Source organism: Crinia signifera, chromosome 8, assembly GCF_055691185.1.
Source record: "Crinia signifera chromosome 8, ASM5569118v1, whole genome shotgun sequence".
NCBI classification, from domain to species: Eukaryota; Metazoa; Chordata; class Amphibia; order Anura; family Myobatrachidae; genus Crinia; species Crinia signifera.
In genome coordinates, this window is record NC_139224.1 from 27,619,236 (window position 1) to 27,763,414 (window position 144,179).

The following is a 144,179-nucleotide window of genomic DNA, read 5'->3' on the forward strand; positions in this document are numbered from 1 at the left end:
CCGGTCTGGCCCTGCTGCTGCCGCTGTGTCATCGTATTTGGGCTATTTTCGCCATCAGGGGCAGCGAGCCCCTGAGGCATTGAATACGGTGACCGGCGGGGCAAGCGGCCAATCTAAAGGACTGGAGAAGCACGGCGAGCACAGGTGAAAGCATGACAGCGTACGCTGCCCCTGCGCTCTCCAGAGCATTGAATACTTGCCTGTGACTCCAGCACAGGTCACATGATCCAAGTATATCCAGGTAGTTCCACTTCTGACCTAATTGCTACTGTGGCCAGTAGCTAATCCCCAGCTACCTTGGGGGATATAAGGAGTCACTTTAGTACAGCTCAGGGCCTTGAACAACTAGTCTGATCCCTGAGTGACTCCCCAGAAGTCAGCATTCTAGGCTCCAGGTTCCCTGATCCAGAGTTGTATAGTGTACCCCATGATCTGCTGCTGCCAAGCAGCTCCCTGGTTTACCCTTCATCTACAGCTTCCACTAGAAGTAGCCTGTGCCTTCCAGTTATCACCAGCAGAGATCACTACTTGCTCCCAAGCCATCCACCCCATCATCGACTCCCAGGCCGTTACCATCTAGGCTCCCAGGCTGGCACAGTCCTCGGTTCCCAGGTCGACACCATCACTGACTCCCAGGCTGACACCGTTATCGACTCCCAGGTCGACACCTTCATCGACTCCAAGGTCAACTCCGTCTTCGACTCCCAGGTCGACTCCATCTTCGACTCCCAGGTTGACTCCGTCTTCGACTCCCAGGCTGACACGGTCCTTAGCTCACATGCTGACACAGTCATCAGCTTTCAAGCTTCTACAAACCATTGGTTTCCAGGTTGACCCAGACTCTCAGCTCCCAGGCTGATACAAACCATCGGCTTCCAGGCCAAATTGGATCCTCAGTTTTCAGTCTGATACTGCACACCATCAGTTCCAGATCCATTGCTGATCCCTCAGTATGCATTTCTCAGTAGTGGCACAGTGGGTGAGGAACTCTGACAGAGGGCCAAGGCCTGCCCACCGGTGCAGCAAAGTCCATATTTACTTGTGGGGGTCCCTGGTGAGCACTATCGGTGGGGTTAGACTCTGCGCCTCTTATCAGAGTCATCTAATCTCCCCACCTAGCTGTGTTCACAGTGCCCAGTGTCATAGGAACTGCCAATACCTCAAGTCCCCAGTGTTCCAGTATCCAGACCGACTACTACCAGCTCCCAGGCTGTGCCCTCAGTTTCCAGACCAAAAGCGATACCAGTGATACCCAGTCTATCACCAGTATAACCCACCGGCAAAAGACCAAATCCCCTTACAGGATTACCTGGCGAAGACCACCTCAAGTTCCTGCCTCAAGCGCCCTCCACTGGACCACCACAGTCACAGCCGGGAACACAAACGACCCCGGATCCTGACATTCTGACATCGATGGTGGAGAACTATGCAATCTCTGTCAAAACCATTGACCATGAGTGGCAAAAAAATCAATGGATGTTAACCATCGATGGCCACTTCTAATCATGGTTTGTCAACACCTATTTGTACATGTCAAGTTTCCAGGATTTCAATGGAAACAGATGGAATACCCACTAAGACAGCAAAAAAGATTAACTTGCCTATGGCTAAAGAAGATCTGACATGTTGGTGGAACCCTATTTCTATCATTATAACCTAGGCTTTCTCGCACCCAAGGCAAAACTTTAGCTTTCTGCTCCCACCACCACCCACCAATACCACCAACCACATGCCAAAACCACCATCAACACACCATTACCACCGCCCACGCACAAATACCAACTGCCAGATCCTCTGCTGAAAGTGTGGGGGTGTCTTTTTAAAAGTTCAACACCTGCTGTTTGCATTAAGATCAACAAGGATGTCTCTTTAAGAGTCATCCTTACTTATGTGATTCTGGATCCCCTAGGCATCTACCTAAATCTGCCTAATGGTAGAACCAGTTCTGAATGACGCGGCCAAGTACAAAGAGCTGCTGAGTAATGCGAAGGAGCATTGTCCATCATTACTGCCAATGTCCATCATTACTGCCTGGTTAGTATGGAAAGAAATGATGACTGAGAATTAGTTATAGCAGCGTAAATCAGCCAGCTACACAGTAAGGGTGGCGGGGGCTGTGGTGCTATAGTTACGCCCCTGCTTGCGAACAGTCAATGATTCAAAAAAGTAGCAGGACTTTATCATAGCACAGCCTTTTGCATATGCATACCAAACTTGCCTACTTTTGAAAACTGGTTTCAGGGAATTTTAGTCGGTAGTAGAATTTTGGACTGCACCCCATTGAGGGGGCGTGTCATGCTCCACCCAAAGGGCGTGTCTAGATCCATATATAAAGAGATTGTGAACTTGGCACCTAGAATCATGGGTGTGTACTACTACATCTGAGAGGAATCTTTTAAAATGACTTATATACAAATGTAGATGAGCCACAAAGCAGTTAGGCCCTTATTCTGATTGACGCGGACTTTACCGCATTCTTACGGATCGCGTCTTTTCGGCGTCTGCGCATGCGTGGAGAACGCAACGCGCATGTGCCACGCCTTGACTCCGTACCAGTTCGGCCAAATCCCGTACAAAACTGTTCCCCGCAATCAGCCGGGAAATATGGGCGTATTATGGGCGTCATGCGGAATGTCACATGGGCGTAGTTTCAAAGTGGGCAAAACGGGGCGGAAACATGGGCGGACACGGGGGAGTACACTTATGTTGGGGGGCGTACATTCGGATAGCACTCCGAATGCACGCGATCAAAAGGGGAAGAAATGTGCGGTGTCCACAAGTGTACTATTGCTTTGCGGACACCACTCGTTCATGCGGTAGGCGAACGTACGCCTAATGACTACAAGCATTAACACCTGAACCCAATAGAATCGACTCCTTTACTCATTACTCACTAATAGGACGCTTGTCAGTGCTTTAATTGAAACCATTGCTGCTTCAAGGAACCCTTCCTAAACACCCACATATCCTGTACTTGTCAGACACTTTAAAACTGCTAACAATGGACATGACAGAATATTAATACTAGCAATACAGAAGATATATAATAGTGGGTTGTTTGGCGTAAATACTCCGCTTACGTGCGGTAGCACCGCTTGGCTCCCGTTCGGATGCGGTATTCCCGAGCATACTCTGTAATACTCTGTAATACCGTGCCGAATCTGAGTGTTTCTCCCGCACACGCATGGTTTGTATGTCGTCCGTAAACACGCCCTGTTCTTAAAGAGTGAGTCCGTCCGAATGCGGAGGACACGTGGGCGTTTCTACGGACGATGGCCGCACGCGGCAAAACACCGTAGCGTGCGGACCGCTCCGTAAGAATGCGGGAATATCCGCACCGATCAGAATAAGGGCCTTAGTAAGAGATACTATACTTGGTAAAGTGCTGGGGAATGGTGCTGATGATTCAATGTAAATGTATCTGTCTCTCATTCCTTTTTTCCCCCAAAATGTAACAGTGTAATGTGGGCTAGGTGACATGAGGGAGATTGCTAGACTAATGAGGGAGAGAGGGAGATTGCTACTATATCATGGAGTCTCCCGCAGAATGCAGGAGGGGAGGTAACTATGATGTAACAGTGTAATGTGGGCTAGGTGACATTAGGGAGATTGCTAGACTAATGAGGGAGAGAGGGAGATTGCTGCTATGTCAGGGAGTCTCCTGCAGAATGCAGGAGGGGAGGCAACTATGATGCAAACTATGGGCTGTACCTATGCGTAGTTTATAGAATCAGGCCATTAGATCAATAGAACAAAAAGCTAAATCATAGCAGAAAATGACCGAGGAGGGGCCTTAGAATTGTCAGGCAACAGGATTAGCTGAAATTTAAGGATCACTCCATTGCCTAAGAAAAGAAAGCTAAGTATTTCATAGGCCCATTTTTTTTTTTTTTAGGAGTAGAATGGGCACAGTAAATAAACATTTGGTTCGTATCAGCTGTCAAATTCTATGTTCCTATGCAAGGCAGAGATGCATTTGGAATCTTGCCTAACTTAGGGAAACAGCTTTCCCCGCTGCTGTGTCCGCTGGGAGCTCTAAGCTTTCCAGAATCCTTCACTCGCACACTGACTTCAGATGTTCCGCTGATTTTTAAGTTCTTCCTTTGCCATTCTGCACAGTATTTATACATTCACATTTTGCAGAATTTATGATGCAAAATGCATCTGGACGTACAAGACAAGACCAGTGGCTAAATGCACTTTTAGATGCTGTTGATATCACCGGATTTAAAGGGGCAATTACATTCAAAACAAAACCGGGAGTCTTTTAGATTAAATATAACAGCCCCTTTAAAAGCAAACTGCTGAAGGCGCTGCAGCTGTAACCCTTTGATTGCCAATGTTGCGGTGAGAGGTCTTCAAAATATCTGCTAAAAATGCCACCGCCGCTCACAGCGACTGTTCTTTTTTTGGGTGCAATATTTATCTAAACTTCATTTGACCTGGCTGTACCAGTGACGTGCGGTGGTAGCTTTGTACAGAGAGGCACCTGTTTCAGCCATTACGCAAACCCCCCTCCACCACACCTGCCGACGCCACCCGCACCCCCCCCCCTTCATATATTTTGTGGCACTTACGTTAAGCAGAGGGGCAAGTTGGGAAGCCCAGGGTCCGCATTCAGGCCATCGTCGGCAGGCTGCTGGAGGAGCATTGCTTCCTCAGCAGCTCCAGGGTCCGGCGCTGGACATATCATTCAAGCAGGTGACTGGGGAGAGGTGCCGATCCTCCTGCTGTTGAGCAGAGGGGGAAAATCCATTCAGCGATGCCGGCACCTGCAGTCCCTGTGAGATGGGCTTCTGGGCAGGCTGCGGCGGAGTGCGGTCAGACTGCCCGACACACTCCTCACTGCACTTGGCCGCGTAGCAGGTGAAACAGCCGGGCCGGCCCTGGTTGCTGCAGAGTGCAGGAGGCCGAGCAGGAGTGGGAGCTGGTGGGTGAGCTGTCGGGCAAGCCGTGCAGTGGTGCCCAGTGCTTCACCTGCAGCCCCAGGGATCAGCGATAGAACGTGACAGGCAGGCAGAGAGGTAACGGCTGACTGCTAGTGCTGCGGCACGCCCCTGTCCCTGAGGCACCTGTAAAGGTGCCGCTTCAGCTAGTATTTTTAATGGGCTTTTACTGCCCTCTGTTTGTCCCCACCCCCTGTCCGCCCTCTGCTTCTATCAATTTGTACAGGACAGCTGGAGGCACCGCTTTTGATGCCTCCAAATCAATAAAAACATGATGCACAGTTAAAAATGTTTAGAATAAGATAAAGAAAATAGTTTTGACACAGAATATGTGTCATATGTATCTTCCTTGTATTATTTTAATCATTAATGACAGGGGAGGCACTGCCTCCCCTGCCTCCCCTGACTGCACGTCCCTGGGCTGTACAGATGGCGCGTCGTCTCTCAGAGAGGTGCCAGTGCAGAGAGGCGTTCCTTCTGACGGGGTCACACGACCCTCTAACACTCACATGTGTCCCTGTCTACATGGTGGCGTGAAGCGATTTCCTGCCCGTCTCTGCTTCAGGGAGATGGGCAGGGATCGGGGGAGTTGGGGGCAGCAGGGGGGTGGGGGAGGAGAGCGGCGGAGGGCTCAGTCGGAACGGGGAGCGTGTGTGTGTCGTGCGCAAACGCCCCCTTCCACCGGATGGTGATGGCTGACAGTTGGGAGCTGCTCCATCTGTATTTGTATTTATTTATACTAAAAGAACCGTCGCTGTGAGCGCCGCTGGCATTTTTAGCGGATATTTTGAGGATCGCTCACAGCAACATTGGCACTCAAAGGGTTAATAAACGATGCGTAGTAAATTAGCCCCAGATCTCTGGCAGCACTTTCATGGAAAAATACATCTCTGTCTCTGTGTATTTAATATTTATCAACGAAAGATAAAATGGAGAGAGATAGTGGCCCTTATTCAGATCTGATCGCAGTACAAATTTGTTCTCAAAATGGGCAAAACCGTGTGCACTGCAGGTGGGGCAGATGTAACATGTGCAGAGAGAGTTAGATTTGGGTGGGGTGTGTTGAAACTGAAATCTAAATTGCAGTTTAAAAATAATGCAGCCAGTATTTACCCTGCACAGAAACAAAATAACTCACACAAATCTAACTCTATCTATACATGTTACATCTGCCCCACCTGCAGTGCACATGGTTTTGCCCATTTTGAGATCAAATTTGTACTGGGATCAGATCTGAATAAGGGCCAGTGTACCAATGACTCTGCTACTGTGTTTGAAAAATTACAGTTAAGAACTGATTTGTTCATACTTCATATCTCTCTCTCTCTCTCTCTCTCTCTCTCTCTCTCTCTCTCTCTCTCTCTCTGCTTTATATCTCTGAAAGCTTAAAACTTGATTTAACATGCTGTGTTTAGCTTGCTCTGAATTCTTATTTTGGGTTTGTAATTATGAAAATGACATGATGCCGCTGTAAATACAGTATTTAGATACTAATATTATTGTTTTGATTATTTGTTTTTAGAACAAAACATTGTGACTTTGTTGCTCAAAAGTGTTTTGCCTGAAGAAGCATATACGAAGCATATACTACCTGCCTACAATGAATGGTTACGCTATGGGAGAACTTGAGAAGCGGAAAGAGCAGGCGCTACATGCCTCTTTGGAAATTGGGGCTGGGCTGCTAGGTCACTAGGCTCCACCCCCAAATTGCAGCATTTGGCTAAATATATCTCCACCCTCTCCATACGGCAATGGATAAACTCATACTGCCCACGTGTCTAGGAAACTGGTGGGATGCGGAAAATTCGGCCATCGTGTGTGAGTACAGGGGACTGCATTTTAAGGGTCCACAGTAACTCGACCTGCACAAGATCGACATTGAAAAAAGGTTGACACTAGCAAAGGTTGACATGGAAATGGTCAACACATTACACATGTACCTTTCATCACGTGAACCCCATATGAGGGTTCCCATGCCCAAATGGAGTCCGCATGGACGGGAAAGTTTAAAAAAGTCCAAAAAAAGTAAAAAATTCCAAAAACTTATGTTGACCTTTTCATTGGCCTACTACTGCAAAGGTTGACTTTTTGCCGGTGTCATCCTTTAGTCACTGTCAACTTTGAGCATGTCGACAATATGGCTTGACCTACTGTATTGACTGTCAAACAAGATGTACTAAGCCTTGAAAAGTGATATATTGGAGAGTAATAAACCTCCATCCTCCAATCAATCAGCTCCTGCCTATCATTTTTCAAACAAATGTGTCATGGCAGGTAGGAGCTGATTGGCTGGTTGTTTATTACTCTCCATGTTGTCATTTTTCAAGCTTAGTACATTTGGCACCAAATCTGGAGTCTCCCTCAACTTGCAGTAGAGTAGGCAATTATGATTTAATTGGCATAACCGCTCTTGGTTATACCAGATTCAGGCAATATGGAACTACATTTACCAGCATGCCCTTCCAATGTTTTGCCGTGAGGACATGCTAAAACTGTGGCAGGGTATCCTGGGATGTGTAGTTACACAGCAGCTAGAGTGCCTACCCATACATTATAGTAACTGCATTGTGTTTCCAACACATTACCACTACAGTGTCCAAATAGCTGTGGTTTAGACTGAGCACAATTATCACTCATCCGTTCACCATGAGGTAAGTGGCTGAAAATGTAACAGCACCTCTGGCCATTTCTGTCACATTTCAACATCATGGCTCCTGTTTGACAAAGACCTTTTACAAACCCCCCATGGCAATCTTGATTATGTCCTAATATACTTATAATGGGAAAAGAGACCTCAGGCTGAGACGCAGCAGAAGCATGTCAGCAACCATGCTGGTGGTAACCATATCTGCGGAGTGCTGAGTCTCAGCACTAGTTGAGTGTGCAGCTGACAGTGGTCTGGATGCTGTGACTGATCCTTCCTTGCCTGAGGGTCAGCTTGCCTCTGCAGTTATCTCAGACACCAGCTGGATATCGCTCATCGCTGACTCGTTGCAAAATGGGCGAAAAAATAAAAATACAGTACACTTCTATGGAAACAATGATACAATGGGGGGGGGGGGGGGTGTCTCCATCTTGGATTCATAACATTGCTTTGTTATTTCAACTGGAAAAACTGCTTTGGGACACCTCCGGGACAAATTGATGCGGGCTGCCACGCAAAATCGCATGCGCGGTACCTATATCGGTACTGCGCACGTGCTGGTCCCGGTGCCTGTCATTTATATTGTACAGTCGCCGGGACCAAGATTCCTTCTATGGGCTGTTGCCGAAGCAGCCCATAGAAGCTGGCCGCATGGGCAGTACATATGTTTGTACTGCGCATGCACCAGTCCCAGCACCTGTCATCATTGGACAGGCGCCAGGGACCGGGAGGAGAGCGGCAGCGAGAGGGGGGTGCCTGCATTGCGATACCCCCTGCGGCGGCTGCGGCCAGAGGCATCTCCCCTCCCCAAGAAGGTAGGAACCGCCACTGCTCACTGCCAATCGTGGGAGCCATGTGTAGGGGGTGGGGCTAATTGACTTGATTGTGCCACTCCCCTCCACCCCATCACCGCGGGCCTGTGAATCACAGGTGTTTCCCTGTGTTGGGGGTGGGACCTAATGACAAGACCGTTTGGCCCGCCCTAGCCTGAAGTGCCCTCCAGAACCTTCTATCCAGTCTTCTCCCGGCTGTTCATTCTGTCTTATGGCTATAGTATAGGAGTGACAGAAGCATGTTCAAGATTGCATACAGGATCCTTCAAAAAGGAGGCCGGCAAAAGACGTAGACCAGACACAGCTGCGTCCACCTTAGAATCAGGCTCTAATCCTTTCAAATCAGCCTACTTGCAGAGTCACTCACATGAGTAAACACAGTTGCCGTTCTGGTCGCTGAAGGCACATGCAATATATAACGCCAGCTGATTAAATACTGAGACCACATGGTATATACATTCTCTGCCAGTGTCAGATAGGCAGGCCTAGGAGCTATTCAAGGTCAGACAGTAATGTTCAGCGCCAGAGAATAAACTTTCCTTAATTAAATTCAGCCTTTTCCGACAGCTCCGTTAACTTCTTTATCAGTTTCCAGTGTTGGTAATTACCCAGATAATCAAACATTTGCACATACCTCGCTTTTTCTGATCCTAATTTCTTATTGGGTTGATCTGAACTATTTACTCGAGGACGTTCTGCCAGGTAAATATTGTATTGCACAAGTTTAAATAACGCAGGAACGATTTGTTTGATTTCATTTGGCATCGTAATTTGCTATTGCAAGAAGCGACGGACCCTACGTCTTAAATCTTTTGATGTGGTGAGCTGGATAATGCTTTGAATTCACGCTATATAAACCTAAAGAACAAATACAAAAGCATTTTACATTTCAGTGTCCGTAGTCTATGGTGGCCAAAATCAGTGGCATAGAGCGAGAGGAGAGGGGGGTGGGGGTGGGTACTAATTCCCCGGACCCAGAGGCCCAGTAAGGCACCCCATTACCTGGCTGCGGCAGCTCTTCTCAACCCAACACATGCTGCTGTATGCTGGGCTGCAGTGTGGCCAGGAAGGTGCTTACAGTACTATTATTTCAGTTTTTTATGCTAAGGTTCCATGGCCACGCCTCCTGCGATTTAGCCACACCCCCTGAAATGTACCTGGGCCTGGCCAGACTCTCTACTACCCTGGCTGAATACCCTGGAGCAAATACTGTGTATTATTCTGAAATGCTTGAAGGTTATGTAGAATTACGGGGAATAGCGTGCTGTACATGTTTATTGTAAATCTCTATAAATATGATAAAACTATAAGGGTTGAATTTTGAATTGAATTTTTTTTTGTTGAGAAATATACTTTTAGGGACTGTTTATGAACTATTTAGACAAATATATATATATATATATATATATATATATGTTTCAATGGTAGGCAGCATACCTCAATGTTCAGTACTTGCTCCGGTGCCTTCCAAAAAAAACCTCTTGTGAAGGTGAGTATACAGCAACGGGAGGCGGCGGCACTCGGATGTAATCAATGACACAAACGCAGGTAAACTTGACAAGTTTACCTGCATTTGTGTCATTGATTACATCCGAGTGCCGCCGCCTCCCGTTGCTATATATATATATGTATATATATATATATATTTATATATATATTTTTAATTCATTCTGGCATCACACAAAAACTACTGGATGAATTTGGATTGCTTTTTCACTATTTTATAGCTTAGAAAGAAACTGAGCTAGGTGTTATCTCAATGTGACAAGAGAGGAGCAATAAAGGAAAAACCAGACGCTTGACACTTGCATGTGGTGTGCAGGATAGTCAAGTCCAATATGATTACATGATCTGCATAAATATAATTGAACGATGTGTGTGTGTGTGTGTGTATGGATGTTCCACAATAACTCTCGAACGCTTTAACTAATCATCTTCAAACTTTGCACACTGACTTATCATCTTAAGGGATGATCTAAGTTTGAGGATGGGTTAATCGGACTAGCCCTTAAGGGTGCTGTCATAAGGGTCCGTGCTATTTCTGTTGTTTTCAGGCTTTGTGATATGTTGTTGGAACTCTTATGACTTTCTGAATATAACACAATAAACAGACTCCCTTAAGTGTTTGTTTGGTTATTCATTGAGGGTTTTCGAATTTTTTTTTGTTGAGAAATATACTTTTAGGGACTGTTTATGAACTATTTAGACAAATATATATATATATATATATATATATATATATATATATATATATATATATATATGTTTCAATGGTAGGCAGCATACCTCAATGTTCAGTACTTGCTCCGGTGCCTTCCAAAAAAAACCTCTTGTGAAGGTGAGTATACAGCAACGGGAGGCGGCGGCACTCGGATGTAATCAATGACACAAACGCAGGTAAACTTGACAAGTTTACCTGCATTTGTGTCATTGATTACATCCGAGTGCCGCCGCCTCCCGTTGCTATATATATATATATATATGTATATATATATATATATATTTATATATATATTTTTAATTCATTCTGGCATCACACAAAAACTACTGGATGAATTTGGATTGCTTTTTCACTATTTTATAGCTTAGAAAGAAACTGAGCTAGGTGTTATCTCAATGTGACAAGAGAGGAGCAATAAAGGAAAAACCAGACGCTTGACACTTGCATGTGGTGTGCAGGATAGTCAAGTCCAATATGATTACATGATCTGCATAAATATAATTGAACGATGTTTGTGTGTGTGTGTGTGTGTGTGTATGGATGTTCCACAATAACTCTCGAACGCTTTAACTAATCATCTTCAAACTTTGCACACTGACTTATCATCTTAAGGGATGATCTAAGTTTGAGGATGGGTTAATCGGACTAGCCCTTAAGGGTGCTGTCATAAGGGTCCGTGCTATTTCTGTTGTTTTCAGGCTTTGTGATATGTTGTTGGAACTCTTATGACTTTCTGAATATAACACAATAAACAGACTCCCTTAAGTGTTTGTTTGGTTATTCATTGAGGGTTTTCGGGGTTCTTCGGTACCTGTTGCAGAAGCTCCTGCCCTGCTGTGGTTGGGAAAGGTAGGTGGATAGTTAGACACCTGCTCTGGCTGCTGCAGCAGCTCCTGTCCTGCTGTGGTTGGGAAAGGTAGAGAGAGAGTGGGAAGTCTATTGTTTCGGTGTCTAGGAACACCTTTTTCAAGACAAGGATGTCTTGAAAAAGGTGTTCCTAGACACCGAAACGAGTTGACCAGTTCTGTGGAGAGTGAGCAGCCATCATCCTTTCCATCTCGGATACATTGTATGTATTTTAAACATTGTATTTTTATCGTTTTTTTTATTTTTATTTTTGTATTTTTTTACTATCCTCTTCGGATGTAATGTGGATACCTGTGGACAATTCTTGGACTCTTGTATAATCCTACCATTGTTGGGATGGAGGATTTTTTATCTAATTAAACTTTTTTACTATGGAATAAAGGACTAACTTTTTAAACAACTTTTTGTCATATCTGGGAGAAAAAGCATCCTCGCTAATTGATTTCCATCCAGAGTGTAAAGAAACCATTATAGGCAGTGAAAAAACTTACATCACTGTAAGTTTGGGTACGCAGATTTCCTATTGGTCTATTCTTGGGTATATACTGTTATATACTTATATACATCACGTGGTGAAGCTGTATTTTCGGTACTTATGTAGTAACTGGGCTGCCGATTTTGAAATCGGGTCCATCGCATCGCATCGCACCCGACCATATCGCATGCGATGCGATGCGATGCGATGACCCGATTTTTCCATAGGATTCAATGTTAAAATGGACTGAGTCCATTTTAACATGGAATTCAATGGGAAAAAGGGGTCCTTTTCATAACCCTACTATCCAAGTGGGCATGGAGTTGGATATAAACCTGTGGTGAGCGTAGCGAGCCACCGAGCCCGAAGCGTGGCGAGCGTAGCGAGCCCCGCGAGGGGACACAGAATACCGTCCCCTCGCGGGGCTCGCTCACCACGCTTCGGGCTCGGTGGCTCGCTACGCTCGCCGCAGGTTTATATCCAACTCCATGCCCACTTGGATAGTAGGGGTATGAAAAGGACCCCTTTTTCCCATTGAATTCCATGTTAAAATGGACTCAGTCCATTTTAACATTGAATCCTATGGAAAAATCGGGTCATCGCATCGCATCGCATCGTATGCGATGCGATGCGATATCGCATCGCATCGCATCTGATTGTATGCCTTAACTTAAGGCATACAATCAAAAAATCGGCAGCCCAGATACTACATAAGTACCGTATTTTCTTCTATAAAAAGAAACCTTTCTGGGTGTTTATCTACACACTCCATTGTGAGTCACGGTACGTCTGTGTTACCTCTACTTTGGCTTATAAAGAATCAAGACACCAATTTTCCCTATACCCACCAATATATATATGGGGGTACACACAATATTTAACTTTATAAGCACACATTAATTTATTTATTTTATTTTATTTTCACATTTACTTCCACTCGTCCATTTGGGAGAAACATCGTCTTTCACGGACTAACAGAAATTCACACAGACAAAGAAAACGCTACGGGTATATACCCCGCACCTACATACGTGAGTGCGGTACGCATATCCACCTTCTACTGTAGTAACCTGTTATTTTGTTCACAAAGAAACCTTTATATGTGTATCTTGCTCTATCTTGGGGTGAGTAAGGTACGATAATCACATCTTTCGCACATCTAAATCCGCACGGGGTGTTCATTACACCATAAGATCCACTTACTAACCTTCCCCCCTTGTCTTCATTCCCACGTCCTGAACGGAGAACAAGAACCTCGACAAAGAAAACAGAAAACCAAAAGAAGAGAATCACAAAGAAACTGCTACGGGCCTATACATCACCTTACTTACCGTGAGTGGGGTACGCCTATACCTACATCTCTTTCACTGTTATTTCTTCGTATTGGGGTAGAGATATTTCTAACCAGTCATACCCCTCTCTTTTTATTTACTGTTGAAAATATCCTTGAAAAGTAAGAAAACCTCTGAGAAAAAAAGATCTCCAGACTTACCTGATTCAAGTGTTGCGCCAAGGACTTGGAAATCCCGTTTTGTTGTATTTGTGGTAATCTATGGTTATTGGGTGATAACCAGGGAAAGTACATCTCGTAGGCAGCAGCGCGCCATCACAGGTCATATCCTAAACTCCATTTTTGGTATAGGATAGGTGGATAGTTAGATACCTGCTCTGGCTGCTGCAGCAGCGTCTGCATTGCTGTGGTTGGGAAAGGTAGGTGGATAGTTAGATACCTGCTCTGGCTGCTGCAGCATTTCCTGCTGTGGTTGGGAAGGGTAGGTGGATATTTTCAGACTTGCTCTGGCTGCTGCGGCAGCTTCTGACCTGCTGTGGTTGGGAAGGGAAAGTGAATAATTGGAGACTTGCTGTGCCTGCTGCAGCAGCTTCAGCTCTCTTGTGGTTGGCAAGGGAAGATGAATAGTTGGAGACCTGCTCTGGCTGCTGCAGCAGCTTCTGCTCTCTTGTGGTTGGCAAGGGAAGGTGGATAGTTGGAGACCTGCTCTGGCTGCTGCAGCAGCTTTTGCAATTGAAGGCACAGGGAAGATTCCCAGTGAGCCGACACATTGTAGTGAAATTAGCATAAAGTTGCAGACAGAACTGCAGGATCCCACCCCTTCAACAGACCCCACATACTCAACAGACCCCACCTCCATGAGAGCTGCTTCCAGGAATCTCCCAGGCTGGTTTTCCATCCCAATCCACTCCTGCTTTGATAATGATTACTATATATGCAGATATCAGGGACTGTGTTGATGTAATTTATTCCTACAGTTTAGAAAATAAATCTATGGTTTATAGCACCTTACCGGCTTTGGAACAGTTTATATAAATATCGCTGCATATATTATTTTGCCCTCAGAGGTTTCGTATATTGTATTCTTGGAAGAAAGCATTTCTTTGTAGCATTTATTTATATACCTTTCAAAGTAGTCCAGATGTCATTAACGCTGGATAAATGTGGAACCTTCAAAAGTTTTTAATCCTGTTGAGTCCAATTACAAATATTCTTTCCCATAACAAAGTTAGGAGAGAGATTCAGTCCACTGGAGAATAACATTTACGTTTGTTTGCATGAAATTCCCCAATCATAATGCTTTGTGTTCTTAGAGGTGAAAGGGAGAGGGGGTTTGGATGTTCTGCACACATACTGTCTGTACATCATGTGTAATCATCTACATCCTGCTGCAAAGTTAGGCACCAGTTCTAAGGAGCCTCTCCCTGGTTACCTGACTGCTCGCTGGGTTTCTTTCCTTTCTTTGTTAATCCTTGTTTTCCACTTTCATTATTGTCCTAATATAATGTTTAGATTTCTGTAAATCAAAGCGAGCAAGCGGTGTATGTTTTATGTATTAAGTTACGTTTATATTTCCATCCCACGTATACAAGTGTTTTTTTTTTTCCCCATCCTTAGTTCTTCAACCATTGATTGTCTTTCTGGCCCTTATTCTGATCGGTGCGGCCGGAGCCGATTATGCGGCCAGGACCGTGCGTGCGAAACCCCGCCTTCCATACGGATCGCCAACTCCGTCCGTATGCGGTAAGAAGCTGGCCGAACGGACCGCACGTGTATTTCTCATGTAATACGCCTCCTCCATCTAAGGGAACCTCCCCCATCATTCGATGGTCGCAGACCATCGAATGCAGGACCGAGTGCTCCACCAGCACCCGCAACCTCAGACCACACAGACATTTTTCCGTGCAAAAGCAGAGATCTGGGCGGGCAGCTGACATCCGGCGATGTCATATGTCCGCCCCCTACACGTGCGTCACGGCCGCATTACCATACGTACGCCCAGCGTTTTCATGGGAACGCCCATGAAACGCGGGGCATATGCATATGGTAATGAGCCCAAATAGCCCTTCACGCCCCTCTCCACCCCCTGTTCGGAGTGTTCACATATCATGCGGGATTTGGCCGTACGCCCCGCTCGCACATGCGCAGAGACGCCTCTGCACATGCGCAGACACAAAACATCGGCGGCCCGAACGCACGCGGATATATCCGCACCGATCAGAATAAGGGCCTCTGTCTTTCTCCACTTCTTAATTCCTCTGGCCCTCCTCAGGGCGCCAATAGGGGGGTGCTGTGGGTACAGCCTCTGGACGGACCCGGACAGCTCATTTTGCCCATCGCAAACCCCCCCTCCCCCAACTGCCTCCGCTGCGCTGAACAAAGCAGGTCCCAGAGCACAGGCTTTATTCAACCCAGGACGCCAATTAAAATGCTGCACCGGATTTTGAGCAAATCAGAGCTTGCGTACCGGCAGCCAATCAGAACCGCTGTCGGTACGCAAGCTCTAATTGGCTCACCAGCTGGTGTTGCATTTCAATTGGCCGCTGGCATCCTGAGTTGAAGAAGCCTGGGCTCCATGACCTCCGGGCTACAGATCAGCGGAAGAGGAGATGGGGTAGCCACGTTACCGTAAGTCAAGTGAGGAAGGGGAGGGCAGGAGGCCTGGGGCTTGGACTGGAAATGAGTCCTGGGCCCCAAAATTTCTGATGAAGGGCTTGGCCCTCCTATATGATTTTACTAATCCCTCATCAGACCTTTCTCAGCCTGCCAGGTTCTCCTTCCCCATCTGAGTCATGCTGCTCTATCCATTGGGGCCCATATAGTGGCCCAGTGTCAGTCCAGCTCACGCCACAGTGCTAAAAACTACTTGGAGGTTTCTTTTAACTCCTCATTCTCCATGCTTCTATCACATACTTTGTCCCCCTTGCTTCTGCATCTTTGGTTATTTGGTGGCAGAACGAATCACACGATCATAGCCACTGTGGCCTTAAGGGTGGATCTCCTGTACTCATATGTACAGTATATAGCGTGCCAATATGTAAGACTCCCTGGTTTAGCCTCAACAAAAATGACGCTTTAAATGTCGCGGTTACATTGCTAAAACATTGGAACTTTATGCTTGTCTCGCTTGCTAACTCGCCGCATCCATCCTCACCTGTCAATCATACTATCATATGCAGTGCTTTAGATTTAGCGAAACTATTCAAGTATCCAGAGATGATACTGTAAAATAGGAAATTAGGCCATTTGTGCATGACAAATATAGTCCCAAACAGGGGCAGAAGAACTTTTGGGCACCATAGCAACATATTGAAGGGGCCCCTGTCCAAATGATTCTTGAGAGACCCCTCTCCTGAGCAGTTATTCATTTGATGTCCCATAATAGTGCCGTAGATCATTACCTGTAATAATATAGTAGTGCCCTAGTTAATATTGCGTCCCATAGTAGTGACCTAGTTAATATTGCGTTCCATAGTAGTGCCCTAGGTTATTTTCATCATACTGTAGTTCCTTTTTTAACACAATGTCACATACTAGAGAGGGACTGCATTATCCGCAGTTTACATTATGACATACAGTGTCCCCCGTTCATATTATGCCACACTATAGTGCCTCCATTTCATATTGTGCCACATTACAGTGTCACAGTTCTTATTATATAACATTATAGTGCTCTCCGCTTTACAATGAGCAGATCAGATTATGACACATTGCAGTGCCCTCCAGTACATATTGTGCCACATTACAGAGGCCTCCAGTACATATTGTGCCACATTACAGAGGCCTCCAGTACATATTGTGCCACATTACAGTGCCGTTCAGTACATATTGTGCCACATTACAGTGCCCTCCAGTTCAAATAATGACACATTACAGTGCCCTTCATTACATGTGCCACATTACAGTGCCCTCCAGTACATATTGTGCCACATTACAGTGCCCTCCAGTTCAAATAATGCCACATTACAGTGCCCCCTTAACATTATAACATCCACAACATTTCTCCCTGAAAACGTAATGTCACACAATATACAGACTGGGCAATGGAGCAGACCCAATTGCTTAACAGGCATATCTAGAAACTTTCTAACCTAGATCCCCCCCCCCTCCCACTCAGCCTATGGGCTCCCTAGTAAAGGCCTCCCTTGCACCCTCTACATACCTCCCAACTTCTTGGCTGTTGGAATAGGGACACTCGCGCGCCCGGAAAGGGGCGGGGCCTATGAGGGTGCACTTATGCAAATTAGCAGTGACCCCATTTTCGGCCGCGAATAGACGCTGTGCACATGCGCACAGCATCTACTCAATCAGCTTGGGGGGGCTCCCAACTGCCACCCCCGCAGCGGGACAATGCCGGCCGCGGGAAAATCGGGACTGTCCCGCTGAAATCGTGACACTTGGGAGGTATGCCCATGGCCCAGAATAAGGTTGGCTTTTATGGCTTTCAGTACGTTTGTGCATCATTCTCTGTGCACCGGTTTTCACAAACATTCACCATTCCCTTTAAATCCTTCTCCGATTTATTTTCCAGAGTTGTACCTCAAAAACCATCTCCAGCCTCTGATGTTTGACCTTAAGTCTGCGGAGAAGCATTGATTTATTCAAAGCAATTATTACACACATTATGTTTTAGCAATTGCACCTTTCATCTATTTAATCATCCTCTTCTGCAACAAATTACAGGTCAAAGCTTTGTGAAACAGAACACGGAGCAGAACAAAGCCGCCCTTAGTCCATTCAGCGGACGACTCGAAAGCAAATTTGTAATAAATGACAGTTCTTGTTTTTTAATCAATAGATGTTCAATAGAAGATCAGTAGGATTGCTTAACCCTTTAAGTGCCAACCCTTTGCTTAACCCTTTGAGTGCTTGCTCCTGCGACCAGCTGATTACCTCTGCGGCACCGCCGGTATAGGTTTCTATGTGTATGCACCTTTAGGGATAGGGTCAGATAATCACTGATGCAGATTCAGGCTTATCTTAGTTATCACTGTGATTAGAGGCACCTTGGACTCCACACAATCCAAAATGGGCCACTGCACTCTGTTTACTACTGTAAATACAAGTGGGGGACTTTTTTGACCTTTTTGAATTCTCTAGCATTTGGATATTTGGTTTCACATTGGACCTAATTCAGACTTGACAGCTAATTGGAGAATGGATCATAAACGCAATGTGGTTGGCATTTGGGTGGCAGGAAGCTGGTGTTTGGGCGTGGTGACCTGTCCTTTTCTGGGAATGTAAAAGAAAACGCAGATGTGCCCAGGTGATTTTAAAGAGGGTCTGTGACATCAGCAATGACCACTTCCACTCTGTCTCAGTCCCACATTAATGGAAGCCTCACACCTACTAGATTTACATAGATGGTAAAAACTGTTCGATAGTTCAAGAATTGCGTATGTATTTGTGTGTGGATATCGATTTGCGATTCATACGAAATTCTCTCGCAATTTAGAGTGCTTTTCTTTCTAAATCAAATAGTAATCAACACCTCCTGTGCCTGGGACTGCAGCCTAGATACATACTAAGGGGAAACAATCCCTCAACATCAAGCCAAAACAGAATCCCCAGGCGTTGTCCACTCAAAGAACGGCCTTAGTCAATTCTGATTTTGTGTAACGTCCCTTAATCTCAGGAAACAGGGGTGAGAAGAATCAGGTGATTAGTTCTCACATCAGCTATTCTTGATTCTACCAAAACTAACTGTTACAGTATCACCAAGTCACCTAATTGTGTTGATGGATGTTCACATAAAGGTTTCTTTATGCATCATATAGTGGTCACTATGTCTTTAACCTCTAGTAAAATGAGATTTGCCAAGACTTTCAGTTTTGTTTTTTTCTAAGGGTTTCTTTAAATACAGATTCCCCATGGCCAATATCCAATAACCATGGAGCAGAAGGTTCTTCAGTAAAAAAGCTTCATTCCACAAAACATAAGCATATAAAACTTCAAGGGGCACGCAGGTATCTTCCACAACAGGGATGAATCAAGTCAGCTCACCCTAGTAAAAAGTAGACAATATTTAAATGCTAGTGTAAAGGCCCCCATACACTGAGCCGATTCCGAAGAATCAGGCCAGCAAATTGGCCCAAATTGGGTCAGTTTGATGTCCCCTCAGGTCCAATGTGCGGTCCCGCGCGGATCAGACCTGAGTCGGTAGTCGGACCTGTTGTCCGTGTGACCTCCCGATCTGGGACCTCCCTCCTGCGGCGAGCTGGGCAGGGATGAATGTAATCCATCACAGTAAGTTGTGTGGCATCGGTTGGCCGTACACTGCTGCAAGATATTGCAGCAGTGTATGGTCACCTTAAGTCCAGGCAGTGCTCTCTCTCCAATATCAACGCATTTCAAACCATGTCGGTTCTTCCTCAGGATGTATGCATTTTTCAAAGTGCTGGGATTTTATACTCATTGGTCAGATGAGTTATAGTGTGCCATCCTCGTAGGCATCCTTCATTTTGTGATAGGCAGACTCAGTGGCGCCCCCAGATTCCAGTGCCCTAGGCAGCTGCATAAAGCTGCCTTACGGTAAAACCAGCCATGAGTGTGGCCTACTACATTTTTCTGTATTGCAAGGTGGAAGATTCTGATGCTATATTAATAGAGAATAAGCATAACTACAGGGCTCACTTTTCTGGAATACAATGAAAACTAATACAAGCAGCTACAATATGATAACGGAAGTGCTCTGGGAATATAGGTGCTACAGTGTTTTACCATTTAGATTCTGCCTCAAATAAACAAATCCTCTCTACATTCTGCTGAGATGTAACAGTAGTTGTTATACCGTCATCGTGATAGATAAAAGTTTGCATAACCTATGAGAATAGGACATTTGAAATGAAGGGACAGAGGAGAATAGAATTATCATTGTCAGGAGACATCACATGGTCTAGTGCAGGCAACGTTGCTAATACCAGCTGACTCAGCATCCAGTTCACTGCTTCCGCCATATTCTGGTGTGATGGCTGGTCCCTCCTTTAGGACCAGCAACTCATGGGCTTCCACAGTTGTGTTGCACTGATGTCCCAATCACTCCTTTCCCACCATAGGACCAAGTCTGTCCCCTTTCTCATCTGTACTCTGCCTTTCTCTCCTACTCCTTCCAAGACCAGGCCCATTTCCTTCTTACTCTTCTACCCTGCTGTTTCCCTCCATTCTACTCCTCCTATTCCTAGCACCAGGTCTACCCCCATATACTCTTCTACTGTACTGTACCTTTCTCTTTTCTACAGAACAACTTCCAGGACCAGGACAACTCCTTTTTCTTCTCTACTTTACTGCCTCCCTCTATACTTCCATTCTTCTCTTCCAGATGACTAGGATTGTCCCTTTTTCTCCTCCATCCTTTGGCCTCCCACTATACATGTATTCCTCCTATCCATAGGACCAGGATTCCCCATCTTTCTCCTCTACTCTTCTGCATAGTTACATGTAACTATGTAACCCTCTACATTTCTGCTCCTTCCATCCCCAGGACCTGACCCACCACCTATTTCTACTTTACTGCCTCCTTGCATACTTCTATTCATCCCATTGAGAGGACCGGGATAGGACACTCTTTCTCCACTACCCTGCTACCTCCATCTATACTACTACTCATCTCCAGGACCAGGCTTACCCCTCTTTCTCCTTTACCCTACTGCCTACACATCTATTTCTCCCATCCAGAGGACCAGGAGAGCCCAAACTTTCTCTACCCTACTGACTTCCTCTCTAAATCAATTCCTCCCATCCAGAGGGCCAGGAGGGCCCCCATCTTTTTCCTCTACCCTACTGAATTATTCTCTACTTCTATTCCACCCGAACCAGAGGACCAGGAGGCCCCCCTCTCTCCAGGAGGCCCACCATGTCTTTCCCCTCTACTTAATTGCCTTCTTTTATACTTCTATTCATCCTGTCCAGAGGAGCAGAACCATTCCCTCTTTCTCCTCTACCCTACTGGATCCCTCTCTACTTCTTTTCCTCCCATCCAGAGCATCAGGCCTACCTCCAGCATCTCCTCTACTCTACTGTGCTCTGCATTTATCTCTTCAGGCTTTTCGCCTACTGTAAATGATGAATGTTGAAATTATGGCTGCTAACATACCATGGCACAACCATTTTGCACATCTATGTATCAGGCTGCCAACTGAATATATAATCATGGATCACATTTTTCTATGTTTCAAAGGCCAGGTTGCCTTTGTTTGCTTTAGGCCCGAAGGATTATGAAATAAAATCAATTTAATTCAGGGTTGAATCAGTTTTACAATATAACTAATGAATACAGTAGCATGCATTTTTGGCATGAAAATAATTTCCCGCGACCCCTTATTATGTAACAGGAAACCTCTCTTCCACATTCTTCCTAATACGCAATCTAAGGCTCTGGCTGACACTTCCCTTTCATATTAAAAACTTTGCAAAGTCCCCTCATTTCCTGCCCTGTATTTCCTCAATATGTTACATATCCCAATCACCATCAGCTTTATTTAGTGACTGCCAACTGCTTGATAAGCATGGCTCATCGCTATTGAATTAACGGATTTGCCAGGGAACACATCCTACGTCCTGCTTACTTCTGTTCCCGCTCCTTGACACTTCATAACCATTTCTGATAAGTGTAATGCATCAAACTGTGGCCAAAATAGGCCATAAAATCAGATGCCAGCTTGTCGGATGCAGTCGCACGTAAGTCGTGGAAATTCCCTATTTTCACAAGAATCTGAGGAAAAAATGATCATTAAAAAGAAAAAAATGAAGCACAGATCAAGCTCATTGTTATTAAGGTCCGTTCTCATACTAGACTGGAAATTCTTCAGAAAACTAAGATTACTATGACTAAAACAGAACTTTTTAAAAAAAAATAATGAAACGTTTTTATGTATAAAGCCCCATACACACTAAATGAGGGCCCGCCGGGGCCGATATTGGCGGAAGTGGAGCACGTGGGTTGCTGGCATGGCCACCATCGAAGGGGTATTGTGGGCACAGCTGTCCCCGGCCCAGACACTCTGACAGAGAGGGAAGGGCCAAGACCGCTCATATGGCCCACCACTATCCATCCCCAGTCTCTCTCCAGCACCTGCGTCTTCACTGCCTGGCCCTCAGCCAGCACCTCCGACAGAAAGCACTGCTCATCAGAGCTTCTCTGTTCTCTGTCACATCATGGGAAATACTGAAGCTGAGGGGAGCATTCGGCAGCATCAGGACCAGCTGGTAATTGGCAGCACCATGCTCGGGACTACACTTAACTACTTTTTAGGGGGCTGACTTTAACACTTACATTCCATGCTAGATGGGAAACTGAGGGGCTACTCTCTCTCTTGGGGATCCATGCTCCCCAAGAGGGAGAATAGAACCTTTGGCAAGCGCAGCGAGCCCTCCATCCGGCAGCGCGGAGAGGGCAGCAAGCCAGCAAGGATGAAATAATGTGAATGAGTGATAATCTCTCTAAAGCGCTACAAAATATGCAGGGGCCTAGAGTGCCACAGTGGGCCCCAGTAAGGGGGAGGGACATGACTTGAAAAAATGGGCAGGAGAGCACCAATTTTTAAATATATGAACGCATGCCCAAATCAAACCAAAGCAAAGAGGTTTCCTTTTAGTTCAGAGTATTGTCCTCTGATGTATTTATACATGTTAAGCATTTCAAAACTTATTTGTCTCTTTTTCAGCATAAACATTGATAATTTAGCCAATTGGAGCTTAAATACTCCATCCCGTTTATTAACTTTGTTGCCCTTCTCTGAACTTTTTCCAGTTCTACTATGTGGAGCCCAGAATTGCACCCCAAATTCCAAATGTGGCTTAACCAGTACCTTGTAGAGTGGCATGATTAAATTTTCGCTCCTAGTTTCTTAGTATTGTGTTGGCCTTCCTGGCTGGTCCATGTCACTGTATATTGCACCCCAGTTTGATATCAATTAGGACTTCTAGGTCCTTTTCCATTTCTGATTTCCCTAATTTTACCCAATTAAGGTTATAACTTTATCTTACAGGAACCATGGGCCTTATTCTAGTTCACTCTTTCTGACAAAATCCTTCTTAGATGGACTAAACCATGTGCACTGCAGGTGGGGCAGATGTAACTTGTGCAGAGAGAGTTAGATTTGGGTGGGGTTTTACTTCAAAGTGAGATCTATATTGCAGTGTCAAATAAAGCAGCCAGTATTTACCCTGCACAGAAACAAAATAACTCACCCAAATCTAATTCTCTCTGCACATTTCACATCTGCCCCCGCTGCAGTGCACATGGTTTTGTCCATCTAAGAAGGATTTTGTCAGAAAGAGTGAACTAGAATAAGGCCCCATCTCCCATGCCAAAATTCTGCAAATCACTCACACAGTGGTTCTGGGTGATGTGTTCAGTTGGGCAAAACTCTATTGCAGACCAATCTAGAAGACCATGATTCTCTAGTGGCCTCTGTCAAGCTCCATAACGAGTTTGTGAAGGAAGTGAGGGGTAGATTTGTTATAGGTCGATCAGGAGAATATGTGCTATCCCAGTGCGTTGTGGCAAGTGATAGCACTTCCCCTGATCTAAGACACCCGCCGAGCAGGTGTCTAGCGTGCGGCACTGTGGGGCAGGAGGCATAGCGCAGCTACGATATTTTGTACTGCGCGCCTGCCTCCTACTTAATTTATGAACGTTCAGCATCGCTGACCGCTCCGCCCCCTGCAGCTATCGACTTCAACAGCTGCAGGCGGCGATGCCCTATACTCACAACAAGGACAGCGCTGTCCCTGCTGCTGGCTCTGAGCTGCGCTGGAGATCTCGCCAGAGTAGCGAGGTCCCACGCATGCGCAGTCAGCCGGGGGGGGGGGGAGATGGCGCATCAGTATAAACTGATGCGCTGTCTCCAGGAGGGGGGAGTTAGCGCTCTCCCGCTTCGGCCGGCAAGATGTTGATACATCTTGTCGGTGTCCCCTCCTGCTTCGCCTCGCTAATGACGCGAAGCAGGTCATCTGAGCCTTGAACCTTTACATTCACTTTAGACACCTGCACATCCAGAAAATTATTGCACACCCCTCATAGTCTTCAACACAACACACAATAATGCAATACTTTATTTTCTTAGATACCTATTTTTTTTTCCTTCTTTTTTTATACCAGGCATGGCCAAACTGTGGCCCTCCAGCTGTTGTGAAACTACACATCCCAGCATGCCTTGCTGAAGGGCCATAGTTTGGACATGCTTATTTTAGACAATGGGCCACCGGTGATGTCCTCGCTTTGCCCTCTACCTGTTTCTGATCAGAAGACTTTATTTTGGCAGAGTACAGTAGCTGCGACTGATGTTGCTGGCAGCACTACCCTCACTTGAAGTAATCACAAGAGGCATGTGTGCCAACACAGCATGCTATGACTCGGGACCACTAGAAGTGCAATGTGTAATATGTTCCACCACCCAATAAGCCCAGGTCATTAATGAGCATCCATCCTCTCCGGATCATCTGCTTTGTAACGTTTGCCATTAGATTGTGTGCTTAAGCTCTAGTATCTTTACTTAAGTGAGCATTAATTTGCCACAATTTTGGACATGCATGACTTTCATAAATATCAAAGATCAATCACGGCAGCTGTCACAGGGACCACAGGTCCTCAGCTAGAAAAGTGATAAAATGGAGAGCGATTAACAACCAGCCAATCAGCACCTAATTACCATGTCACAGGCTGTGTTTGAAAAATGACAGTTATGAGCTGATTGGGTGGAGGTTTATCACTCTCTATTTTATCACTTTTCAAAGCTTAGAACATCTCGCCCAAGGTGTTAATGGTTTAGTGGCTTCATAGTGATCTCGAGGCTTTCGTCCAGCATCAGCTGAGGGTTCCAGAATAAATGTGGACCACATGGTGGGCAATGATGATGTCTTGATCTCCTTATGTTTGTGCGGTGACAAATTGTCCTGTTTCTGCAACCTGCTGCCACAATCGTCCTGTGAAAGGAAACATATGTTTAAAGATTTATTTTTTGGTCACACGCTGATGTCATTGCCTTTTCATTTACTGTATAAGGAGGAGTTGGCTCACTTGGAATTGCTAAAAGTTCTCTGCATGGGGAACCTGTTGGATGCAGCATGAGACAATGGGCCTTATTCTAGTTCACTCTTAGAGACAAATTTCTTCTCAAATGGACAAAAACACGTGCACTGCAGGTGGGGCAAATATAACATGTGCAGAGAGAATTAGATTTGGGTTGGGTTTTTCTTCAAAGTGAGATCTATATTGCAGTGTAAAAATAAAGCAGTCAGTATTTTCCCTGCACAGAAACAAAATAACTCACCCAAATCTAATTCTATCTGCATCTGTTACATCTGCCCCCCTGCAATGCACATGGTTTTGTCCATCTGAGAAAGAATTTGCCTCTAAGAGTGAACTAGAATAAGGGCCAATGACACAAGAAGTTTTTGAAGATGGTTATAATGAAGATGGTTAATTAGATGGTTAATTAAGAAACATATGGCATATTATTGCATTTACATTTGTCTGTTTTCAAACTTTATTCATGTTTAAGAAAAGAAAACCGTGAATTGTCTATAGTGCATCATACCCCCAACTGTCCTGTTTTTATGGGACAGTCACATTTTTAGTAACTGTCCCAGCCGCGGGCATCAGTGTCCCACGGAGGGGGGGGGGGGGGCAGGCAATTGGGAGTGAGTCCTCCTCTCACAACACTGGCCATGCCCCCATTATGATGACACTGGGAGACCATGTCCCCTGTTTGGGACCGGAGTGGCTTCGCCATGCCGGGGTCCCACCTACAGCAGAGCAAATGTTCGGAGGTATGGTGCATTCATTTATGGATAAAATAATTGCTATAGATCTGTCTGTTGCTATCATGAACTTGAAGCATTGAAGAAGTTGGAACTAGTGGTGGTGGAGCGCTGAATTATAAAAAGAATTGGATCAATTGGGTATTACAGGTTATGTTCTCTATATTTTTCAAAAGTTAATTTATTGCAAATGACTATGTTAAAGTAAATTTAAAAAAATGTACAATATAAACAAGTGTTGATTCCCATTTAAAACATATTAATAAAATGGACATTTAGAGAGGCATGTACAGTATACTTAGTTTTTGGAGTCCCGCTTGTTCCTAATTGTGCTCTGTGGTGGCAAAAAAACTTGGTTCCCTAAGAAAGATCCGTTATTGAGTGGAGCTGGTACTGTGGTTGTCCATAAACCTTGCAGGATTTGTGTGCTGCTGGACTATGGTGTATTCCTGTACTCAGGGCTGCCATCAGAAATTGTGGGGCCCAGGACTGACAAAATGGGAAGCCCCCCCCCCCCCATTGTTAAAAAATATATATATATAGATATTAGTCAGATATTTTGGCCAAATATTATCAAGCCTGCCACCACGTCAAAGTAGACTCTCTAGGCAGGTCCCTATCCCCCCTTTTTAAATTAACCCTTTAAATAAATCGTTTTTGTGGTAACTAAACATGAAAGCAAAATTATATGGCCAATTACAGTATGTATCAGATCCTTACATCAGGATGCTAATATATTAAAGAAGTCAAGAGTCCTTTAGTTTAATATTTTGGCCAAAATCAATGTGCTTAATTTATATATACCCCACAGTGGGGTATATATAAATTAAGCACATTGGTGGGCAGTGGGGTATATATAAATTAAGCACATTGGTGGGCAGTGGGGATGCATACAATAAACACATTGGTGGGCAGTGGGGTATATATAAATTAAGCACATTGGTGGGCAGTGGGGATGCACACAATAAGCACATTGGTGGGCAGTGGGGATGCATACAATAAAGGGATTTTTGTAAGAACTTACCGTTCGAATCCCTTTCTCTGATATGGTCCTGGTGACACAGCTCAACACTGGGATGTAGGAGGGTCCGAAGAAGCCAGGCACCTATCCTAAAGCTTTAGAGGGTAGGCTCCTCCCCTACTGCATCCCTGGACTCTTCAGTTCAATCTTTCAAAGCCACTGGAATACATTAACTCAGTACAAACGCCTGCACATATTATATGCACATTTTATAACAGAAACTGTTAACTTTTAACCATTTTAACATGAACATCATGAAACTTCTGGCATACTTACTGAGCGTAAGGGAGGGATCGCTGTGTCACCAGGACCATATCAGAGAAAGGGATTCGAACGGTAAGTTCTTACAAAAATCCCTTTTTCTCTTTCAATGGTCCTGGTGACACAGCTCAACACTGGGACGTTCCAGAGCCGGTCCTTTGGGAGGGTACGCTCAGGTCTGCAGCTCTCAGCACTGCTCGCCCGAATGATGCGTCCTCCGACGCGAACTCATGGAATCTATAGAATTTGGCAAATGTGTGAACAGATGACCAAGTGGCAGCTCTGCAAACCTGCTCAGCTGTGGCCCCATGTCGAACCGCCCAAGAGGTGGCAACTGACCTGGTGGTATGCGCATTAATTCTGGCCGGTACAGGCCTACCCACTTTGGTGTATGCAAAAGCTATCACAGATCGCAACCACCTAGCAATAGTCTGCTTAGAAGCAGGCCAACCAATTTTGTGTACGTCATACAGTACCAATAATGTGTCAGTCTTTCTGACACTCTTCACTCTGTCCACATATATGCGTAAGGCACGCACAACATCCAAAGTCTTCAACTTGTCCCTTTTCTTGGAACCCTCTGGGGGTTGAAACACAGGTAGAACTATCTCCTGATTTAAATGGAAGGCAGAGACAACCTTTGGTAAAAATTGAGGCACTGTTCTCAGAACAGCCCTGTCATCATGAAAAATTAAGAAGGGAGATTTGCATGACAAGGCTCCCAACTCTGACACTCTTTTAGCAGATGCTACTGCTAACAAAAACACTAGTTTCCACGTGAGAAACTTAAAGTCAGCCGACCTTAAAGGTTCAAAAGGTGCCTTCTGAAGGCAATCCAAAACCAGTGACAGATCCCAAGGCGCTACTGGTTGCTTGTAAGGGGGTTTCAGTCTGGATACCCCTTGTAAAAAAGTTTGAATCTCCGGCAAAATGGCTACTCTTTTTTGGAAATAGATGGATAAGGCCGAAATCTGCACCTTCAATGATTGAAGGCTTAGGCCCGATGAAAACCCATCTTGTAAGAATTCCAACATTCTTGATAACTTGAAGTGAGATGTGTGAGCTTTTCGCCTCTCACACCATCTAATGTAAGTCTTCCAGACTCTATAATAATTTGCCGACGAAACAGCTTTCCTGGCTTTTATCATAGTCTGCACTACTGCGTCAGAAAACCCTTTCCTTTTCAAAATGGCGGCTTCAATAGCCAGGCCGTCAAAATCAATCGATCGGAATCCAGGTGATTGAATGGGCCTTGTCTTAGCAGATCTGGTCTCAGAGGTAGACGCCATGAGTCCACAGACAACCTCTGAAGCCTCGAGTACCAGGACCTCCTTGGCCAATCCGGGGCCACAAGGATCACCGTAACCTTCTGGTCCTGTATCCTCTTCAAAAGTCTCGCTAACATTGGAACTGGAGGGAATGCATAAAGAAGATCTCCCTGCCACTGAGTAGTCATGGCATCCACTGCCTCTGCTAGCGGATCTCTCATTCTGGCATAAAACCTGGGCACCTGATGGTTGAACCTGGATGCCATCAGGTCCACATCTGGAGTTCCCCACATCAAAGTGATCTGGTGAAACACCTGAGGGTGTAAGCTCCATTCTCCTTCCTTGAGCTCCTCCCTGCTCAGGAAGTCTGCTTCTATATTTTCCACTCCTGGGATGAATATAGCCGATACAGCAGGAACATTCTGTTCCGCCCATAGGAAGATTCTGGACACCTCCCACATGGCCAATCTGCTGCATGTACCTCCCTGGTGATTCAGATACGCCACAGCTGTGGCATTGTCGGTCTGAATCCTCAAAGGGAGGTTCCGTAACCTGTCTCCCGCCAAGGAAATCACTTTCCAGACAGCTCTCAGCTCCAAGATGTTGATTGGTAACACTGATTCCTCTGCCGTCCACAGGCCCTGCAGCCTGAGATCCAGGACTACTGCCCCCCAGCCCCTGAGACTGGCGTCGGTAGTTACTACCAACCAGTCCCAGGTCTGTAATGACCGACCCCACTGAAGGGAATCTACTTCTGTCCACCATTTCAAGGAGTCTCGAGTGTCCGAAGACAGCACTATCATCTCCGCCTTCATGGTCAGAGTGTTTCCTGACCAGGCTGACAAAATGTTCCACTGGAACACCCGAGAGTGGAACCTGGCAAATTGAAGCGTCTCGAATGACGCCACCATTTTCCCCAGGAGCTTTAGGCACCTCCATACTGACAAGCTCTGAGCTCTGAGAATCTCCTGCACTAGAGTGACCAGATCCTTGGCCTTTACCTCCGGGAGAAAAACCCGATGGAGATGGGTATCCAGTATGACTCCCAAGAATTGAAGCCTCTGTGATGGTACCAACTGAGATTTTTGTAAATTTAAAATCCAGCCGTGAGCCTGCAAAAAACTGATGGCCTCTGCCAAGTGACTTTGAAGCATGGCTGCTGACCCTGCTTTGAACAGGAGATCGTCCAAATAGGGTATTACTGTGATTCCTCTGAGCCTCAGCACCGCCGCCATCACTGACATTATCTTTGTGAATACCCTTGGCGCGGTCGCTAGCCCAAAGGGTAACGCCCGGAATTGTAAATGCAGGTCTCCTATAGCAAACCTCAACAGGGTCTGATGTTCCGGGTGAATGGGAACGTGCAGATATGCGTCCTGGACATCCATGGACGCCAAAAATTCTCCCTGGTCCAGACTCAGGAGTACTGACCTTAAAGACTCCATTTTGAAATGGTCTACCCATAGATGGACATTTAAGGATTTCAAGTTTAGTATTGGTCTGAAAGACCCGTCTGGTTTGGGCACCAGGAACAGCGTGGAGTAAAAGCCTTTCTTCCACTCTGCTCTGGGAACCGGAATAACCACCCCTTTTTCCAAAAGGGAATGAGCCGCTCTCATAAGAGCTGTGCGAAGGAGCGCCTGTTTCGGCACGGGTGTGGGGATGAACCTCTTCGGAGGCAACCCTCTGAAAGGGATTTTGTAACCCTGAGTAATAATCTCTAAGACCCAGGAATCCTGGTCTAGAGAAGCCCATGCGTCCCTGAAATGTGTGAGACGCCCCCCCACCTTTATCACTGTCGGGCCTATCCCCTGACAGTCATGCGGAGGGTTTGTCCTCTCCTTTGGAGGCAGGCTTCTTATGGAAGGAGCCAAACTTGGACCTTTGAGTTTTGCCCCTAGAGGCCTGAAACTTTCCCCTGAAAGACTGTCCTCGAAAGGACGCACCACCTCTAGGGGAGGGCCGAAAGGACGGCCTAAAAGCAGCGAATCTGGATGTCTGCTTTGCTGAGGGGGCCGGCAGAAATGTACTCTTGCCGCCCGTGGCTTGCTTTATAATTTCCTCTAGCTCAGAACCAAAAAGCAACTTTCCCTTGAAAGCTAACATTTCTAGGGCCTTCTTGGACTCATTGTCCGCTTCCCAGGCCTTAAGCCAGAGCACTCTCCTGGCATTAATCGAGACTGTGGACACTCTGGTCGCCATTTTAAGAGCTTCCTCCTCTGCTTCCACCGCATATTCTGCAGCAGCCTTAATCTTCTCTGCTATAAGCAAAGCACCAGGGTCAGCTTGCAGCATGGTGCATAATTCACCAGCCCACTCTATCATGGCCTTAGAGACCCAGGCTGAAGCAATAAGGGGGCGTAGGGTAAACCCCACCCCTTCAAAAATAGCCTTGAGGTTTCCCTCCAGCTTTTTATCCACAGAATCTTTAAAAGCTGCACCACCCTGTACAGGCAATACCGTAGCTTTGGATAAACGTGCCACTGAAGCATCCACAACAGGCACCTTTTCCCAGAGTTCAGCATGAGACTCTGGCATGGGGTACAGACTAAGGAATCTCTTAGGCATCTGTAGCCTCTTATCCGGGGTTTTCCAAGCCCCTTCCAATAATTCCTGCAACCCCTCATCTGAAGGAAAAGTAACAGCCTCCTTCCGCTGTCGCTTGAAAACACCTTTAACAGGAGTCTTATCCTCCACAGACAGTTTTAAAGCCTGTTTCACAGCTACAATAAGATCCTCTATACCAGCAGCAGAGGTCTCTTCAAAATCATCACCCTGATCCCAGGGGGTGTCAGTATACGCTCCCTCCTCCTCATCTACCACAGTAGGCATAGCATAAGACCTTTTAGGGGTCCCTGCCACATCATCCATTTTGTCCAGTATTTCACTGAACCTGTTGATCCCCTTTGCAGTATCCTGCATCACCTGAATAAGCGCAGGATCTGCCTGGGTAAGAGGCAAGGAGCCAGAAGACTGCTGAGATGATGGCATAGGTCTCTGTGATTCTACCAACACATCACTCTGCCTGTCTAGAAGCTGCACCAAAGTGTTTACTGACCTGCCTAGGGCACTGGCCCACGCAGGTTCACTCTGCTCAGCCCTATGGGGTTCACTGCCCATGGGTCTCACATCAGCGCAAGTAATACATAAGCCCCCCTTGGCCATCTGCTCAGGGACAAACTTTTGTGTGCAAACATTGCACGCGCTCAGTGCACTAAGGGCTCCCTCCCCCAAAACCACAGCCTGATGCTCAGACATGATGTAAGCGATAAATGTATAACTATCAGTATACACAGTGCAAACAATGTACAAGCGTTTATACAGAGGCAATGCACCCAGTCACTTAGCTGTCTGTTGGTTTCAACTGCGGGGAAGCGATGCCCAGGAAATCCAAGTCACTCTGCCAGGATCAGTAAGCCAGCTCAGCTCTGCTGCAAGCGTTCTGAAAGGCGCCAAAGTCAGAGTGAAGGAAGAGACCACAGGTCCCTGCTGCTGCGGGGTCCGTGACCTTTTGGCGCCAACCACCCCCAGCCAGCCGCTCCTTAGGTAGGATTTCCTAGTTCCAGTGTCTCCCCCTCGAATGGGGACCACTTGGAACATGCCTGTCACAGCGCTGCTGTCCTCTCAATCAGGAGCTCAGCGTGTAAGCTCCGCATAAAATGGCCGCCGCCATCACGGAGCGCCTGTCCCCCATGATCCCCACCTAAACGTGGAGCCGGTTTCAGGGTACTCCGGAGCCCAGGCAGCCTCTTAAAAGAGGCTAAAAGCGCTGCACAGGGAGGCCAGACAGCGTCTCCCCTGTGCACAGTGAGCTGACAGGACGCGATTCTGTCAGCTCCTGCTGCGCTAGCAGTGTGAGGATTCACTATGAGAATCCTCACACTGTGCCTACCTAGCTAGGGTGAAAGTTAATAAAATAATAAAAATCCCCTAACTACTCTAATTCTTCGGCTGCTCCCGCAGCCCTTTAGAATAGCACCCACTCCAGTGGGCACCTAACACGAACTGAAGAGTCCAGGGATGCAGTAGGGGAGGAGCCTACCCTCTAAAGCTTTAGGATAGGTGCCTGGCTCCTTCGGACCCTCCTACATCCCAGTGTTGAGCTGTGTCACCAGGACCATTGAAAGAGAAAAGCACATTGGTGGGCACTGCAGTGGGGTATATATAAATTAAGCACATTGGTGGGCAGTGGGGATGCATACAATAAGCACATTGGTGGGCACTGCAGCGGGGTATATATAAATTAAGCACATCGGTGGGCAGTGGGGATGCATTGCGTCCCCCCCCCCATCCCCCCTGGGCACTTTTAATGACCTTTTAGGTACCTAAGTACCTGAAGGCCGGGGACCGGGTCTGGTGCAGCTTCTCTCTGTTTCTTTCTCTGTGTAGGCAGTGTGCAGCAGCAGTCTCGTGACTGTCTGTGCTGCTGCGCTGCTCTTCGGGTGCTGGCTCAGCTGCTGTAGTCACGCACGGCGTGACATCGTGACGTCCTGCCGCGGCTGGGGCCTTTACAAGGCCCGACGCCGCCGCGCCGGTGACAGCTGTTGTGACGTGAGTGACTGCACAGTGAGTGCGCAGTCACAATGTGCCGCCCCGGCCGCCGGGTAATTAACTTGGAGCCGGGCGGCGGAACTCGGGAGGGAGGGCTGGTGTCAAGCAAGCCTCATGTGACGGTGCTGCTGGGGAGAGTTGTCCGGGCCCCTACCCTCTGTCAGAGCGGCGGGGCCCGGGACTCAAGTATCCCCAGACCCCCACTGTCGGCGCCGCTGCCTGTACTGTGGAGACATCCTCACAATGAAGGGTGTTTTGTAATCCAAAATTTTGCAGGTGGTGGTATCCCAATAGGCTTTATGCTGGCAGTGGATAACTGGATCAAAACATGGGGCGATGGTGGAAGAGCTGGTTCAATGCGGGAAATCCAGGGTGTACCTCTAAAGTCCCAGAACTTAAAATATGCAGGTGCTTTCTAATGCGTTTTGTGGTCAACTGGTAACTTTAACAAAGGTGTAGCACCCAGTGTTAGGTCTGGGTTTTTATACCACTAGGATTGAAGAAGTTGCACTTTTTTGGATGCTCAGAAGCTGGTATCCGGATTGCTCACAGCCAATGACTAGGTAGGCCGTCAATAGGTCAACACCATGATGACATTTTTTTACTGTTGACCTAGTGCATGTTGACCTTTTGATGTCAACCTATTGACTCTCTACCCAGATATTGTCTGTGAGCTAATCCACACCCCCAGCACTTCATTAGAGGACAGGTATTTTACCCCTAGGGGAAGGCCTCCTCCTGTGGCTGCAGCAGCCTCTCCCTCTTCAGCCTGTACCAAACACTTTTTTAAGGGCAGGTTGTATCTGAATTGCAAATTTTGGGGGAGATTCTCTAAGCTAAAAATGCGGTAAAAACCCCGTTATCAGGATTTTTACTGCATTTTGGGATGCTGTAAGCATCCCCCGCCGGGTTACCGCGGCAGGGGGCATCGCCAGAAAAATCTGGCGATGCCCCATAGAAGCCAATGGGCTTCTACCGCATCCCACCGCCGCCCTGCAGCGACCCCCCACCACCCCGCACGGACCCCTGCCGCCCCGCATCGCCCCCTCACCTGTGTCCGGGCAGCACAGAGCTGTGCTGCCCGGACCTGTGACCTCCTCCCTGCACTGATCCTCTTCCGGGTGCAGGGAGGAGGAGAGCCCGGCGCAGCAGCAGCAGCGCCGGGTGTGTGAGTGAGGGGGGAGCCGCCGGGACCTGCTGGGACCCGGCGACTCTCACCGCAAAGGACAGCTCTTAACGCAAGAGCTGTCCTTTGCCTTAATTATCGCATATGTTAGAACATATGCGATAATTATAAATGCGAAGAAAGCCGAAGGGGGCGGAGATTCTTAGAGAATCTCCCCCACAGTACTTTGCGATATGCCCTACCCTTATTTACATGCATAATAGCATACCTCCCAACATTTAAATATTGGTGATTGGGACTCCGTCCACGGCGATAGCCAAAAAGGGGCTTGACCTCCCGTAAAGGTTTTGTGAAGATGCCGTGACAGTGAAACCACTGTCATGGCCAACGTTCTGAGAGCTGCTGGCCATGCCCCCTGTCCCTCTGTCTCCTGTGAATAGATGCTGTGCGCATGTATACAGTTTTTATTCTCGGCTGCTCTGCTAAGCAGAGCAACAAGTGACAAGGGAACTCCCAACTGCCCCCCCCCCCCCCCAACCACCACCACTACCACGGGACACTGCCGGCCACGGGTGGGATGCAGGACAGTCCCAGCGAAAATCGGGACAATTGGAAGATATGATAATAGTATTTTTAATGGCAGTTTGAATGAATACTTACCCACAGGACCTTATTAAACCATGGCCAGGCCCCTAGGCTTTCAGGAATTTCGAATAAAGAAGAAATTTACCGAATGTCCGTATATTGACCGTCCGTCAATGGATGTCAGTATAATGACTGTTGGTCAAACGTCCGTCAGTAAATTGACTGCTACCCTTAGGGGTATATTTTCCAAAAGTTGATTTTGCGTCTATTTAAAATTGACCACAATAGAACACCATCCCCCCCAAAAATCGACAAATGTCAACCTCCTGAATGGACACCTCTTGTGACTCAAAATGTCCTATTTATACAGGTATGTCTGCACCGTGAAAGTGCACCCAAATCTAAACCTCGCACAGAGAATACCTTCTTTTGTGTTCCACCAAGGTTCATCTTGCGGACACTCACAGAAAAGGTGTTGCTGACACTTGCAGTATTCTAAGATGTTCTAATATTATGACATTAGAAATGACTGCACAAACAATGCGTTCTCCTAGGTAACCACAACAAGAAAGAAAACTTGGACTGCACCATTGAGGTCAACCAGTGGTCCTCAACACATTTGTTTCATTACACAGCCGTCAAATATTTTCCACATATCGCCATTTTTTGCCATGACTGCATAAATATAGAGGTAAAAACAATAAACATTCAATACAGTGTGGAAATCTATCAGAAAGCACTGTCAGACTGCTTACATCAATGAGATCTTTTGTCCTGTTTTGAGAGGACCTGACTGAACTTTAGTCACTCTATAAAGATAAACTGCACAGACATGCTTGAGGTGTATTTATTTTCTCAGAACGACAATAAATCTTTTGTCTGGGCAGCCATGTTGAGAATGATGAGGGAATGTGCATATATTTCCATAGAGTAAGCAGTACGGAATTATTTTTCTTACTTGTGCACTTTTTGCCCTGACCAAATCACAGATTATATTAACTTCCTACAATACTTTTTAACCATCTTACTTTTTTTTTAGATTTATTTTTTTCATTTTGTTTCTGTAAAAATTATTCTATTACATAACGTGCTTGCAGGAATATTGGGTGAACTTTAATAGGATGAGAGATTCAGAAAGTGAGAGGTTTGGGAAGAAATCTCCAGGTTTTTTTTTAAAGCGTCAATCATTTACACTGCAAAATCAAACTGGGTTTGCAGTGTAAATGATTGCCGCTTTAAAAAGACTGGGGATTTCTTAATAAATCACTCACTTTCTGAATCTCTCATTCTATTAAATTTCCCCCTATGTATGTATCAAGGAGTTAAAGTGAGGGGGAACGAGGTGGAACTGAGTTCCACCACCTCTAATGGTAGGGGGAACTGAGTACCACAGTCCTGAATAGTAATTTCAACAGAAAAGCCTGTACCAGCAACCTCTTCTTCTGACACGGCGTATGTGGACATTATGTGTATAAGGGGCATTACTGTGGGATTTAATATGAATCAAGGGCACTACATGCGGTGTAATGTGTATACGATTGTGTTACCATGTGTTGTGGGACCATTATCCCTTTATGGGTGGTAGGGCACAAACTTCCTGGCACTGGTCTAGGCTCTGACTAATTGGGGGGGGGGGGGTGTCGGTGTTAGGGGAACGGAGTTCCACCACCTTTCCAGGACCACTTTAAGCCCTGTATGTATCCTAATATGTGTTTGAGGACTATTATAGCTACTAGTAACATGTATTCACCATGGGGGTTATTCTGGTTGATTCCACCAAACCCCGCCCGGCGAATGCCACTCTTGCAGTGTGTGTGTTCGCACACACTGGCTGCGAGTGGATGTTTGACATAAACATCCATTTGCAGGCTGCGGGGGAACACCTACATCATTCAATGTTCGGCGACCATCGAATGATGACAAAGGTGCACGCATATAAAAATTACTCTCAAGTCACTTACATATGCGTGGACGCTCGGGAGGAAGTGGGCGGGCAGCTGACATCCGGTGATGTCAGCTGGCCACATACCCGCAGATGCGTCACAGGGGCATTTGCATGAGAACGCCCAGTATTCTCTTGGGAACGCCCATGAAATGCCGGACATTCCCATATGTAAATGGCCTGGCCCGCCACCCCATGCCCCTCGCCCGCACACTTGGGTGCGTGTGCCCAGCGAACACCCTGTTTGCCTTGGCTGCAAGCACCCTGTGTCTGCACATGCTCAGAAATGCACTGGGGAGCGAATGAACAAGAATAACCCCCATGTCAAAATTGAACATTCCTCATTCCTCCAAACAATATTTAGTTTGGTTTTTGGGACACAATTTTATAAACATAAAATTAAAGCCAATGCACCAAGCTTTGTAAAAGTGATAAAGTGGAAAATTATGAAGTACCAGCCAATGAGCTCCTTACTCATTTTTTAAACCCAGCCTCTAAAATGACAGTTAAGAACAGATTGGCTGGTTGTTTATTATCACTCTCCTCTTAAGGCGCCCATAACTTATTGTGACATAATCTTAAACTGAGTTAAACTAGCTTAACTAAAATAATTGGCACGGACACAAGAAATCACACGGACCAGAAATAAAGACGCTGACAACCAAGTGCTAAGTTTAAAAGGTCAACAATCATTTATTGTTTGGTGACCATATTAACTAAATTAATTAGATTTTTGAGGTTGAATTTGGAATGAGATTTTCTCTAACTTTAAATAAAAAATGGAGGATGGCAGAAAAAGTAAGACGCTACCAAACGCCAGCCCAGTCAACTTGATCACAAAACTGAAAGACTCCAGTAGGGGTTCACCACCGCCTCCTACCTGCATAACCTGCATAGTGAAGGTCTCACCATCCTTTAACCTGGCAGAGCAAAAAATAGACGCTCCTGCAGGGGAACGCCCCCTGTCCACCCGCATGGTAAGAACATACCCGCCGTCCTACGAAAAGGGGGTGCCCCACCATGACCGCTTATGGCCTTCTTTGACCACTGGCTGGTAGCGACTTCCCGCCAATCTGGCTGGAAAGCCACCAAAAAAAAAAAAATTCACTGAGCCCAAAAGAACCAAAATTTGTATGAAAAACAGAGTAAAAATATCCAGGGAGGGCGGGAGGGCTTCCAAACAAGGCAAGAGGCTGAGGCTCACCTGACTAGCCTATTTATACCCCTATAACAGGTATCCACCCCCTGATCCTCTGATTGGCCCACCCGGCCGGTCAGCAGGATATCACAGAGACTGCACTTGCTCTAGGTTTAACCTTTGACTGAACTTTATCTGAACCCAAAAGCTAGGGCTCTTATGTGGCTTCAGGCTTAGGCAGCCCTCAGCCATTTTTATCACTTTTTGTAGCTTAGTGCATCTGGACCAATGTGAGTTATTGCCAAACGTCTTAGTTTTGAAAATCTTAATGTACAGTGTTTCACATAAGGGGACATGGTCACAGGCCAACGGGAACATTTTGGCCTCATACTCTACAGTCCATAGGCCGACATCACAAGGTGGAGATGAACACAACCAAAATGTCTTGACATTTGGGAGGTACAGTATTTGTCTTTAGGGTCAGTTTATTGGTTTCCCTTTGTTAACATGTTTTTTCATGTGCACACAATGGAGACAGCCATTTTGGGGGCTGGATCAATATTCATAAAATAGCCTATTGTAAGACTCTGAGGAGGTGTGACCAGGACTGGGTGGGTGTGGTCATGTGTACGCCTCTACATTAACCACCGCAAACCCCACTTAATATGTAAGAGTTGAAAAATGATATTAAATTGTGAGTCAAATAGAAATCCAATTTAATACTTATGGTTTATGGCTCTGTCGCCAGGTGAGGGATGATCATTATTATGCTGTCCTGATGAAAGTTCTATATTTATATGTGGATATATAGAGCCATAGATCTGCCCCATTGGTAATCTGGCCCTGCACAATCTGTGCATAATAGGTCAATTTAACTAAATCAAAATTGAGTTTGTATTAAATTAAATTAAAATGTGAGGTACTTGTGTAGTTTCATACACGATTTGCATACAATGTGATCTGCGATGCGATTTAGTACACCACCACTATCCACGTCAGCCTGAAGCGTGGTGAGCGGATGCGGTATGCGTCCTCCCGACCTGTTCATACCCCCCTCTATCCACGTCGGCTTGGAGTTGCATTTATAAAGTATGGCGAGCCACCGAGCCGAAGAGTGGCGAGCGCAGCGAGCCCCGCGAGGGGACACGTACAACGAGCCCAAAGCTCGGCGAGCGCAGTGAGCCCCGCGAGGAGACACGGAATACACGTCAAGTAATCCGCTGCACTCTCCACGCTTCAGCCTCGTTTTACGCGTCCCCTCGCGGGCTCACTGCGCTCACCAAGCTTTGGGCTCGATGGCTCGCTGCACTCGCCACACTTTATATGATCAACTCCATGCCGACGTGGATAGTGGGGGTATGAACAGGTAGGGAGAGCGCATACCGCGTCCCCCCGCGGGCCTCGCTGCGCTCGCCACGCTTCGAGCTGACGTGGATAGTGATGGTGTGCTAAATCGCATAGCAGATCGAATCGTATGCAAAACTTATGCAAATTGTATGCAAATCGTATGCAATTTGCATACGATTTGGTATACAATATGGCATGCGATCCACGGGTATGGGCACCGTGATAATACACAAGTACCATTTAGTGATAATTTTTTTAATTATTGTGTCTAATTTTTTTTTTTTATAAATTTTATTAATTAAAAACGAACCAAATAATACACTCTACAAACAACATACAGAGTTAATTCTTTAGCATTTTTCTTTTTGGAATGCAGCTGTTACAGTAAATTAAAAGCCAGAAAATCTGCTCAAAAGGATTTTTAAGCACTTTCACCAATCTCCCTGTAGTACATAGATCCAGGTATTAACCTACTTTCAGATGGTCCTGAGGCCAAAATAAGTCAAACTCCCAGAAAAGTTGACACACATTTTTACAGATTAAAACTTCAGCTAACGACTGCTAAGTAAGCTGAGGGCATGTCTGGTTTTAATCTAGAACTCCCTTCCTTGGACAGCCAAGTTAATTATACAGCAAATACCTATTGGGTAAAGCTTTCACTCTTTACCTAATGACAATACTACAATCTGCCCAATATTTTTATTGCTTTTTTTTTCATCGTAATGGGGAGGGGGATGCGCAGCTCATGGTTGGGTTATTGTGTGTGAATATTACCCTGATCTGGATACAGACTGGCATTGTATGGACAGATCTTTCTTGCAAGCTTGGTCCCTACATGCAATAATTGTTACATATGATATGTGTGATATAATCAATGATTGCATTGCAGATTGGGCCGATATTATCACAGCACATCTACCTCTGAGGATGCTGATGGTGATATATATAGGGTCCTTATTCTGTATTGCCCCTGATATGATGCTAAAAGGACACTATGGGCAAATTGTTTTGTTGGACTCCAAGATTGTTTAGTCCCCTGTTTAAGACATATGGCAAAAAAATAATTATGGGCCTTATTCCAGGGTTGTTGACTTTAATATTCTCCTCTCCGGGAGAAGCCCGGAGAGGAGAGTTTCAGCAGCTGCTCGGGGGCGGGGCTTGAGCGTGACGTCACTAAGCCCCACCCCCATGACGGTAAACAGGTGAATTTGCGTATCTCTGTGGAGGGGGCGGGGCTAAAAATACGCAATTTTCCCATTTTAGCTCCGCCCCCTCCTCTGAGACCTGTGGATTGCGGCATTTAAATGCGGGGGTCCCCCCTGAATCCAGGAGACTCCCGGCCATTCCGGGAGGGTAGGCAACCCTGCCTTATTCTAATTCACTCTTTCTGACAAAATCCTTCTTAGATGGACAAAACCATGTGCACTGCAGGGGGGGCAGATGTTACTTGTGCAGAGAGAATTAGATTTGGGTGGGGTTTTACTTCAAAGTGAGATCTATATTGCAGTGTAAAAATAAAGCAGCCAGTATTTACCGTGCACAGAAACAAAATAACTCACCCAAATCGAATTCTCTATGCTCATTTTACATCTGCCCCCCCTGCAGTGCACATGGTTTTGTTCATCTAAGAAGGATTTTGTCAGAAAGAGTGAACTAGAATAAGGCCCTATATGTGTACTTTTTTGTTAAACTCTATTTGCCAAATAGCAACACTAAAGATAGGCATGCTGGGGTGTGTAGCTGCTTATTGCCCACCCCTGTTCTTGAAGATAATAGATAGAATCTGACGGGTTGCCCATAGCAACACCCATGTTAAATACAACTCCCATCTTAGTAAATTTCCCCCATTTGACTCATTTGTTAAAATATAGTTAATTAAAGAAAATAGCCAACATTTCTTTGTAGTATTGGTTACATTATTTGTATATTTATGCTCCTCGTAGTGACTGCAGAAGGAGCACATTGTGAAGAATTCTTATAGACCCGTGACAATTAATCTGATGCTTCTTTCAAGTATTTTAAAACGTACGGAAAATGGTATTCCGGGTAAAGTGTTCCATACCGCTATATAATATAGCACTGGGGTTGACCTTACTCAATACACCTAATAAGCAGGATACAAGAAGCGTTTAATAATATGTAACGAAAACCAAACTCAGTTTATAGAAGCAGAGCGGTTCTGAAACTCAAATGAACATTAAAAAACACCCCAGACCAAAATATTTTGAATCTACTAAATCATTACCGGTTTAACCACCCTTTTATTCTATTTTAGATCCGGCCAAAGAACGTGTGGAATGGAGGTGTTGCTATATTACGAGGAGGTGCTGCTTTCAGCATTTTTCTCTTCTAGAATTTTCTTTTCAAGAATTTTTTTTGTTTTATTTTTTTGTTTTGCTTTAAATTTGGCCAAGATGTTACGTTATCTCCAGCTTGACTGAAAATAAATATATACAGATAAGAAACGAGAGGAAAGCTATATTTCATAACTTTATACACTGTTAAGGTTTTTGCAACCAAGCTCATTGGAACATTGTCTGAGGACCTGGATTACAGCCGGCTGACGGCCGGGCTACATTAAACTTGGCAGCTCGCAAACTCTTGGCTCTCCAGATGACATTTTGCAGCAGCGAACTAAGATCACTTAAACCCTTTTCGTTTTTAGAAAAGCTTCAACTTGATTTGGACTGCGTAAAGATTTCCAGTCGCAACCTGGCCAAACTCACAGACCACTTAAATAAACACTGACAACTGATTGGCTAGAAAATACCCTTTCTAATTTACTAAAGTAAACCTATGTAATACCATAAGGTCATATAAGTATTAAATACAGTATACTACATACATGCAATACAGTATATTATATTTATGGATATGCACATTCAGTACTGTATCAAGTACTCTCTTCTGCACAGATTACTAGCTCCCATTCACTATTACAGGACTTTCATAGGGCTGCACCCATCCTATGGAATGCCCTCCCGCACACAATTAGACTCTCATCAAGCCTCCAAACTTTTAAGCGTTTCCTGAAATCTCACCTCTTCAGGCAAGCCTATCATATTTAGGTTCCACCCATATAACTCTCCGAGGCACTTATGTATTGTATGGCTTCCCTTCTGGACTTGCAACTTGGTTGGACTTCTATGCTACTACTGGTGCCTGTCATTGTGTTTCCCGCCTATGTCCCTATAGATTGTAAGCTTGCAGCAGGGCCCTCCTACCTCCAAGTCTGTTTGTTTTACCCAGTTTGTTCTTTCAGTGTTGTCATTAGTTGTAAAGCGCAACGTAATCTGCTGCGATATATAAGAAACTGTAAATAAAATAAAGTACAGAAAAGCGGTATACTTCAATGACCCCCCCCCCCCCCCCCCCAAAACAAAAGTTCTGCGCAGTGATGAAACTCTTGATGCAACAGAAGTATCCGCCTGTGGGTGCCAGGGCCCTTGTACAGAACACCGTGGCCCTCAGCCTAAGGAGCCAGCAAGATCTCCCCATTGGGACTCCCTTCACTCCAAGAGGAGGCGGGGGTAGATATATGGAAAAGGATTCTGACTCTGGGGGCCACCACGCAGCACAATTCAAGTACAAATATCTGGAAGTGTGATTTTATAATCCACTTTATAATTATAAGATACCCCCCTTACCACAAAATCAAGCACTACGGTGGGGGGGGGGGGGGGGGGAACGGAATCGGACATGTTCTTTTCAATTGATACAGTGCTAATACGACCTTGTCCTCAGACAACAGATGAATGTCTCACCTACAGGCAGATGTGCCTGTGGCAAACGCAGGATTTTTAGAGGGGGTTTCCAAAGGTAATCCGAAATCTCCCACTCTGTAGCACATTGGAGTATGTATGGGAGTCTGAGGGAGCTGTAACATCCCTGAAAATTGGTCTTTTTATACACTGGATACTGTATGGAGTACTGTATTAATATGTACAGATGGTCTATAGCAGGGGTGGGGAACCTTTTGGGGTCCCCGGGCCATTTACATTGAGGCATAATGCCTCGGGGGCCATTTAAAAAAAAATCAACTTACAAATCATCCTGTGGCAGCCGTCCCACTCTCCGGCGGCTGCCGCAGGTTACAAGTTGCCAGTCTGTGTGGTCTGGCGGCTGTGCAGGGAGTCTCATACAGTGGAAATCTTGTGAGAGGTCAGTAGCTCTCGCGAGATTTCCCCTGTATGAGACTCGCTCTGCAGCCGTCAGGCGGGTAGGCGGGCCACAAAAACCAGCTCCGGGGGCCATATACGGCCCGCGGGCCGGAGGTTCCCCACCACTGGTCTATAGTATAGGCTGCTTCAAACATTTAAATAGGATGTTTGGTCAGGAAAAGTTTAATCATATCATCATAAATAAATACACAAGCATAATAGAAGCAGTACTGCACTTTCTAAGCTCACACTCTCCCACTTCATGCTAAAGCTCCTGTCTCTTCCTCCTGGCAGCTGCTCTCTGGTGTAAGGGTCGGGGACCACCTTTCCTGCCCTACCTCTGTTGCCTGGAACTGGGGTTGGCGGACGTGTGCGGAACTAGGCTTCGCCAATAATAGCCGCGTCCGAAGGAGTCGGTTGGTCCAGCTCCAACCCCGATGCCACTTTGTCTTGAGATATACAACACGCCCACCAAGGCCAGAGGAGAGCAAGGGGACCGCTACCCACAGCCCACAGTCGGCAAGGGGCCCCAGATTCCCAAAGGGAATGTCTCCTGGGAGAGGACTGATGGTTTGCCCGCAACAATGCGAAATGGTGGTATACTGTATAAATAAATATATAAACAACAGCAACAATGCTTAGCAGATGTTATATAATACACAATGGCAACAATGCTCAAAAGATGTTAAGAAATACACAATGGCAACAATGCTCAGAAGATGGTACGTGATAAAGACAAATGGCAACAATGCACAGAAGATGATATGTAATAAAGATCAAGATAGGAGATATTTGCAGGGAGAACCCTGACTTATCTGGGAGATGACAGCCACAGACAAGGAGCTCCAACTTCCAAGGACTCCGGGACCCAGAAGCAAAGGATGCCCACAGATGTCAGGAAGAAAATGCAGCAAGGATCCAACAGGACAGGAAAACCTTCCAGCAGGCTCCAGGACCAGGAACACGACGAGCTCTAGCAGGGCAAGATGCTATAACCGGCATTAGATGTAAGCCTCAGCTGGCTTTTATTTGAAAACGCCGCCTCTTCAGGCGGAAGTGATGCCTGGAGCCGCGTCCCCTTGCTGCAGAGTGCGCGGCGGAAGTTCGGGGCATTGCTAGGCAACAACCTGACGCTTCCGCCCCACCACCCCGGAGCTTCGCCGGAACATGGCCGCGGACCTGACGCCTGCAGCGCAGTAGCTGACAGGTGAGTCAGGGAGCGGCGCTGCTGCCGGCGCCTAACATCTGGTCTAGAGATGGGCAAAGTGACTCTCTAAACGAGAGGCGATCAAATGAGCGCTCAGTGAAAAGATACGCTTCTTTCAGGTGTCTCACTGGCTCACTTTGGAGGGAAAAATTACTTATTTACGGTTTGAGTGTACTAAGTGTACTAACTGTTTTATTTCCATTTCAATCGATTCTAGTAATGTAAAGCGAATTTTTATACATTATGCTCACAGGTGTTTATTTTCAATTATTTTTCTATTTATCCTGCTGAACACCGATAAGATCCCATATGTCGCTGGACCCACTTGTCCGATAAAGCCGCTAAAATGATTATCTCCACAGGGTCAGGCCTCGTTGTGTTCAACACCACACACACAAGTGTGAAAATTAAGCCAGAGGGGACCGTGTGATACCAGACAATGATGTAGCACACGGCTTATGTAATAGAGGTGTGATTCACCAGGAAGTAAAGCAAGTGGGAGACACAGACTGATGGAGCCCAGCTCAGTGGGGGCCCAGATGCACTAAGCTTTAAAAGTGATAAAATGGAGAGTGATAAACCACCAGCCAATCAGCTCCTACCTGACATGTCACAGACTGTTTGAAAAATGTCAGGCAGAAGCTGATTGGCTGCTGGTTTATCACTCTTCATTTTATCACTTTTGAAGCTTAGCGCATCTGGCTCATGATCTTTACTTCATGAATCTGGTGCTGTAAAATGAAAGTTACAAGTACTACACAGCCCAGCAAACACAGATCTAATAAATAAAAGCATGTGCAGTATTTTGACTGTAGCTCCATTGGGTAATTAAGCAGGGCTGAAACTATAACTTTCGTCACCAGGGCAAGGCAGTAATTTGGCTCCGCTCCGTCTCCCAAGTGTATAGGTCTTTGGTACATTTGTATGTACCTCATGCCCCCAGCATGACAAAAATGAAGGTTGTGACTTGCAAGGAAGACTTGTGGCTATGAAGCCATGCCCATTGTAGTGATGCAACACCCCTTTTTTGGGAGTGCGCCCTAAAGGTCTATGCAAATAAACTGATACCACTGGCCTCCCCTTTCAACTAACATGGTGTGTGACCCCCTCCCTTTGTGTATTTTACTTCTGAAACCACACCTGCAGGAAGCACACATTGGCAACTGTCACCAGAACTCATGTTTTCAGCATCCGAGGAGTATGAGAACTGATAGCATCAGTTAAAGGGCAGTACTGCACCAGCAGGGATGACTCTATGAGTGGGCACTTACTTTCAATGCCAAGGTGAGCAGCTGAAGGTGACAAATGTCCCAGGTTGCAGCATGTGGCACCATAGTATTTTTTCATCTTTCCTCCAGAGGGGGGCATGGTCATGTCTCACATATTTGGTCATGCACCCAGTACCCATTCAGCTCTCAACTACTGTAGCCTGTGAACCAGGACCTCAGATGACACATGTGCAGAGACACCTGCTCTTGGTTAACCAATATGCCTGCCCTTTAATAACTATTTCTGTTAGCCGCGATGTCAGGTGGCGCCCCCAGCAGCTCCATCCCCAGTTGGAGGACTACCCGGCAGGTGAGTTCCCCGCATTCGCGTCCCTGGAGCCAGTTGTTTGGTACATCCGCGGTGCCTGGCCAAGCGACGACTTCCGCTCTGCGTTTGCCGGGGAAGCGGGTGAAGCCAGGCAGGTGTGCCTTCCTCCAGCTGCACTCATTTGGTCTGGGGGCTGGCTGAATTTCCTGCAGGTGATTAGTCACCTGAGCCTTTTTAATGGATTCAATCAGGCCCCGCCGGTGATAGTTCCACCTTTGTGGTAGTCACTTGCCCTCCTGTTTGCTGCTGTTTCCTGGAGCAGCAGTTTGACCCTCTTTTTCCTGGAATTTCCAGCCTACTTCCAGTCCCAGTTCTGGGACGCCGTAAGTGCTCCACCTAGAGCCTACACCTGGTTCATTTTCTTTCATTGCTTGTTTTGCCAGCTACCTTGTGGACAGAATAGTGATTTCTGTTTGGTCCACATTGGTACATACCCTCTGGGATTGCCAGAGGATTGTCGCATGTTTGTGCTACCTTTTGTTTATTGCTCACCCACAGAGTGACTTCCTGGTTATTGCTAGAACCCGTCTCTTTGTGTTGTTTGCTGTGTTCTGTGTGGTTTGCATTGTGGGACTTGTTGTGTCTTTTGGATTTGCGACTGGGTTGCCCTGGTTTGTGACTGGGTCACTCTTACTACTATTTGCCCTCTGTTATTTGCCTTGTGCCAGTAGTTAGTGACCCCTCCTTGCAGGCCCCTTTTAGTCAGTTTCACCTTTTGATTTATTTCCTTTGAAGATCACTGGTACCTTGTCCCTGCTTAAGACCTTGTGGCACCGGAGTTGGGGCAGACCTAATTTTCCCCTTTAAACGTGGCTATTAAAGTGAAGTCCTAGTTTTTGCAGGTGCCAGCCATCTTTTAGGAGGCAGTTTAGGGTTCCTTGTGGCCATCCTAAACATCAGTCACTGCTGTGGGTTAACACCCAGATTCATAACAATTTTCTGTCACAAAGTTAGAATAGGGGGGACTCTCCCTAGCCTATCTTATGCTCCAAGGTAGAGGCCTGTGCGGATTTATTGTAGGAGATCCCCATAGCCGAATCATCCATTAGGCAACATAGGCTCAATCCTAGGGCCCAGTACACACTAAAGAGTTCCGATTACCAGTTTATCTAGTATAATTTGACATTAAAGTTCACATATCCCATGAAGCAATGTGGAGGCTGAGTAATGCAGACCCAGTGCTGTGGACACCGGAGGTCTCACCAGGAACATGGGGGTTCGAGAAGGGGGAGGTGGCCCTGTCTATTTTGTAAGTACTGTGCCCCTGATTCTGGTTACCTCGGTAAACTGTGAAGTTCGCAGTTTACCGAGTCCCAGAGTGCCCACCCTGCCGAAAAACCGACACCCCTCCCGCAGCCATAGCCCCTCGCAACCATGCGAGGGGATGTGTTATGAAGGCACATCCCCTCGCATGTGCCCGCAGCAGAAGAAATCATTTGATGGTCGGCGACCATCGAATAATTTATCCTGAGCTTGGGCAGCTGACATCATGTCACACTTTATCTCACCCGCATTTGCATGGGAACTCTCATCGTTATCATGGGGACACCCATGAAATGCTGGCGTTCTCATGTCCCATGGCCGCCACCGCCCCGTCCTGCCACCCTCCCTCCATGCTGCAAATGGCCCAGCAGCACAGTACACCAGAATCGGCCCCATCCTGTAGATGTCTTCAAAGATTACCGCACATTCTTCCTATAACGTTTTCTTGTGACCTATTATTCCATGCGTTTATGCAATGTATTACATTTTTATGCAGTGCTATCTATTTTTATTTTGCTAATATGTTCATTTTCTGCCCAAAAACATCTGTTGTTCTATTGTATTTCATCACTTATTAGAAAATAATAACTTCCAGATCATTTTCATTCAGACTTTTATATCAGATGATGCTTTGATAGACATTGCCTACTGTAGTTAGTGAGACATAATTGCATACCTCCCAACATTGGTGGCACTGGAGGAGGGTCATGGGTGGGTACCGAAATTAGGGGGCATGGCCTCCTGGTCAGGGGGTGTGGCATATTCCCGTGGCACTCCCACAAGGATACTCCCCAATTTTTGCCACTGTTTGGCTCATGGCCAGAGCTGTGAGAGCTGCTGGCCACGCCCCATCCCCTTTCTGCTAAGCAGAGCAGTGGGCAGCAGGGGGACTCCTAAATGCACCCCCACCACGGGACACAACCGGCCCTGGGCGGGACACAGGACTGACCCATCAGGACAGTTGGGAGGTATGTAACTGCTGCAGTGCATACTGTACTTCTGCTATTGATATTCACTGGAAGCAGAACTTAAAGTGGTCCCGGAGAGGTGGTGGAACTCATTTCCCCACCTCTCTATGTCCCTCCTGCCCCCTCTCACCTCTCACATGCATAGAGCCTGCTCCTCTTAATGGCCCTTCACTTCAGTGGCAGAGACAGCTTGATCAGGGCCGGATTATGCCTTCGGGAGCCTGGGTCACTTTAGACAGGGGAGCACTCTCCCTCTTGTCATTACTGGCCGCACACTGCACGGGAGAATATTACACTGTGAAAACACAGAGTGACGGCAGGATAAACTTACAGTCCATAGAGTCACTAAAATAGCAGATATAAGCAACTGGCAATATTAGCAGCAAAGCCTTGCATGTAGATCATACATATGTATAATGTCACTGACTAGTACACATAAACTAGGAGGCAAGTTCTACTGTAAGGAAATGTTATTAAGTAGGAACATTGAGCTAAGAGAGTACATGTAAACTCCAAAGTGGTTGGGAGAGTACATGTAAACTCCACGAGTAAGCATGCTAGTCAGGGCATCTGGACTATCAGAGAGTTGTACCCATAATATATGTGGTCTACAGCTGGAGGTGGTCAGATAGAATAGGGAAAAATGATGTTGGAGAGTACGTACAAACTTTCTGATAGTAGATGTCTTATGGGATCTAGAATGTACAACAGACTGATACTCTGAAAGCTCTAATGCAGACATGGCCAAACTATGGACCCTCCAGCTGTTGTGAAACCACAGGTGCCATCATGCCTTGCCACAGTTTTGCTATTAGAGAATGCTATGGCAAGGCATGCTGGGATGTGTAGTTTCTCAACAGCTGCAGGGCGACAATTTGGCCAGAAGAGCCCAGGCTGTCTATGCTCGCGCACATTCCTGCTACTAAAAAAATCGCCAGAAATGGATTTTTTAATTTCTCAATGACAAACTTGTGGTCTAAAGGTGGCCATACACACGCAGATTTATCTTCAGATCTGGCTGGTTGGAACAAAAACATGGTTATGGATGAGAGCAAATGACAGTTGACCATTTGCTTAGAAATGCTGAAAAACCGACAAACTGTCACTCATCCATAACCATGTTTTTGTTCCAACCAGCCAGATCTGAAGATAAATCTTACTAGTGTATGGGCACCTTTAGCGTGCCATGCTAATTAATGCTGATACTCTAGAGCACTGTGATCCAAGAAATCTTTGGAGCCATTGGAAAAAGTAGAACTGTGGGCAGACCGCAGTGTTTTGGTTTTGGTCCCAACTCATCATCATGTTTTGGTTTTGGCAAAACCACCCTCAAGAGTTTTAGCTTGGATTTTATTTTTATAAAATCAATAATCGATCATCATTAAAATGTATAACAAACAGCTACAATCATGTAATTAATTATTGTAATCCAAAACCCAAAATTCAGTTTTTAAATCCAAAATCTGAACTGCGGGTATATCCAAAATTGGACTCTGGTCTTATCGGATCCACAAAGGGTGGATTCAGATTTCTGGAGAACCAAACCACACATTGTTACATAAAAACCTATACATACAAAAGTGGGAACGGTGACAGTAAAGGGACCGGCAGCCTTAACCTTTAATTGAACCTTGCCCTTGTCCAGCCTCTACAGACTTTGGAAATAACTGTGTCTCTGTGCTTTGAAGGAATGTGCCAGATTACTATAAATATTTGTGCTGTCAATGTGGTCCTGGAAATTATTATATTATTTTTTTCTGATTTTATGGTTGCGAACATCAAACTGGGCACCCGTGAAGCGTCAATGTGGTTCTTTTTTCTACCAAGTTTCTGAAAGTTAAATTTCTCCAGCAGCGTTCCATCTGAGAAAATTGTTGCGTAAGTAATTAATACCATACTAAATGCTATGCTTTCCATCAGATGTCTGCTCGTTTTTTAAAAGAAGATGTTTAAACAGTAATATATGTAGTATGTACTGACAGCGGGCATTACAGAGGGGCACATACAGGTTACTTTCCACAATTTAGATTTTTTAAACTCTTGAGAACCAGGGACCATAATCTCCCGGGACCTTAAATGGGGGCCCAACACTGACACTATTGTTGGAAAAGCGCAGCAGAGGCTATTCTTCCTTAGGCAACTGAGGAAGTTCAACATCCCACAGAAGCTTCTGCTCCTCTTCTACTCCGCAATTGTGGAGTCTGTACTGTGCTCCTCAATACTGGTCTGGCACGGCTCCGCCAGCGAGAGAGACAAATGCAGACTCCAAAAGGTAGTCAGAACTGCGGAAACGATCATCGGGACAGACTTTCCCTCTGTCTAGGACCTGTACCTGTCCAGAGAAAAAAAGCTGGCAACGAAGATAGTCAAGGACCAACTACATCCTGGCCATGGTTGTTTAATCTTCTTCCATCAGATGGGCTATTCCCACCAGGTCCACCAGAAGCCTAAAAAGTTTCTTTCCTCAAGCGGTTCACCTGTTAACACGTGAACTCATGAACACCTCACTGTCTAGTCGCGATATAACCCTTTTCACATAATCTAACACGGGGTCCCCTCGGAATAACTGTACATGTTCCCCCACCTGTTTATATTGTTTATACTGTGTGCTGTTTGCTTGTTACCCACCTGGCTGCTTCACAGCAAACCGAAAACAAATTCCTAGTATACGCAAGTATACCTGGCCAATAAAGCTGATTCTGATTCTGACTGAGGCCCATACACATTTTTATCTTTTGAGCTGCTTTCAGTTCAAAAGCTGCCCATTATGTAGGGGGCAGCGGTGAGCGCTGATGCCCGCTCCCGCATCATCGCCAGCCACCGCCTCTCATCTGCTGGTTTTACCAGCAGATGAGCAGAGGGTAGACGACTTTCCATAGGGTCCTGGTATGGAAAGTCATCCACCCCTGGGTAATTCCCTGGGAGGGGCGAAAATCACTCATTGTGTATGCACTGAGCAATTATCAGCCCAGCGATTTTCCCCAACATCGCTGTCCATACCTAGCGACGAAAAATGCCCAGTGTGTGTGCACCTTTAGATAGATAAAAGCTTTATCTTTATACGTGGAGAGAAGAATCTTCAGTTAAGTTCCGTGGCATCAAAATCGAATAGAAAATGAGACTGAGCAGGCACGGCTGTATAGCACAGATCTGTCCTATATAGTCTACATCAAATGTGTTAGACAAGTCATTAGCAAGTTGTTAGACAGTCATTAGGTCGACATGCATTTAGGTCGACATGCATTTAGGTCGACATGTGTCTAGGCCAACATGGGTTAGGTCGACAGGGTCATAAGATCGACAGGGTTATTAGGCTAACATGGGTTAGGTCGACAGTCAAAATGTCGACATGGGGTTTTTCACAGTTTTTTGAGCCGACATGTGCCGACAGACAGTATTTCATGTTGACCTAATGGTGTTGACCTAATGACTGTCTGACTATGACAAAATGAAGGATGAGTCTGAGAGAGGCATCCTTGCTGAACTTTATGCAAACGGCAATTGTTAAGCTTTTAAGATGCCACCTCCACGACACCAAAATATGTACCCCCTGCCAGAAAATGTTGGCAGCACCCCCAGCCCGTCATCACCCCCCCCCCCTTTGCCGGAAATTTTTGTCAGAGCCCCCCAACCCCCTCATAACCACCCCCTCATCCCCCCACCCCCCTTGTAAAGTTTACCCTCACTCACCCATCCGCTTGCCGCTGCCTGGTACACGGGACCTGCAAATCTATTTACCTGCGCTCTTCCTGCTAATGAAAAATGCTTCCAACAAAATGGCTGCCCCTAACAGCAGACCATTTTTAAGGCCGCCTCCTCCATACCTCCCAACTGTCCTGCTTATCGCGGGAACGTCCCTGTTTTTTGGGACATTCCAGTGTCCCGCGGCGGGGGGGGGGGGGGGGTGGCAGTTGGGAGTCCCCCCTGTCGTCCGTGAATATGCACAGCGTCTATTCTTGCAGGCAGAGGGGCTGGGGGCTGGCCAGCAGCTCCCAGAGCTGCTGGGCATGCCCCCACTGCGGCAAAAAATTGGGCCTGGCCTTGCGGCAGCACTGTGAGTATAGACCATGCCCCCTTTTCTATAGCCCATGCCCCCAAAATTCATTTCACGCCTCCGGCGCACACCCTGTCCCACCCCTGTGTCAGTGAATGTTGGGAGGTATGCTCCTCTAGCATCCTGAAAACCTGTCTGCTGTAAAGGGGAGGACATTTTGTTAGGGCTATTTTTCATTAGCAGCAGCGGGAGGAGCACCGGAAGTCGGGACTGCAGGCACTGCCGGCGCCACCACTAGGCAGCTTTAGGCATTTGCCTGGGGGCGTCGGCCACTGGAGGGAGGCACTTTGGAGCAGGTCCCACCCCCTCTCCATGGAGGGGGGGTGAGCGGCCCCTGCACCAAAACCCCCCCAACCAAGGACCAACTCAGCGTTGGCGGCGGCATCCCCCCTCCCCCCCCCCCGGACTCGGTGGTGACCGACGCATCACCCCCACCCCGATGAGCGGGTGAGCGGCAGGGCGCCCCCCATCTGAGGCAAGTAGATCTGCAGGACCCGGGAGGCAGCAGCGGTTCAGTAATAGTCCTGCAGATCCCCGGCACCCACATTTACTCAGTGCCTCCCCTTCACAGCGGGGTCTGCGGGGCTATGGGTACGCTACTGTGTGCACAGCCAAACAGCACATGATATCCAGGAGCACATTGATTTTCATTAAATCAGCCCGAAGTGTACGAGCCTCCAGCATTCAAACTATAGGCAGTATCTAGTGGCTGAGAATGTTTCCTTGTTACAGAACCGCTGTGGGAGGAACTGAGCAGCACTGGAGATCATTTGTGAAGTTTTTATGTTTACCATTATGTCTTTCCTGTAAGTCATAAACTGTTTTCTTGTAAAGTCTCCTCTACGTTCCGGCACCTAGGGACAGCGATGGGGATAAATGATGGAGCTGTTGAGCTGAGCATGGATTTCAACATGTACTTAAACATGATGAATATTTGTGCGGATTGAAGTTGTTGACTAATAAACGAAAATGACTCCTGGTGAGACGTTAACTTTACAGAACTTATTACCGCGTTCTTCCCCGCTGCCAGTATATATATTTATTTAGTGAGCGACATTTTCTAAGCGCTGGAATGCAAACTACCGTTATTTCTAGATCATAATCTCTTATTTTGCTCATACAAGTATTTCTTGTGCCTTTCTTGCATCCTATTTCCCATGTCACTCAGCCGTCACATACACTACATGACCAGAGTACATGGAACCTTCTTTTTTAGTCACGCGCTCTGTGTCGCTCGTATAGGGCATTGTTCAGCGTTGGGTGATATCGGAATTGCGAAACGCGTCTGTAAAACTGTTGCATCTTCAAGGCCTATTCAGAGACTGTCATATTCGGTATGTTTGGTCTGAATCTGTGGCTTCTTCCCCTTGGCTGTGGCTTCCTCCCTCTGATGCACCTTGGTCTGATGCACCTGGAGTACGACTGGGGGCCCCGTTATGACCTGGAATTGTTAGAACTTGAAGCACACGATAGGAACCAATTACAGTTAATGGCCAAAAGGTGAAGATATGAAGTACGCAGGTGGGAGCCTGGATCGACAACAGAACCTGTGTGGTTCACAGTGGGATCCAAATGTGACCGCTGCTTTTCCAACGGAGGTCTGCAGCACAGCTGCTCTATCCCACCTGCAATATGGGACAGGATGACTCCCGTGTGTTACCCTTCAACCTGTGCTTCAACAAGCCATGGTGCTTGCTCCGAGGTGGGACCTATTTGTTGTCCCTATAGATTGTAAGCTTGCAGCAGGGCCCTCCTACCTCCCAGTCTGTCTGTTGTTACCCAGTTTGTTTTATCACTGCCTACAATTGTAAAGCGCAATGGAATCTGCTGTGCTATATAAGACACTGTAACGGAATCTGCTGCGATATATAAGAAACTGTAACGGAATCTGCTGCTCTATATAAGACACTGTAACGGAATCTGCTGCTCTATATAAGACACTGTAACGGAATCTGCTGTGCTATATAAGACACTGTAATGGAACCTGCTGCGCTATATAAGACAGTGTAACGGAATCCGCTGCGCTATATAAGACACTGTAACAGAGTCTGCTGTGCTATATAAGACGCTGTAACGGAATCTGCTGCGCTATATAAGACGCTGACGGAATCTGCTGCGCTGTATAAGACACTGTAACGGAATCTGCTGCGCTATATAAGACGCTGTAACGGAATCTGCTGAGCTATATAAGACGCTGTAATGGAATCTGCTGCGATATATAAGAAACTGTAACGGAATCTGCTGCGCTATATAAGACACTGTAACGGAATCTGCTGCGCTATATAAGACGCTGTAACAGAATCTGCTGCGCTATATAAGACGCTGTAACGGAAGCTGCTGCGCTATATAAGACGCTGTAACGGAATCTGCTGCGCTATATAAGACGCTGTAACAGAATCTGCTGCGCTATATAAGACGCTGTAACGGAATCTGCTGCGCTATATAAGACGCTGTAACGGAAGCTGCTGCGCTATATAAGACGCTGTAATGGAATCTGCTGCGCTATATAAGACGCTGTAACGGAAGCTGCTGCGCTATATAAGACGCTGTAACGGAATCTGCTGCGCTATATAAGACGCTGTAACGGAAGCTGCTGCGCTATATAAGACACTGTAACGGAATCTGCTGCGCTATATAAGACGCTGTAACGGAATCTGCTGCGCTATATAAGACGCTGTAACGGAAGCTGCTGCGCTATATAAGACACTGTAACGGAATCTGCTGCGCTATATAAGAAACTGCAAATAAATAAATAATACATTTGTGAACACTGATCCTCATTGCACTGCTGTCAAAGCAACCATTATATAGATGCTGTATACATTTACGATTATGAGGTCTATATACTAAAACTAAAGTCGACAGGATAAAGTACCTGCTAAATTGTGCAGCGGGTCCCCAGCGGCTCCCCCTCCTTCCCTTACCCGGCTGATGCTGCTACTGCTGCGGGCGGGCTCTCCTCCTCCTCCCTGCACACGGAAGGGGATGTACAGTGCGGGGAGGAGGAGGTCGCTGGTCTGGGCAGCACAGAACTGTGGCTTACGGGTTTTCCTGCATATCAAAATGTGGGAAATACACAGGTAACTGTGTTTTTACCACATTTACGCTTAGTGCATCCCGCTTTAAGGCTTAGTACATAGACCCTTCTGACCCTTTTTCTTCACACTTCGGGGGACATTTACCAAAATGGATTCGTAGAAAAAAGGTGTATTCGTAGGGAGAAATACACCTTTTTTTTACGAATTTGTATTTTCGGGATTTACAATCCCAAAAATACAACAATTCGTAGTCCTAAAGATGGAACATTCGTATTTGTAGTTACAAATACGAATGTCTACACCATCGATAGAATACGACAGAAATCACCATTCAAAGAATGGTGGTTTCTGATTTACTAAGCAGCCGTACTGACAATACGGCTGCTTAGTGGTGTAAAACACCCACGCAAATACGACAGGAAAATAGAACACCATTTTCATGTCGTATTTGCTTTAAGCCTGCACGGATCAGTCAGATCCGTGCAGGCTTCAGTGTAAAAAAATAGAAAAAAAATTAAATATAAAAAAAAAACGGCGTGGGGTCCCCCCCACAGCCGAAACCAGCACCAGGCTGACAGAGCCTGGAGCCGGTAATTAAAAATCAGGGAACCCGACAAATAGGGGTTCCCCCATTTTTAACAACCAGCCCCAGGCTCCTGCTCTGGGGCTGGTTCCCAAAATACGGGGGACAAAATGAGTAGTGGTCCCCCGTATTTTAAGAACCAGCCCCAGGCAAAACCAGCCAGCAGGGTACCGGCAACAGCTTCAACATTACCTGGATTACGTCGGATCAAGACAAGACTTCTTCAGCACAGGACCAGGTGAGTAGGATTTCCTTCCACAGCTCCAAAATGGATTTCTTCGGACCCGGACACCGCCATGGACCTGGAGGACGACACGGACCGTCGACATGGACCTGGAGGACGACGCAGACAGCCGACATGGACCTGGAGGACGACACAGGACATCAGGACCAGGGCTACCTATGGGATCAAGAAAGGTAAGTATCAGTATGTATGTAATGTGTGTATTAAACTTTTATTTTCATTGTGTCAGTGTGTTTATTGTACTATTTTTTTAACTGTGGAACTACAAGTGCCAGCGGGCCCTTTAATGCCCAGCAGGCTGGGACTTGTGGTTCTCCAAGTCCCAGCTTGCTGGGGAGGCTTGCTGGCACTTGTAGTGCCACAGTAAAAAACAATAGTTTCATCTTTTTTTTTACACCATAATCAGCTCGATGCCCACCGCCCAGGGGCATCGAGGACAGCACCAGGCTTCAGCCTGGTCAGGTAAGTCCTGGAAGGGGGGACCCCTTTATTGGGGGGGTCCCCACTCCCCCAGGGCCCCTGGCCAGGCTGACTGGTCGGTAGGGTTAATGCTTTGGCCGGGGGGACTTGCATAAAAAGTCTACCCCCAGCTGTGGCATTACCCTGCTGGCTGGTTTTGCCTGGGGCTGGTTCTTAAAATACGGGGGACCCCTACTCATTTTGTCCCCCGTATTTTGGGAACCAGCCCCAGAGCAGGAGCCTGGGGCTGGTTGTTAAAAATCGGGGAACCCCTATTTGTCGGGTTCCCTGATTTTTAATTACCGGCTCCAGGCTCCGTCAGCCTGGTGCTGGTTTCGGCTGTGGGGAGGACCCCACGCCGTTTTTTTTTCCATTTATTTTTATTTTTTTATTTTTTTTACACCTTGCAGCCTGCACGGATCTGACTGATCCGTGCAGACTGCTACAAATAATTCGTATTAGCTGCCGTATATACGGCCGCTAATACGAATTCCTACGACATCGGTGGGTTACAAAGCAGTCGTATCTAACTGCTTTGTAAATGACCCTCCGGAACATGACTTTGCATCCGACTGAAACAGTCGTATGCAGTCGTAGGGAAAATACTAATACGAAAAACTTGGTTTTTCATATTAGTTAATTTCCCCCTTCATGTCTACACACCACAGGCTTGCTGTACTTTGGCCACTTCTGCACGTCTCCTGCCATTACACACATCCCCTGCCCGCATCTGCACATCCGTAAGTCCCAATTCTAACCCCGATCGATGAAGAATGTCGCGCGGAAGTCTTATGACTGAATATTTACACATTGGGAGTTCTATTGCAGATGGAAATTGCCCCTAGCAACCAATCAGATTCTACTTCTTATTTATTTATTTAGCACATTCTAGAAGATAATAGATAGAATATGTTTGGTTGCTATGGGCAACACCCCATCTTCAGTAGAACTCCCATCTTAGTACATTAACTCCATTGTGCATAAAAAGTGAAATGGTAAATCGCATTTACATCAAACTCCAAGCCAGCACTTCAGGGGCGAAATGTAATAGAGTGCGATTTTTCTCATTACATATGCGAATTCGCGGCAAAAAATGCGATTTTTAAAGGTGCGATTTGGTGCGATTTTTTTTTAGTCTAAAAAATCGCACCCTATTACATTTCGCCCGTGATGTCTCCCAGATCTCAAAACGCTGTGATGGGGTCACTACTCACAGTTGTTGCCGTTTTTTTACAAACGCATCCATTTGCTTTCTACATAGAAAAATCTCCTGCATTAACATACCATGACAAGGAATCACATACACTGGATCAAGATGAAGCCTTGGTCTCTATTTTGTAGCAGCTACACAGCATACCAGGTACACAGCATAAGCAAAGGATGGTTACAGCATCGCAGCAAACAGGTGTCACAGCATACAGTTCAAACTCTTCAGAAAGCTCCAGTGGTCCCTACCGTAGACCACACCCCGGCCTATCACTTGGCCAGCTATACCACCATCAGGAGCAATTACCTCCTACCCTGGAAACACTTTTATTAGGAAGCCACAGGTGCTGCTGATCAGCCCAACCCTGATCACATCAGTTTTCTTGCTGCTGCTCTAAAACCTGGACTGGATCTTCCACATGACTTTCATGTGTAAAGATGCAGTCAGTGCCATAATAAATACACACAAAATATACATACGCATACCCTCCAACATGGCCCATTCCATTAGGTACAAAATGCTCTGTTCCTGGACTTCCCTGCCAGTGGCAGTTACAGAGGTTGGACTCCAGCACAATCCAATATTCAAAGAGGGGTGGTCACATCACCTGTCAGTGAGTTCAGGACAGTGATGTTTGGGGTGGCATTAGCTGTGGCTCCCCTTTTTGAATTTTGGACTGTGCTGCAGGCTCACATCTGCAACTGCCACTGGCAGGGAAGTCCAGGAACAGAGCATTTTGTACCTAATGGAATGGGTCATGTTGGAGGGTATGCATACGCACAAATATACATACAGAGATCCAGTACACACGTAAAGCTTATTCACACTGCCGCTTTGCAAACCTTGTTTCTCTAGCACTTATTTCAGAATTGGGTCAGATCTCACCGTCATCACAGCTTGAAGTTAGAGGTGATAATGAACTTTCTGATTAAACAAATCTGGCATGACGAACAAGTAAAAGGTGAGGTATCACATATTATATTACATTATATTATAGCAAAAGAGCTTTCTGGGACATAGGACGATTCAGACATGTTCATGCAGTTCCGAATTGGGCCCCGTCTCCGATGACGGGGTCTACACATGCACATGCGTGATTTTGTTCATGTGCAAACCCCTGCAGCGAGCGCCTTTCGTCTATTTTTTTATTCGCCGGGACGCGCGTTGCCTGATTGACCTGTCAGTGCGCAGGCACGCCTCTGTCTGCTTAGGGGCGGGCAGATGATGTCACATGACATCAGGGCCGGCCTCCAATTCGTCAGAAAGTGTTCCATCTGTCCTAGCTCACTTTTCAGAATGAACAGAGGAAAAATCATTTGGTCGTGAGTGAATATCGAATGATTTTTCCTGTGTGCGGAAGCATGCGTGTGGATGTGTAAGCGTACACATCCGCTGGCATGGGAGCGGTTCAGGCGAATATATGCAGAGATATTATTTATCTATGGAGTTTAAAACTATTTCAATTTATTCATAATGAATAAAACAATGTAAGCATATAATAATAAGCACATATACCAAACACAATTTAGTTAAAACCACATTCTAATCAAAGCAGCGATTCTGGTGAGAATATCTGCTCACAATAGAAGAAAGGAACATACTCATTAGTTGATACTTAGGGGGTTATTCTAATTGCCTCACTCCCCTACATGTTCGCGCAGGGGAGCGACGGCTCATTCGCACCTAGCAGTGCGGGCAGGTGGCGTGGGGCAGCCGGCAAGGGGTTGCTCCAATGGAAATGGTACATGTGCTTATTATTATATGCTTATATTGTTTTATTTTATTTATTTAAATTGTTTAAAACTGTAAAGCGCTCCCCTAAATAATATCTACGGTACTTGCTGATTAGTGGTTACAACCTAATTAATTTGGAAGCTGCTTTCTATACGCTTTTTACGTTGTAAGTAAACATTTAGAAAATTATATACAGTATATATATATATATATATATATACACACACACACACACACACACACACACACACACACACACACATTTTTTGAGCCTGATTCATTCAAATATATGCAGCCTACCGAGCAGATCTGAATTAGCCCGTTATTTCAGACCTGATTGCAGGGCAAATTTGTACACAAAACCCTTTTAAGTCCATTGTCTATTCAGGCTCAATATGTACATTAACGTCTTTCAACAATCAATGTAGACCCGTTTTTAATTAAAAAAAATTACAATTATTTTAAACATTTAAACCAAACTGTTTGAATTGCAAAAAAAAAAAAAATGCAAACTGCAAAGGGTTAAATATGGGATGTTGCTATAGGCAACCAATCAGATTCTATTATCTTCTGTAAGATGTTAAATAAAAAAAATAAGTAGATTCTGATTGGCTGCTGTGGGAAATATCCCGTCTTTTATAGTACTCCCATCTTAGTATATAAACCCCACAATGTCTAGGTCACCACATAAAAGGTCATCATGCACAAGGCCTTAAAAAAAGAGATAGATGGACCAAATGGTTCTTATCTGCCATCAAATTCTATGTTTATGTTTCTATGTTGTCCTTGGCAAAATGTCTGCATGGAAAAGGTCTACACATCAAAATGTCAACATGAGTTTTTCATGGATTTTTTTGGTGTCAATGTTGAGACCGGAGCACGTAGACTCCAACCATTGAACAACATACAGTACCCTTCGCTCACCATGCTTCAGGCCCTTCCCAGTCGGAGTCTATTTTGGTAAAGAATGTGAAATTAACAAACAAACAAAAAATGAACACTTAATGTTGACCTTTTCATGTGTCGACCAATTCCATTTCAACGTTTGCTCATTTTGACTTTTTGCCAATGGTGACTGTGTGCATGTCGACCTTTTGGTGTCGACGTATTGACTGTCGACAATCAAATGGTCGACCACAACTGGTCGACAGTCAATGGTCAACACGTGAAAAAAGGTCAACATGCATTAGGTCAACATAGTCAGAGGGTCGAAACACGCAAAAGATGGGAAAAAGTCAACATGAGTTTTGCGCGACATAGGTTGACAGGGACATCGTATAAGTGTACCGCGTCGCCTTGCATGGCTCGCAACAGTTGCCATGCTTTGGCGCACGGTGCCTCGCTGCCCTCAGCACACTGTTTTATTTTCCCTCTTTGCCTAGTGAGGTGCATACCTCCAAACTGTCCCAAATTTCCCAAGACCGTCATGCAGCCCGCCCAGGGCCAGTAGTGTAGGCCACGCCGCCTTGCCGCTAGGCCATGCCCCCAAAACCTTGGGGGCATGCAAGGTCCCGCCTCCCATGCCTAAGATGTTGGGAGGTATGGAGATGTAAGTGTGATATGAGAAGTATGAAAAAATCTTTTTTTAAGTCATGAATAACTAACGTCAACCTTTTTCCATGTCGACCTTTTTGACTGTCGACCAATAGTGGTCAACCTTCCAACTGTCGTCCTAGACACCTATCCTCCAGACCCCAATATATTTTGAGGTTTGCCCAAGCTTATTTTCACATGGCTTATAGTAAATTCCTGTGATATATTTGGCAGGTTCGTGCTCTCTACACAACTGATCACATTGTGTCATTTCCAGTTACTTCGTGTGCTAGCAAGATGCTGCATATTCTGCAATATGTTCTACAGCAGCATCCTGACCTCTGCCAGGAAAACTAGTAACTGGGAAGGCGAAGCTGCCAGGAGGGGAGGCAGAACATGTTACAGCCACTGCAATGCAAGACTTGGAATAGACAGAGGGAACAGGAGTCATCCAAATACCTAGGACGACTATGTGCAAATTCTTGGCCTGCCGAAGATTTTATTTCTTGTATCCAGTAAAAGAAATGTTCTCTCATTATCACCGATTACATGTGCAGCCCGGATCTATCCATAAAGAGGAGAATCTCTTTATATAGCGCAAATGAGTTTAATGATTGGTTCTTTTTGTCCTAGTGATTCGAGCCATTGGAGTGCTGGGGGCAACAGTTGCCCCCAGCCTCATCCGTTACACAAACTTACACTGTGTAACATTTGCGCTGCTGTAAACACTGAAACATCTATATATTGTTTGGATTTACTCGCACATGTTACTGCAGCTTTGTTCATGTGCAAAGATCATTTTGGTTTCTCCACTCGCACTTCCCCCGTTGCAAACAATTACAACCACAGCCAGACCTAACACTATTTAAAGTGTGGTTAGTATTGGGCACAGCATCAAATGCATTATGTATTACATAACAGTTTGGCTGGATGTGACACAAGTGGAAATAGCACTTTGCATCCATCCTCCAATCATCTTAATGGGGCATACACACAGGGCAATTTTTGCCCCATTTCTAAGCAATCTGACTAGATCGCACCGGGCCCAACCAGCCAGCAGGGTAATGCCACAGCCGGGGGGAGAATTTTTATACAAGTCCCCCCGGCAAAAGCATTCATCCCTCTGACAGCATGGGCAGGGATTCTTGAAATACGGGGGACCCCTACTCATTTTGTCCCCCGTATTTTGGGAACCAGGACCGGCCCTTGAGCCTGGTGCTGGTTTTATAAAATCCCGGGGATCCCTTTTTGTTTCGCCCCGTGATTTTATGAAACCAGGACCGGCTTTTTGAGCCCGGGACTGGTTATGCTCAGGAGGGGGGACTCCACGTCTCTTTTTTAACACCAGAACCATGCACAGATCGCAATGATCTGTGCATGTCTCTGACAAATTCGCCCATCAGAACCTGGTCTGAAAAAAGTGCGATTTAGAAACCTCAAAAATGTGAATTCCGTTTGTGCATGCCATTAGATAAGCGATTTCTATACTTTAGAATGGGAAAACATCTGGATGCGATAAAAATGCGAATTTTTACTGGCAAGTGAAAAAGTGAGTTATCGCACAAAATGTGCTATTTACAGGACTTAGCGCACCCTATAAAATTCCCGATTCTTGCAAAAAATGCCATAACGACATTTTGTTGCCTAATTTTCACCAAAAAACACAAATCGCATCCTATTAAATGTCACCCACAGTTTCAATTGTATTGGATTGGTCGCTGAACCCCTACCCCCCCCACACACACACACACACTTTTAAATGTAGAAATATAACAGTGTCAAATGCAGGATTTTTAGAGGGGGGTTTCCGAATGTAATCCAAAATCTTACGTACAGGAGTCTGGGGGAGGGGTAACAGCCCTGAAATGTGGTCTTTTTATACACTGGATACTGTATGAAATACAGTATAACCAGTGCTATTGTTGTACGAAAATAGGTTCAGGAACTGTGGGCGGGGCAGAAAGTGGGCGGTGATGTGGGAGGAGCTACAAAAGGGGCGGAGCATCAATTGGTGCATTACATTTTTTTTTTTAAAACATGCAATTCCTCCCAACAGTGCCAGTAAAATAACAATCCCCCACAGAGCATGACCCCCATGCTTACTTTAAGCCACGCTTATGTCCATGGGGGGCCTACACCACACATGCTGCACCCATATTTTTACTCTCTGGAGACCATCGAAAAATGGTCCAAAAGAGCTGGATGGCTGCAGACAATCTAAGCCACACTACAGTCTCTATTGGGCCATCTAGTGGCTGCAGTTTTGTAATACGGTACATTTCAATTCCCCCCATAGAGATGAGGAGCAAAGGTAACATTTTATTATATAGGATAAAAAGCAGAAATACCCTTTGCTGCATATGACAGTTTGATCAATTTAATTAAATATGTACCTATAAAAGTTAATGAATGTTTGTTTAAATTTTTAGAGAGTTCATCAGTTTCAATAAGCAGAGCTGCGCAGCCTAAAGGTGATGGATAGCGGTGCTGACAGGGCGCAGTGTCCCTGAGAAGGATGGATAACAGCAGAGCAGCGCAGCATAGCTGAGACAGACAGCGGTGCTGAGGGAGCATAAATATTCCCTTTCGGCCAGTGGAGTACGGCGCAGACCGGCGGCTTCAGTGTTGGGCGGTGAGCGGAGCCGGCAGGAAGTGTAGGAGACGCTGCTAATAACAGGCCGGGATTCCTGTGTGGAGACTCAGGAGAGCGCGCCGACGCGCCACGGCGGTGAGCGTCATGGCGCATGCGCACTGCATAGTGCGCTCGAGATTTTTCTTACGGTGGCAGTGTGGCACCAAATGATACACGGTCACCGGTACGCTGTACCGCCGCGGGGGCTGCGAGGGCTAGGCCAGGAGGTTCCGGAACGCCGTTCCAGGTGACCTCATTTTTCAGGTCAGCTTCAGGAACGGCGTTCCGGACCGTTCCGGCACAAAAATAGCCCTGAGTATAACTATTTATCATGTTCTAGGCGCTCTATATATGGACGTAGCCTGGATCAAAACAGTGAGCAATTAGGTATTGGAAAGAGAAAGTACTTCCCTTGGTTTGAATTTCTCCTCTGCCAAATTTCTCTCTCTTTCTCCACTTAGATCTTCCTTTTTTTCTTTTTTTCCCTTTTTTCTCCTCCCAACCTTCTCTCCTCCAATGGAAGGATATATGGAAGAAAATATAGAATGGTGTTATATCTTTAACACAACTAGTTATTCCATAGACACTTTTTTCAAGCGGTCTGGACGCGTACCAAACTCACAATGGAGTGTGCATGAGAAAACATATCAAGGTGTCTTTCTACTGGGTGACACGCACCCGTACTCACGATGTAATCTGCTTTTGATAATCTCATCAAGGTTTCTTTCTCCAAAAGATTTTTATTGATAGGTGCATAAAACAAGCAATATTTTTTCTAACAAAATTTTTCACATGCATAAAAGTGAGCCCTGAGGAAGAGACACCTAGTCTCGAAACATGTCGACTCAGATCTAAGTGTGCACCTACTGGGGGACTGCTGCTGATTTCAGGTGAGTGTATATGTGCCACTTCACTGCCATTTGGGTCCGGAATTCCATTTGGATGTGTGGATGACATGTTAACACCGTCTGGAAGAAGCACTGCGGTTCAAACAGTTTTATGCATGTGAAAAATTTTGTTAGAAAAAATATTGCTTATACCTTCCATTGGAGGAGAGAAGGTTGGGAGGAGAAAAAAGGGAAAAAAAGAAAAAAAGGAAGATCTAAGTGGAGAAAGAGAGAGAAATTTGGCAGAGGAGAAATTCAAACCAAGGGAAGTACTTTCTCTTTCCAATACCTAATTGCTCACTGTTTTGATCCAGGCTACGTCCATATATAGAGCGCCTAGAATCTGAGTTTCATCCCGCTAAAATTAATCTGTTTTTGGGGGTCCCAAAGGGTAAGACCCCAGGAAATTCAGAAGGGCGAACTATAAAATATACATTCCAGCGCCACGTTAACCTTCATCCCATTTTTTTCATAACTATTTATCAGTAGGTGGTCTATAGTATGGGCTGTTTCAACCATTTAAATAAGATAAGTGATCAGGAAAAGGTTAAACCTATCATATTTAATACACAAACACAATAGACCCAGTACTACAAGCTCTAAGCTCACAATCTCCCATTTCATGGTAATGCTCCTGTCTCTTCCTCTTGGCAGCTGCTCTCTGGTCCATTGCAATGTTTGAGCATTCCGATCCACACATACATTAAGGGGGAAATTTACTAAAGGGAATTTGTAAAAAAAAATAGGTGTATTTGTATCCAGAAATACACTTATTTTTTACATTTACTATCCCGAAAATACGGCAATTCGTAGTCGTATTGATGTGCTATCAATACGAATACGAATTGCCGTATTTTCTGGATAGTAAGGGGGACATTTACCAAAATGGATTCGTAGAAAAAAGGTGTATTCGTAGGGAGAAATACACCTTTTTTTTACGAATTTGTATTTTCGGGATTTACAATCCCAAAAATACAACAATTCGTAGTCCTAAAGATGGAACATTCGTATTTGTATTTACAAATACGAATGTCTACACCATCGATAGGATACGACAGAAATCACCATTCAAAAGAATGGTGGTTTCTGATTTACTAAGCAGCCGTACTGAGAATACGGCTGCTTAGTGGTGTAAAACACCCACGCAAATACGACAGGAAAATAGAACACCATTTTCCTGTTCTATTTGCGTTTTAGCCTGCACGGATCAGTCAGATCCGTGCAGGCTTCAGTGTAAAAAAATAGAAAAATTAAATAAAAATAAAAAAAACCGGCGTGGGGTCCCCCCCACAGCCGAAACCAGCACCAGGCTGACAGAGCCTGGAGCCGGTAATTAAAAATCAGGGAACCCGACAAATAGAGGTTCCCTGATTTTTAACAACCAGCCCCAGGCTCCTGCTCTGGGGCTGGTTTCCAAAATACGGGGGACAAAATGACTAGGGGTCCCCCGTATTTTAAGAACCAGCCCCAGGCAAAACCAGCCAGCAGGGTAATGCCACAGCCGGGGGGAGACTTTTTATGCAAGTCCCCCCGGCCAAAGCATTAACCCTACCGACCAGTCAGCCTGGCCATTGGCCCTGGGGGAGTGGGGACCCCCCCAATAAAGGGGTCCCCCCCCTCCAGGACTTACCTGACCAGGCTGAAGCCTGGTGCTGTCCTCGATGCCCCTGGGCGGTGGGCATCGAGCTGATAGCGGTGTAAAAAATAGAACAAACGATTGTTTTTTACTGTGGCACTACAAGTGCCAGCAAGCCTCCCCAGCAAGCTGGGACTTGGAGAACCACAAGTCCCAGCCTGCTGGGCATTAAAGGGCCCGCTGGGTCTTGTAGTGCCACAGTAAAAAAAATAGTTAAATAAAACACACTGACACCCAATTTAAATAAAAGTTTAATACACACATTACACACATACTGATACTTACCTATCTTGATCCCGTTGGTAGGTCGCTGGCTCCGGTGTCGGCGGCTCCGTGTCGGCGGCTCCGTGTCGGCGGCTCCGTGTCGGCGGCTCCGGGGACGGCGTCCTGTCCGAGGATAATCCATGTTGGACCTGTGGAAGGAAATCCTACTCACCCAGGTCCTGCATGGATGGTCTTCTTTCTTCATCTGTCGACATCCAGGTCTTCTGACAGCTGCTGGCGACTTCCAGCAGCTGTCGGCATCTTCTGCGACACTCCCCGGCTTTCAGAGCCGGAGAGAACCTTCCTCTTCGGTGTCTGGGCTCAGAATGAATTCTGGCCAATCAGGAGCCGCCTAGCCGCCTAGCGGCCAATCAGGAAAGGTTGTTCTATTTTTTACACCGCTATCAGCTCGATGCCCACCGCCCAGGGGCATCGAGGACAGCACCAGGCTTCAGCCTGGTCAGGTAAGTCCTGGAGGGGGGGGACCCCTTTATTGGGGGGGTCCCCACTCCCCCAGGGCCCCTGGCCAGGCTGACTGGTCGGTAGGGTTAATGCTTTGGCCGGGGGGACTTGCATAAAAAGTCTCCCCCCGGCTGTGGCATTACCCTGCTGGCTGGTTTTGCCTGAGGCTGGTTCTTAAAATACGGGGGACCCCTAGTCATTTTGTCCCCCGTATTTTGGGAACCAGCCCCAGAGCAGGAGCCTGGGGCTGGTTGTTAAAAATCAGGGAACCCCTATTTGTCGGGTTCCCTGATTTTTAATTACCGGCTCCAGGCTCTGTCAGCCTTTATTTAATTTTTTTTTACACCTTGCAGCCTGCACGGATCTGACTGATCCGTGCAGACTGCCTACAAATAATTCGTATTAGCGGCCGTATATACGGCTGCTAATACGAATTCCTACGACATCGGAGGGTTACAAAGCAGTCGTATATGACTGCTTTGTAAATCCCCCTCCGGAACACGACTTTGCATACGACTAAAACAGTCGTATGCAGTCGTAGGGAAAATACTAATACGAAAAACTAGGTTTTTCATATTAGTAAATTTCCACCTGAATGTCAAAAATAAGTGTCTTTCTGGATACAAATACACCTTTTTTTTTTTTTACAAATTTCCTTCAGTAAATTTCCCCCTAAATGTGGTAGAAGAAGCCGGTACACAAGCCATGTGCAATGGCTCTGCTCTATCCCTTACACTGCATGATGTGGTGGCAACTCCATTGATTATATTATACCAGTGCAATTGTTATCATAATGTAAGACACTTTCCAAAAGGAGGAGGGGGGGGGGGGGGGTTCTGGGCAACCAGAACCCCCCACCCTTCCTGTGTTTGCCTATGATACACACACACTCTTTGTGTGTGCTGTCAGTAGTTTACAGCTGTCAATGCACCCATTAGTAATGTGCATGATATCGTGCTGGGAAATTGCTTTGCCATGTGTAGTTGTGTACTGTATTTGCAATTGTAAATGAAATCTTCTGGGAACTGTGAGAAGTTGGATACATACTGTACTATGACTGTGTTGCTGCACCGAGTGTGGTAGTGTGATTGCATTAATATGGGACACAAAACGACCATCAGATGTAGAAAATGTGCTCAGTTTTTTTTAATAATATTGGAAATATTGTCATCTTCACGTGACATTGTCTTAGATCAGAGGTTGTAGCAGCCTAAACATTAAACACAGCTGTTATTAAGATTGGACAAAGCATTGATCCTTTTATTAATTCAAAGACCTCTTTATGTCCAAATAAAATGGAAAACTAAATATATACAGTTCCAGATGTGGTAAGGCATTGTGTGCCAGAGACAGGATTGCACAAACTGACATCCAATGAGCTGTGGCGTTTGTAGAGCAGACTTTGGTTAGTATTCAAGCACTTGCCCCGTTGGTGCGTTTTTATAACCCTGTAGAATGCGGACTAACATGTAGTGACCTCCATTGTGCGCCGCCATAATAGCTTGAAGTGAGCTTAAAGAGCATGGGAACATTTTCGATAAAGTAATTGCAATTTGCCTTAGTCTGCAAAAATGTAATATAAAACTACCATAAGCAGTCGCCTAAGTTTTTCCAAGCAGCCCGGAGGCAGGATAACTATTTGATGCCCCCCACACACACACACACGCAGCACCTTATATAAATATACAGTATGTATGCATATGCATGTATGTCTAATACAGGGCATTATTTAAAATCATGTGCAGAATAAAAATTGTGATGTGTATTGTCCTGCTAGGACGGGAGTCAGCTACAGAAGCAATAAGACTGCTTTCAATTAACTGATTTAAACCTGCAGGGGCATAGAGGTGCCCCCTTGGGAGCAGGAGCCCGGCGGCAGATGACTCCATTGCCTCCCAGAGTTACTCCTCTGACCATAAGGCCAGTGGCATAGCTAGAAATATTTCTCCCCCCTGCCAAAAAAAAATCCACCGCCCCCTCCGCCCCCCCCCCCCCAGAAGGGGCGAGGCGATGGACTACGGCCGCCACTGCCTGAGCTAACAGGCGACCCAGGCAGCAGTGAGCGCTGAGCTGGTCCTGCTCCATGCATATCTAATCAACGGGGACCCAGCAGAGTGCATATTTAAAGAGCGGGTCCCACTCATTACATATGCACGGGGCGAGGACCTGCTCACTCAATATGCACTGCACTGGGTCCCTGCTCATTAGATATGCTCGGAGCGGGACCAGCTCAGAGCTCACTGCTTCCTGGGTCACCTGTCAGCTCAGCCAGCGGCGCCCAGGGCTGGCAACAGAAATCTTGTGGCCCTGTACAATGATATTTCTGGGGCCCCCACCTAATCCCAAATCTACACAACCGTCTTCTGCACGAGCCTTCGATGCTCCAGATCCTGCTTCCAGGTGCTGACTTCTCTCATTCTCAGTCGTGCTGGCCTGGCTCCTGCCTTCTGCTGGCCTGTCACTTTCACAAAAGAACGCTGAGCACCACGAGCAGGCACGGAACAGACAACCTGTGCATGCGCTATAAAGCACAGGAACTAGAGACTGAGGCCAAAGTGCCAGCGGGGGGTATCCACACACAGTGTAGATGGCTCTGAGCGTCGAACGGCAGGGCGCACACACACACAGTAGACAGCAGTGGCACACACTGTGTCACAGAGTCAGTCAAACTCTGCCACACACAGATGGTGCGTTGTAGACGGCCGGGCCGCAAGGGTCACTGACAGGCCAGCTAGTACAGGCGACGGCCGTGATGGGGCATGGAAGCTCGGGGGGGGGGACTTCAGATCGCTGGGGCCCGTCACACTTGTCCCCCTTGACCCCCCCTGCCGCCTGCCCTGATGGCGCCCACAACAGACCCCGCTGGCACCGCTCCCCCAAGCCGCCGCTGGGTCTGCCACATATGTAGCTATGCCACTGCATAAGGCATACCTCCCAACATGACCCATTCCAGGAGGGACGCAATTCTCTGTTCCTGGACTTCCCTCTTAATTGAGGATTACCATCACCTTTTTTTGAACAGGTAAATTAAAATGAAAGAAGTTTCAACACATGTGATGTCAATATTAAATTACAAGGGGAGGCCAGAAATAGAGCATTCTGTCCCTCCTGGAGAGGGTCATGTTGGGAGGTATGCATAAGGTAGGATTACCATAAAACAGTAGGGTACGGTGTTGTTATAGTTTTGACATGATGAAGGAGGTTGAAGTAACTATGCTGACATAAGACATCTCCATTTGCCATACCTCGGCACCATGCTGTGGCCTGTCCTGTTCTCTGAGCATAGAATGTTATAATCAGACAGATTGATGTCTCAGACAGAAGATAAAATCACCTTGTCTGGATATAGATACTTTAATAGTATAAGTCCCAAATAACGGCTTCAAAAGGACAATAAGAAACACATTCTAGATGTACTGAGACTTTGAACGTGATAAAGTGACATAAAGTACCAGCCAGTTAATTCCTAACTAGGTTATATTTGAAAAATTACAGAAGTTGATTGGTTGGAAATTTAACTCTCTTCACTTTATCACTCCCCATGGCTTAGTAGATTTTTCTATATATCTCTGTAGGAATAGAGTACAATTTATTTTATAATTAAAAGGTCTCTGGTCCTATTTAAACTCTAAGCCAGTGGTTCCCAAACTGTGTGCCGTGGCACCTTGGGGTGCCGCGATGCTCTTCCAGGGGTGCCGCCGGTTGGTGGTCCAGGACCAATTCAAATTATTTAAAGTGATAGGAAAAACAAGTGCTAGTGGCTGCTAATAATTGGACAATGTGGAGCAGTGGTGGAACTTGAGAGTGGTGGGCCCAGGTGCAAAAATATAATGTGGGCCCCCTCCTCTACCCCAACCCAATAAGTCATTGCTGATCCCTTAATCCTCAGGCGCCCCAGTGCAATGCACCTGCTGCACCAATGGTAGTTACACCTCTGATGTGGACCATCAGAAGCACAACTGTGCACCACCATATAACTCAACCTTTGGATGACAGTAAAGGCACAGTTACCTTAATTTAATATTGTATCACAAAATTATCAAGAAATAATTTTATTTTAGGGGTGAAAATCCTGATATGCTAGGGTGCCATGATTCAATAAAGTTGGAGAACCCCTGCTCTAAGCAACTACAATTAGATAATCAAATATACTATGCAGTGACAGCCAACTCAAGAACTACAGAAAAGTAATGTCCTAAATAATCATTTATATGCATGTTCATTCTGCATATGTGAGTAAATTTAAGATTTTAAATATAAAACAATTTGAAAAAGTAATTGTAATTGTGTTTAAGGCCATAAAGGGAGTCATTAACAATTTAAAAAACTGGTGTGATGATCCGACAAGCTGACGATAGCTACCACCAGAGTATAAAGATCTTGGAAATAAGCTTTCCTCCCACAGTCCTGCCTTGCAGTTGCTGTGTAATGATATATCCAAACATAACTTGCCACAGTTGTATCATGCAAGTCCCACATACTTAGCGGAATCGCTCCATTTTAGCTCCTCCTTCACTTTCTCCAGCTGCTTCTGCAAAAGCCTGATGAGTGGAATGACCTGACTCAAGCTGGCAGTGTCTGAACTGACTTCAAGTGTGGCAAGTTCAAAGGGTTGGAGAAATCCTTCTCCACTGCGCTTGTGTCAGGTGCATTCACCCTCCTTTTCCTATGTAATAGGTGGATGTATAGGCTTGAATGGCCTTTTGCTGCTCCTCCATCCAATGAAGCATATAAAGCAGGGGTGTCCAAACTTTTTGCGACGAGGGCCAGATTTGGTGAAGTGTAAATGTGGGGGGCCGACCATTCAGCCCGACATTCTTTGAATCATTAATCACATCAGCATGGTCGCCCACTCTGCCCCCTTCATTCTATGTCCCCCAGCCTGCCCCTTCACTGTATTTCCCCCAGCCTGCCCCCCTTCACTGTATGTCCCCCAGCCTGCTCCTCCTTCACTGTATGTCTCCCATTCACTGTATGTTCCCCATTCTGCACCCATTCACTCTGTCCCCCAGCCTGCCCTCTTCTCTTAATGTCCTTCAGTGCCTCCATTCATTGTATGTCCCCAAGTCTAAACCTCCTTCACTGTATGACTCCGATTCACTGTATGACCCCCATTCACTTTATACCCCACTCTGCCCCCATTCACTGTTTTTCCCAAGCCTGCCCCTGCTCCCCCTTCTATGAATGGCCATCACTGCCTCCATTCACTGTATGTCCCCAGCCTGACCCTCCTTCACTGTATGTCCCCCACTCTGCCCCCTCCCTTCTCTGTATGTTTCCCAGCCCCTTGTGTGAGCCAGAGGAAGGAGAGGCAAAGCAGGCACTGCAAGGACATGAGATGCTTGGGCTCCCGCTGCTGCCCTCCTCCGCTCTGCATGTTACGGGAGCAAGCTTCCCCCTTGCTGCCCCCCTCCCCAAACACTGCTGTCACTGTGATTGTGGAGTAGGGTATATACGATTGCAGCAGCAGGTGTAGGACACCAAACACATCTGACTGTGGCAGTCGGCACCTCCTCACTGCAGGGGACAGCAAGGTAAAGGCGCACTCGCCGGGGCCCCACCTTTAGTGTCCTGTGCTTCCCACATCTGATGCTCTGCCCGCTTCCAGCTGGAGGCTGCGGGCCACTTGAAATGACAGCACGGGCCGCAATTGGCCCCGGGCCTGACTTTGGACATGCCTGATATAAAGGGTAGAATTCCACCTCATTACTACCTCTTGCTTCAGGTAATGGCAGGGCAGGTTCAAGAGGATTTGCTGGCGCTCCAGTCTTCAACATGCAGTCGCTGAATGTCAAAAGTGGGGACGAAATGATTTGGGTCACCAACAGCATCTCTTGCATGTCGCTGTCATTTTTTTAAAAAAAATATGCACCACCAAATTAATTGTTTGAGCAAAACATGGGATGTGCTGCAATTAGCCAAGATGTAATGCCTGCACAATATTGGTGGCGTTTTCAGATATCAAAAATTCCCAGGAGGGTCTAAGCTTGGGAGGACCATTGTGCGATGATGTCCCTCAGTTTCTCTAAAAGGTTCTTAGCGGTTTGCCTCTTACGGAAGCCTGCCTACCAATTAGTTGGCAGTTGTGAGATGCTGCTACTGGAGCCGCTGCTGTTGGTGCTGCATAAGGCAATACATCTACCCAGTGGGCTGTTACAGTCATGTAGTCCTTAGTTTGCCATTTTCCACTTGTCCACATGTCCATATTTAAGTGGACAATGGGTACAACAGCATTTTTGAGGACACTTAAGCTGTGAACACACTGTGTAATATATTGCTCAGTGTCCCCTTTAAATCAGCGACCAGAGAAAAAAGAGGTTGGAACCACGCTTTTGAGGAAATATGTTACAATAACAATTTATTAAGAAATATGTAATTAACACATTAAAACACTTTGTATGTGCAAAGTATTACACAACATTAAAACATTTTCAAATGAGTATATTGCATAGCATCACAATAATATTGGCATCTGATTGGTACAAATCTACAAAAATAAAGACCCCTTTGAATTGATCGGGGATAATTTTGGGGAAAGCACCCCGCTGATCCCTCCTGTATGGATCCTTTTCCTATTTGGACTCCAAGTGGACAAAAGTTATTTGGGGGGACAGTTAAATGACTCACATTTCTGGGATGAATGCCACAGTTCTTGTTGTGGTGGAAAGTGGTCCCCGTGAGTTGATACACTGTCTTTATTTCTGGTTGTTGTAGAACCCCGATAGGTAGCACGGTCCGCTTAGTAGTCCTGGTTCAGGTATCCTTGTGGAACGTAGAAGCTTTGTACCACAGATTTGGGAGGAAGGAAAGGCAGGGGTGCTGTAGCTACAGTACTTAGAGTCCAAATAGGAGCAGGATCCATACAGGAGGGATCAGCGGGGTGCTTTCCCCAAAATTATCCCCGATCAATTGAAAGGGGTCTTTATTTTTGTAGATTTGCACCAATCACATGCAAATATTATTGTGATGCTATGCAATATAATCATTTGACAATGTTTTAATGTTGTGTAATACTTTGCACGTACAAAGTGTTTTAATGTGTTAATTACATATTTCTTATAAATTGTTATTGTGACATATTTCTTCAAAAGCGCAGTTCCAACCTTATAGGCCAATACTGTTTGACTTTACGCACAACTTGTGCACTATTAGTGTTATGTTGATTTACCCAGGGGATGACATTATCATCAAATTGAGTTTTTCTAGGTTTTATTTTTAAACTTTCCTCCCTGGTAATTCTCAAAACTTTCTGGCATGCTATTGCAAAATCTTTTGGTTTATAACCTCTCTGTAAAAATGTTGTAGTTTTTGTGTTAAGGTCTCTTTTTAATTGGTCCTCGTTGCTATTTATTCTCCTTGTACAGAGAAATTGAGAAAATGGAAGCCCCTTTCTCCGTAATAGAGAGGGTGACAGCTGTCATGTCTCAAGACTGTATTACGATCTGTCGGCTTTACGTATATAGATGTGTTGAGGACACCTGATTGTACACTAATATTAACATCTAAAAATTGGTCCTGACTTTGACTAATATTAAACGTTTATTGGACAGCATGTTTTGTGTTATTATGACTCGTTAATAATGTTTCCAGTTTATCTGCGGTTCCTCATCTATGAAGCATACATATAATTTTACATGTTCTCTAATTGTTTGATCATAGAATAGTACTGTCTCTATTTCATGCATGTAGGCATTCGTGAATGATGGTGCCACATTTGTACCCATCGCTATCCCCGCTACTTGAATAAAATAGTCACCAAAAAAAAGTCAAACTGTACATGAAATAGTTACGTGTCAGTGTTATTTCTAAAAGTTCCATGAAACAATCTATTGGAGGACCTTTGTATGTTTGATTGCTTTTTTATGAGGTTTTTCACTGCCCGCATGCCATCCACATGGGTTATGCATGTATATAGGCTATTGACATCTGTGCTGCAGAGAATCAAGTCATCGCCCTCAATTTTAAATGCAGTTAATTTATTAAGCAGATCTGTAGTATCTCTCAGGTAAGAGGGGATGTTTTGAACATCAAAACTAAGACACCTCAAAGTGTGTTTCCCCATAGGCAGTGAATGGATATTTATTCTAAACATCCATTTGCAGCCGTGCGGGGAATGGGGGGGCGGCGGGCAGGCAGAAATTGAAACGGAGAGATGCAAACCTCGCAGCGTTGCGTGTCAACCAGAATAACCCCCTACGTGTATAGTAATTCCCAGACAGCTTTGTTATATCTACATTTCTGAAAAAGTGTTATCACTAAAATGACTTCTTCAGCTCATATTTTTTCTAAATGGTTTTCTCCAGAGCTTTGTTATTGTTGGGTTTTACTGCTCACTTTGACACATTTATGGCATTAAATTGCCTTTAAATTGAATTACCAATCCTAAAACATGACCGAGAATAAAATAGTCTGCTGTACTGTAACAGCGGATTTCTCAAACCATTAACTAAATAAATGATTCTCGCTAAACGCTTTTATCTGCTGTTCTGAAGCACAGGGACGACAATATCCAGCGCATTATGTCTTCTACTTTTCATTTATTTATTTGGTATACATATTTAAGGCTTTTGCTTGCAAATTTGAGGGCCTTTCATGGGTTGCTGGGGAAGCTCAATTAAGGGGCCTTATTCAGACCTGGCTAGGCTGTGTGTAATCGCAGCCCAGTGAGCAGGTGAGCGCCTCCCGCCGCCTGGCCGAACTCCCGCCTCGGCGCTTGCATGCAAGCTAGGCAGTGAATATACACAGACTGGTGAGCATGTTTAATACAAGGGGTGATTCTGATCACCACGCTCCCCTGCGTGTTCGTGGAGAGGAGCGATGGTGAGCGACTGCACATGTGCATATACATTTATGCACATGTGCAGCCGCTTGGTGCGAGCGAGTGCGGTGAACTGCTTGTTGTCCATCCCGTTTGCACCTAGCAGAGCGGGCGGGAGGCGGTAGCGAGGGGCTGCGCCCCCTGGGAACGCCCAGCAGTTCATGGGCGACCGCTGTAGGCGGTGTTAAAATAATACGCAAAGCTTTGTGTATCAACCAGAATGACTTCCCAAGTAGCAACCAATCAGCACTTGCTATTTTACAGACTGTTTTTAAAAAACTACAGATACTATTTTTTCCCCCTCCAATGGTTGATACAAAATTGCAATGCGATTTAATAATATAGCAGAAGATGCGTATGACAGATATTAAAAATTCCTTAGGTTACAATAATAGAGATGGGAGGGGTTCTCAGTGGAAACGCCGAGCGCTGGAACATATTGAATGTGTAAGCTTATGAGAGGGATTAAACAGAGCGCCACATGCTTAGACATGAGAGGGGAACCACCGCCGTTGTTAGGTTGTAAGTGTCCAAACGTATGATGTCATCTCCCTCCACATGTGGTAAATAAGCCTCGGACAAATATGCTTGCAAGTCTTAACATACATTGTTTACTAGGCTTTGAGCTATGGGAACTAATCACCTACATACACATCTAATACCGGGGACTTCTAACATAGCGGGGAGTTTAAAGCTCCCAAGTAATTGCGCTCATTCTTCTGTGAATGTCCAGTAAATGAAACGAAACCTGCTGAGCGAGGAGGGTTCCAATGGGAATAAGGCAACTGAGAGATAATGAAATGTGATTGGCTATTTACTTTTACTTAGATCAAACAGCATGTTAAATCAATGTACTCTTTTCAATTATAACGTAAAAGGTACAGTCCCTGTATTTTATTTCCGAATTGCAGATCCTCCGATGATCACTGTTTTATCGAGGGGTTGGCGAAAAAACAGTGAGCGAGATGGACTAAGCCTTGAAAAGTGATAAAGTGGAGAGTGATAAACAGCCAGCCAATCAGCTCCTACCTGCCATGTCACAGACTGTGTTTGAAAAATGTCAGGCAGGAGCTGATTGGCTGGCTGTTTATCGCTCTCTATTTTATCACTTTTGAAGCTTAGAGAATCTGGCCCTAAGCCTTGAAAAGTGATAAAGTGGAGAGTTATAAACTACCAGCCAATTAGCTCCTAACTGCCATGTTACAGGCTGGGTTTGGAAAAAATGACAGTAAGGGGCTCATTGGTTGGTCGTATATCACTCTCAATTTTATCACTTTTCAAAGCTTAGTACCCTGTGTGTTAAAAAAAAATCCAATATATAGGCCCTTTCAGTATGGTGATATGACCAAAAAAAACATGCTGAAAAAATGCTTTCTATTTAAAATGTGTATGTTTTTTGGCTTTTGGACAACTATATTTTGTCCTATGTTTATCTACTGTATTCCTTTACTATTTGCTTTTATTTATTTTTGTCCATTAATGGAAGTGAAAGCACAAATCTCATGTACGCACAAACCAAGTTGCTGCTTCATTAATGCGTATATTCCTGGCAAAGCTGCAACATAAGGCTTACCGCTAGCAGCCATTGTTGCTGAGGCTGTTGAGTGTTGCGCGGCTGCCTCGCTCGGAGTTTACTCATAAATTGGAGGGATAAGTGATTTGCTCTCACCTCAGATTAATAATGAGTCCATTAGGGGCAGGGGTGGCTCCTACCTCTTTCGGGGAGGGGGGCTACCTCTGGCCGCAGGCACCCCCTCTCCCTATCACCGCCGCCACTGCCGCCACTGCCACTTTCTTCCCGTGACCGTCCCCGACGCCTGTCCTTCTATAATTGCAGGTGCCAGAACTGGCGCATGCGCAGTACAAATATATGTACTGCGCATACGGCCAGCTTCTATGGGCTGCTTCGGCAGGTAGACCACTTCTTCCCCTTACGGCCATTGTATCACCTCCTATGAACCAACATCAGCTGCAAGATGGCGGAGCTGCTGGACACATGGGGCCTGAATGCAGGGCTGTGAATTTGCAGCTCTGGTGATTAACGGCGGACTGCCCATGCGCAGGGTCCACAGTGTGCATGTGCGAGCCCTCGTGTGGCCACTGCCAGAGACAGTCTGCCAGTGTTTTTGGGCGGCCCCATAGCGTTTTCTGGGAGTACCCCACCAAAATGCAGAAACACAGGGTCGGTCGTTGGGAGGGAGGGACCCTGACATCATCAGCAGCACCGATCTCCCCAAGGCCATCGCAGTGATGAGTAAGTATTGACCATTCGAGTGTGTGAGAATGGATTTTCTGATCCAATCTGATGCACAGTTCCATCGGACTGGAGTCGGAGGTCGGAATTGCGTTCCATAAGATAAATCAGAATCGGACCCATCAGCGGCACATTGCTTTTTAGCACCCGCGATGTGTCGTATCTGATTCTGTCCATAGGTGTGTGCCGATCTGCAGGTCTGATCTCCAAGCAGTGAAGGAGATTTGAAAAAAAATGGGCGGCCTATGATTGGCTGAGAGAGCTCTCTCTAACCCAAACAGCGGCCGCCCATTTTTTAGAATTTTTTTATTAATTCTCCTGCTGCAGCTCCCGGGAGTCCTTACATGCATGTAAAAAATGGCACATCAAGTTCCAAATCACATGTGAGCCTCTCAACAAGCTGCCAGGCTTGTCAGGGTATTGGATGCGACTTCTGCCCTTGGAGAAGTCGCATAGTGTATAGGGACCTTAAGGGGCAGCAGCTGAGATTCATGACTGCGCTCAATCAGGCAGACAGCTGTTTCCGCATAATCTCAGCTTGATAAATAGGCCCCCGATTCTCTCAGCAAATCCTAGCAAATAAACCTTGGCTGGCACTTGTGACATATTTGTTTGTGCACCAGGCAACATTCATTGTGAGGTTTGTATGCACAACCTCTGTGCTGCCGGCAGTAAGTGCCTTGCAACAGCTTATGTGTGTGTCCAACAGCAGCCTGTACATCTTGCGCCCTCCAGCACTGTCTTATTGGCCCTAGGGTCATTTTCCTGACAACGCCTTGTGTTTAGTCCCCTTTAATACGGCACCTCTAATCATGTCGTCTATAAGCCTTTGAACAGTACAGTACAGTCTGTTTTAGCTGCGCTCGCTGCTTCCCTAATTACTCATCTGACTTTTGATGTCTTTCATAAAACAGCTTGTGCTGTATCAGAAAGTTTTCTCTGGAACTGCAATTAGTTTTAGATTTGTCTATTGCTGTGTCTGGCTTCCATAGGAAGCAGCAGGCAACAGTTTCCTAGCACAGCATGAGGTGTATATAGCAGGCCTTACAGAGCAGTTCATGGTGATGCAGTAGCACCATAGAATTAGGGATGGCCATCGACCATCGATGATTTGAAATCAATGGTTTATGGCCGATGTTGAATACTTTTGCCATCAATGGGGGAGAACCAGATGGTTTCCCTCCATCAATGGCGCAAAAAAACCTTTTTTTTTTTTGTGCTGGCACACAGAGAATATCTCCGCCCCTGGCACCCGCAAAGCCCTGCCACCATATTTTAATTGGGCCACAGGCCAATCAGTCAACCAAAATGGATGACCATTTATAGGTAAAAGTATCGTTGCATTGTCCATGTCCCCCCCCTTTCCCTCGGAGTTTATGGGTCTGTAATTTGGTAGTGTGGCATTTGCCTGTGACTTCGTAGCCCGGCACCACACTCCCCCCTTCCATCACTGACAGGGAACAGCTGCTACTGGCCGCATTCTAGGTAAGAAGCCTCCACCGATTGGTGCTCTCTGTCAGTGACCAGCGCTCTTGTGGGGGCATCGCAGAGGAAATTAAGACATTACTTAACCTGTGCAAGTAAGCAACTCTCTAAGGGGCCCATTTACTGTACTAACATCATTTTACTAAAATAATGTGCAATAGGATGTTTTCACACCTTTTTCACATTATTTTACTTTTACCTGAATGTACAAAAGTGTTTTCGGAGCAGTTTTCATGAAATACTGCTCCAAACCCTTCAATTCACATTTTTTTTAGTAAGATCGCATTTCCCATACTTATAACAGGAAATGTGATCTGTCCAAATTTACTCAGAAAAAAAGAGAAAACAAAATCACATTTAGCCCTGTGATAATAACGCCAGCTTCAGCTGACAAATCACAAGGCTCATATGTGAATTGTGGGCTTCTGCACAGCTTTCTCTGCTTCTAGGCTGAGAGAGAGATAGCTGTGTGGGGGAGGGGCCAGAGTGATAAGCAGGTGTGTGTCCAATGGACACACAGGCTGATTATAGTGTAAAAAAAAATGGAAAAAAATCATACTCACCTCTCCTGGGCCTGGGGATTGCTGCTCTGATGAGGGATGCCAATCTCCAGGGCCTACTGCTGCACTGTGACCCCTGTTGCAGTAAAGTGATGCTGCAAAGCAGCAGGTCACTTTAGAGCAGGGGTCCCCAAACTTTTTTAAACAGGGGGCCAGTTCACTGTCCCTCAGACCATTGGAGGGCCGGCCTATAGTAAAAACTAAACTATGAACAAATTCCTATGCACACTGCATATATCTTATTTTGAAGTGAAGAAACAAAACGGGAACAAATACAATATTTAAAATGAAGTAAAGTTAAATCAACAAACTTACCAGTATTTCAATGGGAACTATGGGCCTGCTTTTGGCTAATGAGATGGTCAATGTCTGGTTCCATATTTGTCACTGCTAGTCATAACAAGTGTGCAAGTGTGCATCCGTTAGTCTTGATCTGGTTGGAGATTTCAAATGTTTCATTCTAGAAAAAGTCTGTTCACGGACATAAGTGCTGCCAAAGATGGCTGCCATTTTGAGTGCATGGTTCCTGAGATGAGGATATGTCTCAGAGGGGAGAGATGCATAGAAATTCAGAAAGCTGCTTGACTTGAATGCGTCTTTCGGAGAGTCACAATTCTGCAGTTCAGCCAGTTCCATTTGGTAAATTGTATCCACATTTTCAATGTCAATAGAAAATGGGTTACGGAAAAGCTGTATGTCCTGTTCATGGAGATGAAGCTCTTTAAATCTAAATAGGGACTCCTTTTGCAGTTTTTCCAGTGAATCCACACATGTTTTGTTTGGGAATGCAATCAATGGTTTTTGAGGGAGAGAGGGAGAGCCAGTCAAGCGCTGCCCAATTAGTGCTCACCAGCGTAGCCCAAGTAGTGACCATGGGACTCACCTCTTCAGGGGGTAATAATGCTCCCAACCTCCTCCAAGCTGCCTCTGCGCTGTGATGCCTCCGTTTCCCGCACTCTCTCTCTCCCGCTTCCGACCTGCCCACAAGTCACCGCCCAGGCGGCCCACCCAAATGCTCTGGCTTCCTCTGAATCCTGGGAGATGAGAGTTGTAGTCCGGCTCCGCTGTTCGGTTCCTCTCACCGCCTGAAGCTAGATTGCAGCCGAACAACAATTCTCATGATCCAGTGCTTCAGCCAGCCAATCGGCAGCGGCCGCCGCCCCCTCTCCCTCTTCCGCCAATGACCGTCCTTCTCATGTAAAAAAATTACAGGCAGCGGCGGCATAAACACCCGGCGGGCCATATAAATGTCCTCAGCGGGCTGCATGTGGCCAGCGGGCCGTAGTTTGAGGACCCCTTCTTTAGAGCACCTGGGGTCACAGGAGAACAAGACCGGCAGAGCTGTAGGAGCCGATCCCCTGGGCGTTGGTGAGTATAAATCAGTGGTGGTGGTGGGGTCATTGCTATGGGGGGTGCCCGCAGTATCGGCATTAGAGCCTTACATTGGAATATCACTGTCATAGGCTTTATTCAGACAAAGGGCTCACAAAAGTAAAATACCAGTTTGTCTTATTGGCAGCATCCTCTTGTTCACAGTCTATACAACTGTGGTCTGGACTGCAGCAGATTATGGAGTATTGGCTGTCATCTCTATCCATAAATGGAGATCTTGGTTCCTCAATGGCTTTATATTATTAAATGACACAACATGAATGGTAATAATAGAAAGCACAACCTATTGTTTCCAATTCCAAGAGTCTCCAAAGTCTATTTAGTATACTTATATACAATATGATCATATCGTCATATGTTCGTACACACCCACATTATGGGGGGAATTCAATTCCATGTAAAAACATCCGTGCTTTCCAGCAGCCCAGTCTCGCACAAAAGTGTTCACTACCCGGAATCGGAAATCCGCACCTCTCACCTGTAATTGAAATACTGTACTGTACACCCATGGCAAATATGTAAAGGATACATGTACAATAAGTGTCTGCATAGCACATGCATCAAACTCCACGTGTGCACAACTTACCAATATTGGGGCTACATATATCTGATACCATTCACTTGTGTACTAAGGGGGCAATTCAGGGATGGACAGAAATGCAAAGCCACTTGTAAGACGCTTTGAATTTTCATCTGATTTGAAGGAGGAAAATGGAGGTGATGTCTCAGCAGAAGAGAGGGCTTCTGTATGTAAGGGCCCCCATACAAGCGACTTCTCCCAACGCTCCCTTGAGCTGCCTAGGACCTTTCCCAGAGGCAGAATCGCATGCGATATATCGCATGTGTTCCTTTTTGTACGAGATATATCACATGCAATCCCAGCCAAGCATGCACTGCTCAGAAGCAAGATTGCTTCTGCAGCAGGGGCGACTCGGAGGGTCCGGTGTAATGTGCACTGGACGAGCATTGCATCGGACCCGCTGTCAGTCACCTGGAATTTGTGTTTTTGCTGCCAATCGCTGTCATTTCCTGCAAACACCTTTCCTGCCAATCACTTTACGAATGACTCCTCGCTGTGTGCGCCAATGGTAAAGGTCTTTGGCATCTGGCAGATTACCGGTTATTGCTCAACTGCACGAACATGGTCCTAGTGCGCAACTGCTGTATTAGTCAGGCCCATAGATAGATTGTAAGCTCCATGGGTGCATGGAATGTGAGAATGACTCTGCAGAATATGTCTGCGCCATATACGAAACGATCCCTAAATAATGGTCACGCTTCATTCAGGTTAATAATAAAATCCGTTTGCAGCCCGTATTCCTTTAGTACAGGGTTTTCCAAACTATCGGTCTGATTCAGCTTTGTTACCTAAGCAAATTAGTAAAACCATGCTGCACTGCAGATGGGGCAGATGTAATGCTTCTTTATTGAAGAATACAGTCTTTTATACAAAATATATACCATTTCATATACATTATAAAATATAATTTCCCATCATATATTTATAAACAGCAATTTGTTCCATATCCCCATACCTTCCCCCCATCCCCCCACCCCACGCCCCTTTCTTTTTGAAACATTTTCCACCTTTACTTTCACCACCTAACAATCTTATAAAAAATAAACCTTCCTATTCTACACTTTCTCCTGATCCCGAGTTTCTCAATTTTTTTCCTTTTACATTCGCCCTGACTCAGGTGGGGAGTGACTAACATTTGCAGAGAGAGTAAATGCCCCCATACACTTATGCGGCTTCTCATTGGTAGAATAAGATTTCCCTTGAACTCCCTGGCGGCAGTCCCGAGCGGCATGTGATGTATCGCAGCAGTGTATAGCCATCCGAGCCACCCAGGGACACTCCCGAGCGGCATGTGATGTATCGCAGCAGTGTATAGCCACCCGAGCTGCCCAGGGATACTCCAGAGCGACATGCGATGTATCGCAGCAGTGTTTAGCCATCCGAGCCACCCAGGGACACTCCCGAGCGACATGCGATGTATTGCAGCAGTGTATAGCCACCCGAGCTGCCCAGGGACACTCCCGAGCGACATGCGATGTATTGCAGCAGTGTATAGCCACCCGAGCTGCCCAGGGACACTCCCGAGCGACATGCGATGTATTGCAGCAGTGTATAGCCACCCGAGCCACCCAGGGACACTCCCGAGCGACATGCGATGTATCGCAGCAGTGTATAGCCACCCGAGCCACCCAGGGACACTCCCGAGTGGCATGCGATGTATCACATCTGACCCAATTCCATGACATCAGTAGGGGGGTGAAGTCGGAGGTCAGCCGGGCAGTAAGTACAACAACAGGTTCAGGTCCGCTGCGCATGGGAGTCAGGACCGAAGGGGGATGCAAACATCTGATTTGGGCCTACTTCTTGGCTCGATCTTTAAACAGGATTGGGTAGAAGCACAGTGACCGACAGACTGCTGCCATGTTGAATTTGCATACTTAATATACAAATGTGGCAGCCGGCAGTGGGTCCCACTACCCAAGGCATGCGGTGCTGATCCCACCGCAGAGAGGGGGTTAATTACCCCCGCCCCCCCATCACTGCGGGCGCCGGGAGACAGGAGGCAGGACTTCCCCAGTTGATGGACGGGGAGAAGGAGCCTGGCGGGGATTGGAGGAGGAGAAAGCAGGAAGTGTGGCAGGGGTCTCTGGGAGCCGCGTGGGGATGTCGGAGGCAGAGAGGGGGGAGAGGACGGTGTGGGAGGAGCAGCGGGTGTCCCTGGAAGAAGGTGCAGCGGGAGCAGCGTGCAGCGAGGAGAAGCCAACAGACGGAGCAGTGAGTGACAGCTCCCTCCCGGCACCGCTGACGCGCCCCCTCGCAGCACCGCACATAAACCAGCCTCTGACCCCGGCCTCCTCTACAGGCCAACACCTGGCAGCACAGGGGCTGCAGATGCCATGCAACAGCCAAGAGAAAGAAGCCGCGTGAAGAGGCTGACAGGGAGGAACAGCAGTCTGGAGCAGAAGCCCAGAGGTGACTGGAAAGTCCAGGCTGGAGTCTACCCCCGGCAGGAAGCTTCCTCTACTGGGCAATATCTGCAGAACTATGAGTTGGGCCCTGGGGGCCACTATTGGGTATCCACACAAGAGTAAAAAGAGGCGCTCTCCCCTTTATCTGTAAATAGGGAACAAGTATGCAGAAACCGCTGTCCCTACACTAAGGGAACCCTTGAACCCTTCAGTAGAGACCCAGGCTAATTATCCGTAGGAGGGCCTGATTCAAGAGAGACCCAGGCTAGTTATCCGTAGGAAGGCCTGATTCAAATTAACCCAGGCTACTGATCCGTAGGAAGACCGAGGTCTAGATTCGGATCCAGGACAGTAATCGGTTACCAGTACTGTAAGGCCACATCTTCTTAGGTGTTGTAACATTGTGGTTATTAGAATAACTGAAGTGTATTTGGTACGTTAACGTTATTGTGGGTTAACCTTGCATAAGTTGTTTTCCCGGGATATGGGGAGTGTCTACTAAGTTTCTGATTAGGTTAAATTGCACTATCATTGTTATGTAAATACTGTCAAATTTAAGTGTGTGATTTCGATTCCGCTGTATTGTGTTATTAACCTTGTGTATACAGTAAATCGTTTGGCCTACCACTGTGACCTACCCTTCTTATGGGGCCCACACACTAGAACGATTTTTGGGCTGATTGGCCGATTTCCGATAAATCGGCCGATATATCGTCCGATGTTTACAGAAAATCAGCCGAAAATCTGCCGATTTTTGTCCGATGCATGCTCCCGTGGATCTTTAGCTGAATCTTCTGATCTTACGTGCTGCACAAAAGATCAGAAGATTTAACAAAAGATCCATAGGAACGCACACGAGATCTTAAGAAAAATCTTTGGTAAAGATGTGCGCTTGCCTGAAATCTTTTGTCCAGGACGGAAAAAAGATTTCAAGGCTAATTTATGCGCACATCTTACGATCGCAGATCTTTCTAGTGTGTGGGCACCTTAAGAGGGCAAGTAATAAAATCAACCCTGTTTAAGCATATCTGCTTTCTCAAATCTAAATCTCCCCTACTGTGAGTAAAGATCTGAACCTGACCGTGCATATCAATCACACATGTACCTTGGCGACAGAGCTACAGTATATTTCAGGGTTGCCAACTTTTTTAATTTTCTCTCGGGAGAAGCCCAGAGAGGAGACTTTCAGAAGGAGTTTGGGTGCGGGGCTTGAACGTGACATCATTAAGCCCTGCCCCCATGCTGGAAAATGACCCGGTTTTCCCAACCCCGCAGAGGGGACGGGACTAAAATTACGAGATTATGGCACTTTAGCCCCTGCCCCCTCATCGGAGATAAGGTAGATAAGGTTATTTAAACGGTGCATCAGGGGGTGGGAAGCCACGATCAGGAAGGTTTTCTGATCGGGAGGTTTTCCCACCTTTCCAGGGGGCTGGGAGGGGGACCCGATTTTCGGGACCCTCCCGGCCATTCCGAGAGGGTAGGCAACCCTGGGATATTTTAGCATGTGAATGTCCTTTTGCATCAATGTGGGATTCTGATAATAAAATCTCTGCTTTTTGTTTTATCTCTTGATTATTTATTTTTATTATTGTGCTCTTCTCAGTGCAGATGTGATTCGGGTGCAGTTTAATAACCCTCCCTGTCTTGTTGTATGGACCAAACCAAGAAAATTGGAAATTGATGGGTTACAGAGCTGGTATTTAGGTAGAAGTACACCACTGTATTATTTTACATATTATAACACTACAGTTCCCAAGCATTCATTCAGCATAGAGACGCTACAATAGGGGAAAGAGAAAGAGAAAAAGTATCGTTATACAACACTCATTTTATTACACAAGTTGTATTTATATAAAACACATTTTGTCTGCAAGCACCTCTCCCATGGTGGTGTTGGGGCTGCATGCCAATCCAGAGTTGTTGATTGGGACGCATTCCTCTCCAGAGGTGTTGCTGGGGGCGCATGCCAGTCCAGAGGTGTTGATTGGGGGCGCATGCCACTCCAAAGGTGTTGATTGGGGGCGCATGCCACTCCAAAGATGTTGATTGGGGGCGCATGCCACTCCAAAGATGTTGATTGGGGGCGCATGCCACTCCAAAGGTGTTAATTGGGGCAAATTCCTCTATGGCGAGGGGGCCTGCCTCATGCGGGCAGGTGGGGGTGCCTGCCTCTGCCGAGGTGCTGGTGGTGCCTTCCTCTCCCGAGGCACTGGTGGTGCCTGCCTCTCCCGAGGCGCTGGAGGTGCCTGCCTCTCCCGAGGCGCTGGAGGTGCCTGCCTCTCCCGAGGCGCTAGTGGTGCCTTCCTCTCCCGAGGCGCTGGTGTTGCCTTCCTCTCCCGAGGCGCTGGAGGTGCCTGCCTCTTTCGAGGTGCTGGAGGTGCCTGTCTCTCCCTGGGCGCTGGAGGTGCCTGCCTCTCCCGGGGTGCCGGAGGTGCCTGCCTCTTCCCAAGGGCGCCGGGGCTGTCCACCTCGCCCGGGGTTCCGGGGGCGTCTGCCTCGCTCGGGGTTCCGGAGCCATCTTCCTCACCCGGGGTTTCGGGAGCGTCTGCTTCCCCTGGGGTTCTGGGGGCATCTGCATCTCCCGGGGGCATCTGCCTCTCCTCAGCTATTTTCACCGAGGGTAATGGGGTCATAAGAATCACTGTGGGCAGTGTCCATTGCTCCATTTCTGCCAGCAGTAGGGAAACATGACTCTGCATCACCTTAAATAAAATAGAATTTATAAAGTATAATTATGCTATACAAACATATCCCTTCTTGTCATATTGGGCGGAATCCAGTGGTTTTTGGCGCCGGCAGCCAATAGATGGTGCCCAATGGATCTATTGAATTATTTTCCCTTTTGGTTGCAACCAGTTGCTGGTAATGTGTCCACTACTTTTATGGGGTTAAGCTGTTTTACTCGGGGCGAGATGAGAATGATAAAAAGGACCAGTGAATATCAAAGACCCAACCCCCCCCCCCCCCCCCCCCCTCCCCCTAAGGTCTCCTGTCATGATATAACAATTACATTCAGATGAATACGTTTTTATAATCTGGAGTAACAATGCCCCACTAGTAGGATCAGTATCCACATGTGTTACACAACTGACCATAGTTATTAGCGAATACAATACAAGAATGGGGAAAAAGATAAAGTAATGGACTTTATTAAAAGCCATTTAGCAACAATTCAATTTGAGGTGCAATGTGGGAAAAATATTAGTGCCCAAAATCACTGACAATACTATAAATAATGAATAATCCCTTAGCTTAATCAGATTTGGGCAGACAACGCCTGACATTTAGCCTTACTAAATTGGGACAAATCCACAGCCTACGCCCACTATCAGGTTAGCCCCACCCCTTACAAAATCCATGAAAAGCCCTAATTGTGCAAACACCAGCGCACAAATAGAACTAACAATGCACTTACCTGGCTGCTATAGAACGGCCAGCACATGCTAAATGGGAAGCAGCTCATGGCTGCTTCCGATGACTCCTCCTTCCTCTCTCTTTCCTCCTTCCTCCTCTCCTATCACTTTATGAAGAAATAAAATTTCAACACCGAATATCACGAACTCCAAGAAACACTGACTGCACAAGTCAAGACCAGGCAACAGAATGAACCATAGTGTGTTACCATGGGTTACCAGTGCCCTGGCTGGGACTGTGACATCATAGAACCAGTATGATTTCATCACCCAGACATTAGCATAAGCCATGCAGGCAAATATTTGTGTATGACATTAAGGACCAGGTGAAATAAGCCTTGGAAAGCGATAAAGTTGAGACATAAACTAACAACCAGCTCCCAACTGTCATTTTTTCAAACTGTCTGTAACATGATAGGAGCTGGTGCTTCATCACTCTCCACTTTATCACTTTTCAAGGCTTAGTACACATGGCTCTATCTATCAGACTGTGTTTAGGGGTAAGCAAGAGCGGAATAGCATCTCTACCACCTGCCCCAATTTACGTATCTGAATGCTGTGACATGGAACAGGCATTGCCATAGACCATAATAAGGTTTGGGTAGGGTCCTGCCAATGCTGCTTACTTACTGACTCATGGTGAGTTCGACCGCACTGGCTGTGAATGGATGTTTAACATAAACATCCATTCGTAGGCTAGGGGGAATTTCCCTCCATCATTCGTTGGTCTCAGATCATCGAATGATGGCGAAGGTGCATGCATAGCTAAGTGACTCTCAGGTCACTTATATATGCATGCACCATCTCCTACCTTCAGCCCCCTCAATCTGCATGCCCCCTCTCACATTGCGTCCTCTCCCACTGTTTGCCACCCCTCTCACCATGTCCTCTCCCACCCTGTGTCCCCTCTCTCATCCTGCATCCCCCTCTCACCGTGGGTACTCCCTTTCACCTTGCGTTTTCTCCTACCTTCAATGCATTTTATTAATCATAGTTTGTGTTTTAGTAAAAGTTTTCTATTATTCAGTGGTCAGTAATATAACAGGGTGTGTCTGCTTCATATAAGAGATTAAGGTGGTTGAAGGTAAGTGTATAGCTAGCTATGCCCTCCATGGTGCTAGCTACACCTGACGGCACAGACCACCCCCCCATATCAGTAGTCACGCCAACACCATGTGGTCCCTCCCCCTGAAGAAAGACACGATAGGCCCTTCATAAATTTCAGCTCGAGGCCCTTGAGGACCTTAATCTGGGGAATGCAGTCAAAATCCCGACGGTCAAAATACAGACAAGGTCAAAATACCGACATTTAAAATCCCGACAAGGTCAAAATCCCGACAAGGTCAAAATACCGACATTTAAAATCCCGACAAGGTCAAAATACCGACATATAGAATGTACACAGGTGAAAAAGTAAACATGGCTTTCGGTCGACAGGTCGCGAGGTCGACATGGGATCTTTGACCCAACATGTGCCGACAGGCGGAATTTCATGCCCTACCATCCAATAGGGCGTGGAGGGAAAATAAAATAGTGTGCCGAGCATATTGCGAGCAAAGCGAGTGATGCAAGGGGCTGCAGTTGACTTCCAACTGTGTCCATGTCCAACTGTGTCCATGTCCAACTGTGTCCAGTGAAAAGCCCCTGTCGACCGAAAGTCATGTTGACTTTTTCACCTGTCTACATTCTACATGTCGGTATTTTGTCCTTGTCAGGATTTTAAATGTCGGTATTTTGACCTTGTCGGTATTTTGACCTTGTTGGGATTTTAAATATCGGTATTTTGACCATGTCGGGATTTTGACCGTCGGTCAATAGCTTTCGGTATTTTGACCTTCGGTATTTCGACCGTCGGGATTTAATACCGAATCCTTATCTGGCACTGTGTACAGTACCTGCCTGTTTTTACAGTGTAGGCATACCTCCCAACTGTCGGGACAGTCCCGATTTTCGGGTCCTGTCCCGCTGTCCCACCCGCGGCAGGCATTGTCCCGCTGCGGGGGGTGGCAGTTGGGAGACCCCCCAATCTAATAAAATTGACGCTGTGCGCATGCGCAGCGTCTATTCTCGTATGAAAATGAGGCCGCGGCTAATTAGCATAAGCCGCACCCTCATTTGCATACGCCCCGCCCCGTTTTCGGGCCCTATTTCATTTCATCAGAAGTTGGGAGGTATGGTGTAGGCGCCAGTGGTGCAGACACAGCATTGTCCAGGAGAAGCCAATCTTATCTGGCCCCCTGTGGAGTGATACAAACTAGGTAGTGTCACTATTTCTGTTGCTATATTGGCTCAAGCATGCGATAATCGGATTACAAATTCACACAATAACAACCAAGTCTCAATCAGGGCTTTTCTCTGTTCGGTAATAAAGCCCAGTCTCTTGTCACATAGTGAAAAATCATTATTATATGACAGCATACAGTATATGCCTTGAAAGTGAAGTTGTCCTTAGCAGAGAGGTTCAGAGAGTGTAAGAACAGGTGGTAGACTCATGAATATCCCCTTACTGCATAAGGTGCAAGTTCCTGCCATTTCCACAAGACTTCCTTCCCCTGCCCTGGCTGTGACCCCAGTAAAGGATTAGAGGCATCATCCTGGGGGCAGTCTCCAAAGACAAATCACAAAATGCTAAATGATCCTCTTGCTCCTACTGATTTGACGACTGGTGTCTGGTAACTGAGACCCAGCTTCCCAAAGGCTCAGGACATACGTGAGAAGAACTGAGAGCATTTACTACATAGATATAACTTCATTTCACTTCTTAGTTATAATTAGTCCAAACAGTTTCCTAAAAAAAAATTAATTCTGCAATTTCTGTATAGCAAATAATACTGTCTACCTGATTATCTGGGGGAAAAAAAACACTTTTGGTCTCTTTCGTTCTCTTTGTGCTGTTGTATTGGCTATTAATCTTTATTTAAAAAATCTATGGGACTATTGTGGTCATTGTGGTTGATTCGCAGTAGAGCTGCATTCGCACGAGGAACAAAGTTTTTGTACTGTGCAGGCGCATTTCTGGATGTCAGCTAGAATAAAAAAGGGCAGACTAGATGGGCCAAGTGGTTTAGTGTGAAAGGGTCGTACCTGGGATAAAAGTCCTGGGTCCGACCCATATTTGCTATTTGAAAATGGTATAACTGTGTTGAGTTTGTATATTCTTCCTGTGCCTGTGTGAGTTTCCTCTTAGTGCTCCCAGGGCCGGTGCAAGGCACCGGAACACCCCAGACGGGGGCGCCCCGGCGTACACCGCTCACCTGCTTCATGCCGCGGCTCCGCACAGGGGGGTGTGTGTGTTGCGATGCCGCGGTCGCTCCACATTGGGAGGGGGGCTTGGGTTGCAACCAGGTGCAATGCGCTGCTGCAAGGCGCCACGGGGGGGTTGGGATGGCGGGCGGACGGGCATGGGTCCATTACTCCATAGGGGGGGGGGGGGGGGCGATGAGGTGGCGGCCACCTTGTCACTGGGAAAGGGAAGAGAGGAGTGACAGCCACTCATCTCCATCCAGCGGGGTCCCTGCTCCAAACTACCGCCCTCCAGTGGCCGGATTTCTCACGCATTCCTAAAATATACTGATAGGTTAGCTAGCTCCCAATAAAAAAATGAAGCATTTCAGATATGTGTGCGGCGTGCGCTATATAAATAACTGGTAAACTGGTAATATATATATATATATATATATATATATATATGTGTGTGTGTAAAAACATGTAAACATGTGTACACCTTTTTTTCTCCTACTGAAGAATGCTGTCACACGCTGAGATAACAGCCATAGTACTCAGGTTGCTTGAGCTTAACTGCTGTGTTTATTACTGCATCTAATTACTCGGTGTCATTGACCTTTAAGCACATAAGGGCCCCTAGTAATTGCCCTCTGCCCGACATGCTTCTGACTCAGTCTGCCCATTAAGCCTCTCTCACAATCACTGATCCCGCAGTCAGTTTTATGAGTTTCAAAGTTGTTGTTTTTTGAACTGAGTAATTTTTTATTGATTTTTCACAGAAAAAAGCAAACATGAACAACAACCTAACAAAATAAAAAATAAAAAAAAAAGTTTTTTTAAATAAATAAATTACTGTTAGAGCCTGTCTCATAGATATGCACAAACCTGACAGTTTACATACACTGCGCATGTGCTGATCCGGGGCTGCAGAGTGGCTCGCCATGCCCCAAATGGTTGATAGTTATGCTGCTTGCCTTAAAATGTTGCATTAAAAAAATGAGGACTATCAGCTAATTTTGTGGCTCTGTCGTTGGTCGTAGGAGTGGAAGGAGGGAGCAGCCAGGATAATCCCACTAACCTACATAGTAACATAGTTATTAAGGCTGAAAAAAGACATTAGTATATCGAGTTCAACCTATCTAACTTTTAACTGCTGACTTGAATAAGTCCTATCTTTAGGATTTCCTTATTGGCCAAAAATGCATCCAATTTAAATTCATTAACAGTAGTTGCTGTAACCACCCCCACCGGCAATGAGTTCCGGAATGTTACTGCTCTAATGGTGAAGAATCCTCTTCTTAATTCAGTATGGAATTTATTTTCCTCGAGCCTCAGTACATGCCCGTGTGTCCTAAGTACAGGCCTGTTACTGACCAATCATCTCCCAGTTCCATATGATTCCCAATCCTGTATTTCAACATACTAATCATATCACCTCTCAACCTCCGTTTCTCCAGTGAAAACATATTCAGGCTGGTTAACCTATGTTTGTATTCTTGTGATTCAAGACCTTTTACTTGCTAAGTCGCCCTTCTCTGTACCTGTTCCAATTCATTTCTGTCCTTTTTAAGGTGCGGTGTCCAGAAGTGTGGTCTCACCAATGCCTTGTAAAGAGGCACTATCACATTGGCATCCCTTGAATCCATATCCGTTTAGATGCATGCCAGTGTCCGGTTTACTTTTGCTGCTGCACTTGAGCAGTGTGCACTATTACCCAATTTTTCATCTATGATGACCCCCAAGTCCTTCTCTACAGCAGAATTTCCTATAATAACTCCATTCCTCCTATAAGTAGCTTGTTCATTTTTGTTCCCATAATTAATTACTTTATGTTTTTCAACGTTAAACTGCATTTTCCACCTTTCTGCCCACCTTTCCAGTACATTTAAGTTGTAGTGTTTCCACATCCTCTCCTGATTTAATTTCCTTACTCAATTTCGTGTTGTCAGCAAATATTGCAATTTTACTCACTGTGTCACTTCCAATATCATTAATGAATATATTAAACAAGGTGGGTCCCAATATTGAACCTTGGGGACTCCACTTTGGATCTTACCCAAGCTGGAATGTATGCCTTTTACCACCACTCTCTGTCCCCGATTGTGCAACCAGTTTTTAATCCAATTACAAATTTTATCTCCTTACCCTAAATTACCTAGTTTCATTAATAACCTTTTATGAGGCATCATGTCAAAAGCTTTAGCGAAATCAAGCAGTATTACATCAACAGATTTCCCTAAGTCCAGCCCCCTACTGAATTCCTCATAGAAGCTAATTAAATTAGTCTGACATGATCTATTTTTGACGAACCCATGCTAAGCCTTACTTATCACTTTCTCCTTATTATGCCTTCTAATATTTTCCCCGCAATGGATGTAAGGCTAACCGGTCTATAATTTTCAGGGTTAGTTTTGCTACCTTTCTTCCATATTGGTCCTACGTTAGCTATGCGCCAGTCTGTTGGTACCATCCCGAGTTTATTAATTCCTTGAGGGTGGGGCATAGGTTCTATTCTCCCTCTAGGGGGGTCATGGACCCCCACATTGGAGAATAGCCCCTGTTGTACAGAATCACGACAAATCGGGCAATTGAACAGTTGGGATTTCGGCGTCAGCATACTGTCATGATGAACAGACAGCCAATCAGTTTCTATCTGCCATGCTACAAGCTGGGTTTGAAAAATGTCAGGTACAGTAGGAGCTGATTGGCTGGTTGTTTACCACTCTCTGCTTTATCGCTTCTTGAAGCTTGATCAGAATCAGCTTTATTGGCCAGGTATACTTGCGTATACTAGGAATTTGTTTTCGGTGTGCTGTGCAGCAGCCAGGTGGGTAACAAGTAAACAACATACAGTATAAACAATAAACAATATAAACAGGTGGGGGAACATGTAAAGTCACATAGAAAATTATTTCAAGGGGACACCGTGTTATGTACAAAGGGTTATGGCGCGACTAGACAGTGAGGTGTTCATGAGTGCACGTGTCAACAGGCGAACCGCTTGAGGAAATAAACTTTTTAGGCTTCTGGTGGACCTGGTGGGAATAGCCCTGTAGCGTCTGCATGATGGCAGCTGGTTAAACAAGCCATGGCCAGGATGTAGTTGGTCCATGACTATCTTCGTTGCCGCATTTTTGCTGTGGACAGGTACAGGTCCTGGACAGAGGGAAAGTTTGTCCCGATTATCTTCTCCGCAGTTCTGACATCTGGCCCATTTTTCCATGTTTTCTTAGCCATATATATTAGTGTTTCCCCTAATATATCTGGGGTACTGAGCTATAGTATACTGTATCTGGCATCATCTTTGCCTGTGTTTAAGTCTAAGGGGCGGCAATGAGCCGCTTTGGGAGTGTCACACCAGCATTGTGGGGGTGGTCCGGACAAGAGAGGAGTCGACTGACCATTTTGCGGGAGGGGGCGCTGCAGCTGCGTGACATCACACACAGCCGCTGTGACCCAAAAGATGGCATAATCTTTCCCTGTGTAACCTTTAGAACAGTGATGGCTAACCTTGACACTCCAGCTGTTGTTGAACTACCCATCCCAGCATGCCCTGCTACAGTTTTACTATTTGGCCATGCTGAAACAGATGCAGGGCATGCTGGAATGTGTAGTTCAACAACAGCTTGACTGTCAAGGTTAGCCATCGCTGCTTTAGACTAATGAACAATGAGGGCAATTCAGCGACAATCGCTGATGAAAACGTGTTTTTTTTCACCAATCGGATACAACCACAGTCTAAGGGTCTGCGGGGGTACAAGGTACAAACCTTTCGAATCAGCCCCAATATTTATAATTTTCCTATAATTACCATAAAGGCCTATACCACACAGTGGCCATGATCCAATATATAGTCGTCAATCGCTCTGAAGTTTTTGCAGCATGTGTTTATGCTCAAGCTGACAATGGAATACAACATCGTGACTTCAAAGGAAAGTATTCCATTATTTGGGATTTCAGCCACTTTTCGCTAATTGCCAAATGCAATTTGGAAACAACTTTGGCTAGAACATATAAAACAAATATAAAAATAAACATTGCTAAATAAGCGCATTTCAGTTTGTTTGCCATAATTAGATATCTCTGTACACCAAACAAAACAGATGCTGCGGCGCTCATGATGAAGTGTAATTATAGGTGTTATAGGGTACTGCCATATTTTTAGTCCTTAGATATGTAATTACGTATAATTTCCCACACATCATAAAGCAACGTGCTCCTGTGTACAAGGCTCTGGCAAATATGTGTGTAAGCAGAAAGACAGCAAACGGCTCAGTGATGTCTGAATATGTTTGTTGTCATGTCACTGTCACAACAAAATAAACAGTACACATTGCTTTCAGGGACAGATTAAGGCCGCCACCATTGCAGTCACCTTTTAGGCTAGGGTTACCACCTGATGTGCGGAGTCCAGAAGGGTGGCATTCCTGGACTATACAATGTCCGGGTATAGGCAGCGACTAGCTGCCTATTCTCGGACATTGTATAGTCCGGGAACGCTACCCCTCCGGACTTGATAAGCCCCAATGTCTCCCTAAATATAAAAGTACGCCCAAGGCAGCCAAGAGGTTTGCTGGGCCCCGGTAAAATGTGGGCATGGCCTAATTGTGGGAGGCATGGCCCCACCCTTGCAATTAGGCCACACCCCCAAAATATTACGAGGCAAGTGAATAAACCCTCTAAATTCGAGGGGGGAGTGTTATTATCCCCCCACCCTTTCAGCAGCAGCACACACGCTGTCAGTGAGATTCTCATGCTGAGCCTGCTGTCAGCACACCACATGCTGTACATGTGTGCTGCTGCCCAGAAAGGATGGAGGGGATCAGACCAGGGCCCTCACCGGGCCCCTCCAGCAAGCCCGGGCCCTTGGTAATTAGTGCCCGCTCATATCCCCTCTTGGTGGCTCTGTGTACACCCCAAACCCTCTCCATAGAGTGGCCATCCTCACCCCCCAAACTGAAAATTGGTGTCTACTCTCCGGAACAAGAATGTAGGAATACATGAGCTGTGGGTGTATGCTGTATGAGGATGGGGAAAGATGCATCTTGCTATACACATGTTAGACAGGAAAGTGTTTGTTATACAGGAAGTGTATCTGCAGCCATTGTTCAGCATGACTGCAGCAAGTAGAGTCACACTTTTGCAGCTCTCCAGAATCCTGCAGTGATTTGCACACAGACCACATTACCGACCCTATTAGAAAAAGCCTACAATGAACAATAGATTTTCAATATATGCTTTCAAGTTATAGTATTAAATTCAATTTTGACAGACCCCAACGTGCAGCTTTGAAGGAACATCAATTGTAACACTATTGCCTATCTGGGACTATGCTAAATATTTTGCAACCAAAGTCACAAAAATAGTTTTAAAAGTGTGTTTTTCTTGGCAATATGCAAAGGTTTCTGAGACCTTGATTTGCTTACGATTAACGTTAGAAGTGACTGATTTCTCTATGACAGCCACACAATAGCATTCTCATTTCTGGTTCTCACAGTAAGGTGCATTAGGAAGCCGGTGACTACTGCGGAGGAACACAACAATGGCTGTAATCTTGACCTTTTGCAATATGTGGGAAGTTAAGTGAGTGTTTGAATGTTTTGTCACTTTCCAATTTCCAGCAATTGTCAAATGCCCCATTAGCAGAAAGGTGGGACAATTTCAGCGTTACTTTTTTCTGTCGTCTTCCAGCAAAGAGTTATAAAATAAGGAATTTCATTTTATACGCCCCACTCAATGGGTTTCTAGGATTAGACTTTTCTGCAGAATTCAGATGTATGCTGTTGATTACAGGAACAAACCTCATTGATTTTTGCATTATATGATCTCAAACGCTCTGTAACAAACACAGTAAGATTTGTAATGTTATAATTGCTTAAAGGGGACATGGTTTTCAATTTTATCTTTTTATTATTATACTATAAATATAAGCAAAATACAATTTTCTACACTTAGGGTAAAATGTAATAGGATGATAGATTCAGAAAGTGAGAGATTTGGTAAGAAATCTCCAGGTTTTTTTAAAGCGGCAATCATTTACACTGCAAAACCAGTTTGATTTTGCAGTGTACATGATTGCCGTTTTAAAAAACTGGAGATTTCTTACCAAATCTCTCGCTTTCTGAATCTCTCATCCTATTACATTTCACCCCTAGTTTTATAAGGTGCAAGTAAGCTTTGATGTCATTCCAATACTTCCCTGCTCTACTGAAATGGGCAGGAGGTTCGCAGAAATCAGGTGGTGCTCACGGTAGAATGAGAAAGTCTCTTGGATGGACTCCACCCATATGCCCCCGCCTTTCCCCACAAGCACTGCACCCCCCCATCCGAAGTTCTCCACAAGTGGGCAATCTGGGAGGCTCCAACAGGGACCTAGTAATCTCGGCATTGTGTGTAGTGGAGGCGGGCCACAACGACGTGGTCATGATCATTATTCCGCCCTCTATTCACCCGTCAATATCTCCCAACCAGACCACTTTGCTCTTCACAAGATCTACTTCTTTCATCCAAACTCATTTTCGCTCCCATTCATCATTGAAGGAATTTCTTCAGGCTGCACTCACTCCCACACACAATAAGCCTCTCCTCTAGTCTTCAAACCTTCAGGTACTCCCTTAAAACTCACCTCTGGTCCTCCAGACCACCCACATAACTTTCCTAGACTTTCCTATCCAATTTAAATCTCCACTGCTCAGTCCACACATATACTCATATTTTCTCTTTTGTCACTTTCCCAACCTCCTGGGTCCATGCCAACATTCAGCCCACCAAGATCCTTTGCTATCTGGTGGTCCATTTTGCAATATATAACACCTATCCTTGTGTATGCCTATTTCCCTATAGATTATAAGCTTGGGAGCAGGGCCTTCCTACCTCTACGACTGCCTGTTATAACCCAGCTTTGTTTTATCTAAGTTGTTTCCAATTGTGAATGCAACAGAATTTGCTATTTAAGAAACTGTCAATAAATAAATAAATTGGTGATAGGTGATGATGTCATCGGGGAAGCACCTAAAATGTGTAAACTTTAAAATCAAAGAGGGGTATTCAATTGTGCCACGTTTCTCCTGCTGGCTGTCTATAGTAATGGGCGTCTATCAAAGAAATTCAATTGTCGCTCTGATCGGGCACACAATAGCTGCGGTACACATATTTAGAGATCTTTAGACTAGTTTAGTCACTTTGCGCTGCTAAACCTGGTTTAAAGCTAATAGGCGCCTGATTAGAACAACAATTGAATTGCTCTGATAGACGCACCAGCATAGGGCACGTGCCTTACTGCTTCCATTTCCACTACACAACTGTATTTTTGCCAGGATTACTGGTGAAGTCCAATATTACCAGCATTAGAAAAATAGGGGTACATTTACTAAGATCAGAATCATAGTTACATAGTAGGTAAGGCTGAAAAAAGACTTGCGTCCATCTAGTTCAACCTGGTATAGATATCCATTGCTGATTTGATAGGTTCTGGTATTTTACAGACAAATTATATTTCTTATTTGTACCCATCGATGTTTTTCTCCATTAAATGTTTGTCCAACTTTGCCTTGAACGCATTTAATGAGCCAGCCGTTACCACCTCTCTGGGAAGAGAGTTCCAGAGTTTGACTGTTCTGACCGTAAAGAAATTCTTTCTACTAGCTGAATGAAATCTTTTTTCTTCTAATCTATACTCATGCCCTCGCATCCTAGATTCCTTTCTAGTAGAAAAGAGGGTGTGTGACAGTTCCTTATATTGGCCCTTGATATACTTGTACATGTTGAGCATGTCCCCCCTTAAACGTCTCTTTTCTAATGTAAATAGTCCCAAATTGCTTAATCTCTCCCCGTAGCTTAAATTCTCCATTCCCCTAATAAGCTTTGTTGCTCGCCTTTGGACTTTTTCTAATTCTATGATGTCCTTTTTATAGTGTGGGGCCCAGAACTGTACTCCGTACTCTAGGTGAGGTCTCACCAATGCTTTATATAGTGGCATAATTACCCTTGAGTCCCTAGTTTCCATTCCCCTCTTAATACATTCCAGAATTTTGTTGGCCTTTTTTGTAGCTACATTACAATGGGCACTACATCCCAGTTTGCTGTCTATTTGGACTCCTAGATCCTTTTCAAGTATGGAATTACCCAGTTCCTCTCTGCTAAGGTTGTAACTTGCACACTGGTTGTGTCTCCCAAGGTGCATAACCTTACATTTATCTACATTGAACCTCATCTTCCATTTTTTTGCCCACTCATCTAGAATTGCAAGATCATTTTGAAGCATGGTGACATCTTCTGATGATTTGATGACTTTGCTAAGTTTTGTATCGTCCGCAAAGATGGATACATTGCTGAGTAACCCTATCCCAACATCGTTAATAAAAATGTTAAACAAAATGGGCCCCAAAACCGAACCCTGGGGCACTCCACTTAGTGCCGGTATCATATCTGATACGGCACCATTCACAACCACTCTTTGTTCTCTATTACATAGCCAATTCCCTACCCATCTGCAGATATTTTCACCCAATCCTAGGTTCTCCATTTTATTAATCAATCTCTTGTGTGGGACAGTATCAAATGCTTTAGCGAAATCTAGGAAAATCACATCTACAGCATTCCATTATCGAGGTTTTTGCTAACCTCTTCATAGAACCCTAGTAGATTAGTTTGGCATGAACGATTTTTCACGAACCCATGTTGGTTAGTACTGAGTAGACGTGATGATCTAAATATTCCTGGATACCATCCCTTAAAAATCCTTCAAATAGTTTACCCACAATTGATGTTAAACTAACGGGTCTGTAATTAGCGGGATCTTCCTTTTTTCCTTTTTTGAATATTGGCACTACCTCTGCTATTCTCCAATCTTTTGGTACTATACCTGACGATAGTGACTTGCTAAAGATATAATGTAGGGGGGTAGCTAGTTCATCCCTTAATTCCATTAGAACCCTCGGATGAATCCCATCTGGCCCTGGTGATTTATTTGTTTTGAGTTTGCTTAGCCTCAGTATTATTTCCTTCGGCGTGAAATCCACAATGAGATCTGGCTTATTTGTCCCGTTTGTGGTAAATGTTTGTTCCACAGTCTGCTCTCCCTTAGTAAATACTGATGAGAAGAACTCATTTAACAGTTTTGCTTTTCCCTTGTCCTCAGTAACACTTTTTCCACTAGTATCAGTTAGTGGGCCTATGTTTTCCTTAATTAAACATTTACTATTTATGTATTTAAAAAACTTCTTTGGGTTGGTTTTGCTTTCAGTGGCTATGCACTCTTCATATAATATTTTAGCTGCTTTGATTACCCCTTTACAAGTTTTGTTTGATTCTTTGTATTTTGTGAACGCCTCCTCATTCAAGTTATTTTTATAGAATTTAAAGGCTCTGGTTTTATTGTTGATAGCTGACCTTACTTCTTTGTCCAACCATGGTGGCTTTTTTTGTTGAATTTACCTTTAGTTACTTTAGGAATGTATTCAATCGTTAGTGAATCAAGCACCTTTTTTAGAGTATCCCACATTTCATCTGCATTTTTTTCCTCCATAACCGTTTCCCACCCAATTCCTGATAGGGCTTCCCTGAATAATTCAAAGAATCAGAATCAACTTTATTGGCCACTAGCTGACCCGCCCGGCGTTGCCCGGGAAAACCTTGGGGTTTCTTTATTTCCAAAATTGCTGAAAAATTTTATCTTACAGTATGCTGTGCCAAAGACCTAAGATTGTAATTTGTTATAGATTCCACCATAATGTTAGAATGTGTTTGCATTGATACTCAATGATGGCAATGAAATCAGGTGTGGTGTTGTTGTTTGAAACACAACGCTCCTGAGTTGATAACTTGTATGTGTTGATGAATTCCACATCCACTCCTGAGATTTAGCACCTACTGTATGACATATCCTCCAACATCTGAGGGTCAGAAATCGGTACAAAATCAGAAAGGGATGTGGTCACACCTCCATTTCTATACTTTCAATGGTACAGTTTCTAGGATGTGTAATTACAGGCGCTGAGTGCATGGGGATCGGGGTGGGCATTACTTACCGCACCATAATTAATTAAAAATTCACTGCTCCCTTCCACTGCCACTCCCCTCACCGAACCTGCCTGCGGCAGTCTCTGAGGTCTGGGGATCTGTAAAGCATATACACCGGGCATCTCTACCAAACAGTGGGGCAGCCCCTGAGTGTGGGAGCAGGTCCGCGGACCTGGCCACATGATGTCATGACGCGACGCGACGCATGCTACCCACACCACTGTAATGCACCACTGGGAATGGGTGCAATGGGCCAAATTCTTCCCTACACCCGCCGGGCCAATCCACTGATCCAGCCATCACAATCATCAATGGGTGCATTGATAAGGTATGAGTGTAAGAAGTTGAACAATAAGACTGAGAAAAATAAGGTACTTGTTTCCTAGCACGGCCACACCGATTTAGATCGGGGTGGTCGTGTCGGAAAAATCGGGTCGATCGCATCGCATGCGATTTGGTCGCATGCGATGCGATCGACGCGACCGACCGATTTTGGACCCGATTTTTTTCATTGAATCCAATGTAAATTGGGTCCCTGGGACCCAATTTTACATTGGATTCAATGAAAAAAATTCCCAACCCCCCAAAATGTAAGCGCGTAAACTCCAGCCCACGATAGACTACAACCCGAAGCGTGGCGAGCGCAGCGAGCCCGCGAGGGTCGGCGGTGCGCGTCCTACGACCTTTTCATTCCCCTACTATCCACGTCGGCGTGGAGTTGAGAATAGAATAGTGTGGCGAGCGCAGCGAGCCACCGAGCCCGAAGCGTGGCGAGCGCAGCGAGCCCCGCGAGGGGACGCGGATACCTTCACAGGTAAACGCGTCCCTTCGCGGACTTCACAGGTGTCCGCGTCGCCACGGACACCTGTGAAGGCCGCGAAGGGACGCGTATAACTGTGAAGGTATCCGCGTCCCCTCGCGGGGCTCGCTGCGCTCGCCACGCTTAGGGCTCGGTGGCTCGCTGCGCTCGCCACACTATTCTATTCTCAACTCTACGCCGACGTGGATAGTAGGGGAATGAAAAGGTCGGAGGACGCGCACCGCCGCCCCTCGCGGGCTCGCTGCGCTCGCCACGCTTCGGGTTGGCGTCTATCGTGGGGTGACGACGGGGACATCTATAATGTGAAATGGGTCATATTGGCCCATTTCACATTTTTTCACAATTTTTCACCATTTCAATGTTAAAAAATATTTTAACATTGAAGCCTATGCAAAAATCGGGTGCATCGCGTCGCATCGCGTCGGGACCAATGTTAATGGTCCCGACCGACGCGATGCCCCCGATATTTTAACTTTCCCGACAAGATTTCAATGTTAAAATATTTTTTAACATTGAAGCCTATGGAAATATCGGGGGCATCGCGTCGGTCGCGTCTGGACCAATGTTAATGGTCCCGACCGACGCGATGCCCCCGATATTGTATCCTAGCCGGCAAAATGGACCTGATTTCAAAAGAAATCGGGTCCATCGGGGGTAATCGTGTCCCTTAATTAAGGGACACGATTACTCCAGATTGTGGCCGTGCTAGGAAACAAGTACCAAAAATAATTGCCATGTTACAAAGGAGGTTATTCTGATCGGTGCGGCCAAACGTGCGTACGTTCCAAAACAACGTACGCTATCCGTACGCGGCCGTTGGGGTTAAGTCCACCCACAACTCAGCCGCATACGTACGGCCAGAAACAACGTCGAAGGGGAGTGGCGTACAATTGAGCGTACGCCAACGTACACGGACGGGCCAGCCCTTACACTCCGACAACTGGCGTACAACTGAGCGTACGCCACCGTTTACGGACGTCTCTCGTTCGTCTTCCCGCCGACTTCTTGCGGAAATCTGAGCGTACGCCAGCTTGCACGGACGGGTCGCTATTGTTTTCAATGGAAAACTCAGCTTATGTCACCGCTCGTGAGAGTGAGCGTACGTCCGTGTACGCTGGCATACCCTTCACATATATGGACCTGCAAATCTTGCCTTTGAACTATAATTATGAAAATTAATTAATTGATTGAATTAATTAATGTGCAAAATAGTGGCCATGGGCTTAAAACATTGCTGAAACATCCTTTGTAGGTGTTAGATGTGGTTTATGTTATTGTATCATAAATACAAAACCTATGTTTGTATTAGAGTGAACACGTTGACACATGTCGACTTGCGTAGATTGAGTGTGCTACTGTGTAAAGTCTATGAAAGCACGTAGTGAATGTGTATAACTGTTTAGCAAATACCTACCTTAGCATATATAAGCAGGTCTTAAAAAGATTCTTACCCTAAATTAAACAAACCTTTAAATGTAGAGAAGTATAGAAAGATAAGCTTCCAATGTGTTTGAGTGCTGTGTGTGGCTTGCAGGTAGTGAAATCATGGTTTTGACTTAATAGACTGCAGCATTGGTTATTACATTCAGGTGTATGTGTTTGAGTAGTAATCAGCGTAAATTAGCAAACCCAGGCGCACGCTGGCATGCGGTATCTGTAGGGGTGGTTTGAGATGGCGGTTGGCGGCCGCCTGTTTTGTGTCCGAAATGAACGGTGCCTTAGTCGATCGTGCGGTAGTAGCACCGCTCATTTTTGGTGCACACCCCCGTGTACGCCCATATTTACGCCCATTTTCCCTCATTATTTCGGCCGCTCCCCTCTTCACGCCCCTATGCCGCCCCCAATGCCCGTACACTCGCGTATAGGTTTTTTCGCACGTAGAGACCCGTCCGTAAGCGTTGTGGAGTGTTCACGCCTGCGCATTAGCGAATGTACGCATGCGCAGATCATAAAAAATCACGGGACGTACGCGTACGGCCCGGCCGCTCCAACCAGAATAAGGCCCAAAGTGTACAATTTACTCAATAAATCGTGAAAAAAAATGTAAATGTACATAAAAGTACAATCAAGAAATGAAAGTAGGAGTAAAAAGTTCTGATTCAAACTGATAATTGTTTGCATGAAGTGGGTTGTGAAACAAATCTATAGGTGGGGGTATGGATATTGTGGGCATAATTGGTGTTTGTTACACCTACAGGGGGCCCTCAATTGATGGGATTTTCACTACAGTGTCACCTTAGGGGGATTCTCAATTGGTGTCCAGGTGGTTTTTTAGGGACCCTTTACAATCCTGTAGGTCTCTTCTCCTTGAGCTTACGGTCTCCCTTAATGATAGTCAATCACTGAGGGAGTGTGTATCTGTGCAATGTTTAAGTGTGTGTGTTCTGTGTATTGTACTGTTTTTGGGTGTGTGTTGTAGTGAATGTGGGTGTGTGTTGTACTGTGAGTGGGGTGTTATGTGTGTGTGTTGTGTTGTGTGTATCTGCCGAATGTGTAAGTTTGTGAGGTGTGCTACGTATATATGTGTGTGTAGTGTGCTGTGCTGTGCGTATCCTGGCAATGTTTAAGTGTGTGTGTTCTGTGTGTTTGTTGTACTGTTTTTGGGTGTGTGTTGTAGTGTGTATGGATTTGTATTGTACTGCATGTGGTGTGTTGTGTGTGTGTATCTGTCCAATGTGTAAGTGTGTGAGGTGCTCTACGTATAAATGTGTGTGTTGTGTGCTATGTGTGCGTATGTGGTGTACTGTGTGTGTGCGTTATGTGTGGTACAATGTGTACGTGTGTGTGTTATGCGTGGTCTATGTATATCCTCAATTATTTCCTAATTGTTTAAAGCCTTCACCATAATGTTAGAATGTTACATTCATACTCAATGACAGCAATGAAATCAGGGGTGGAGTTGTTCCTTTATCAACGGTTTCCCAGATCGTCGATCTTTTCCCCAGAACATCAATGAAGGCAAATTAAAACTTGATGTTTTTTTAAATTTCTAAGTGAAATTTCCCAAAAACGGCTTCGAGGTGCACACCACCGGGTCCAGAGGTATCTTGTTGCCAAATTTGGTGTCTCTGAGTGCCACGGTGTGTCCGCAATGCGACGGACATGCGCACACACACACACACACACACACACACACACACACACGCACACAGACTCTTCAACTTATTATATAGATGTGTGCTTGCGCACACTAGGAATTTTTTGTGGATTACAGTGCAACATCAAGCAGGGATGAAGGGGGGGAGGACATTACATACGCTACATTAAGACATTACATACTGGGGGCACATGTCCGCCGAGCTGTGCAGCGCCTAGGCAGCCATCAGCGGTGCCAGTGGTCGCTGCAGCAGCGAGGTAGGTAACAATATAAGCAGGAGCAGTACAGTTATCACATGGGAACACATACCCGCCAAGCTGCACAGCACCTAGGCAGCCATCAGCGGCGCCAGTGGTCACTGCAGCAGCGAGGTAGGTAATAATATAAGCAGGGACAGTACAGTTATCACATGGGAACACATACCCGCCGAGCTGCACAGCGCCTAGGCAGCCATCAGCAGCACCAGTGTTCGCTGCAGAAGCGAGGTAGGTGACAAGTACAGTTATCACACAGGGAACACATACCCGCTGAGCTGCACAGAGCCTAGGCAGCCATCAGCGGCGCCACTGGTCGTTGCAGCAGCCCAGTGGGTAACAGTATGAGCACAGTATGAGGTAACAGTATGAGCAAAGACAGCACAGCTGTAACAGAGACAGTACAGTTATCACACAGGAGACACGGGATACATATGGCTGAGTGCACAGTTCCTAGGCAGCCATTGCGGCGCCATCTTGAATCTTCCTGTAGGGAGAGCCGTGGGTGTTCCATTGACGATGGGACCAATCAGATTCTACTTCTTAATTATTTAGCACCTTCTAGAAGATAATAGATAGACTATGATTGGTTGCCCATAGCAACATCCTATCTTCAATAGAACTACCATCTTAGTAAATTTCCCCCCAGTGTCGCAGTATATACAGTAGAGCGTACATGACCATAGTGTGTGAACTATGGCCATGTTATGCTAGGACTTTCAGGACTCCATACAAAGATGTTGTTCCTCTGGTATTGCAAAATGAAGGCTAAGGCGAAACCATGTGACTGCACCTCTTCTTGCAAGCCAAGGACTTAAAACTTTCTACCCGCCATTTTCTTTTTTGTGGTTCTCATGTAAACTACATAATGGCTGCCTCAAATAAGTCAGTCTCTTCTTCTAAGTCAGGAATGCCTACCCACCTGGAATTGCCGGGATGCTCCCGAAAATCAGGTGCCCCTCCCGGCCCCCCAGAGAGGTGGGCAAGCCTCCCGATTATCCGACAGACCCCCCCAGACCACCACATCCCCTCGACATTGGTGTTTAAATACCGCAATTTATGGCTTTTCAGAGAGGGGATGGGGCTAAAATTATGAAAATCACACAATTTAATCCCCACCCCCTCCTCAAAGACCCACGAATCTCAGTATTTGCAGTACTGGGGGTGGGACTTTATAATGTCGAGATCAGGACCCCCCCCCCCATCTCAAAAATATTGAATCAGCCGAGCACACTAACTGTTATTATGGGTTGTAGTTGGTATGACTTTAAGGTGATAACTCTGCTGCATTCTAATGTCATCTATTATAAATGCTGCATCTAGACTACTACTATTGCATGCAGAAAGGAAAAAGGAGCAGTACGTTCCCTTCTGTTCTATCCAGACTTTTCTTTCCTTAATCAGCTTTTCACGTTCGGAATAAATTTATTCTTTGAGCATTGAGATGTGCTCAGAATTTCTGCTTTAAGCTACGTTGGGTGAGTCAGAGTTTATTTGGAGTGGGCAGAGGTACAGCTCGAAATAAATTGTATCCTGCCGAGTGCAATTAGATAATGACAGAATGTATACACGTCGCATGTAATAATAAGTTAAAGTACTACCAAAATAAACATCATACCAGCAACAATATCAGCAATATGTGTGCACGTCAGCTGTTCTGTGCGCCCCATGCTTACAGCTCATTGAAGGCTAAAAATACACTATAACTATAGTGAGCACAGTTCTAAGAACAAAGGGCACTAGGGTCTGTTGTACGTAAAACATAGAAGGGTCTTAAAGTTGTCGATTGGAATTGACAGCAAAATACTTATTGTGCTCGATTCTGAGGTGCGAGTATAACAACCATCAGCGAGTCACTGCGTACCTGGACAAACCATATTGCAATGCAAGGGAGCAAATACATTTTTGCATTTGCTTTTTTTGCAAATTAGATTTGAGTTTGGACAGACCCCTCCAAGATCTAAAGCCTTCCCTCGGAGAAGTCGCAGCCAATAGCCCTGGAGCCGCCCGGGAGACTCCTGGGCAGCAGGATTGCATGCAATAATGGTCAACTAAAGCAGGGTTGCCTACCCTTCCGGATTGGCTGATAGGGTCCCGGAAATCAGGTCCCCCTCCCGGCCCCCCAGAAAGGTGGGCAATCCTCCTGGATTCTGCCACACTCTCTACATATCCCTGGCAGCTGCCCGGCCGCCTTGTTGAATTGCGGCTTTTTGCGAGGAGGGACGGGGCTAAATATGCAAATAGTGTCATTAAGCCCTGCACCCTCCTCAAGGTCCTGCAAATCGGCGGATTTCCAGAGCTGGGGGCGGGGCTTGATGACGTCTTCATCCGGTCCTGCCCCCAGAAGTGATGCTTTTAAAGTAGGCAAGTATGAACTAAAGTCTCTGCACATGAATCCATGAATCTTTGCGCACCACCACCCTGGGTCCAAGTCGCCACCCTGGGTTCACGCCATCCTCCTGTGTCCACGCCAACATCTATTACCTTTAGTAAAATTGAGGCAAGTGAGTGAGCCACCAAGCCCGAAGTGTGGCAGCTAACACAACTGGCGTAGCGGAGGCCGCAAAGATTAGGAAGTACCATTTTTATTTTTAGGGGTGCTGTGCGGGTATCCCTCAGAGAAGCCAGGCTAAGTCTGTTATGAGCAGTCTGGGGAGGACGGGGGGTGCAAGACAGTTCTGGATCGAGTGTGGCCACCCCCTGTATCACCCAACTGAATTTTTAATTTATGATTAATTAATAACTGTTAGTGTGCTATAGGTCTTGCCACGCCCATGCTCTGCCACATATTGCAGAGCTGGCAACACCCCTGTAATGTCGCATCTCCACCCTTGCCTTATTTAAACAAGCCTGTTCCCAAGATATAACCTGAGTTTTTGGGTATCCGGATGTAAGGTCAACAATGTCGACCTTTTGAACCTCACCCACTTTGTTGCATTTCATTGCAAAATTAGGAGCAGGAGCGCGCATCTCAAAGCACACATCGCGGTGCCGGAATCGGCACATCTATGGGCACCTTAACTGTCACATGACCCAGATCACCTAGCTGGTGCGCAGCTATAGTCATTACTGTCACATTTACAAACATGCTGCATTCATTCCTACTATAGACCCACAGGTGGCCTGAGACACATGACCTGTTGGTAGATATTGAGTACAGGCTTGGCCACCCCTGGGCTAGAAGAACTCCTGAATTCTTACAGATCAGTCATCAAGCAGACCTGGGCTTCCCAACACTGAGCAGTGCATAGAACGTAAGAGATGAAAGAACAAGGAGATCCGTTCAGTTTGAATTTCCCGACTCTGTTTATTCTGTGAAATCATATGGTTGTCAGATACACATATAATTGTTCTTTATTATGTATTTGCCAAAACAAGAGTACATCTAATCCCAAAGTACAATCACTTTGATAAATGCAATATTATACTAATACAGAACAGATGTGTGGGAGAGAGCTGACTATGCTGCCAATGTAACATTGTAAATGCATTTCTGCAGATGTATTTATCAAGAAGTCTTTTCTAGCAGAACAAAATATAACACTGAGCCCCATTTAGTGATGGACACAGTTATTATAGGTATCTATGGATGCTGTAGCAAAGTGAAACTATTCTAATGCCGCAGGAGGCTTCCGAATGGAAAAGACGTTTTCTGTCTTCATTGCAGATCCAAATGCAGCTTCAGTGGCGTAACTACTGTAAGGCAGCCCCTGCTGCCACTTGGGGGAGCAAGAGGCAGCAAGGTGTGTGTGGGTGCTGGGCCCAGCAGCACGCGTCATGAGACTAATGCCACTAGGTAGTGCTCCTTTTGGTTAAAGCTGTACACAGCAGCCAATAGGCGCTGTGTTTAGCCTTAATCAATGGGAGCATTACCTTGCAGTGGGCGGGAACAGCTGGAGCCGTGCATGTACTGCCTCCCTCCATTGCAATAAGCATTTATCCCCTGGCAATGAGCATGTGACCCTTGGCAGTGAGCAAGAAACCCCTGGCATTTAGCAAGTAGGAAAAAATATATATAATTAATGTTGGCGGGAGGGCACAAGAGACTTTTTTGGCTTGGGGGAGAAAAATTTCAAGTTACGCCACTGTGCAGCTTCGTATAATCTGTGAGACCACCAACCATCAGAGTAACCTGCTGAGACTTGTAGTGCCACATCGAATAAAAGAGAAAATGTAGATGCACACAAGTGTTAATTCTAAAGAATGTAACACTTTCCAACACATGAACAAACCCCAGTATGTCTGCCTCCATATCCATGTGTATTTCTCCATGTCTCCCCAGGTCTCCTCATGGTTCTCCATGTCACACCACCCACCTTCTGCTGCAACCTACACCACCCACCTACCCCCTGTGACTTACAACCTCTCCCTGTGCTCTACAAGACCAACCTTCCCCCTGTGACTTACAACACCCCCCATGCCCTGCACCACCCACCTTTTCCATATGCCCTACAACCTCTCCCCGTGCTGTACACCACCCACATTTCCCTGAAAATCTGGGGGGTGGGATGGGAGGTGGGATGGGAGGATGTTGGAGGGAGAAAGACAATGAGTTATGTTTTGGAGATGTTGGGTTAAAGTGGTCCTGGAATAACCAAGAGTTGACTGACAGACAGCTAGTGATGAAGATGGAAAGGGAGATGTCAGGGGAAGAGTGGTAATCATCAGTGTACAGGTGATATTGGAGGAGTAGCTGATGAGCTCTTAGGAGGGAGCAGAGAAGGGGTCCAATGACAGAAAATGCAGAGTTAATGATAAGTAATGGCAGAGAAGTAATTACTGGACAATTAGAAGCTAGACCTTGAGCTTACAGTCTCATGGAGACCAAGGCTTGGAGGATATAAAGGAGGAGAGGGCAATTGAACTAAGAGTAGCTTTTAGAGATTTGTGGTGATGTGACCATTGGTGACCTTGCTGGGGCAGTTTCATTGTGCTGGAGAAAGCTTAACCAGGGTTATACTTACCAAATAGGTACGGTAGGAGCATGCCTAGGGCTGGGAACACAATAAAAAGGTTCCATAGTCATAGTCATTTTTTCCATTGTCCTTTTCTGCAGAAGATACCTAGGCTGATGCAGTATACATATGATAATATTCCTTACAGGGAGCATAACAGCTAATATTACATTTACCTAACAGCTCCTAGAATAGGGAAATCTATATATTAGGCCTAGTTTTATGTTAACCCTCTGTGAAGACTCTGGGTTCCTCTCTTCTCTGTGAGATCGCCAACGCTTCCTGGCCAGGTTCTGCCGCAGTCATGTTAAACTGTCCCTAATGACATCACATGCACCATTTAACCTTCTATTGTATTGTGATGCGGATTATCACACCTCCATTCAACTGTCAGGTGAACTCTTTCAGGAGATTATTAATGATTATAGGGAAAAAAGCAATTAGTGGCACCCCTTCTGAAAGGAGCTCTGAGAACCCATTTCGCAGCACTCACACAGACACTGGATTAGCTCTCTAACATGCAGATTATTATATATTCAGCCCTTTATGTTCAGTTCTATATATATATATATATATATATATATATATATATATATATATATATCACTTATTATTCCTTTTAACCCCAATTTTCTTCATTTTATTTAACATTGTTTCATTTTATTTTAATATTATAGAATTCCTTTATTCGTCTCACAATGGAGAAATTTTATGCCAGCAGCTCATAATTGCGACCAACAGGATTTTCTGCTCTAGAAACCAGAACTTCCAGCAACACAGCAAAATCCATCCACTTAGTAACAATGCATTTATCAATCAGTAAAGGAATTTCATCAGAAGGGGGAAAGATCAAAAGATCATATAATATACGGTAACTATCTACCAATAAACCCGTCTTCTATAGCAGGGGAAGGTGATGGATCTAGAATCAAATGCTAGGGGGTGGGGCTCCATAACAGGGGTAGAATCTCTTATGAGCAGGCTCCTGTGAAAGTGGGCATGGCCATGCAACAAGGGGTGTGGCTTCAAAAGAAATGCCATATCCCTAAGCCATGTTGTCATTTTTATCAGGCTGGGGGCATAGAGTACAAATAACTATGACTGAGAGCGGTTATTTTCTACCTGTTGGCTAATATTTGAGCTTTGTTTACATACTGTCGCATTCACTTTTCACCTTAAAGGCACATATGGGGCAGTATTCAATGTGAATACCGGCGACGTGCAGCGAATCCTGTTTAGGATTCGCTGCACATTCGCCACTGGTCGCCGCGTTCCGAGCCTCGCCGGCTCCGGTATTCAACGAGTCAGGGGCTCGCTGCCCCTGACCGGCGAATAGGAGCTCCTTCGGTGAACGCCGCAGGGAGCCTGAGGACGGTGGCAGGCAGGGAGATGGAAGTCTCCCTGCCTGCCCCAGAACGTTTGTGGGGGGGAGGTGGGCTCCCCGGGTGCCAGGCAGCACAGGCTGCCCCCGGGGGTGCCAGCAGGGGACCGGGTATATTCAATACACCCGATCATGCATATGTAATGATCGGGTGAAGTGAATATATGAATATGTAATGAGCGGCTTGGCTCCGGCCCCCTGCTGGCTGGTCTGTGTAAAAAATATATATATATATATATTTTTTAAATTAAATATATATTCATGTGCTTACAGCACATGAATAAAAATAGCATGCCCCTCCTCAGAATAAAATTCCTGATTTTTTTACACCAATTGTAAAAACAAAACACTTTATTTTAAAAGTTCACCTTCCACTTCACCATAAAAAGATAGCGATTGCTACTCGGTGATCATGGTGAAAAAAACCTTGAAATGTATTTGCCATCTGGTCATTGAATAGGGTGATTCACCGTTTTAGTCAGAAACAGCACAAAATCGCCATAAAAACCTGGCGAATCAGCCTCATTGAATACCGCCCATTATGGTGTCTATCTGCTAAGCCTGTTTGCTAATGAGCTCCTAACTGTCATTTCTCAAATGCAGATGGTTGCATGACAGGAGCTGATTGGTAGGTACTGTGGGGCAGATTTATTAAGCTTGGAGAAGAGATAAACTGGAGATAAAGCGGAGAAAAGGTAAAAGGAGATAAAGCACCAGCCAATCAACTCCCAACTGTCTTTTTCAAACACAGCTGATTGGCTGGTGCTTTATCTCCTTTTACCTTTTCTCCACTTTATCTCCAGTTTATCTCTTCTCCAAGCTTAATAAATCTGCCCCAATCTGTCTGTCCACTTTATCTTCACCCCAGGCATAGTAAATAGACCCTTATATCTGCTGACTTTATCTCCCATTCCACTCATTTCAGCCTTTGTCTCTCACCTAATTCCAGCCTCCTATTACCTCATGACAGCCTCTTTTACCTGTTCCCTCATACCAACCTTCACAGCCCTCATATCAGCCTCAACACCGACTCCTCACCCAGCAATCAGCCTCCTCTCCTTTTCTACCTGCCACCTCTCCCATGCCCTTTGTTCCAGCCTCCTTCTCTTCCCTCATGCCAGCCTCTCCCATTTCGGTCATTCCGGCAGCATTCATTCTCCTCTCCCACTCCACAGTCCTTCTGCTATTACTCAATAGTACATTACTTGTCTTCACCAAATGAAAGCTCTTATAGCCTGGACTAAAGGGGAGTATAGGAGAGCCATAGTCAGCCCAGGGGACCTTGACAAGTACCAGGGTTCTGTCACAGCTAATTATTTAAGTTATCAATTGTTAATTACATCCTTTGGAACACAAAAAGTAGCAAGAGAAAATGGCATTCCGCAACAACAGACATGTAGTCACACATATGTAAACAAATTATTAACAAAATTCAATTGAATTTATGCAGTAATGCAATAAGGCGGTTATTCTGGCGGTTATTCTGATCAATAATCCAAACCCCGCCTTGCAAATGGTTGGCTGCCGCCACCCATACGCAAGGGCGACTTGCTCGCAGGGCATGCAAATGACGACCCCCCCCGGCACATGAGCACAGCGCCACCACCAGGCCCTAAGTTTGCACTCATGAGCGCTTGGTTGGGTTTAACAACAAGTGAGCGTAAAGCATAACTCCCAACATGACCCATTCCAGGAGGGACAAAATGCTCTGTTCCTGGACTTCCATGCCAGTGGCAGTTGCAATGGAGGGGCTGCGGCACAGTCCTTAATTCAAATAGGCTATCTACACCAACTGTCACCCCATATCCTGGCCAGGAATCACTGGCAGTTGGTGTAGCTCACCTATTTGAGATTCTTCATATTGTCAGTCTTTTGACTGCCAGCATCCCTCCACCGGGATATCTTATGTATCATAATTCCTCTGCATTTTGTGCCCCCACTCCTCGGTATTTTCCCCAACAGTCTCTCCCTGAGTTTGTTTTCTTTATTTACAGTTATTTATATAGTGGCAGTATGGATGGTGTAGTGGTCAGTATTACTATCTCACAGCGCTGAGGTCATGGGTTTGATCCCCACCATGGCTCTAACTGTGCGGAGTTTGTATATTATCTGCGTGTTTGCGTGGGTTTACACCGGGTACTCCGTTTTTCCTCCCACAATCCAAAAATATACTGGTAGGCTAATTGACTTAACAAAATTAACCCTAGAATGTCTGTATGTGCGTGTACATGTGGTAGGGAATATAGATTGTAAGCTCCACAGGGGCAGGGACTGATGTGAATGATCCAATATTCTCTGTAAAGCATATATGTATATGTATGCGCTATATAAGAAACTGCTAATAAATAAATAAATAATAGCGCACTGTTTTGCACAGAATATTTATACATTCACATCAGTTCCTGCCCCAGCGGGGTTTACTGTCTATCAATCCATTCTGCGACCGCCATAAGACCATCGCAACACATGCGCAGAGTAACACGGATTCACAGACTGACGATAATGGCTCACTTGTGGAAAAAAACAGGAGTGCGCCCCTTTCTGAAGCAGATCCATCATTCAGTAAATGTTTAAATATCCTTCATAGAGTACATTATGCTGGTGCTAAATACAACACACCATAGATCGCAGCTTTGTAGATGAAAAGTGCGAAATAATCTTCTGGCTAAATACTTTACAGGGTTAATAAATCAGCGGCAACAGTCTTCTCTTCTCAACCATCAAAGGGATGGGTCTCAGGAAGAAAGAAAACATGAAATTATGGATGTACTGAAGATATGGCAGCACAAAGAATGCTTAAGTAGGCATGAACAATGTGTAAAGCAAACAGGCTGGAGCGTCGCTTTATGTCAGGATAATAGATCAGACGGAATAACAATAATAAGGATAGCTTTCACAGTCATTACGTCACCTGGTCCCTAAGCGCACAGGGAAGTAATAGTCCCTGATTCTTAAAAGGCGGTGCACTAAGTGCATTCAATTAGGTCATTATTTAGGTTTTTTGAAAGCAACGGAGGAAAATGTTATCACTTAACCTGTAAAAGTGACTTGTTTGAAAATAGAGAATTGCTAAAGTAATTATGTTATACAGAGCACCAATGTAATGCCAAAGCCATATGTTGTGTAATGTATGAGTTACTTACCTCCAGATTATACCATAAGATTATTTCTGCAGCCGTTAGGATGAAACGAGGAGGCTGAGGAATCCGGCGTTGCTCAGGTTTGGTTGTGCAATCAGAGGTGTAGGGAGGGTGGCTCTGGCGGAACTCAAGCTTCAGGAGATGGGGATGTGAGAGGGCACACCGGCAGCCCCCTCTCCTCCTGACTCCACTGCACCAGAGAACAGCAGGAAGAGACGCTGGTGGTGGGGAGCCGGTGATGCAGAATCTCTATCCTCGGTGGCCCCTCTGAAAATGGCAGCTGCCATGGAGGAGACAAGCACTTGAGGTCCTTCCAGACCACTAATTTCTGTCGGAGGAGCCCAGTGCTACCTGGAAGTGTGGATTTCTAGAACGCTGGCACGCTGAGCCCTGGCAATGAGCATTGAACACCCCCCGGCAGCAAGCATGTAACTCCCCCTGGCAAAGAGCATGCAACTCTCCCTCATGACAGTGAGCATGTAACCCCATAGCAACGAGTAACCCCATAACCCCTCCGTGACAACAAGAATGTAATACCCCCTGGCAACAAGCTTGTAACACCCCTTGAAAACAAGCATGTACCACCCCCTGGCAACAAGCATGTAACCCCCTAGAAACAAGCATAAAACCATTGGCAAGGAACAAATAACCGATGGCAAGGAACAAGTAACCCCCAGCAACCAGGAAAAAATCCCTACCAAGAAGAAAAAGGGAAGAAAAAGCTCTCTAATTAATATATGACTTGGTTGCCACCTCTCTCGGATTTCCGGGATTCTCCCGGAATCAGTGGCAACCCTCAAGGTGGCTTTTCCAGTCACCCGGATTCCAGGATTCTCCACTGCCTGGCGCAGTGTGTATATAGGGGCATTATTTGGGGGGGGGGGGGGTGCAGAATATGGAAGAGGATAAGGGTGCAGTGTATATAGGGGTAGTATATGGTGGGGGTGCAGTGTACATGGAGAAGGGGGGTCTGTGTCCTGAACAGGGTTCTATCAGGCGCCCTCCAATGGCTGCCAACAGCACCACACAGGTCTTATATGAAGGCAGGGAAGGTTTGTGCATTGGAACAAATGCTGGAACGCTGAGAAGAAATAAAAAGCTTCACACACAAAAGGGCCACCTGCCACGAAGACAGCTTAGTTGTCCCATCATTGTCATAATTATTGACCATAAGTTAAGCCATTAAAGTCAAATTGAGAAGATTTTTTTTTTTGGGGGGGGGGATTTAATATTTTTATGTATTGGAATGAAGCTTACAGCTTACCGAGTCCCGAATCGCTGCCAAACAATCCCCCCAACCCCACCCCCCGTCGCCGACCATCGACTGATTTCTCCAGGGCTCGTAAATATAAGTCAGTGGAGACTAATATTTGCGGGTTTCCTGCCAAAGATAGGGCGGGAGGCTGATGTCAGGCCCCCGGCACCCTGCTTCACACCATCATTTGCATGGTAACACCCAGCAAAACGCCCATGAAATGTTGGTTGTTCCCATGCTCCAACCCCACCAAAAGATCATTCGATGGTCGGCGATTTATCACTTGTGTGGCCACATGTGAGGGAATGTGTAAGTGTAAACATCCCCTCGTATGCAAATGCAGGATTTGTGCTGGGGAAGGGCGTTCGGTCACCAGACGGGCAATGCTTTCCATTTTGCTAGGCTAGCAAACAGGTCTAAATTAGGACCAGGATCAGTACTGCAAGACTGTATTCGTGAAGCTCTACAAATATAACATTTAGAAAATGAACAAAAAAAAATAGTCTTAGTAGTAATTCAAACATGCTCTGTAACCCCACTACTAGACATATCTCTGGGGATGTCTGAGAGTTTTGAAATTCATATCCTCTGGTTCAGAACATTAGAACCAGAACAACCATAAAGTAGGAATTCCGGCATCTAACAGTCTCCTGCCTTAACCATGTTCAAATGTGCAAATGAAACTATTTGACCTTTTCTGCATTTCTACACTGAACATGCATTAAGTAATTAAAACTAGTAAGCCTGCATTAACTTTTTTTGCTCTTAAAAGTTAAATAGTTAATTTAGGTTGAAAGCTGGCAATGTAATGGGCAAATCAGAGAAACATCAAAATTGTCCTTTTCTGTCAAGAAGAAACAGTTCAATAGATCCAATTGTAAAGAGCAACGGAATATGCTGCGCTATATAAGAAACTGTAAATAAATAAATAAATAAATAAATAATAGAAATGAAATCCTGGTTCCTGGAAAACCCCTTCTCTGATTTAGTAAAACAATGATGGAGAGTCCAATTTCAATATAAGAAAAATGTTCTCTAAAATTGTACTTCACAAACAAACATGTCAGATAGTCACACTGTTGTGGTTTGGTGGTCTGCTAGGCCACTCAGCCCAGTTAATTATTACTGCAGAACACCTGCACACGGGTTGAAATGTATTCTTAGCTCCTGGTGTGTGGTTAAATTATCTGCAAAGATGTTACCAACTAACACACTATTGAATGAGTCAAGCTCCCTAAAAGCTTATAGTGAGACTTCACCTAGCAGTCAGTGCTAGGTGATTGTTCAGTAGTGCTAGGTGATTGTTCAGTAGTGCTAGGCAGGGCCGAATTAACAATGGGCCTGATGGAGCTACAGCTTCAGGCCCACTCTCCAAATAGGCCTATTAGTAGCTGAGGGCCAGAGCTTTCCAACGAGCCCAGCCCCGCGTCGCTAGCCCCCCGGGAACCGGAGATACGTTCCAGGCAAACCTGGAACGTTTTCCCCATAGGATAACATGGGACCCTCTAATTCCGACCTCCACCCGGTTCCAACGGCTGCTAGTTCCCCCTCCGGCATCACAAAAGCTTGAGGTTGATCGCAGTCGAACCCAAATCGCTGGGCCTTCAATCTGATACCTGGTCCATATGGGTTAATTGGTTCTAGAGATATTGCGGGTAAACCAATTTTTTTTTCATTTCTGAAATGTAATTTCATGGCTGTTCATGTTGTTTGAGGACAGATTTCTCTGGAACCAAACGTCCCAGTTTCACGGGACCAAAATCATTCGAAGCCTACATGTAAATGGGTCAGTTGGTTCTAAAGATATAGCTGGTTGTTTTAAGGGGGGCGGGGGTGGTTTTCTCTCCCTCTCACACCAGAAAATGCAGGGACTAGGCTGGTGTAAAAGGGGCCAGTCCGGGAATGTCCCTGCATGATCCTGGGACCATATTTGCATTTTCTGGTATGAAAGGGGTATTATTTCAAATAGCCAGGACATGCAGTGCTCTGAATACAGCCGGGCTGCCCGGCTGTCAATGGCTGTCATTTCTGCCCGGCGGCAGCTGTCCCCCAGTTACCATGAGCATGTATTCCCCCTTGGCAATGACCATGTAATCCCACATGGCAACGAGCATGGAACCCCTGGCAATGAGCATGGAACCCCTGGCAATGAACATGGAAGCCCTGGCAATGAAATAAGCAACACTTATGTAGCGTGATTTTTAATAGGCATTATGGTGTTTGGCATAATACGTAATGGTTATTAGGGTGTGTGTCTTAACATGTAATGGACATTATGGTATAATGCCCCTGTTTGTGAAGCATATTGGGCATTATTGCTCAATCTGTTTGGTATAGTGTAGGCATGTCCAAACTATGGCCCTCCAGCTGTTGTGAAACTACAAGTCCCATCATGCATTGCTATTTGCTATTAGGGAATGTCAACTATGTCAAGGTATGCTGGCCTGGGATGTGTAGTTTTAACAACAGCTGGAGGGCCACTGTTTGGACATGCCTGGTATAGTGTATATTTTGGCTCAATCATAGGTGTGCACACATTGAGTCTTAAGGGTGCACAGGAACCCCCAAATGTGGGTGCCTGTGCCCACCCTTATGTACACCTCCCTGCCGCTAGCAACACCTCTTACCGAAGACTTTTGCTTTTTAGAACTCTATTCCATTGAAAGAAGCACCCATAAATTAATTGTGTGTTTCGCATTGTTAATTGCATTAGACATTGTCATATCACAACATACCTGCGTCATGCATACAGTATAAGAATTTTACTTTATTTGCATGTACTGTTACACAGAGTAAGAGAGATGTTTTATATTGTAGTGAGTGCCAATAGATGTCTTAGACACGCCTGATTGGCAGTGTTAGACACACCCAATGGGCGGTGTTAGACATGCCCAATAGGTGGTGCCAGGCACACCCCTTTGAAGGTGCACCCCCTAATAAAATGTGCTGCGCACGCCTATGGGCTCAATCCATGTGGCAAAATGTGAATTTTGCCTTAATCTGTGTGGCATAACGTGAATTTGACTCAATATGTCTGCCATAGTGTGAATTTTGGCTCACTCGGTGTGAATTTTGGCTCATTCCATGTGGCATAATGTGTAAGAGGCAAGTACAGTATAAGGGGGTTACTATTGTGATACATGATTTGTATAAGGGGTATATGGTGTGGTAAACTTAGGTGACCACATTAAAGGTGCTGAAATGTTGTCTCCCAAGTTTCGGCTTTCAGTATTTTTTTTATGACTGGAGTGCCGCCTCACCCCGCAAGTATCTTAGGACATCGGGATCCTGCGGGTGCACCTTTGGAGGGCACCTGCGTATATATCTCCCTGCATTTTTCTTATGCCAGCCCCCTGCCTTTTCCAGGCATATATAATTAGTTGAAAGTATTTACACATATACAGACACACCCATGAGCAGACCACCCAACCAGAACACTGGTCACGCCTCCCACATTATTAGGTCCTGACCACAACCCCTATTATTGCGCATAATAGGCCCTTGATCATTTTCAGCTCCAGGCCCATTTAGACCTTAATCTGGCTCTGGTGCTAGGTGATTGTTCAGTAGTGCTAGGTGATTGTTCAGTAGTGCTAGGTGATTGTTCAGTGGTGATAGGTGATTGTTCAGTGGTGATAGGTGATTGTTCAGTAGTGATAGGTGATTGTTCAGCAGTGCTAGGTGATTGTTCAGTGTACCACCTGTGAACTGATCTTGTTCAATGTGCTTTGTTTGGCATTACTTTGCACCAATCTAGCCTGCCTTCTGACCTGGCTCTGCAGATTGTCATTGTCTGCTATCTAGACCGCTGTGTTCTGACTACTGACCTGGTTCTTTTTACATTATATTTCTTAAAGGAAAAAAACAGAAAAGAGCACTGTGGCTTGGGACAATATAAGAAGAAATATCAATACTCTAATGGTTGGGTGACGTAATTAAATCAGTTAATTAATTAATTTTGGTGGGATAATCCTTGCTTTATACAAATGTAAAACTAAGCGAGATCCTTATAAAGCATGTAATATGACACTGACAAAATCTAAAACATTGAAAACATACATAAAGTGCATATAAGACATATATGAATGAATGAAATAGTAAAATAATAAATGAATCAATTAGACTTGAATGAAAAAAATCATTAGCATGTCCAACAATGTAATTGTATTAAATCTCTATGTTACGTCCATCCAAATGGTGTGTTTTATGTGGACTGAGTTCTCCTATATGAATAGGATGGTTTATATGAACAGTAGTGAGTGCCGGCGTCCCGGATATTCAGGGAGAAGAGAGTTCACCAAATGAATTAATTAATTGATTTAATGACATCACTCAACCATTAGACTATCAATATTTCTTCTTATATTGGGGCAGATGTATTAAGCCTTAACAAGAGATAAATGCAAGGGTGATAAAGAGAGATAAACGTCCAGCCAATCACCTGCTAACTGCCATGTTACAGGCTGTGTTTGAAAAAAGTCAGTAAGGAGCTGATTGGCTGGACGTTTATCTCTCTTTATCACCCTTGCATTTATCTCTTGTTAAGGCTTAATACATCTGCCCCATTGTCCCAAGTCGCAGTGCTCTTTTCTGTTTTTTCCTTTATGTACTGTGGTTGGGAATGCCAATCCCATTGATCACTCGCAGCTGGGATAATTAAGAAGACCCTTACTTAACTTTCTAGTACATCCTTAATTTTGACTTTATTTTATTACTTACTTTATTTGTATTTTATTAAATTGTTATAACTTTAGCTCCAGGAGGTTTGGTGTCTATTGACACTACCCAATTTTCTACATTATATTTCACTCTGAATCCTGCTTGATATGAAAGTGACATCCCGAGCATCTAAACTTTATAAAGAGCTCTGGGCTATCATTACCATATCCCTGTTTGTTGTTTCCAAAAAACTTGGTAGAGTATTGAGCTGCTTGCTACAAAGTCTGTGATGAACAGAAACTACAAAACAGGTAACATTTAGGGGCCTCTTCATAATCACTTACAGTATATGATCCATTACTCATATATATTTATTTTAACAAGCTATTCTTCATAAGGAATCCAACAGGGCCGTCTAATTTTCAGCAAATTCCAAAAACTTGAAGATTTGAGACATTGCCTGCAAGAGCAAACACCATCTTCAGATGACGTTTGTTCCGGGAGTCTCAGTCCTTCCTATGGTAAGTAGTTCTGGGGATGCAAAGAGGGATCTGAGAGGGTTCTATGCAAACATGACCTCAGATCTCACTAGCACAGAAGCCATCAATGGGGGAGGTAAGTAGCGCTGCTATTATAGTACCGATCGAGAGAACATTGGCTTTTTTGGAGCAGCTGTCCAAGCACCGGAGCAATGCTGAATGTCAGTGTTTAAGCTCTTTCCACTGACAATTTTGCTATATGACTACAAAAATAGTGTCCATTAAATGCTTCATCCTTGGGTGTGAAATCCGTTCTGTTACTGAGCTTTCTACTATGAGCTCCCAATGCTGTCAATTATTTCCAGTGGCATTCTCCTGCTGGGTTGCTACACTCACACATGTCACAAGCAATAGTGTCGGGGTAGACCTTGCTACGCCATAATCAAGGCCGCTGTAAGACATTAGACACAGGATCACCAGACTGGGATCCCATAGGATATGAAATGGAATAGGATTACACTAATTTTAGGTTGAAATTGAAGGCTTGATTAGTGTAGGAAGTCAGGCTAATGTTAGGGTTATGCAAAATGTCCAATAAAGAATATTCGGTTGAAGTACATTTTTGTATATATTTTTTTTTCATCTTTTTAATGGGCCCCTTTTCTTCTAATTAAGGGGCTGAGGTAAATCAGCCCTAATTACACCGGCATCCTCTTGGATCATACTTGCCTACTCTCCTGGAATGTCCGGGCGGCTCCCAAAAATAAGATGGCACTCCCAGCCACCTGGGAGGATGGCTAGTCTCCCAGATCTGGATCTGGTCTGCTGGCCCACACAACCCCCACTCTCCCTCATCCACCCACACAACCCTCATCCAACCGTACACCTCCCACTCCCCCTTATCCTATCTTGAAGACCGGAAAGGGGCACATTGACGCAATTGCATCTTGACATCCCTGCACCACCCACATATGCTGATAATCCACCCCCTGTTGAGCAGACCTGGCTGCTGCCTCCCATAACGGCATACTTGCCTAACCTCCCAGAATGGCTGGGTGGCTCCCAAAAATCAAGTCCCCTTCCCAGCCCCCCCGAAGGGATGGATAAGTTTCCCGCATGCCCCTGCCTCCTCCCCTCCTTTCTGCAGATTACCCACTCTCTTCAAATACCTCGATTCACGGCTCTTTGGAGGCGGGGTTTAAATGAAGCTCATTTTAGCACTACCCTCTCCTCATAGACCGGAGAATCACAGATTTTCTGAACTGGGGGCGGGGCTTCATTAAGTCAATATCAGTCCCCACCTACCGAAGTGCAGCTGGCAGTCTCCTCTCCCGGCTTCTCCCGGAAGTAGGCAAGTGTGCATAACGGTTCCATCTGAAAGTCAGTAAGTATGAATTGGATCTCGCAGATGCACACAGAAGGAATCTATTTCTTACAGACGCCTCCTGCTACATTTGCATTTTATTGGTACGGAATTTCACAGCGGTTTCCCTGTGGCTTTACAGTTCTTTACAATTGTGAATCAGGCCCTGCGTACAGGGAAGTAAGCACGCCTCTCTATTGGGTATTGTGAGAGGATGAAATGTATCTGTCGTCTAAGCAGCAGTAATATTAAATAATACTATCATTCCTGCTGGGGTGAAACAGAAAGAACAAAATGAGCCAGAATTGATGGAAAAAGGGGACATCAGAAAAGAGGAGAGTTATGCAAAAACCGCCTCCAGCTGGTGCTGACACTGAGGCATAAGGGAGTACTTCTGCCAGAGACGGTAATAAATTACGGGACTCCAGCACTGCCTGTACTCAGGTTATTCCATCTAATAAATTCTGCTGACTTCCCTCCCACTCTGCCAAGCTTCCCATTATATCAGCCATCCTGCTGACAAGCCCTGTCACTGAGGTAAGCCCACAGCCCCAATCTGACAGAGGAGGACAGGCCACCCCTTTCATAACTGTGCTTCTTCATCAAGTCTCTGTGTATGACGCTGCACCAAAGCCACATTGCCAGCTAGAATGCATATACAGCCCTGCGCCGCAGACAAGCCATTTATAATATATTTATATAGCAAGTAGATAATATAGACATTTATTACCATGTGTAAAATGACAGACATATACTGTAAAGAGATGGAGATTTACTAAGAGTGTCATTAGTTTATTCCTATAAAACCTTCAACCTTGAATACTTAGGGTGACATTCTATGGAATGAGAGTTGTGTTTTTTTGGCGAATTGTACTCCAAAAAACATATTTTTTGCGATAAGTCATGCGTACTGAAAGTGCGGTAAAAATTCGCACTTTTATCGCATCCAGATGTTTTCCAATAGAAAAGTATACAATTCGCTTATTTAATGGAATGGGGTTTCGCAAATCGCACTTTTAAGGTGCCTAATAATCGCCATTTTTTCAGACCAGGTTCTGATATGCGAGTTGGCCAGAACCCTGCACAGATCATTGAGATCTGTGCAGGGTTCTGCGGAAAAAAATGAGTTTTTTTTAGAAAAAAATTGCGTGGGGTCCCCCCTCCTGAGCATAACCAGCCCCGGGCTCATTGAGCCAGACCTGGTTCCAAAAATACGGGAGACAAAAAGTGTAGGGGTCCCCCGTATTTCTGAAACCAGCCCCGGACTCTTGGACCGGTCCTGGTTCCAAAAATCTGGGGGACAAAAAATCTGGGGGTCCCCCGTATTTTGAAACCAGCATCGGGCTCCAACAGCCCGCAGTGTCATGCCACGGCCGGAGGACACTTTTTACATAAGGTCCCCCGGCCGTACCATGAGCACCGTGGCTGGTCAGCCTTGGACGGGGTACCTGGAGGAGTGGGGACCCCCCCAATAAAGGGGTCCCCCCCCCAAGGCTTCACCCGTCCAGGGCTGAAGCCCGGGGCTGTCACCGGCGTCCCTGGCCAGTGGACGCCGGCCTGATGGTGTAAAATCTTTCAATCCTAACATTGCTTTATACAGGAGAACTACAAGTCCCAGCAGAGCTCCCCCGCAGGCTGGGACTTGGAGAACCACAAGTCCCAGCATGCGGGGCATTAATGGGCCCGCTGGGACTTGTAGTCCACCTGTAAAAAGAATGTTAAAAGAAAACACACACACAGAAAAGTAAAACTTTATTACATACACATCCACACACCTCACTTTTACAACCACATACTCACCAATCCAGGATCCAGCGCTGGTCTCCCTTCTGCTGCAGAGCCGGCTACCCCCGCACTGACATCGGGGACAACCGGCTGTCTCCGATGCAGCTAACAGCTTCTGTCGCGTTGTCCCAGCGCAACAGAGGCTGAGAGCGTCTTCGGCTTATGCATCTCCATGGAGACGCATAGCTCAGCCAATCAGGGCTGAGCTATGCGTCTCCTTGGAGACGCATCACCCAATCATGCTCTCAGCCTGTGTCGCGCTGGGACAACGCGACAGAAGCTGTTAGCTGCATCGGAGACAGCCGGTTGTCCCCGCTGTCAGTGCGGGGGTAGCCGGCTCTGCAGCAGAAGGGAGACCAGCGCTGGATCCTGGATTGGTGAGTATGTGGTTGTAAAAGTGAGGTGTGTGGATGTGTATGTAATAAAGTTTTACTTTTCTGTGTGTGTGTTTTCTTTTAACATTCTTTTTACAGGTGGACTACAAGTCCCAGCGGGCCCATTAATGCCCCGCATGCTGGGACTTGTGGTTCTCCAAGTCCCAGCCTGCGGGGGAGCTCTGCTGGGACTTGTAGTTCTCCTGTATAAAGCAATGTTAGGATTGAAAGATTTTACACCATCAGGCCGGCGTCCACTGGCCAGGGACGCCGGTGACAGCCCCGGGCTTCAGCCCTGGACGGGTGAAGCCTTGGGGGGGGGACCCCTTTATTGGGGGGGTCCCCACTCCTCCAGGTACCCCGTCCAAGGCTGACCAGCCACGGTGCTCATGGTACGGCCGGGGGACCTTATGTAAAAAGTGTCCCCCGGCCGTGGCATGACACTGCGGGCTGTTGGAGCCCGGTGCTGGTTTCAAAATACGGGGGACCCCCAGATTTTTTTGTCCCCCCTATTTTTGGAACCAGGTCCGGCTCAATGAGCCTGGGGCTGGTTATGCTCAGGAGGGGGGACCCCACGCAATTTTTTTTTTTTTAAATACAAACCGCAAATAAGCTCAAATTCGCACATTTTCATGCCTAAAAATCGCACATTTTCATGCCGAAAATTCGCCCATTTTCGCACTCAATCGCACTTTTTAGCCTCTAATGCGCATCCCATTAAATATGCGAATTATGACTAAAAAATGCGATTTCTAAAAGTGCGAAGAGCGGCGATGTGGAGTGCGAAAAATATATGCGCTTTTCTCTCAGCCCATAGAATGTCACCCTTAATGTCATAACCTTTAATTGAACTTTAATTCAACTAAATTGTAACTAACCTAAGTGAGACAACCTTAAAGCTTATGTAGGTGTAAAATAATGACATGGACACGGTACAGCTTGGCTTAAAAGGTCACAGCTGTTTATTCTGTCTCTAAGTCATGTTACATGCATCTAAAAAACATATCCAAAATTCGTCCGTACCTTACACAAGACACTGTAAAAACTCTAATCCATGCTCTCATTATATCCCGCATTGGCTATTGCAATAGCCTCCTTACCGGTCTTCCTACAAACAGACTCTCGCCACTGTAATCCATTTTGAATGCAGCTTCAAGGCTGATTTTCCCGGCTAGACGTCCATCGTCTGCTGATCCGCTCTGCCAGTCCCTCCATTGGTTGCCTGTATATTACCGCATTCAATATAAAATACTTCTACTTACATACAAAGCCATTACTCTGACTACACCGACTTATATCTCTCCGCTTATCTCAAAATATATCCCAACCCGACCTCTTCGCTCTGCACAAGATCTGCGTCTCTCATCCACACTCATTACTTGCTCCCACTTACACTTGCAGGATTTTTGTCGGGCAGCACCCACCTTATGGAATGCCCTTCCACACACACTAAGACTTTCCTCTAGCCTCCAAAATTTCAAGAGTTCCCTGAAAACTCACCTCTTCAGGCAAGCTTATCATATTCTGGACCCCCACACAACCTCCAGTAGCATTCTTATCTAATTGCACCCCATCAGGACCGTCTAGTAATCTGGTGGGACTGCCATGCTATAGAATTCTATCCTTATATATCCCTCCTATAGATTGTAAGCTTGCGAGCAGGGCCCTCCTACCTCCATATCGGTTTGTATCTACCCAGTCTGTTTAATCACTGTTGTTTCCAATTGTAAAGCGCAACGGAATATGCTGTGCTATATAAGAAACTGTAAATAAATAAATAAAATTCCAATCGGTAATTATCCTAAACGAGGTAAAGGTGGACAGGGGACCCTGTATTCTTGCTCTAGCTTTGCTTATTTTGGGCCATGCCCCAGAGGACAACTAAAACGTCCTCCCCAAATTACACACCTATCATCGTGGGGGCTCACCTAACCCTCATGGACCAGACCGGACATTAACCGCACAAGTAACGCCCAGGTCCCTTCGCACTGAGCAGGACAAACTCACCAATGATTTGAGTGCCCCGGAATGATAATTTGCGCCCTAGAAGCCACAAACAATGCAGTGTTCCCTCGCCCTGCTGCACCTCTACACAACACAACTTTTTTAGTAAGAAAACTAAAAAAAAAACGGGTTTTGGGCAGGTGGATGGGACTCTGAAAGAATAATTCCCAAGAGGCCTTGGGCCTATGAGAACTCCAAATATACCCTTATTCCAAGTTCCCTCCCCTAACAGGGATTGGCTACCCTGACTGATGGGCAGCCTGACCATAGCCAGTTCTTGGATCCAGAGCATTTGCAAAGCTAATTGTACCATGTTAGTCATTTATAAACCTTATTTTACTAACGAGTATTTATATATCACAGATATACTGTACTGCTTACCTTGCAGTCGCGATACTGTCCGCAGTCCCCATAGACTTGAATGAGGACTTTCATTTATCAGTAAAATGACGCCATCTTGGAACTTGTAGCCACACTCTTTCCTAAGGAATGTAAGTCCTAGTGGTGAAAAGGGATGTCTTCTCCATGAGAGATGTCTTCTGTGCAGTTAAACTCAGGCCACACATATATTTTTTTGAGTGGGCCTGGTCACACTCCTCAAATTAGGCCCTACCCTCTCCTCAGTTCTTTGGCACATGGCCGTTGTTAATAAAAGTTTAGGAGCAAAATAAAACCTCAAATTCTTTGATTTTATCGCTTTTTATATATATATATTTTTATAAATACAGATCCAAAACACGAAACGTGAAACTGAAGGCTGGTGATTTGGAACAGATCCAAAACACTGCCGGAGATAGAGATCCAAAACACGTTTCCTGAAACACTAAGGGCCACATTTATCAAACAATATTTGTGGCAAATATTAAGTATCCCTCGAATGGACCAAAGGGGGACCACAGCAGGATTCTCCGATCCCTGCTGCGATCCCTCCTGCATCACTGCCGGCCGCCTCCCCCATAGGTTTCTATGGGGGATGTGAAGCTGCCCAATGTATCAGCATCAGGCAGCCCAGCGTCGCATCCCTGGGCTATCGCAATTCTGAGATGGCCATAGTCCTTTGTTGCCTATGGGCTATGGGATCGCACTGCTGCCGGGGCTATGGGGTCAATGAGGGGTCAGCGCTTACCGTGTATGCGCAGACCCCCTGGCTTCCGGCTGAGCGCAGCACACGGATGGGCTCCTTTCGGAGCTTGTGGGATGATACATCCCAGCGCTAAGATCGCATTTTACAATGCGATCCTGGGTGGTAATATTCCACCCAGGTCACATTGTAAATGTGATACATGATAAATGGGCCCCCATAAGTGGCCGGTGCACATCCCTAGTCAGTTCATATTTCACAAATCTTGCCTTCAACGGTTTCCAGAGCAACCAAGTTTCCCTTTTTTTTAATTGCACCTTTTAAATTGGATTTGATCATTGGTGCTGAACTGCAGCTGCCCCCCTGACTCCCACTGGCAGCGCCTCATCTCCTTGTTAATGCCACCTAGTATGTAGACAGGACAGCACCTACTGTAGCCAGCGAGGGAGGCAAACCAGTATTTTGTGTAACCTTCTCGGTTGGGGCATTATACCTTATGATATTCAGGCTTGGATGGAGTTAGCATTTAAGCTGGCTACACACCGGGGGGATATTTTTCAAACAAACTGTCAAAACAATCGTGTTCCCAGATTAAAAGCCATTCATGTTCAATCAGTTCGTGATGCACGCAGGGCCCCTGTGATCATCCGCTCATTCAGTGGTCAGACCACCTGACCGGATCTGTCTTTGTGTTTAGCATTACGCCTGTGTACGTGGCACACACACAGGGTGCACGGTTTCACTTTAGCTGATTTAGATGGGGGGGGGGGAGCTTTAATTTTTGTAGAGGTTAAAGAGGCAGATTTAAGCAAACACAGCTTCCTGTTAATGCTACTCAACCTATAACATCCTCCTCTTGTGTATGTGTACGGTAATAAACATATGGGATACAGCAGCATGCAGGAGTATACAAATGAATCAAAAAAGCCACTTTTATTGCTATATCAAAAAATATAATTTCAGATTCCAAGAAAAAGATCAATGGGTTCTTTACTTCTCCTGTCATTGTATCTGTCAGTAATTGCAGGATGCACATGTTATGTTTGGTACAAATCATGTATAAAGGGGATCATTGCTCGTAAAAATCATGTCATGATGATAAAAATGATGTCAGTTTGATGCCTTCAGGGCTTTCTGCAAGAGAAATGATTTCTGTCAGTGAGAGGGTTCGCATTTCGCGGTGCTGGTATCTGATAATTACCCACCTGGTCTAAATTGGTGATTTATAATAATGATTGTTCAATACATAATCCTCTCAATGTACACAGATCTGGATATACGTCATTATTAGAGTAGCAATAATAAATCATACATTAAATCATTAGTTCAATAGGCGGAACTGCTAGCAAGGGGATTAGTGATAACGCATATAACCCATAGCAACCAGTAACTAGACAGATAGCAGTCTGGTATAAGCAAACTAATAAGAGGTGGCACCTGATTGGTTCTAAAATTACCAATAGAAAGCTTGGAACAATAGGCATGGAATAAAGTAACAGTGTGGCAAATGTATTAAAAGTGGGATGGTGTAATGGTTAGCATTACTGCCTCACATCACTGAGGTCATGGGTTCGATTCCCACCATGGCCCTAACTGTGCGGAGTTTGTATATTCTCCCCATGTTTGTGTGGGTTAACTCCGGGTACTCCGGTTTCCTCCCACAAAAATATACTGGTAGGCCAATTGGCTTCCAACAAAAATTAACCCTAGAACGTGTGCCTGTACATGTGGTAGGGAATATAGATTGTAAGCTCCACTGGGGCACTGGTGTGCAACTATACTCTGTAAAGCGCTGCGGAATATGTATGTGTTCTATAAAAAACTGTTAATAAATAAAATTAATTAATTAAAAGCCGTATTTAAAATAATGGATCCCGCTTCTCCTGCATAACGTAAAGAAGTGGGCAAACTTTATGACCCTCTGCCGATGAGGAGAGACGTTATGGCCAAAGTTAACGGCTCTCCTTATCGGCGCCCCAGGCAGCCCTGCGCAAGCACAATTTAAAAAACTCTTCTCCCCACGCCAGCCGGCTATCTGGACATGCGCGAGATCTCTCTTTCATCGCAAGACCTTGTGCGCAGCCCAGAGCCCAGCAGCAGGGCTAGCCGTGTCCTTGCAGTGGAGATAGGACAAGGCTAGCCCTGAGCTGACGAAGTGGCCGGGGCGATTTAATGCCTAGGCAGCTGTTAACACATCGCTCCCGCGGCTAATTACTGGTGGGGGATTGCAGGGGACAGCCCCACCAAGTGTTACTGATTTTACCTGTTTTCTAGGCTGTGAACATACGCAGCTAACAAGTCTGAATCAGGCAAAGGGTGCAAATTTATAAAAAAAAAATTGCATGCAGGGTAAATACTGGTTGCTTTTGCGTGTAGTCTACAAATGCTAAGCAGCTTTATATTTACAGTGCAAATTAGATTTCAATTAGGACAGGGCCAGATTAGGAATGTGGCGGATGGAGATACAGCTCAAATGTCGACATTCACACCCCATAAAAACCTGAAAAAGTCATGTCAAACCTTTCATGTGGCCACCTTTCCCATGTGGACATTTTGCTTGTGTTGTGTTGACCTTTTATCAATTTCGATCTAGTGCATGTTGACGGTTAGCTGTCCACATATAGACCGTCTGATCCACACCCATTATAGAGTATGTGCAGTACCTCTCTACAGCTTCAACAATAGCATAATGTTTAAAGTTACCTATACTTAGATTTTTCCATCTCCTGAGAGCATAAAAAAATTGTGTTACTTAAAGAGATAGGGCATTGACCCGGGATTTTTTTCAGTGGAAATGGTGACCATGTAAAAATCCGGGGTCAATTCTTACCCGGGAATCAAGCAGAGTTTTTAGCGAGTTGAACCCGGTTAAGGAGCCAAGGAAACAGCTCTTACATGGGTTTTTAAATCCAGGCAGGGGAGGCTGCCACTGTGTAAGCACCTCCCACTGCCTGAAGCCCCCGCCCCCCCACCAATGCTTGCCCATCGCTGGCCAGCTCATCCCCATGCCGGCGCCCACCCAGCCTTTGTTGATCAGCCCGCCCCCCGGCTGGTGCCCACCCATTGCTGAACCTTCCGCCGGTGTCCATCCAACCATTGATGCCCCGCCCCCCCCACACACGCCAGTGCCCATTTTCCACTGATCTCCTGCCAGTGTCCCACCCTGATGCCCTGCTTTCCCTGGAGTGCCTTGGGGGACTTTCAGGGGTGCCCTGGATTGGTGGTCCAGGACGAATTCAAATTAGGCAAAACGAAGGCTGCATAAGCCAGAGTGTAGTTAAGAGCCCGGGGATTTAGGGGTTAAACGCAGATACACAAGCAGCATCAGAGCACTGTGTAATTCTTAGACAGGTTAGCATGTGGTGCTTATGGGCCAATCAGCACCCAGAGGGGAGGTAGCTTAAGTGGGGTATATAGGGTCCAGCTTAGGGGGAGGAACTTCCTCTTGGAATCCGGATTCACACAGTGCAGCACGCGAAGCTAAGTACATTTTACCTTGTTTTTAGGCCTGTTGTCATTCGCGCAGCTGCAATTATGTCCGGCCGCCCCAAGAGATCTGCCCCACCACCTAGGTGGTTGGCAGACGCAGCCCGCCCGCTGGCGACTGTACCAGCGCGCGGGGGAGGCAGGGGAGGCAGCAGGACGGCCGCGACCGCGTCATCGCGGGTGAGCGCGCCGTCTCCTGCACATTCTGCCTCTGGGGGACATGTGTCCCCACCGCAGGGAAGCGTTTCCCCGGCTCAGCAGGGCTCTGCTGTGAGCGGGGAGCGCGCTGCGCCAGCAGCACATGGTGGGCACCCAGCAGCGAGTAGCGCTGCTGGGGACAGTGCTCTGGCGCCATCTGCCGGCATTTTAACGCCAGCGCAGGGTATGCAGACCCCTATGGGCACCCCGCGCGCCTCAGGCAGCGGGGTGAGTGGTGGGGGGGTGTCACTCAGCGGGGGGGATGGGGGGTGCCCCCCAGGACTAGCACCCCATTAGCGCAGGGTCCAGGGAGTCCTCTGCAGGTCATAACAGGGGGCCCCACATGGAGCCCTCTGCGGATGAATGCAGGTGGGCAGCGCGGTGCGGGTCAGGGCCCTCTGGCTTCCCTGACAAACATCATAGCCCCGGGGAGGGGCTCTCTCATCCCCTTGGGCTGGGACGGTGGCCGTGGGGACGCTTTCGTCGGCGGCCGGATGGATGGCGGTGCCCCCCCCTTCCAGGGTTGGCAGGCCCCGCAGCAGCAATGGCATCAAGGCCAGCAGCCATTCCCCGCGGCCCCTCAGGGCTTCGCCGGGGCCCCGGCGGGGCAGGGGGGACACCAGGGGTTTGGCCACACGGGTTTTGGTGCGGGTCAGCAGGCATACATGCAACCCCCCGTGCAGCAGCAGCAGCAGTGGGCTTTTCCCGGTCAGAATGCGGGGGGTTACCCGGGGTGCCCCATGCCCAACCCACAATATGGGCCCTACACAGGGACCCAGCAGCCCCCTTTCCCGTACTTTCCCCAAGCAGCGGGGACAGGTGGAGGGTTTCCCGGGGGGTATTTCGGGGGGGCATGGCAGGGTGCTGGTGCACCACAACCGCAGGGCCCGGGGGTGCCGCATCAGGTTTTTCAGGGGGCGGCTTACACGCACCCCAACATGTATGCCCAGGCTCAACAGGTCAACCAGGTTTATGCGACTGGGGGCCTGGGGAGCTCTGGTACAGCAGCGGGAGGGTCAGTAAGGGTGACGGGCTCAGGATATGGTCCTAACACTGCACCTTTATCTCCCGAGGTATCCTCTGTCGGAGGCAGGAGTGGCATGTTCGGGGGATCGTCCCAGGAAGAGGACGCAGAACGGTCCAGGAGGGTCCCGGAATCCAGACCGCCAACACCGGTGACGGCTCCAGCCATACCCAGGGTCCTGGCTCCGGCCCCCAGGTCGACCGAGACCCCTGCATCCACGTCAAGGGCAGAAGCATCCACTTCCGCAGGGACAGGGGCCACAGCACGGGCGGATCCCGTGGTCCAAGGCGAAGCTTCTGGAGATGGTGAGAATGACAATACTCCTCAGCCAGTAGTGACGAGTCTGGGTCCCCCAAGCGCCCGCGCAAGTTTGCTAAAATGGTTGCACGCGCGGTTGCGAAAAAAGTGGGTGGCACTAAGCGGGCTAGGAAAGAGGCGGATCCTGAAGTAGCTGCCACAGCGGGCGATATGGTCCATTGCACCAACACCGCCATGGCCAGGGGCCTGCGTAAGGGTGTAAAGGACAAAATAAAAAGGGGAAAGTTTGTCGACTTCTTTACACTGACAGTCGACATGAAAAAAGACTTTGAGGCAGCCAAGAAAGCGGGAAGTGGTAGCGAGGCGGTCTTTAAAGGCTTCCACAATTGGCTGAAGGGCTTTTTAATATTCTCCTCTTGTTACCTGAGCACAAGGCCTGGGGAGCACGTGAACGTCTTACGCTACCTGTTCCTTGTGAACGAGACGTACACGGATTATAAGGGGCAGGCGTGGCGGAACTACGATGAGAAGTTCCGCCTCGCCCACGCCGGGTCAAGGGTCATGCCCATGGGCTGCAAGCACATGGAGATATGGCTCGAGGTCATAGGCAAAGGGCAGCATAGCTCAGATACATCGGGTAGGAAGCCATTTCCTGCGGCCAAACCCGGGTCCAAAGCCGGCGGCAAAGGGAAGTGCTTTGCGTACAACGAGGGCAAATGTGACAGGGGCGCCAAGTGCCGCTTCCGTCACGACTGCAGTAACTGCGGGGGGGCGGGGCACCCCTCCAAATCCTGCAGGTCAACAGCCAAAGGTGGGGATCATGGGGACGCCGGCACTGGCGGAAAGTAAGGCCCCTTCCCCAATTGTGGTAGACGCCCTGGCCCGTAGGTTAATGGCGTACCCTAACAGGGCTGACGCTCGGTTTTTGTTGGACGGGTTTAGTTTTGGTTTCCCCCTCCCCATCCCTGACGGAATCAGAGTTTCCTGCATTAGGAACCTCAAGTCGGCCAGGGATTTTCCAGATGTGGTCCGCCAGAAGGTCCAGGCTGAAGTAGCCCTGGGCAGGATGGCGGGCCCCTTCCAAGGGAACCCCCTCCCTGACATGTGTTTTTCCCCTCTCGGGGTGGTCCCTAAGAAGACCCCGGGTAAATACAGGTTGATTCAGCACCTGTCACACCCCCACGGCGCGTCCATAAACGACGCCATCCCGGATGAGTTCTGTAGTGTGCAGTACCAGCTATTTGACGAGGTGCTGGGCATAGTCCGGGGTTTCGGCCATGGAGCACTTATGGCCAAACTGGATATTGAATCCGCGTTTAGGCTCCTCCCATTACACCCTAAGTCCTTCAGGTTCATGGGCTTTAGGCTAGATGGAGGCTGTTACATAGACAAGTGCTTACCGATGGGCTGTTCTGTCTCCTGCTCTTACTTTGAGAAATTCAGCACGTTCCTGCACTGGTGCATACAGAGCAGTACAGGCTGTGCGGGCGTAGCCCACTACCTGGATGACTTTCTCTTTGTGGGACCAGGAGACGACGGCACGTGCGCCCATATATTGTCCCGGGAGGTTTCCCTGCTAGAGGAGCTGGGGGTCCCTATAGCTGCGGATAAGACGGAGGGACCCACCAGGGTCCTGTCTTACCTTGGCATAGAAATAGACTCGGCCGCGGGGTGCTGCCGCTTGCCCGAGGATAAGGTGACAAAGCTTCAAGGGCTAATAGTTGAGTGCTTGCAGAAGAAGAGGATACAGCTGAGACTATTGCAGTCCCTGCTGGGGTCCTTTAATTTTGCTTGCCGCATCATTCCCATGGGGCGGGTATTCTGCCGCAAGCTCGAGAGGGCCACGGCGGGGGTTCGGGACCCCCACCACACGGTCATGCCGTCACGGGAAATGCGAGACGACATGGAAGTGTGGTCCACATTCCTGGGGCAATTTAATAGGGAGCTTATATGGCCCACGGAGCCAGAATCCAGCAAGGAACTGCAGCTCTTCACTGATGCGGCTGGCTCCACGGGATTTGGGGCTTATTTCCAAGGGGAATGGTGCGTCGCACGGTGGCCACAGTCTTGGATTGACAGGGGTTTCACGGTCAATCTTTTGCTGCTGGAACTGTTCCCCATCATAGTATCAGTGCAGCTGTGGGCAACGGAATTGGCGAATCGGAACATAGTGTTCTGGTGTGACAACCTGGGGGTGGTACACGCAATTAACAATCAGAGGGCGGCTTCCCCAGAGGCCCTCAGGTTGCTGCGTTACCTGGTGCTTCATTGTCTGAAGTACAATATACATTTTAGGGCTAGACATGTCCCAGGCATAGAAAACACTATCGCTGACGCCCTGTCTAGGTTTCAGTTTACTAAGTTTCGGGAGCTTGCTCCTGAAGCGTCACCCCTGGGGCTTAGGTGTCCAAATCTTGTATGGCAGATCATAGAATCGGCATGAAGGGTTTGGCACTGCTGTCACTGGCGCCCTCAACCCGCAGGGCTTACGAGGCGGCCTGGAGGGATTGGGAAGAGTTTCAGTCTACGCCTGACACTAGCGGTAAGTCGGTCGAGGACCGGTTACTCGCATTCGTATGGGGCCATTATGTAAGAGGCAGATCAAAGTCGGCTATGACGGCGGCTTTGGCTGGTATAGCTTTCCACAGCAGGCTGAGAGGGGAGCAAGATCCCACAGCCTCTTTTGTATTAAGTAAGGCTTTGAGGGGCTGGGCTAAGCAGCGGCCAGTGCCTCCTGACACTCGGCGGCCTATAGACGAGCGCATGCTAGGGGAGCTAGTAGCAAATCTGGATAAGGTGGCTGATAACCCCTTTGAGGCTGCGCTCCTGAAGGTGGCCTTTGCATTCGCCTTTTTCGGGGCATTCAGGATTGGGGAACTGGTAGCTGCGAGCAAGAAGGCCCAGTCTGGTCTTAGGTTGGAGGACGTGGTTCTCCATGAGGACCACGTCCTGTGCAGGATACAGAGATCCAAAACAGACCAGTTGGGAAAGGGTAGTTGGGCCACCCTGCGATCCAGTGTGAACCAAGCCATTTGTCCTGTAGCATTATGCAGGGACTACATGTCTCTTAGGCCGGTTGGAGCCATGCAGTTTTTGGTGCACACAGATGGTGTGCCCCTCACCCGTTTTCAGTTCGGGGCTGTGTTTAGAAGGTGCTTGACCGGCATAGGCTTGAGGGCTCAGGATTATGGGACACACTCCTTTCGCATAGGGGCCGCAACATGCGCAGCGGCGGCGGGGCTTCCACCCTCTGCCATACAGAAGGTAGGGAGGTGGAAGTCATCGGCTTATAGGAAATATATAAGATTAGATAAGTTAGATAAAGTAGATAAGTTGTAGAATGCGCCTGTTGCGCCAGCCCAAAAACGTAAGTTTACAATCGGTTCTGGAACGGCTAGCGTTCGGGAATCGACGGTGTGGAGTGAATTTTTTACTTTTTCCTCCGAGATAGAACTAATTCAATTCGGCTGTCACCAAAGTTCACCGGAGGTTTTTTAAGTTTTTCACCTTCACTTGGGCTGTTTACTGTATTCTGGTTGTGTTACAGTGTATAATATATTGATGTTAACGTTAGGTTTTTTCTCTTTCAGCCTTTTCCCTTTCCTCATCACATCAGGGGAGAGTTTGGGTAGTGGGCCACTCATATATTTTTTGGGCGGCCAGGCATCCCATGGCCTCCAGAGCGTTAGGCTTGCTACGAGCTGACTCAGTGCAGTGGTTTGGGGTTAGGGGACTTCAGTGGGGTGGGCTTTATAGCCTGCTGGTTTCCAAGGCCCGCAGTTCAGGTCCCCCCAACACATTGATTATACATCTAGGGGGCAACGACCTGGTTAAAAATATGGGGCTCTCACTCATGTGTAGCATAACGGCTGACCTGGAGCGCATTGCGGCCCTTTGGCCAGGTGTGCGGTTAGTGTGGTCTGATATCGTCCCCCGGCTTCAGTGGCGGGGCTGCAGGAATGCAGTTGCCATAGATAGGGCAAGGCGAAAGGTGAACCACGCGGTTTCCAGGAGGGTGAGCGCCATGGGGGGTAGGGCAGTGCGGCACCCCACGATAGTTAGGGAGTCGGCCCACCTTTATAGGTCAGACGGGGTCCACCTGTCTGACGCGGGCATGGAAATTTTCCTGGGTGACATCTTTTCTGGCGTGACTCGGCAATAGGAAGGCATTAGGTCTAGTTTAGGGGTGGCGGGCCTGGTCCCGGGCGACCTTGTTAGGTCTGGGGAGCCTTGGCAGTGGCGAGAAGGCGCTCTCGACCAGCAGTCGGGTGAGGTGTCAGGTGGTCACCGTGCGGTATTACCCCCCCCTTGCCAGGACGGTGGGCGAGTCCCAAAATGAGCGGGGACGGTGGGCGCTTCCTTGAGGTGTCCGCGCCTTACCTTAGAGGGGGCGGGGAGCCGTCACGGTGCAGGCTGTACCTTACGTAAGGGGTGTGTTTGTTAGATTGGAGCGAGGCAGTCGCTGCCATTGACATACACCTCTGACTGGTGCTGGTCTCAAGTGCTGTCTTGGCCATCCCTTTGATAGACTAACAAGGGTCATACCACCTAAATAAATAACTTGACCATTTTAAACTTATGCCATGGTTGTCCGAGTCTTATTTTTAGATAAGGTGTCCGCGTGAATTATTTCTAGGAAGTTATTGTAAAGGTAACAACAAAGGGTAACCAATATAATCCCTTGGGCGCCTTAGGCAAAACGAAGGCTGCATAAGCCAGAGTGTAGTTAAGAGCCCGGGGATTTAGGGGTTAAACGCAGATACACAAGCAGCATCAGAGCACTGTGTAATTCTTAGACAGGTTAGCATGTGGTGCTTATGGGCCAATCAGCACCCAGAGGGGAGGTAGCTTAAGTGGGGTATATAGGGTCCAGCTTAGGGGGAGGAACTTCCTCTTGGAATCCGGATTCCCACCCTCCCTCCCTTCTTTTCTTTCCTCTCTCTGGTGCTCATTGCCTTCGGGCTGTCCAAACAATTCGGTTAAATTTAATTTAGTTTAAAAATCGGCGAGAAGGCGCTCTCGACCAGCAGTCGGGTGAGGTGTCAGGTGGTCACCGTGCGGTATTACCCCTCCCTTGCCAGGACGGTGGGCGAGTCCCAAAATGAGCGGGGACGGTGGGCACTTCCTTGAGGTGTCCGCGCCTTACCTTAGAGGGGGCGGGGAGCCGTCACGGTGCAGGCTGTACCTTACGTAAGGGGTGTGTTTGTTAGATTGGAGCGAGGCAGTCGCTGCCATTGACATACACCTCTGACTGGTGCTGGTCTCAAGTGCTGTCTTGGCCATCCCTTTGATAGACTAACAAGGGTCATACCACCTAAATAAATAACTTGACCATTTTAAACTTATGCCATGGTTGTCCGAGTCTTATTTTTAGATAAGGTGTCCGCGTGAATTATTTCTAGGAAGTTATTGTAAAGGTAACAACAAAGGGTAACCAATATAATCCCTTGGGCGCCTTATAGTATTAGGCAAATTGTGGACAAACAGAAGTGAATCATGTCCCTCACCACATTATACCTCTTCCCTAAGGAAGAGGTATAAAACACAATATATTTAATTAAACATTTCTTTCTGATTTTCTCAATGAGAGACGTTTTCTGGTAAATTCTAAATTCTGGTATTCAGGGCCACCATGATTCAAATTTTTTTGAGGAACCACCGGTCTAAGGTATTCATACGGTTACCATTAAGCGCTGAGTGTGCTAGACTCACTTCACAGAAGATTTTTGTTCCACCAGAAAACAAATCTTCCAACATTGAAATGACCACAAACTCACAGGAGAACCGCTCTAGAATTAGGTAGTATTCCAAGCGTGTAATCTTCAAGAGCATCAAAAAGCTGAAATAATAATTGGACAGGTGGGAGGCACAGCTATTAAGAAGGTCACGCATTGGGCTACAGAGTATAAGGAGAGAGCTGATCTTTCATCAGCTGAAAGCCACATTTGAAAGACAAACAGCAACTCAGACGAAATGAGGTTTTATGCACTTAACAAAAATCACAGGAATCTTAAACAGACTTTTCCTTAAGACGAATAGAATCTACGAGAGATGAGGCTGACAGACAATTGGCAGAGGACTTCTTACCATATATAAGAGGAGAAAGTGTTAAACATCAATGACGTGAAGGCTTAGAGAAAGCAGGTAATGGATTATAAAGGAAGACCATTGATTTGCTACAGAGATGAAGATGATGAAACCATTGGGCCTGATTCAGACTCTCTCGCTAAACAGCATTCTTTCGCTGTTTAACGAGCAGTTAAACACCAGACGAGGGAACGCCTGCACCCCTGCCACCACGTAAACGTCTGTGCCTGCATGAGAACGAATGTGCACACTTACTCATTTATTCCCATGTGGCCAAACGGGCAAAAAATAATTCGGACATGGGCGAATTTGTCGCTGACATCATGTGACCAACCGCCATTCCAAACTGAATCACTGGCAGTGGGTGTGGCCCCCCTATTTGAATTCTAAGCTGTGTGCGGCCCCACCTGGAGCCACCACTGCATCCATCCGAGTTCCATGCAACTCATGATAGGACGAAGATACAGTATGCAAAAAAATAGCATTTACAAAAACTCGCCATTTGCACCCCTGCTCTGACATCCACACAATGGGCCTTATTCTAGTTCACTCTTTCTGACAAAATCCTTCTTCGATGGACAAAGCCATGTTCACTGCAGGGGGACAGATGTAAAATGTGCAGAGAGAATTAGATTATGGGTGAGTTATTTTGTTTCTGTGCAGGGTAAATACTGACTGCTTTATTTTTACACTGCAATATAGATCTCACGTTGAAGTAAAACCCCACCCAAATCTAATTCTCTCTGCACAAGTAACATCTGCCCCACCTGCAGTGCACATGGTTTTGTCCATCTTAAGGAGCCCATACACGGTCCGTTGTGTATGGCTCCGTTCTGTACTATGCGATGCGCGCTCCTGCGCATCACATAGTACGGTACAAAAAGTATGTGCTGCACATACTTTTTGTACTAGCTACACATCGTATCGGATCACAGTGCATGCACACTGTATGCACAAGGGATCCGATCCGATGTGTGCTAATTAAGTCCCAAACGGATCCATTAAACGGACCGTGTATGGGCTGCTTAAGAAGGATTTTGTCAGAAAGAGTGAACTAGAATAAGGCCCAATGAGAAGAAGAGAACTTGGTGATGCTGATGCGACACATCAGGGATTATAATGCTTTATTTATCATTACATACTCAGTCATATCTCAGGAGTCATTCTGTAGCAAGATCCTAATTCTTCCTCACATTTGTCTCATACATTAGCAAGTGTGGGCGCTGACATATGTAATTCTTCTGGATTATTACATAGAGTATCACAGGAGCTGTTTCTTTGAAAGGCCTCATGTAGAAAGTGAGCGCAGCGGAACTGATGGACGGCTCATGCAGTAAGACAATGGCGGAATGTTTATAAAAAATTGAAATGTCCCACTGAATGCTCAGAGATGAATGTTTAATTTGTCAGAAGACATTTATTGCTTTACTAACATGCTCGGGTGACTCCTGGTGGGACTTCTCCTCTCCCCGGTGCAGTAGGCTCAGTAGTCTGCTCTGCATGCGCAAGACTCCAGAAACATGATGCCTGCCATGTTTGGGAGACTCATTTCACTACTGATTGTCGGAGCGGAGTGTATTTAGGAGAGCAGAGCTGCAGTTGTTGGCTGGCCCAGTGGTCAGATGAGTAAAGAAAGACTCTTCATGAACAGTTATGCTGGGCCATTCTGCATAGGTAAGCTACGTTGTCTATGTAACAGCTGCTCACCTGCTTCTGTCCCTAGTTGATGGGTGATTAACAACTACAGCTTCAAGCCTCATTCTACAGTAAATATAAGCCCCCCATATTGACAGCAAGGGGATGTCCAGCCACCCAACTAGGCACACAGTCACCCATCAAGGTAGACAATGGGGCTGATAGTGTGGGACGTAGGGCTGCCTCTACCATAAGGCAGCTTTAAGCAGCTTCCTAGGGCACTCGCAGTATGTGTGTGTGGGCAGGGCAGGCGACAGGGGGGGTCAAAGGGGACAACTGTACCGGGCCTCAAGCTTGTGAGGGGCCCCAAGGTTCTGAGGGGCTCAAGGGCTGTAAGCATGGCTGCGGCAGTGCAGTGCCTAGCAATGGTTTATATAGGCACCCCCTGGTTCCTGTAAGGGTACTTACTCTGACCCTCCTCCGGTATTAGTGAATATTAATTATGTTTCTTTTGTAACAATAAAAATAAACACATTCAATACGCAGTGAACTAAAAATGTTCTGCTCAAGGGGGTGGGGTTAGGGGGCCTGCCAGAGATATCAGTGTACCGGGCCCCACAATTTCTGTTGCCGGCCCTGTGTGTGGGGGGGTATATGCCACTGAGTCTATCACAAAATAATGGTTGTCTATGAGAAATCCTTGTCGCACTCGAAGTCTCCTAAGATGCCACCTTCATATTTTCACTTGGTGCTGGAATTGGGTATTGGTGGCATTGTTCGGTTGGGGGAGCCTTCTGAAGAAACCGCTGCCCTGCTATAGCGGAGAAACGCGTAAAGGATTGCTATACACCTCCTACAGCTACTACTGAGTGATAGATACAACCACCTGCCTCCACAATCTTCAAGCCGCTTTTCCTTCTGCCTTCCTGCGGTGATCTCCCCAGTGTTTCCAGCATATACCAACAGCCGGCGTCCGACTGGTAATTCCAACAACCTGGGTGAGTCCCGCACCGTGTCACTAATTGTGATTCCCGGCATACAGCTAATCTGTACAGCTTGCTGGAGACGGACGGCTCGCCCCCTGTACAAACATCACATCAGCGGATCGTCAACAGGCGGCGACCGCTGACAGGGGAGCTTGAGCTGTCTGTTAATCACACAGAATAGAGATTGCCATCAATTCATTCCATCGGCTATAGAAAAAGAAATTGAGGTCTGTTCTATCACCCTTAATGAAACTATCATTGTCTAAAAAGCTCTAAGTCCCTATCAAGGGATAATCAAAGGACATACTACAGGTTGAGTATCCCGTATCCAAAATGCTCGGGACCAGGAGAATTTTGGATAACGGATTATTCCGTATTTCGGAATATTTTAATATTTCAATGATGTATTTTGAAGTATCTTGCATTTATGCTGTATAAACACATAATATACACACAAATATATTTTATTACCACATAAAATACACACAAACATATTTTAATTGTTCAAAAAACAAGGTTTCAAAACGTGAAACAAAATGTGTGTACTATCTCAGCACTGAATTTGAATGCCAAGCAATCATTGTCTTGCACATATATAGTGCCAGTTACATATCATGTCCCCAGTGATGCTGTTACATATGTCCCCAGTGAGTTTTTAGCAAAAAAAAAATTTTTTTTCACTTTCTGGAATGTCCGTATTTCGGAATAATTCGGATAACGGATATTCGGATACGGGATACTCGACCTGTACTGTTTAAACATAGTCCTTAAATTGACTTTATCAGGAGTGTATGCAAATCTATTGTTATTCCATTGTGTTTTTATATTTTTTTGTGAGTACTTATTAAATTGTACATTTTATTGAGAGATTTATAATAATTTTAAAAGTAATAAATCTATATTGATTACATCCATTGGTGTGGCGCTCTCTAGATATATGTGAGTGATCACATATATCTGATTCTATTTTACGGTTGGGGGAGTGTAGTAGGCTGAAGTTTTGCCTAGGGTGTCGAGATGCCTTACACCATCCCTAATAGGGGGTTTAGCACTGGCCACACTCATATGGCAGTGTCCGCGCCTCGTCTGCTTCTCACAATAGGCCCTTGATCATTTTAAACTCCAGGCCATGTGGACCTAAATCCAGCCATGATTTTCCACAGGACTATCCTCTAGATGTTCCCCTCCCGTGCCATGTTATGGTGGAATGGTTAGCATTACTGCCTCAAAGCACTTAGGTCATGACTGTGTTCGGTTTGTATATTGTCCTATTTTTTGCATGAGTTTCCTCTGAGTACTTCGGGTTTCCACCACAATCCAAAAATATACTGCTAGATTAATTGGCTCCTGACAAAACTTAAGTCTAGTATGTGTGTACATGTACTTAGGACAGAATAAATGGGCCAAATAGTTCTTATTCACTATCAGGAACAAACTGCGACATCCAAAGTTCTCTGCTCACTCGGGCATTGGGCGAAGAATTTTGTTACACCTGTCTTTCTTCTGCATGCACCTCCTGCCACCTCAGGATGGATGTGAAGCCAGGATATCATCAAAATGTGCTGTGCCTTGATGGCCCAGCTTGGGAATACCTGCCATATATGGTATTACTGTTTGCCAGAAAAATGGATTGTGTAGGTACCCTGGGGGCCTGACTAAGAAGTGGATGCAATGTTGTGCACAGTGAAGCATTTTTTTTGCCACTGCGCATGCGTCAAAGTTTCACTGCACATGTTCGCAATGGTATTGCAACAAAGGTGGCAGAGAGAATTTATTTGAAAAATGACGGAAAATCAGGGAGTGTTTATGGGCGGTAAATGCAAAAAGATTCTCTGCAAAAGCCTCAGTCTTTCTCTGTAAATCATGAATGCCTACTATCTAGCTCTCACCTCCTGGAGAAGCCCAGAGGTGGGGGCGGGACACGGCACGTTGCAACATTAGGCCATGATCTGCAGCTCGCTCGTAATAGGGCGGAGCTAATATGATTTGCGATTTGCATAGAAATGCATGATATTGGTCCTGCAAGGTTTCTGCACTGTGACTGCGCCCTTTTGCGCTTTACAAACGAGGCCAGAAAAAAATATTCCACCACATCCTCTCCCTTACAAAGAGAATATTTGTTGTAAGATTGCTGTTTGTACAGCTAAACGCTGCAATCAGGAAAACAATACCGAATGCTCAAAATTACAATGTAACAAAATTGACCTTTATCATTGTCTCCATCTTAAAGTTTGATTGATTAAGCGGGGGCCTGTGTTTGAAGGTGGAATGTTCTATCAGTTCCATCTATTTGGGAAAGTTTCTCAAATCCATTTAAAGTTTTACAGGTCCTCAGCTGACACTGAGTAAATGAAAGAAAATGTTCTGGGGGTAAAAAATGGTATTTACTATACAATCCATCTGCAGAAAACAAGGCTGCCATCTGCATTCCTTAAATGAAACTCATAGCAAAATAATAACACCGCTGAGTGAGTGAGTGGAATCAGCAAAAATGA